Source organism: Agelaius tricolor, unplaced genomic scaffold, assembly GCF_023055355.1.
Source record: "Agelaius tricolor isolate 1412-34295 unplaced genomic scaffold, bAgeTri1.0.p SCAF_3, whole genome shotgun sequence".
Classification (NCBI taxonomy): domain Eukaryota; kingdom Metazoa; phylum Chordata; class Aves; order Passeriformes; family Icteridae; genus Agelaius; species Agelaius tricolor.
Window position 1 is genome coordinate 5,512,288 of NW_027269263.1, and position 108,004 is coordinate 5,620,291.

Sequence of the window (108,004 nt, forward strand, 5' to 3'; positions counted from 1 at the left end):
GCTGGTGCCCAGACCAACCCGTGACAGCTCATCAGAAGGTGATGTAGGTGGTGATAGAATACACACCTTGCATTGTGGCCAAAGACAAACACTCCAAGATGCATAAATAGTACCAACAGACTGCAACTGAAGCAGTTCTGTGAGACAGAGAAGGAAAGGTGGAGAGACAGGGAGGGTGTTTTTCTGTCTTCTCCTGCTATGAGATACTGTTCTTCTCCAGCTGAGGTAGAATATTCCAGATTATTTTAGAATATGAAGAGAAAATGTATCACCCTGTGGATCTCCACCTTCTTGAGAGTATGGAAACTATCTTACTCTATCTCACTGTATCTTACAATTTGAGGCAGCCATGAAGATGTGTAGATTCTGCACAACTTGCTGTTTAAAACTGTGAGAAGAAAAAAAATCCATTTTCTTCCATCTTTTCAACTTGTGCTTTTTGTTTTCAGCGACAGACACCAAGATCTAGTTGCATATTTTCAGTTGTTATAATAGGCCTCTTACACAAAAATGTCAATTTCCCCATGTCACATTCCAGTCCACAGACTCTTCCCAGTGATTAGGAAATAATAAACTTTCCTAGAGCATGATACATAAACTTTTTATCATCTATAATGCCAACTTCCTCATATAAATCTGAATCTTCTGTTTCTGAGAATCCAAGGCAACTGTGTGTGATCATTTTGGAGTTCACTATGCCAGTTCCTAATTTAGCACTAATATTTTTTGGAAAAAGTGCAAAATAACAAGAAGTGGTGCTTGCTTCATGTGTATTTATATCTCAGATTTGGAGTTTTGTTTTTGCCCAAGGTTATTCTTTCTCTCACCAACTCCCTGTCATGTAATAATTCTCTGTCATCTAATTAAGTAGTGACCTGAGATCAGATAAGGCCATTCAATGTGTCTATTGAATTTGGCCCAGTCTGTGAAAATAATGTACAAGAGAGAGAGATGTGTGAAAGCACTAGGAGAAATTTAATTTTGTTTTGAAAAGTATTTTAGACAATCTAGCTTCCTTTTTGACTCTGTTTCTTTATTTTTTTTAGCCTTTAATGTTTGCCCTAGAAGAATACTTTTGATCTACAATGATTTATACCAGTTCAACTAGAAATCACTCAGCAGAGTTAAATATAAAAGGAAGTTTCAGTAATGCAGTTGGAGTGACACAGAGCAGGAATGGTGTTTTTTGACTTGCCAAGGTAAAAACATGTTTGCAAATGTGACAGTGTGCTGAACAGAGCAATGTCTGTCACATTCCCCTGACACTGGTTCCTTGGCATGGAACAAAATGCAGGAGTGTTACCATGGGAAGCATTTGCTAAGGCAGGTTGGGTTTTCTGTTGTGCAGAGAGCAGTTGTTATCTGATGCTGAGGTGTGGCATTTGAACCTGGAGTTACAGTGTTTGGGTAGAGAAAGGAGGGATTTCTAATGGCATTCTTCACTTATAGAAGTTTCTTCTTAGGAAGATTCTCGTCTTTTGGAAAATTCTTTCATCCTGTGTTGTATGGTGCACTGAAGAGGTGGGTAAACTGAATTTCAAACATGCACTGGAGGGAAATAAGCCTCTGTTATCAGAGACTGCTAAGTGTTCCTAATGCAGCAGTTTGGTAGAAGCATAACTGGTGCAGGACTGAGGCTTAGGCTTTGTGCTCACAGAGATGTTAAAACACAGCATTGTCTTTCCACACTCAGTTCTTAAGTCTGGGTATAAAATATTTTGGGGAACTGAATATATATTTGTTGTACATAGAGCAAATATATTGAGTGGAGAACAGACACTGACGTGGCTGTTTGATTTGTTTGAATGATATTGAATGGATGTTGGGTTTTGCTAATGTTTTGGACAAAAGATAATTTTTGATAAAGATGTATTTTGTTTGAGATAGCCTGCAGACAAATCAAGTCTTTAACTCACTGCAGTCTCAAATGATTACAACAAATTTAAAGTTGAAAAAACAAGTAAAAAACAAACACCCCAATTTTTTTTTCTATGCCTGGTGCTTAATTGTATTATTATTTTAACTACTAAAGGCCAAAAAGTTGTTCACTCATGTGCACAGCCTTTATTGACAAAGTCCCAGCAAGTGCCCCTAAAATATTCTGATTTTGAGCCTGTTGCTTTTCATCCTGCCTTGCATCTGTGCCAACTGGACTTACAGTATGATGCTGTAATTGGAACATGCTCCTCACTGCCTTGAGTAGTTTTCAGAGCAGTATTTTCCAAGTGTTTGTGACACTTACCATATGGTTTCCAACTTCAGTGCTGGCCAAAGCCTGGCTGTCACCAACCAGACATGAACAGCACAGCTTCAGAAACTCACGTTCCTTATTCCTTGTGTCTTGCATCAGTTCCCTTTTGCAAAAAATCTGCACTGAACTACTCTTCATTAAAAGATGAGAAATTGAAATCAAGTGTTCTATACATGTAAAACTGCTGCCCACACACAGGAAAATGACCTGCATCTTCTCTACCAGCACTGCTTGTCCTTTTACACCCTTAAATTTACTTTACAGTTCCTTTGATGAATGACTTAGGGTTGATATTGATAAATGAATGAAAAACTGAAGACACTGAGAGGGGGTAAGCAGTTAATCTATTATTACAAGCAAGACAACTTAATTCTGTGAAAGTGCCATCTTTCTGTTAGCCTGTGCTCCATTTGTGTGTTTACCTCGCATTGTATTTTTCTGTCCTAAATTTTAAACAGAAGTATTTTGGCCCATGTATACTTTTGGCATCTAAAATGAATTCTGTTTCCCATTTTGTCCTACATGGTGGAGTTTTAAATATATTTAGGTGAAAATTCATGTTGAATGCAGAAAGCATTTAATGCCTTTATAAATATAGTGACTCAAAATAAATAATAATTAGAAGTTTATCCAATACATTTGGAATCTCATGATCCAGACAGTATTTTTTTACTTATTGATTTTGCATCATAGGGAGCTTTCATGGATGGGCCTAGGAGATTTGATTTCTTTTAGATAGTAAAAAAGAGTCTGTTTGGGTCATACTTTCAGAGGACTATGAGCCAGTGTTGTATGGAGAGGACACAGGGTGGTGTAGCTGGCTATGGAACACTGGCTGTGGGTATCACTTTAAAAAGGTAACTGTAATGAATTCAGTTATTTTAAAATCAAATTCTTTCATAGGGAAGGAAAATAATCATAGTTAAATCCTGTAATTTTCCTTGAAGGTTTTTGCTAGTAATAGAAAGGGTTGAAATAATGATATGAGTTTTCTTCCTCAACAACTTTAGTTTTCCAGGTTTCTAGGTTTTCCTAATGAATTAATTAGTCCTTTTTTTTTCTATGAATTAAAGAAAAAGAATCAATCATTTGAGTTCACTTTTTTTGGTAAAACATGATTTTGGCTTACAGAATGGTACATTACAGTGAAAGTAAAAGCCAAGCAATCCAGTTTACCACCCATTAGAATAGAAATAGAATCATTAAGGTTGGAAAAGGTCTCCAAGGTCATCAAGTCCAAATCAAGGCAGCTTCATGGAATCATGGAATTGTAGAATGCTAGGGGGTTGGAATGCTCCTTAAAGATTATATAGTCCCAACATCCCCTGCCATGTGCAGGGACACCTCCCGCTAGACCAGCTGGCTTTATTCAGCCTGGCTTTGAATGCTTCCAGGGATGGGGCAGCCACAACCTCCCTGAGCAAATGCATTTCTTTCTTTCTTTGTCATATTGCCCCACATTTGTAAAACAGTACATTTTTGGGTTTGGAAATACTAATTTGTTCCTGTTTATAATGTGCAGTGATCTGTTCCATGCAGAATTCAGTTATAAATTCATAATAAAAAAAATAAATGGGGAAACCTTACTCAATATGATCTATGTAAGAGAATCAAGAGACTTTTGCCTTATGGACCTCTGGGTGATCTTTCATAGGATCAGTGCAGTTGTCGACCATGTTGTTATTTCAGGCCATAGTTCAGGTAGATATGCAGTGCATTTAAAGAGGTCTGTCACTGAGAGCCTTTAAGAAAATTAATCAGCACAGACCAAAAAGGAAGGTCCATGCTTAGCTAAAAAGTCACCTAAAATACTGGCTAAAGAGGATAAGTCTAAAATGTAGCTTTTACAATGAGCAGTCATTTGCAACAGGAGTGGTCTGTGCTAAGATCTACTCACTTCAATGTACCCATAAATAACCTAGAAACAGATGTGAGCATTCAGATTAAAAGTTTGGAAGATACTAAGTAATTCAGGATAGAGGGAAGAAGAGGAGATGGTAAAGACGAGCTTATAGGACTAAATGACCAGGCAATAAAATGGCAGCTGAAATTCAGAGTAAATAAATGTGAAGTCAAACACATGGCAGAAACAACTCAGGAGTCTCATAAAACTGAACCAGCTGTTCCCACTCAAGAGCAAGATTCTGAGGTTAAGATCTTTAGTTTCATAAAACATTGATTCATTGCTCAGTGACAGTCATAAAACCAAATCAACTGTTAGGCATTTTCAGGACTGGAAACAAAACAGGGAACACCATTATGCCACCATGTACCTTTGTAGTTCAATCATGGGTTTTTGAATATTGTGCAAATTCTGATCTCTTGGTCTTAAAAAGAAATGTATTAAAACTTGAAAATATTCAGTAAAGACAAAAAAAGGTATGGAGTTTCTCTAGAAGGGGTGGATTATTAGGCTAGCCATTTTTAACTCAGAAAAGGGTGATTTGGAGGGCTGATAAGAAATCCACAGCATTCTGGCTTTCACAGGGATAGTTGATGCAGCTCAGCTGTTTGCTGTCTCATTTCATAGAAAAACTAAGGACCACCAGATGAAGCTGATTTCAGAACAAATACAGTATGGCATTTCTTCATGCAAAGAGTAGTAGCCCTGTTGAACTGCTCACCAGGAGGCATTGCAGATGCTCATATTTATGTGGATTTTAGGGGGAAGTGGACAACCACTTTGAAGAGGAATCCACTTAAGATTACTAAACAGAAAAAAATCCAGTAAGCTTAGGAAATCGTGTGACCTGCATATAACTGGAAGCTGAGGGACTTCTGAAGGAAAAGTCTGTTTTTATTCTGTTGCTCTTCACTGAGCATCCACTTACAGCTACAGCCAGAAAAAAAATACCGGTCTAAATGCCCCCCTAGCTTGAATTCCTGTTCCTAAGAAGGGCAAATAAAGTTTTTCTTTTATAAAAACAATGAAGACCGAGATCACACAATTTAAGACCAAAATCACCTGTTTGGGGCATGTGGTGCACTGTATTATTAGACTACTTAGCTATCCAAGCAAGAATTTAGAGCTGATATTTTCATAAAATACTAAGGGACTTAATGACTTCCAAAATTACTTAAATGGACTTAATAGCTTCCAAATCTGACCAAATTGCAGTCTGGTTTAGATGTTTCATTGTATTTGTTGTCACTGAAAATAGGCATAAAAAACTATACGGACAATATCAGAGAGTATTGATTACAGTAAAAATTACATTTACTTTGGCACTTTAATTAGGATTTATGTCTTCTGTTATTTTTAAGCTTATTTATCTGCCATGCATATTTTCAATATAGCGTGAGTAGAAACTCATGTTTCTGTTTTAAAAGCCTGGTATGAGAAAAAGGAGTTCAAAACCAGCTGATGTTCATTCAAGCAGAATTGTGCTTTCTTCATTTGCTGACTCATTGAGGCTGCTATAGCACTCTAGAATGCAAAACCCTTTAGAAGGGTCATTTCTGAAGTACCAACTGGGGCTTGGGGTGGTTTTTTTGTTTCAGCTAAAACTCAACAAAAAATTATGTGGTCCCTTAAGGCATTTATTTCTTAAAACTACCCAGTTTAAGACCTAGAAGAATATTCCAGTACAAGATTATAATAATGCTTTCAAATATTTCATCTGAGAATTTATGTATGAATAGGCATTTGCAAAGCATATGTGTTAGATTAACATTCAGTCCACCACAGCCACAAAACAGTTTCCTTTAATGGATTCCAGGGATTTAAGAAAAGTATATTTTACATTATTAACTTCAGCTTAGTTCTATTAACAGCAATTAATCCTCTTTTTTGTTCAACTTTGTGAGATTTATGCAGGTTTAGAATTTTGAAAATAATATCGTTATATTAGCATAAAGCTACTAATGAAGGGATAAATAGGGAAATCACTCTTCACTGTCTACTCAATGAAAATTCCCTGTCTATCCAGATGCTAGCATGCTGTCCATCATTAACCTACCTGCTTGATTAACAATTAAATGAGACTTATAGTTGGCACCCTAGGATGCTGAGTTCACCTAAAGACTCCTGCTGACTGATTATAAAATTAATGTATTTCTATATATATACAAGTATATGTTATATCTAGCAATACATTACAGCATTTGTGACAAAATTAGGAATTTTCTTACTACACTAACTCTTTTGCTTATGTTATTTGTTGCCTGCAGTATATATTGACCAATAATAATAATAATAATAATAATAATAATAATAATGTTCTGTAAAGTTAGCAAAGCACTTTAGTTCTTCATGTCAGACTAACAATGAATGTAATGAAACAATATCACGTTGTATGTGAGAGCTGATTTCTTGGTCTGCCTATCTAGTAAATAATAAAGTGCAGGAATTAAAAATTTTTAATAATAGTATTTTTGGAATACTATACTTATTCTATAGGAATAAGTATTTTTGAAGCTTGGAGTGAAGGAGGGAAAATTCACTGAGAATTTTGCTCCCAACATCAGTGCATCTAAGACTCAAGTCTAAATTACAAGCAGCATAGATCATAATTTTGTTATTTTAATTTTTTCTCATCCTTTAGCTATAATAAACAATGGTATTAACTGTTTTGCAGGATGGCATTTAGATTTTTTTGGTATTCTAGCATATTAGTTGAATCCTCAGACAGATTGCATCCCTTCCTATGTGTTGGGCATGCATTCATTCATTCATTCATTCATTCATTCATTCATTCATTCATTCAAACAAGTTTTCTTGTTCAGTTAAGAGCACTGTTCAGATACTTTGGAGCTGAACTTGTGTTTAAATTCCTGCTGCAGAGGAAATTTGTTTCCTAAAGTAACATATGCCACTTTTGACATAACCAAACCATTTCTGTCTTGCCAACAGATGATATGTGTTTGGATTCGGGCAAACTGCCAAAGAGGATCTACTATATTACCTTTCTTTTACTGTTTATAAGTTGCCCTGAATACATCACAGGGGCTAGACAAATCTGTTTGAAATTTAGATTCTAAAGGGGCTGTAAGGGGCTGGTTTAGGAGCAATGAAAATTTTAGTTTAGAGAAGAAATTTCATTCCCTTGTTTTCCCCACAGGAGAGACTAGAGCCCTGTGCTTGTGTGGATATCTTTTAATATGAACTGAACATAGTCTGAGAATTACATTTCTGATCAACACAACAGATTTATTTTCCCTGTTCCTCACTGGGAAGCCAAACTGGCTGTTTAGAAGGAGACACAATTGGTACAAACAAAAACATTTCTTTTGAAATGTTTTGGTCTATTTCTTCTTTGCTTTGTACTTCAGGAAGTTTGGGAGAATAGAAAGAGTGTGATGATGATTTTCATTCTTGCAGTAATCTCACTATTAATTTCCATAATGAATTTAATGTATAACTCATAACTAATAGTAATTACTAGTAATGCTTGTGGCATCCAGTGCCACACACATTACTGGTGTGGCACTGGATGCCACAAAGCCAGACATAAGCACTCCTCCCTAAATATTGAAGAGGAGACATTCTGAGCTTGAGAGGGTTCTTGGGGCACTTCCTTTGAGACCCTGAAATATCCTCTAAGAAAGCTTGGTAAAAACTTAGTGGCCTTACTTGCATTTTCTGTGCAATTGTTACAAGATGGCAATTTGCTTTTCTCCAATTCACATACCTTGTTAAGCCTTCTGAGCTCTTCTGTTTGGAAACTTTACATGAATCCAATACAGAAACCAGGGATTAAATGAACAGAAAAATTACAGAGTAGTTTTAAAACAACACGAAGATGACTCCATGTTGGAATTCAGGTGCAGCTTGTGATTGCACTACATGAAAAATTTACATTGATTTTCTTTTAAGTGAAAAACTCAATTTTTTGGTGAAAGTTAAGTGCCATCTTCCCTTCTTCTAAGCTGATACTTCCATAGGAATATACCTTCCATAAAGATCAGTGGCTCCCACAATACATCATAGCATGTCAAAGATCTCTCTTACAGGAAAGGGAGTCAGAGTCTGTTGTTAGCTGTCAGAATAATTATATTGAGTTATGGATCTAGTGACAAAAAGTGATCTTGAAAGCCAAAATGGGATCTCACTATTTAAAACCTTTCTTTTAAAACCAGTGTATTTCAACTGCATGATTCAAACATGGATCTTAATATTCATACGACCATGAAATGAAGAGTAAAAAGGACTTACACATTAACAAGTGACATGTTAAAACAATAATTAAATGGTTAGTTAGATATTAACTGCCTGTTAGTTTTCATTTTATTTGAAGGGCAGAGTATGTCTAAAGTAATCTCCACAGCAGAAAATGTTTCACATAACTTGGATTGGATCCTATTTCCTATGAGGTAAGGAGAATTTTGCAGTACATTTCAAAGGACCCAAATTCTTATATAGTCATTTGAGACAATGAAAAGAAAATGAAAGACAATTCCCACTGTTTTTCTGTCTTACTCACAGTTAGCACCAGGGCTAATGACTAACATGAAACACAGGAAAATGGACAATAAGGCTCACAAAATACTGTCATTGGGAGCATGCCAGAATTTGTATATGCAATTGCATTGTTTTATTGTATAGAAGGAAAAAAGCCTTATAAATAAATTTGAAGTGGACATTTCTAATGGAACACAAGTGTTAATATCTAAGTTAAATAATTGGCCAATAGTGAATGCTATCTGGCAAGTTCAACCAGTTGAAATGTGTTGAGAATGGTCAGTTGACTTCATTGGTCTCTGGACTAAGCTTGTATGTAAATGTGCAAAACTGTCTCGATTATTTGTAATTTGATCATTTTATTTTTTAAAGACTAGATTTCAAATTAAGCATTTGTGTTTTAATGCAGTATTTTAATCCCGTGGGCAGGAAGTATTTCTGCTTATTCATTTAGTGCAACTGTACTGTAGTTAGCTCAGTCTTTCTACCCTTGAAATTAATGGCAACGTTCCTGCTGATTTCAGCAGCAAAAGCAAATCTACATCATAACTAACTGCAATTCCCTTTACTCTTCCTTCCCTCTCCAAATATGTGTTTATTAGAGAAAATTAATTTTGAAATGTTCTTTAACTAGTGATCTGCTGAAAGACATTTAACTCCTTAAATTTAATTTTTAAATGTCAGATGTTAAGAAACAAAAGACACTCATTAATTTACTTCTTATTTCAGTTTGTGCTTATGCTGAATCCCTGGCTAGAAGAGAGATATTTACATGGTACTTGGTATGTTACAAACACTAAGAGCTTTTAGAAAGACCTATATTAATGTAATTTCCCTGCTTAAATGTTTCTTCTGTGCTTTGCGTGGTACGGGTTAAAGCTTATTAACATACAATGAAATGAAACAGCCCAGTGAAACAGGCTGTTGTCAGATCCCACATGATGATTTGTAACTTCAGGCATCTCTCTGTAAATCTCTCTGCTAACCTGTTCCCAATTAGTGACATCTGGGACCAGATTTTCTTGTATTTGAAGCAGAGGCCGTAAGAAGTTTTTACTCTGAAAAAAAAAAAAAGCATAAAAAAGGAGATGGGAAATGTAATAACAGAAAGAACTTTAAATTCAAGTCCTATATATGATCTTACAAGCAGTATCAATATTTTTAAGTATTGCATCTCAGTGTAGTGTATTATACCATGAAGTGTTAAAGGTCTGACTTTACAGTGATTGGTGTTATTCCAAGTCTAAGTTTCAAACTTTAAAAGGCTTCTTTTCTTTTCTTTTCTTTTCTTTTCTTTTCTTTTCTTTTCTTTTCTTTTCTTTTCTTTTCTTTTCTTTTCTTTTCTTTCCCTTTTTCTTTCCCTTTTTCTTTCCCTTTTTCTTTCCCTTTTTCTTTCCCTTTTTCTTTTTTTCTTCTTTTTTTAATAAAGAGATGAACTACAATATCTTTAAGGACACACTAATAAACTTCCTGGCTTACATATAGAAATTCATAGGATACTGCACCTCCTTTTTTTCCCAAGAGTTGGCAATCCTCTTCTGTTGCAAATTGTCACAATTTTGATGAAAGGAGTGGAGCCATGAGGATTTACATGAGCCATGAGATTGAGATTCTTGACATATAGGTATTTGCGCTTCCATTGAATTTTTGGTTATTATATCACTTTTGGTTTTCTTCATGCCATGGATGAGTTTTTAGACTCTGTATCTGTTCAGTCTTTCCCTGAAATTATGGTTGGAATGTAAGAGTCTGAAGGCAAAACCATGTAACTTCCTGAAGTGTACAAAAGGTCTTTTAAACAAGAATTTTTCATTTTGGGAGACACTGAACATTAACCTCCTGAGCTTTTCAGCTGAAATTTGGCATATGTTGAAGCAAGAGCCAAGCCAGCATAACAATGTATGCATAGATACATAAATAAACAAAAAAGGAAAGAAACACGTGCTCAAACTTGGCACTTTTGGGGTGTTTCACTAGTAATTATGTGTGCTTTTCATAGGCATTAGAGTCAAAAGAGAAGGTGGTTGTGTTTGTCTCAGAAGACACATATCCTGTTTTTGAGATAAATAACAGTACTTAGACAATTCAATATCTAAACATGCTATAGTGACAGTTCCAGTTCCATGTTGCAAAGTGCAAAACATGTATTCCTTTGCTGAGTCCTCTGAAGTAGAGAGAAGCACCATGAAAATGCCTCCAAATAAAATACAGCTTGGGTGGCACACAGGAATGCCATAGCCAAACTTAGTACAAACACATAAAAATGGAAACCAGACAAATGCACATTGCCTGAGCATTTTCTTATATTCTAAATAAATCTTAAAAAACCATATTTTGAAGAGTGTCCCGTGGGACAGAGATAGAGAGGGATTATTGTGTGTGTGTTCTGGTTCTCAAGTGCTCATAATACAGGGCTTAAAATTGCTGCAGGCTGATGTGAATGTTTCTCATCTGTGTCTGTGATGTGTTGGGTTTGCACGGCCTGGTTTTTGGTAGTGAGGGGGACACAGAGGCGGCTCCTGTGAGAAGCTGCTGGAAGCTCCCACCATGTCCAGCAGAGCCAATCTCTGATGGCTCTGAAGATGGACATGCCACTGGCCAAGGCTGGGCCAGTTAGAGATGATGGTAATGCCTCTGTGATAACATATTTGAGAAGACAATCAAAACAGAGATAGTGGGGCAGTTTTAATTCCAGATAGAGAAGAGGAGGACGTGAGAACGTGTGAGGGAAACAACCTGGAGACACTGGGGTCAGTAGAGAAGGAGGGGCAGGAGGTGCTCCAGGGGCCAGAGCCAAGATTCCTCTGCAGCTGTGATGAGACAAGGGTGAAGCAGCTGAGCACCTGCAGCCCCTGGGGATCCACAGGAGATGCAGAGATCCACCCACAGGGAATGGGGATCCACAGAGGATGCAGAGATCCACCCACACCCCCTGGGGATCCATGGGGATGCAGAGATCCATGGTGGAAGAAAAGTACAAATTGTTGTTCCTTAGCCATGTCTTAAATGGAAGCTTCATAGACAGGACAGAAGTTTTCTCTAGGACTTTCCAGTTAAAAAAATGTGGGAAGAAGTATTTTGACATTCCTCTCTCATCATATGTCTGGATTGAAGGGCAATGTGGGACATCACACTGTAAGTAAGCAAATTCTGTGAATATTCACAATAAGCTTGAAAAATAACATAATTCTGAAAGTATTATGAAGGGTGATAAAATCTTCCTCGTAAGTACTTTCTGACCTTGCCATCCTGCTGGTAAAATAGTGAGGGCTTTTTGAAGGGCTTAATTATGTCACATAGATAATTAAGTCTCATTTCTATCCTGGCAGTGCTCTTAAGAACAAATTTGTCTTTCTAGCAGGGAAGATCTCTAGTTAATCTTTCATCTCAAAAGCCGTTAATCTGATGAGAAGGTGTTAGCAGTTCTGACAGCTTAAAGCTCCAGTATTTGATGTCTAAGGTAAATATTAATTATATTCTATGAGGAGGAGCCCAGGAATGTAGGAAGAGAGAACAGACGAATTCTTTAGGCTTTTATTAATATTTCATACAATATTACTACTGCTAGTTGCTGTTTGTATGAAGGCAATATCTAGGGGTCTGGTTTTACAAATGTCACTCCACAGTGCTAGGAGTGGCCAGATAAAATCCACATAAGCAAATAAAGGAGTGATTCCACTATGTAGAGCCATGCCTGGAAGAGATGACTTTTAGCTAAAACACAATGAAGAGTCAGGAGGTCGAGACAATATGTTAAAGGGTTTGTCTGTAATCATCTGAAAGTCCCTACTCCTGGATCTTCACCCATGAAGAAAATGAATATGGGGTACACTTGCCTGAGATACAAACACATTCTTGTGTGTGTGTTCTCTGTGAAAGTAAATTCTGAAGAAAAACAGAATGCCAAGATCTCTAGCTCTTTCAAAAGAATAGTCATTGCCTCCTTCACAGAATAAATAAACTCAGAATATAAGGGGGAAATTTTCTTTTTTCTTTTTCTTTTGAAAATCTACATATGACTGACATATGAAAGCAATGCTGACATTACTATTTGGGTCCTCTTCCTCAGTTGAGGAATGAAGAGAAATCTGGCAGTAAAAACTCCAGCATGATTGTTTTTTTACTAGAAACAGAGCAGCAAACCAGAAGAGAATTTACAGACATTTCTAGTAAGGCTGGCTTTACTAAGAAAGGAAACAGCTCACTGTGACAGGCAGTGAAGTGAAAAGGACATCAGATTCTGTGAGCTGTCAGAAAATACAGAAGGAGGCATGAACAGCATGTGTGTGAAAAAGATTCTTTTGACCCGTGGTGGAGTCTGGCAAATGCTGGCTTTAGAAATCATAGTGAAAAACTACAGTTCTTAACATACAGTTTGGAAAATGAAAAACATGAGTGGACTTTTTTTTTTTAGGACGCTTTATATAACCCAGTTCAATAAAGAATTTAAGGGCAAATATAAATTAAGGTGTGTGAGTAATCCCAGTGAAGTTAATAAGCCTGTTAAATAAAGATGAAGTGTTTGGCTGTATTGAAATCAGGCTACATACCATCCCATGAGAACAACTCCAACAGAAATATTACCAGTTTCTTCAGTGGCAGTTCTTTGCAAAGTTAAAGCTATTCTTAGCTTTGCTGCTGCAGAGCAAACAGACCAGTTTCTTCCAGCTATGATCAGAAAAACAGTACTTGAACATCTACTGTGAAACTTTACAGAGTCCAAAAGAAAAGCAGCTACAAAGACTTTGCAAGGGAACACAGAGAGTTAGTCAATGGCCACTAACGTGGATCTGCACTCTGTGTGTTTAGCAGAGGACTCTAAATGTGGACCATCCTCATATAACTTATAGAGAGAACTCTCCACAGCTGGATTTTTAGGGGTTTTGTTGCAGTATCACAACGTTGCTGAATTTTCTGTTCCACATTAAATTAAGTTCCTTGTGTTTTTTTCCTATTCGCAAAGTCATCTTTGCATTTTGATGGGAACAAGGAAACTGAATGGTTTGGTGTAGTAAATGGTCTGAAATAGACATATATTTAAATTATAGAATGTCTGTGTTGGAAGGGAATTTACAGCCCATCCCATTTCACCCCCTGCCACAGGCAGGGACACCTTGCACTATCCCAGTTTGCTCCAAGGCCTGTCCAAGTTGGTCTTGAACACTTCCAGGGATGGGGCAGCCACAGCTTCTCTGGGCACCCTGTGCCAGGGCCTCCCCACCCTCACAGCAGAGAATTTCTACCTGATATCCAATCTAAACCTACTCTCTGTCAGTTTGAAACCATTCCCCTTTGTCCCGTCACTCCCAGCCCTTGTAAATATTGTCTCTCCATCTTCCTTCTAGGCTCCCTTCAGGCACTGGAAGGGGCACTTATGTCACCCCAGAGCCTTCTCTTTTCCAGGCTGAGCAATCCCTATTCACTTAGCCTTTCCTCACAGACTATAAATCATCCTTAATTCTGATAGTTTCAGAAGATAGAAAACAATATACTTATATTTCAACAAATTTTATATATTTTAGTGTATTTATAATGAGATGTCAAACTTGGAGGCAGAATGTTTCATCAGTGTTCATTTAATAAGCATGAGTTTCTTGTTGGAAATAAATAATAAATTTCTTAATTTCTGTAAAACTGTCAGTGAAACCACTGGAATATGGAAGTCTACATAGGTGCTTTCATTTATAAAATGAGAAGTTTTGTTTTACTCCAGGGTAAAAGTTTAGGGATAATTTATTATGCTAGTTTTGTCTTGAGGATTTGGCAAATTCTCAAGAATAACAGCTTTCGTAATTGTACAAAGTCAGTTTGACTTGTAAGCAGTCTGGACTGAGGTCTTAGCAGAGGCAGGCCAGCTTCCTAGGCAATCTGGATTTTCCTTGTAGGGAAGAGTTAATAGTACTGGCCCCACTGAAGTCAGTGGGAATTTTGCCAATGATTTCCATAGAGCCAAGCTTTCACTTGTCTTTAGCAGAGCTATTAAATACAGTATATTAATATATGGAGATGAATAAAGGCATTTCTTTTTCTGGATTCATGTAAATGATTCTGCAAGTGCTTTTCACACCACCTATTTGCTGCAGGAGAGGTAAGACACCATTTATATAGCTCCCAAATACACCTATTTGAAAGAACCCTGTTTTCTGACTTGCAATGCAACTATTATTGACATTAGATCTTCGTAATGACAGCCTGTGTTTTTGTGGAATATTTTAGAAGTACAAATAACTGTCCAGCAAATGTCTATATCTGCTATTCAGCTGGAAATGTGCCTGTCTATACATTTCTAAGTTTGGAGAAAATAGGAGAGTTATTCTAAACACTAATGTTACTATAATATAGACTATATAGGATGCTGTTTTGAAACAGGGCAAAATAGAAGTTAAATTAAAATTGGCCTAAAATACTTCATGCCACAATCTTGGGAAGATAATGGCTTAAAGCTGCTAGTTTCTAACAACTAATTCTTATGCACCTTGTTTAATTTTATGAAACACAAAACATTTTACAAATCAGGTTATTCCTGTAGACAACATGAGGCACCAAGAGGTCGAGTATTTGGCCAAAAGATATCTCAGAAGCCGGAGAGAATGAGCTAGAAACAGAATGTCTGTTAAATTCTGCTCAAACTTACTGTTATGCAGGCCACATTTCTCCTGGATAATTAATTCCTAAATATTTAGGACTTTCAGGGTGTGGGGGGTCATTTTTGTGAGAAACCTGGATGTTTTTCCTACCTCCTTTTGGTGTAAGTTGCTGCTGTCTGTCTGTCTGTCTGTCTGTATGCCACATCCTATTTTCATACATTCACTTGGGAGCCGTTCTTCCCCCTTGCAGGAATGTCTCAATGACCCAATCCCAAACTCTAGGACTATATGAAAGAACAGTTGTGAGATCAAAGTCAAAATAAATAAGGGTGTGAGGAAAGGGTAGTCTGGAAAAGAAAGAGTTAGTTGTTTCAAGTTCTTTTAGCCAGAACCAAAACTTTGTAACTTACTCTGCTTCCAGAGCTCAGCCAGGAACTAAGAAAGGAATGACAGAGCAGTCCCTGACAGACAGAAAAGCTCAATGTTATCCAAAAGTTAGAGTATACTGTAGCTCTCCAAAGACTCTGAGCCAGCCTCCTCATCCCCATAGGCTGTGGCTAATGCTGGAGTACATACAAATGAAACTGAGAACCACAGGGCACACCCAGCATGGAACATGAAGCTCATTCAATATTTATATTTTGCAGCTGTACATAGATCTTATGATCCATTCACCCTCCCAATTAAAACCCAGTGTTTACAAATTTCACACACACCAGGTATCAACCAGTTTCTGTGGAATTGTGCCAGAAAATATGGTAAGTTTATAATATTTTTATTCTAAACGGTTTGCTACATTACAATAACTTTTAAATTAATGTTTATTAAGGTACTCTCTCACAGCCACTACTCAGAATTGTGTCAGCATTTTGTAAATGCAAGCCACACTCCCTGTAAACAGTATTATTAACATTTGTTTGTAGAATCAGGCCACCAAGAATGATCTTGAGTTCCTGGGACAGAGATATTCAGCCCAAGGCTGTGAAGTCTAAAAGATATGGCACATGAGTAAATAAAGTTTGAGAACCTCTGATAAGGAAATTGAGACTGAGGAAAAGAAACAGGCTGTCTGTGAAACTGGGGGAGAAGGAGGAAATGAGTACACATGAATTTGTTGCAGAGTTTTATCAGTGTTCATACTCTTTCCACTGACTGCCTGCTTACATTATAATGTTTTAAATCAGTTTCTAGTGGTAAGATAAAGGTTTTCTGGCAAGCTGGAATCATTTGCAATTGGATAGAATGGGTTCTTGTTTATTAGAACTATGCAAAAAGACTTGTAATAATACAGGAAATTCATAAAACAATGAAGAAACAGCACTGAATGATGCAGGTCTTCAGTGACCATGAGGAAACAGAGAAAACTACTCCTGGTTTGAAGCTAGTAGGTACAACTGACTCTGGGATTTTATTTATTCAAGACTGAAATGTGTTATTTTCATTTGTATATTTTCTGGTGCCCAAAGATCATTGGGTCACATACTCAGATATTACTTTTGTTTGACAAGGGATGGAATTCAGATTTACCAGGGTTATCAGGAGGGGAAATGGCCTTTTCCAGAATAGCCATTTACTTTACTGATGGATTTTCCCTACCCTTTATAATGAGATTTTATTTAGACTGCAGCTAAAATAGCAACTGATCCCTGCTGTTGTTGGATTTGTGGAGGCTCCAAGCAGAGTCTAAAGCAGATGCTGTTGTCCCCTCCAACCTGTGTGTACATGACTCACACTGTTCTCCATCTTATCCAAAGGATCCCAGCCTTCCTAGGGCTCAGGTCAAGGAAAACACCTTGCAGATCCACACATCCAGCTAGTTCAGTGTGTGAGGACATGAGAAAGTTTAGAAGGGGAAAGGAAATTTATGGGAAGTGAGATCTGAGAGGCTGGGAGGATGCATCTCTAGGAGAGGCAGGAAATGCCCCATGAATGTCAGATTGAGTTATTCCTGAATTGAACAAATAATGCCACAAGGGAAACGACATGGATCATCAAAGCATTCTTTTATGGCCAGATAAACTCCCTTCTTGTCTTAGAAGCAGTCCCCATACATATTAATGGACAACTAGGGTGTGTTCTGAGTGTCCAAGAGAGCTATATCTATTTCCCTAAATCAGACAGGAGAGAAAAGAAAATGTAGGCAACCTGTAAAAAATAGATACAAACTCCAGAATGGGCCTTCTTGGAGGTGCAGTTTTGGACTTGTAGGCTCACAGAGGCTCACAGCGCTCCCATTTCCTTTTGTTTACCTAGGCTGGCAGCCATTTGGTGTGGATGTTTTGTAGTTTGGGATTTGAGGATGGGGATGTGCCTGCATCCTGATTTATTCCAAATTAATTCCAGACAAGGATATGGAAAGTGCATATAAAGTGTCTCCAAGTGATACTACCCAAGGGGCTTTGGTGATCAGTGGTGATGCACAAAGTGACATCTTCAATGAATACAAGCCCAGAGAGCTATTAAAAACTAAACTACATTGATTTTGACTCAAAATAAGTAAGCAATTGTTGTTTATAATGACTATAGCCATTTCAAAGAATAACCAAGGATTACTGTGCATCCATCTCCAAAAACTGTGCTAAGTTTCTTTTCCTTTTCCTGCTCCAGGTAGGAAAGAAGCTGAATGTCAGTTGTACCATGCTCATATTAGTGTTTGGAGCTAAGCTGAGTGATCATTTGTTCTCCAACAGCCATAGATTTACCTACTGTAGAGTTTGAGTTCTTATATTTACAGTGGGAGTTGGTAAGATCCACATGAATCCTCTTGATCCTTGTGTGTCTGTACCAATCAGTGATGTATTCTTCCTGTTAAGTAGGAAAAGAGGCCTTTTTATGCATCTTTAATGCAGCACATAACAAGAGCTTCATGTAGCTTCATTTCTTGCCATAGGGCCCAAGGAGTTTCCCTTTACAGTTACAAATCTACGGTTAGATTTAATTTCTAGGTGAGTTCTATTAACTTCCTTGCAACATTCTTCTTGAAAACAGGAAAGATAGTGCAATTTCATTTCCCTCTTTTTCACTCAACTTCTGGGACAGATAGGTGGAGTGGTAAAAAAATCAGGCTTTGGGAGCTGCAGTAAAAGAGATGAGCTGGAAGGCACAACAGCTGGGACTTCGTGTCAGCTTTGTTCATTAGACAGAGGTTGATGCCCTTATAGACACTTAATCAGGTCATCTCAAGAATTCCTAAGTAGCCAAAAGGGAGCTGAGAACCTGCTGCCATAGATGGCTGGGTTTGATAAAGTAATTCTAAATTCTTTGTCAATCTGCTTGCATGTATCTACTCTCAACAGGACCCTTGGAAATGACTTGTGCAGTGATTTGTTACGCTGTCATTACTCGTTAATCTGAGCTTCTGCAAATGATTTTTATTCTTCTGAAGTAGAAACAAAATCCTCATTAAAGAATTTGTTTGTTTTAGAGCTACACAAAAGATTACACAGATTTACAAACAGATATAGGGGGGAAAAAATGTGGTTATGCAAAATGTTCCCTCTCATAAGCCCTTGCTTTCCACTCCCAGGACCTCTGGATTGAGCTTGCAGTGCATGGCTCAGCTCATTACAAAGCTTGGGGTCAGTAATTGGAATCACATGTACTCAAGGCCTCTCACTCTGACTGTAGGTGAGAGTGCCAATTTATAGGAGAAATGTGTATGAAGCAAAAAACCCCCACCCCAAACCAAGGAAAAACCTATTGTCTGATCTGCAGATGAGCACAGCCATGATGTTTTCTAGAAATACTTCTTAAAGTATTTCTTCTTTTATTTAAATTTGCCTCATTTCTGGTATAGTTTGTGGTGGTGAGCTAAACAGGAACAAGGAATTCTTACTCTGGAATAAAAATGTCCACACATGGTGTTAATCAGGGTAACTCCATGTGTGGACAGGCTATTATGTATGACTTTATACTGTTTTAGGCATGCTGGGTGAAGTTCTTTCTACCCACCTTTAATCAATTAGGGGAGGTTTTAATGTAGAGTGAAAAAAGGCAATATTGAACTGAACCTAGAGTTATTACAGAGGGGATTCCTCTGGTTCAGTAACCTGGCATGAATTTTAGACAAGGTGTAATCTTTGTGAGGTGTCTCTCCCAGCTGTCTGATATATGAAAAATGGTAGCTTGGAGGTTGGAATGAAACACTGGCAAGGTCCCACTGTAACTGATGTAAAATCCTTTTAAACTGAGTCAGGGCATTTAAAAAAGAGAGAGAAATAGATATGCTCATGGTAGAAAATCCCCCAGTTAAAATCCCCCCTTCCAAATAAAATCAGCCATTCATCCCTCTTCCCCTTTTCCAGCTGCCCCTTCCCAATAAAATAGAGAGGAGAAAACCAACCCAAAAAACCCACCAAAAACAACAACAACAAAACACACAAAAAACAAACCCAAAAAACTAAATGAAAGCAAACAAAAAAAAACCCCAAAAACCAACTGAAACAAACAACCCACTCCCCCCCCAAAAAAACCCACACAAAACCCCCCAAAAAACCCACAAAAACCCAACCCAAAACAAACAAACAAAACAAACAAACAAAAACAAAAAAAAAAAACCAAGAAACAAACCAAACAAAACCCCCCAGCAGTTAAATGAAGACAATGTAGACATTTTGAGTGTGGATGGAGGTCAGTTCTTGGATAACTCTTTCTGCAGCATGTGTGGGAGGCAGCACCAGAAGGGTGTTGGAACCAGGTTCAAAAGGAGCAAAAGGAAATGGCCCTTCACACAGTCACTGGTAAGCCCAGTTGCCAAAGGGTATTTTGGATGATAAAGTTTTACAAGAACTCATGGGGAGACATGATAAATACCTGGAGTAGGAATTCACTGAGGGCTACTAAGTACACATAGACCACATTTCACTGAGGAAATGCTCCAAACTCAAAGGAACTGAAGGCTGGGACAGTAATTGTGACAATTACTGTGTGTTTTTCTTATTCATGCTCTTCCACTACTTTACAACTGTGGCTGAAGACAGGCTGTTGAGATAGTTGCACTCTTGGCCTTACGATGGTATTTATGTTCTTGTGTTAGAAAAGTACAAATAACTTGGTGAGAACGAAAACACACATTCAACTCTTACTGCCTTAAACACTTTTCCCATTTGGACATTTTGAGGAGAGATACTCAAAAGTTGCATTATTGAGTAGTTTCAAGAGGAATAGCCCAATCAGGGTCCACGTGGCACAACCTGCAAGCAAACACACAATGACTTCCAACTCTTTGTTTGTGTAAAATCGAGGGCAAAGTATACAGGGGTGTTGAACTCTCTGTGTGTTTCCATCTCCATTTGCCTGCAAATATTATCCCTCTCATTATCTGAAAGATCTCAACAACAGCATTGCCAACTGGGTCCTTTGACCACTATCAGTGTTTGTGTTCCTGTTTAAATAAGATAAGGAGGTTAAAAAAAAAAAAAAAGAAGATGAAAAAGAAGGGAGGGGAGAGAAATCAGAGCTGCCTCATTTGGGTTGAAATTCTCATCCTGACTTCTTAAGAGTAGGGGGAGGGAAGGAGGGATTTTTATTTTCCCCACTGAATTTCATTGAAAGATTCTAGAATCTCTCTCCTTTTAAAAACCATATCTGATTGACAAAAGCTGTATTGGGGGGTAAAGACCTAGAAGGGGTAGGGAGGTTGAATACTTCCCCTTTAGAGGTTAAACCTCTGCTAGGTGGTTTCTTTTGTTTTATTTTGCTTTGCCTTGCCTTTGTTTGTGGCTTTCCTCTACTTGGAAACGAGAGAAGTCGCTGCACTTCTCTTTCACGGCATCAGTGACGGTTCGGGCTGAGGATCCGCCGCTCGCCGAGCTCCGGGGAGTCACTTTCAGGGCGTGTGGGGGCGGCGGGCTATCGGCAGCACCAGGCAGCCTTCGGTGCCTCCGAGCTGCGGCCACGGCTCTGTCCTGCCGAGCACTCGCAGGCTGGGTAATTAAGCGGGCAGGCACTGAATTAAATCTTTGTAAAGCCCACCGAGTGGGGGGGGGGGGGTTCCTGCAAGCTCTTTTCCAACCGGTCTTGGGCGGCTGGGACAGCAGTAGCAGCAAGCGAGGAGGGAGAAGCGAGAGCCCCCCGGACGCCTGAGGAGAGCCGAGACCCGCTCGGGGCCAGCGCTCCCCGCCGATGGACGGGGCCCGGCCGCTGCGGCTGCTGCTGCTCCTGGCGCTGCTGCCGCCTTCGCTCCGGGGACAAGGTAAGAGCGGCGCCGGGAGCCGGGGATGGGCTGCGGGGCTCGCCGGGCGATGGGGGCCCCTTCTCCCCCGTGTCCCCGCACGTCCCGGGCAGGCTTTAAAGCGCCGCTGCCACGTCCAAGTGAGCAGAAAGGCGTGGTGAGCACCGGCCCCGCCGCTGCCCCCGGGCAGGTTCTGCCGGACGGGACGGGACGGGCTGGGCTGTGCCGCGGGGTGTTGAGCTCTCTGTGTGAGAGGGTGATGGGTTCGCCCGACGGACACCCCCAGCCCACCCGCGATCCAGAGCAGCTCGGTGGATATCGCCGGAATGTCGCGACATGTCGGGGCGGGCGCCGCGCGGTGCCCCTGGTGCCCAGCGGGAGTGACGGGTCCGAAAGCGGCGGCGGCAGCAGAGGCGGCAGCTCTGACCTGCCGGACACAGCTCCAGCCGAAAGAAAGCACGGGAAACCGAGCCAGCAGCTCACTGGGATCCCGGAGGAGAGGGAGGAATAGCGAAGCAAAGGATGCAGGCTCTTTGGAGACAAAACGCGGAGCGTGTGCGAATGGTACCGTGTGATGTGGTTGGTTTTGAAAGCAGGGATCTGGATCCGAGCCATGACTCCTTTTCTGTACTGCACGCTTTTATTTCTGGTCTCTTATTACTGTCTGAAGAGAGGATGTGAACTTGTTAATTCATTGTAGAAATCTCATGCAAATCTTAATTTGTAGGAGGTGACAAAGAAAGTATTTGCCCTATGGTGATAACGAATTTATCACAGCTAGCAGGTAAGTGACTTTTCCATTAGAGTAACCCCAAGGGGTCCATTGAGGTTTCATTACACTCCAGGCAAGTACTTGGAAACACATGGTCGCTGGCCTAGGCAGACAAAAGACAGTGAAGTAAATAATTTGTTACTATCACAGTGTCTTGAGTCTTGGATTTTCATCTAGCAGAGCACTTGTCACAGATACCTGCTTTGATAAAGAATTGCTCATTTTAAAGAGGGACAGAATAAGATGGTCAGAAGACCAGCATTCGCCTCCAGAATCAAAATAGCTCCTACTTTGCCTTAGACAACAGAATACATCAGCAAAACTGTGGCTTTGGTGTGTCAAGTGAGCAGGCATAGTAATTTTAAGCATCCAACATTATTGTAGAACATGAATTATTTCAGTTTGTGACCTCTGTACATTTAACCTTAGTTACTGGATAATTCTTTAGAAAACTGGGAAGTCATTAGATCTACAAGCTCTGTTTTTTTAAAAAAATTTTTAACACAAAAATTAGCAGTAAAATATATATCAGCGTTTGATTTCCAAATTAGAATCCATATCCTAAGTTGACTGAGAATTTCTATTTCTTAAAACTTAACAGTACACTGGATAAAATTAGGTTTAAATATCTGAAAGCAGGTGAGGATCCTTGCTTAGGAGATCAGCATTCAAAGAGTAGACTTCGCTTGGGTGAAATAATTAATGAATATTGAATAATAATCTGCATTTTAGAGGTAAATGAAGTAATTACTTCGTGAAGTCATGCTGTTGAAGCCTTTGGGGCAGAGCCTGTGCTCCCCTGCAGGTCTGGAATGAGGGGCCTTGGAGCAAAGAGGAGGTCCCATGTGCTATAGTGATACAATTGCCAAGTTACTAGGATAGTGTATTATGAAATACAGTTTTCTTCTGAATTTGTTACCATCAGTTTCCTTAATTGCTTTTCCTCACTAATGAATCATCAAATCATCAGTAGCTCTTAAAGTGTTCGTTCTGAAGAAACTGAAGGACTGCCTTCAGGGGAACTGCCCAGTGCACATTAATATAGGGCATGTACATCATTCTTTGCTAGAGTAAGGATCTTAAAACCTTAAAACATTTCATGATGCAACTTTTTTTTTGTTTTACTGTAAACATTGCATTATTTAACACCTATCAGCTACCATAAAACTAAGAAGATTAATTCCATCACCATGGCCAGTCAGTGTATTAAAAGTTCATCCTGCAGCTCTCTCTTTGGCACATCTTGGTACTACAGGCACAGTTTAACTCACTAAACATCTGGAAGCGTGTCTATTCAGGGGAAGGTTACTGTTGCAATAAAAAAAATGTTCCACTGACTTTGTGGAAGGAGTTTTATTTTAAGATTATGATTTTTACATGTGCTTTTATAACAGTACATTTATAAGAAGTATTTGGGTGGAGGTAGGACACATAAAAGGCTGAATCTGTGCTTTCTTGTGTGTTACCATAGATAAAGTCTGCCCCAAAAAAATCACATACTACCAGTTCTAAAACATGAGTGCTACCTCTAAATTAGTTTTTAGTTGAGTTTTGTTTTAAGAGGCCATTTTCAGAAGTGACATTTTATTGCAATCAGGAGAAGAGCAAGATGTTAAAGCTCTTTGTTTTTCATCTGTGTAATTGAAAGCAGACGTGTTAGTGAAATCCAAGAGAAACCCCCATAAACCAGCTTATCAAGTTACTGCAGTATATTTATATTGTTCTGTTAGGTTTCAGGCATTATCTTGAGAGTAGGTCAAAGCATTTTCAAAAGTTATTTATTTCTCATTCTACTTTAGCCCATTCTGCAAGTTTCATATCAACTTTACATGTGTTTTCAATAAATAGTTGTGTTAAGACCAACTTGTTCTACAATGCTTCTATTCCTATTTTCTGAAATGAAAGATGGGCTTCAGCCCTCTGGGACTTGACTGAAATAGTTAACAGGGACCATGAAAGATTTTGAGTTTGGCTTTTTGAGTTATGGATACTTCTAAAGAAGTAGGTGGTAAAATGAATTCAGTAAGCAGAGAATCTGGGTTTACTTGATTTGTAAAATATCTGTAGAGAATAAAAGGGGATGAAACAGAGAAGGTCAAGAAAGAGAGAGCTGAAATCCAAATAAAACAACTTCAGGGCACAGACAAGAATTTCAATGGTAACACAGAGTGGGTTAGAAGGAAAGAGATAAATGAAGGAAAGCTTTTGTGAAAATGTAGCAGAAAGTGATGGTTGACTGTTATAGGAAGCAAAGAAAACTAATGAAGTTAAGAAATAACAAAGTAAGCAGGTAATTGTAGCCAAAACAGGCAGAAGTTTTGTGAGCACTCTGCAAATGTTAGGCACTCGTGTTTTTGTGTAGATTTGAAGGAAGGAGATAGGTTAGGAGTGAGATTTTAATAGTAAAGTCATCACACAATTAAATTGGGAGGTTGGATAGCATTGCTCCAAGATAAGATGTAGAAGTGGAAGCAGAAGGTTAAGAAATTGCAGGGTAAGAAAGAATAGAAAAATTTTCTGCAAAGAAATTCATGAAGGAGTTGTCAGGAGCAAGAGGGAAAACATAGGAATAGGCCACAACAAGCAAAAAGCCTAAAAAGGAGAGAAAAAGTCAGTACAGATCAGTGAAGAGTTCCAGAAGAATGGCTAGAATTAATGGCCATAATATTTTGCGAATAAAAATTAGCTTAGAAATGCTCAGAATAACGTCAAGTAGGTGGAGAAGGAGTAGACAAAGACCTGCTAAGATGATATACTGGGTGATTTACATGACAGAGTGTACAGTGAGGGGGAAATTGTGACACTCACCTGCATCTTTATCAGACTTGGCAAGGTTACTTGTCCTCTGGTGAGACAGAGGACAGCCCAGAACAAATTGTGTTGAAATTATTCTCTGATCAACAGGATGCAGCGTGTCTTAAGCATCTCCCATGCTTGTACTCTCCTCAATATACCAACAAATCTTTGGCTAAGGCAGCTAATTAAGTTTCTTCTGTTCCCATTTTAAAGCCAGCAACCTTTCTATTTTCCCCCAGCACTAAGGAATACTTTGTCTCTCATTTGTACCTATTATAAACTACTTCAGACTTAAAAGTTTTGAGAAATTGCCTTTTGGATTTGAAGTATGTGCTGCTGTATATTAAGAAGAAAATAAATTTCAAGATTCTCAGGGATTTTCATTCATACTCTTTTCAGTTAGTCAAATTGCTGTTACATTTTCATTCAAAGAAGGCTGATGCAGTTTTGGGTACTGAGTACACAGGTATAGGAAGTATCTCTAGGAAGTATTGATTTCTGGATTGTAGTAGCACCACAAATGAACAATGCTGCACAAGGATGCTCTGTGTTCCCCAATAAATTGTTTGGTTTTCAGTCCAGCCAAAATCTGGATTGAGACTTTAATCTTAGTAATAAAGAAAGCAGTACCAGAAAAGATCTCTTTTATCAGTACTTATTTTAAAGGTGTACAGGTGTAGAAGTACTTCATATGCTGTATTCCAGCTTTTTAGGGTGTTTCCAAGGATTTATGAAGCTTTGGAAGGATATAATGTGCAAATGCTACTTGCACTACACTCATTGGAAATACTGCCACCTTCCAGCTTTGCTATTGTCACTGACTGAATTTCAGGTACTGAGTACTTTTAGTATAAATGTTTAGTAAGAGAACCTGGGAGAGATAGATGTTGATTTGTGGCTCAGTATAGATAATTGCAAAATTAGGAAAGTGTCATGTAAGAGTTCTGGTAATGTTTTCTCTAAAATGAAACCTTCCCTAAAGCATTGCTATATATATGCAAAAAAAGGAGCTGTATTTTCTTCCTGCTCTGTTAAGTCTGTGGTTCCTTCCATACTTGAACCCTGACCCATTGTGCTATAAATTCTATCCCATCTGCTTAGTGTTTCCTGACTATTCTTTAAATATGGCAATACTAGAATATCAGAATCTTTCATCATTGTCCATCATTTTTCATATTCAGCAATAAACATGCTGCCTACAGAGAAGATACATTTTACTTTAGCAGTATATAAAAGCAGAGTTATTATTATTAATTTACTAGTCAGATGAAAATACAGAAATCCCAGTGTGAAAATGTTTTTCCTGTAATCATTTTACAGAAATAGCAATAGAAATAATTTTATGGCAATAGAAATGCTTGAGCATATATGTTCAATATTCTGAGATGTGCTGCTCTGTCACATTCTCATATCCTCATTTAAGTAGCTTTATTTTGGATATATACATTTACTTGGACTCAAATAAAAACTGTTTAAGGTCTACCTAAAGACTACAGTACCTTTGGGGTCATGGCCTTTATATAAATGAACAGGATTAGCAATAGGTTAATTTTAAGACCCTAAATAAAAATTTCTAATCACACAGTTTTTCATTATTTGAAATGAGAAATCAAGAGAAGATTAAAATTTGCTCTTAAATGAGAATGCCCTATTTGGCAATTTTCCTGTGAAGTTATTTCATTATTTGCATAATTTTCTCACAGGGGGAAAAGTGAAGGGCAAAGTTTAGCATGCATTTGTCAGGCAGAGCAGTCGCAGTTCTTCCAATTATGAGTCTTTATTTGTATGTCCTTCCAAGTCATCTTGGTGAGTCTGGGTTCTTTAGTCCACCTGTGGCCCTCAGAGCTGTGAATGCAACACCTTTTTTCATGTTCTTGTGAGTATGTAAAGTGTGGGACAGAAACTACCCCTTCTAAGCTGTTTACACAATGCTGATTCAGTGGACTCCAGGTTTCTTTCAACACTTTCATATCTTCTAGAAATCTTCAGAACATTCTTTATTCTTCTAGTCTGAATGTCTTTTGATCTTCAGCCTCTTCATGGAAGCCCAAAAAACAATCCATCCAGAAAGATGAAAAAATAGGTATTAATTTGTTCCCAGGAAAGGCATCCTCAGGGAGTGGCAGTCTTCAGGTACTCAAAAGGTTGGGTGTTCAAGAGGTAGTGACAAAAGAATGAATTGAAATGAGCTTTTGGAGTGAACAGTGGGGTAATAAATTATCAAAAAAAATTTCTGTTCTTGCTGAATGTATGAGATCTTGGAGCACAAGAGCACATTGCCTGGACAAGTTTGGGCAGTGCCTGGACAAGTCTGGGAATCAGCTTCACTTGGTACTGATTTTAAACAACTAATTAGAGCTCTGCCCCCAAGTGACTGAATTTTATCAGCTGTCCCTGAAAGTAGTGAGTAAGACAAGATAACCTCCCAAGGCCTTCTATATCATTATCTTTGCTGATATTTTGAGATACAGATATATATATATATATATATATATATATATATATATATATATATATATATATATTTAAGATTCCTTATTCCTGCAATAGATGGAGTTGTCTTTTCTAATTTTTAGTAGCCAGTAGCCTACCTTTAGAAAGATTTTTTTTTTAGACCCAAGGCATAACATAAACTGTGCAGTAAAGCAGAGTGTGCTTTCCCCATTAAGGACATAATGGATGTTGCACCATAGCTTTGCCTCTGTCAGGCCTTTCCTCATCACCAGCTATTGCCATGGAAGGTTTTAAGACCTTGTTTTATAAACAGCACACAGATATCTCATAAAATGAGGTTTGGCTGTGTCTGAAAAATCCCCTTAGTTGTGTGATGGCCATTGCTGGTGCTACCAGACTCACATTCCCTATAAATGACTGTTCTCCAGACCTAAATAATTTCCAGTAAAATGTTGGCTGTTTTCAAACCAACCACAAAACACACTAACATACCAGGCATTTCCTTTAGGGTGCTGCTGCTTTAGTTACTGTATTAACTGGGTTTCTTCAGTGATTTCAGCTGTCCTGAAATAATCACCCTCAGCTGAGAATCCATCTAAAAGTAAAGGTTCAAACCCTTTAAACATGTTTAGAGAGGATGTAGTATTTTTTAGCTGTATGTGAATTGTGAGTGATTGTCTATCAGCCCATAAAGCTCCAGTATTACCCCTCACACTTAGAGATGAGGAGCCCAGTCACAGATCCTCTTTGAGGGCCTGAGCAGGACAGGAAAGGGACAGCTGGTGAGGAGCACAGCCTTGCATCCTACAACAAATGCATTGGAGAATTCCTCCTGGCCCCTGCTGCTGTGGGTGTTGGAGAGAGGGTGTCCTGGCTCCAAGTTTTATGCTATTGTTTTGAAATTCAGGCTGTCTTACTCCTTAAGGGAGCCTGTAAGAACAACTGAGTAGAATGACCAAGAATATCTTACTGTCCAAAGATGACTAGAGCCACAGTTTAGCTGTGACTGTTCATTGTACCCCATCAGTGTTTTGGAGTATTTGATGACCATTTGATTCCCCTGCTCTGTGTGCCCAATCTTAAAGAAAAGCTTCTATTCACCTTGCTTCTTTCTTTTCATACAAAATGGAAGAGGGGCATCTTCATTCCCACTCCATTCTGAAGAGATCCATCACATACATTGTCTCAGATCAAGAATGGCAATGCTCTCCTGCTTTGCTCCTTTACTCCTGGTTCTAACTAGTTGTTTCAGGGGATCATGGGCCCAGATTTTCTGTTGTACATCTTTCCCTTTCATGGTTTCAGGTCTCCTTCACCCTTTCCCCTGATCTGTGAGCCCAATCCCTAGGTTTACACACAATGAAGATGAGCAAAGCTGTATTTGTCATGTTAGTCTATTACTAGTTGGACCTTTGAAATCAGCTGGCTTCCCTCTTGTCTAAACATGTCTCCAGGTCTACTCAATACCTTAAGAGGCCAGCCAGAGTGTGTTTGCATTGCCAAAGACAGCATTTCCACAGTTTGTTGTAAGAAGAAGGAAAAAATCAAGAGTACACATCCCAGCTGCCAGCACTGTTGTCCCTGCTACAGAAGCAGCTGACTTTGTCCACCTGATAACAGCCTGGTGTCAGTGTTCAGGAGGAATTAATTTGGTGTAGCAGAGCAGGCCAAGCACACTCTGCCCTGAATGTTGGGCAAAGGGAGCCTTGGCTAAAGGGGTATGCAGTTGCTGTAGTTTTGTGAGAATGCACATGTAAAGGGAGATTGGAAGACAAAGAATGTGACTCTGAGTATTGTGGCTGGCCAGTCTGTCATTCTGAGGATCAAATTCTGTTAGTAGATTTGGAGTTTTTTTCCAGCTGGCAGTTAGATGAATGAGCATCACTAGTGAGAGTGTTTTCTGGACTGGACAAGAGAGGTTTTATCAGAAAGGTACACAGTGTCTGTTGAAAGTGGTTTTCTTACTGGAAACCTAAACCAGTGGGTGCCTGCTGTGCTCACAAGTTCCAAAAATTGTGCATGAAATACTGTTACTGAAACATGTTGGGTTAGTGCTGAGCTCTCACAGAGTCTATCTGTTGCCTGTATCCTCGTGTGCTGAGAAGTGATGATCGTGTTTTGTTTTCTCACATTCCACAGTGCTGAGCCTCTTACAGAGTAAATTGAGTGAAAGGCAAGATCTGCACCACATTTTGCAAACATAATCAATTCATGTGCTTACAGGATTATAAACATCTTAATAAGAAGGTGTTCTTTTGATCCCTTGACCCGGACTCACTTCCAGATCTATACCAAACTATAGGTGGTTATGTGGGCTGGGAAATGAAGGAGTTTGAGGGTCACATCATTGGCTGCCCTGAAGAACAGGCAATGCTGACTGGCACTGCCCTGGTGAGCCCACCTAGGCTCAGGTGTCTCTTTGGTTTGGTTTCACCATCAGGTTGATAACTGTTCCACAGATCAGTAATGAACAGCCATCCAACCCTGGAATGTATCTGGGCCTTTCCAATAGAGGCAACAGTGGAGAATAGCTGCTGTTGGAGATTGTTACCTAAAAAAAATCTCCCTTTTTGATGTAGCTAGAATGCTACTGCTATGAAATTTATCCAGTTCTTTTTACTCCTGCTTTTCATTTGCACAAGAGACAATTCAGGGGTTCTCATTCCAGGAATCATGCTTTTTTTGCATTCTTCAGCTTATCTTTCTTTTGCAAAAAATATTCACTGCAGCAGCTGAATAAGCAATTATTGCATCACAGAAGTCTAAGGTTATGCAGATATCAACTTCATTTCTTGCTTTGAACTCCCACAAGTTATGGCAATCCTGTTAAAAAATCCTTTTCTTAAAACAACATTTTCTTGTGCACATCATGTCTGTCTAAACATAGTTCTGAACCAGCATATGAATGCATCATGCACACATAATATTTGAATATTTTTGACCTTAATCATGCCCTATCTGATAGATTTTATTCATGACATCTTTTGTAAAATTAGAGAACTTAATTCCTGCTGTGTTTCTGCTGTCTCCTTCCCAAGACTCCTGAAATCTCTTGCACAATCCAACGTACTCCAGGTGTCCACTAGGACAGGCATCCTCGCTGCTACCACACTAACAGAGCTCAAGTTCTTTTGGATGCCCTGCTTTGTACAGGAATTGGTGATAAAAGTGGTGATAAAGCTGCATTGGATTTTATCCAAAATAAACCTGGGATTTTCTGAACAAATCAGTAAGCATGCAAAATTACTGTATCTGATGAAAAGGAAGTTAGCATGCTCCCCTATTAACAGAGCTCTGGTTTATCCTCATATTTTTCTGTCTTGTGATACCAGAAAGCTGAATCAGCATTCCTCAATTTTACAAAATGGATCTGACACTGTGTTCTTGCATGTTACAACTGTCCTGTAGGGTTTCTCCCTCCAAATAAAAGGGTGTAGAGGGATAGAATATAAGAAAATAAAGACAGTGAAAAAAGTAATCTTACCCCTAAGGAGTTACAGCTGGGCCAATTATCAAAGATTAGGAGCAGGCCTGACTTTAACAGGCCACAGCTGTAACCCATGAGAAGAAGAGTGCTATAAAAGAGTGGGGTGGGTGATTGAGAAGGGAATTGGAGTTTGTTGGCTGCTTTGTGAAGGAGAATGAGTCAGTGCTCTGAGGAGCTGCCCACGAGAAACACCAAGGAGGTCTGAAACTTTTGTGATAAGGAGACAACAGCATGGAACCCCTGCCATAAGATGGCAACAAAGGGTCACATTTAATCTGAGCACAGATGATGGCATCAGCATTTCCCATAACAGCATTGTCTTTGGGATGCCTGAGATTTCTCTGGCTGGTTTGCTTGAAGCATTGTGCTCTTGGCAAAATTGCTGAAGGAGCACCAGGTTCAGTGGAGCAGTGCCGTTCTTCCTACTTGGTCATCGTTGGCACTGCAGGTCTGGGGTGTGCCAAGAACCCCACCAGCTGAATAAGACATGTGGTTACAGTCAAGAAAAAAAAACACCATTATTTTCAGTGGAATTCCTTGAGATGTCATAATCAGAGTAGTTTCTACCTTCTGCTTCCCACTGCCTGGTTCTTTTCCCAACCTGCAGTACCAACACAAAGTTAGGAGAGGCTGTGGAGTGGCCACAGCCCCTCTACGCTCTTGGTGCCCTGAAGAAGGTGCAAGAAGGCACAAATAGCCTCAGAATGAACTTTTTGTACAAGGATTTCCAACTGGGAGCCACATGAATGTGCACGTGTGTACAGTTGAACCGGCAACAGAACTGCAGCTGGGAGGTGGTATTTCTGTCCTGCTTCTAAATACTTATTAGCAACTCTTAATGCCCAAATGGAATCACTTCCAGTGCAATCAGAGGCTGACACCTAATATGTGAGACTCACACCTTGAAATTTTGAAAGAGTAGGGATTTCCATTTTCAAACCAAACTGCAAAGCCAAGAGAAAATGTTTTTCACTGTTTGATTGTTACGTTTTAGAAGAATGGCCTTGAGGGTGGAGTGCTTTATTTTTTACTGCTTGTTTTTCACTTCCCTCTATTCTCAGGAGATGTCTGGCAGGATCTTTAGAGGATATGAATTGTGATGTCACCAAAACAATAGGCCTGGACCACAGTTCTCCTTCAACAAACTCTCCATGATCCTTCATTGCTTGGATGCACTCCTTCAGAGAAGCTTGCTTAGCTTGGCCTGCTTTAAATTTTTGGGTTATTTGGTTGGAGTAGAGGTGTGTTGCCAGGGCTTGGAGGGAAGAGCTGGTGTCCAGAGCCAGGGATTGTCCTTCTGGGGAGGAACTTGGCTAAAGACTCGTTTGTACAAAGCCCTGCAAAAACCTGCAGCCAGCTCTGCATTTCAGTTGAATGTGTATCATTTTTCAACACACTTAAGATTGATTGCAGACAGCAGCACTAAGAAGAAGGTTATTTGTAGTGCTTTGTATGAAATCTGATGCGTATGATGTTTGTCAGCTGGAAGGCCCCAGACAGGGTCCCTCTGCCCAAAGAAGAGCTTAGACACAAATGCATGGATTTCAGGCAGACTTTCATTTACTAGACTAGTTTAATCCAAAGCATTATAAATTGCACTTAGCTTTCAGCCACTGGCATGAATTCTGGACACACTGAGGGATTCAAGAGAAATATTGCCTTGACTTAGTAATGACAGAATTTTGACCATTATTTTGGGTAAGACTAGAAGAATGGCCTGGGTCATAGAATACAGAGCACTGTTACAAACCAACACTTAAATGCAATTCTAGTATAATGATTTTTTTACTAAAACATGTTTGTTTTCCTTGATCCAATAATTTTGATTGTTGTTTACTGTAATAATAGTATAATACTGCAATTTTTGTTGACAGGAACCATGTCCTTTCACAGGTTTTACTTATCTATGCCTAAAATGCTCTGTTTCTCCCAGTTTCTCCTCATTTAGCAGGACTTTGATTCTCCTGATCATCCTCCTAATCTTTCTTTACACATTTTTCATTGTGATGTAATCTTCCCTAAGCAGGGAAAGCCAGAATCCTGTGCAATACTACAGAGCTTTGCACCATAGAATTGGTAACTGCCTTGAGAGTACCTACCTGAAAATGACTGATGCATCCTAAAACCTCACCTAACTCGTTCATTTTTGCTTCAAATTATAATCACTAGGAATATAGGTTGTTCCCTGCAAAAAAAGGCCTGAATTACTGGAGGGAATTAACTTCTCTATGTGTTTTTATCTGCCTTCCCCTTCAAGGAATGTGAATTCCTTGATGATCTCAGAGGTCTTTTCCAACCTGAATGATTCTGTGATTCTGTAAGAGATTCTGTTTCTGGTAAGAGGTTGACCAGCTTGTAGTTTCCCAGATCTTCTCTCTTGTCCTTCTTGAAGTCAGGGAGACACTTGTTCTCCTTCATCCTTCAGGAACTCCTCTCATTCACCATGAGCTCCAAGATCATTTTGTGTAACCTGGCAATGTCATCATCCCTCTCCGTCAGCACTCGTGGGTGAAACCTGTCAGGGCCATCAGTCAAAAAACTTAAGAAACAGGGAGAAATCACTGGAAAGCTGTTCCTCTGGAGAACCAGACAGGGTTTTCACACATAGTTTGCGTATTTGTTACACAAGGAGCTGTTCAGTGTTCAGACCACAAGACAGTTAATAGAAAAGTGTGACTCCTGTTTTATTCCAAGTTCTGATACACCTGCTGTGCAGTGAACTTTTGCACTTGGAACACGAAGCAAACCTGTAGTGCTTGTCAGTTCATTAACTGTATTCAGTTTTATTAAATTAGAAGCTTGCAAAAATATACTCTACACAAATAATTGTCTTTGGGGTGGTTCTCCTTAGTTTCAGTGTTGGTATAAGTTGGTAACAGGATTAATTTTTCTTTCATATGTTAAGTGATCAAAACACCATATACCTTTTTGTTCCCCTCTGCACTACTTTTGCATTTGCACAGGCATACTTCTGAGTAAAATATTGAAAACAGACTAACTGGATAATAACCTCAGGAAAAAAATAGTTCTGCAAATTTGCTTGTAATTTGTTTCATTTGCTTTTCATATCAGGTATTTGATTTATCCCGTATTCTTCGGGATTTTAAAAGGTTGCTTTTTGCTACTTCTGCTTTTGATAATAAAGGAGTGCAATCCCAAAGATTCTTTTGTTTGGCAGGACTATCTGAACTGGTTTCTGCCTGTGTATCAGTGTGTCTTTGTGTGGAATGTCAGGAGAAAATGCAGTTTGCTTCACCAAGAAAGGAAAACCTGCAGCACTGGGCTTTATTGCAAGGTGTTGACAGGTGCTTGCTTGGACCATGGATGCTTTTTGTATGGGTGCCCTGTCCTGTCTGTAAGTCAGGGAGGGAAAAAATGACTTGCTTGTGTTTGGTTGGGTGTTTTTTAACTGGCAGATGCAACACCACTTCTTAAAATTGTATTAAATATATTGTGTTTTTCTCTCTTTCCTCATTTCTGCAGATCTGTCAGTGGAAGAATGCTGTGACAAGGGTGTTGAATGGGCAGTCACAAACAGAATATGTGCTTCTCTGCCATTAATATCCGAGTCTAGAGAATGCAGGTACACAGTTACATATTATATATTAAAACACAGCTTATACTCTAATGTGAAACCATAGGAATGGCAGGTTTTGGAAGATGAACTTAGAAGATGAAGCACCAACTCTTATATCCCAGCTTTTCAACTCTTATATCCCAGCTTTTCAAGTCCATATGTAGCCTTGGGGAGTTCTTCCCGAGTACCTACTTTTCATACAATCCAGTCCTTTTAATTTTTGGTGTCAGTCTACCTTAGATTCACCCACCCTGACCTATGTGGCATGAACAGTCTCTTACTCAGAGGTTTTCCCACTCTGCTCTGCCTGAGGATGCCTCAGAATGGCTGCACTGATGTCACCAAGCTGGTTGTGGATCTGGCCACCTTTCAGGGCAAATGTTTATAAAGGAGCACAGCAGATCCTGCACATGACCAATCTATGGTTTGAATGAGTACATATGTGTACTTTATGTGGGATAAATCATAAGTACATGTGTGAGGCAGCCTTCTGTGGTGCTACACAGGATTGTAATTGTCCTGCAGTCCTCAGCTGATTTAAGCAATAAGTTCCCCCACAGAGTGATTCAAGGAGATTCCTTATTAGCTCAGCTTAGGAAAGGAGCCTACAAGAAAGATAGAAAAAGACTATTTACAAGGGCTTCACACTGACAGAGAGCAGGTTTAGCTTGGATATTAGGAAGAAATTCGTCCCTGTGAGGGTGGTGAGGCCCCGGCACAGGTTTCCCAGTGAAGCTGTGGCTGCCCCATCCCTGAAAGTGCCCAAGGATGGCACTTGGATGGGGCTGGGAGTAACCTGGGATAGTGAAAGGTGTCCCAGCCCATGAGATGAGCTTTGAGGTCACCTCCAACCCAAACCATTATGTGTTTCTATGATTCTATGAAATGTATTTGACTGTACAAAATAGAACCCCTCTGTTAATATACGGATTTCTTAATTCTGCTGAGAATTGATAGGATATTTCTGTTGGTAATCTACTAAATGAAATAATGCAAGCGAATATTTAGTTAAGATTTTGATTCTACTGCATCTCTTATGTTATTGTGGCATTTGTAGTTTTTATGTCAATGATCATTTGCATTATTTTCTGCTGTTACATGCACTTGTTACATTTAATTAGTGGGGCAAACAACTGGTAGTTTGAGAGGCAGCTCCACAGAGAAATTTGTATTTAAAACACTTTGCTTCCCTCCCCCCTACTCAAATGGATTGCAGTGTGATTTAGCCTTGGTAATAATTATATAATGGTTGAGTTGATCTTTATTACAGAAGGAATGTGTCTTCCAGGGAAGTCAGTCTTGTTTTCTGACTTTTGCATTTATACTGGCATCAAAAGCAACCTCTTACACAGAAGAATTGACAGATAGGAAATAAATGCCAATTTCTGAAATACTTGAGGAGTCATAAGAATTACAGACAAAACAGAGGCAGGAAAAACAGGAAACCAAGTTTATTGAACAATCTAAGTCTAAATATCTTGATGATATAATAATCATTTGATTAATATGAGTTGAGATTCTGCTGCAAATAATTTATTCTTCAAAATATTTTAATTTTAGAGACTCACTTGGACTTCATAGGAACTGGAGAAAAAACTCACTAATGATCTAGCTTTTGTGCATAACTGAGATGCAGTTAAGAAAATTATACTAGTAAAATAAAAGGCACATAGTCTATGAGAGGTATGGGCACTTCTTGACAAAACCTTAAGTTGATAAACTCAGTTTGGTTGCATTTATTCTTGACTGCATGCTCCCCATGAAGTTTGGCTTCGCTCTGAAAATGACTAAGTAAAATTGGCATCTTGGAGCACCTTTTTTAACATCAATATTATTTTACTCCAGTTATAATTGCAAACTGGCATATCTGTGAGAGCTATAGAAAAATCACTTTAGGATGCCATTTCAGACACAAAGGTCAGGGCCAAATTCTACTCCTAATTGCTGGTGTAACTGTAAGAATCAGTGCTGAGGGAGCATGATTTTTTTGAAGGCACATTTAGGGTACTGGCACTGATATTTTACATTTATTCCTGCTGCACAAAGGCAGGAACAGAGCTGGATTCATTGCCCCTGCTGAGGTCTAGGCAGGTGAGAATAGAGGATTGAGAAACAAGATAGGTCACAGATTTTCAAAAGGACTTGGCTCCTACTCAGACTCCTGCCTGAAGTGGGAGCTGCTGGGGCACATGTCAGCATTCCTGCGGTGGTTTAATCCCAGCTGGGATCCCCTGACCATCCAGTGAAGGGTTGAACATCTGACATGAGTGCTCTAGAAAAGTGTGGGGGGTGGAAAGCCATATCCCTTGATGCCAGGGGGAATTGTTTGCCCTGCACATTTCAGCTTCAGTTGGCAAGGTTAGCAGGTGGATATATGGGGAAAACACATTCTGAAGTGAGCAGGCTTGATATTTCCTGAAATAAAAGGGATTTCCTGCAGTTACTGTGCAAAGACCATGCAACACAGAAGAGAATGGCTGTGAGTGCTTTCCCCAGTATGCTTTACAAGAATTTCCAAGCTTGCTTTGAATCATCTCTTTAGAGTAGTAATAGCAGTGGTGCTTCAGATTCAGTCCCTCCCCCAAAGGAAGCCCACTGCTAGAGTCTCTTGTGTGAGGAACCAACTGCCTCATTGAGTTGGAGTTGCATCCCCTTAGCTGTTTCCCAGACATTTAAAATACATCCACAGTGATCATAGAACCATGGAATGGTTCGGGTTGGAAGGGACCTTAGAGACCATCCAGTTCCAACCCCTTCCATGGCAGGGACACCTTCCACTATCCCAGGCTGCTCCAAGTCCTGTCCAACCTGGCCTTGGGCATTTCCAGGGATGGGGCAGCCACAGCTTCTCTGGGCACCCTGTGGCAGGGCCTCATCACCCTCACAGCAGAGAATTTCTTCCTAATATCCAATCTAAACCTACTCTCTGTCAGTTTGAAACCATTCCCCTTTGTCCTGTCACTCCCAGCCCTTGTAAACAGTCTCTCTCCATCTTTCTTCTGGGCTCCCTTTAGGTACTGGAAGGGGCACTTATGTCACCCCAGAGCCTTCTCTTTTCCAACCTGGCCTAGGGCACTTCCAGGAATGGGCCAGCCACAGCTTCTCTGGGCACCCTGTGCCACTCTCCCACCACCCTCAAGGGGAAAATGTCTTCCACAGAAAGAATTGCTCTCCATCCCTCTCATTCTCACATCTGCCGTGTCACAAGGTGACAGCTCTGGGTTCCGGAACATTTTAGGGCTTGTCTCCCCAAGTCCCTTGTGGTTCCTGAGGGAACCAACTGTGTCAGTGTCACTCACTGAGTGTGGTGTGGTTCACACCACAGCCATACTCACTTTTTTGTCCTACACAAGGTGAGCCAGACCATGTGTGAAGTCCACAAGTTCCAAAGATCCTTCTGGTTGCTCTTGCTCCAGCTTTCAGCTGAAACAAGGCTCTGGGCCCAATGTCTGCAATCTCTCACTGTGGTTTCTTGCCCCACACATGATTTTATCTCACTGCATTATCTCTCTGGACAATGTCAGTGTTTATCTCTGTGTCTCTGTGGCTCAGTTAATACAAGTGTAGAATTTTAATGAGTAATATCTCTGGCTGTCATCGCAGTGGGTCTTTTCCCATTCATTCATTTTCCTGTGGTGTGGTTGAACTCAAGGCAGCTGGAAAGAGCTGCCAGTTAATTTTGGAACTCAACCTGTCCAATAAGTCTTCTTCCTTTCTAAGTGAAGAGTTTCCCCTGCACAGAGCTCTTAGCAAGTGAACTTAATTCCCTTGCCAGAAACAGTCTGTCTCCATATGGTATTTGCATGCCTTTAACAATGTGTAGCCTTTCTGGAATGACACCAGGAATAGCATTATTTACTAGTGCTGCAAGAATGCACACTGAACGATCCAAGGCTGGAAGACCTAGCTTGTTTTTGCAAAATCATTATTTTTGATTTTGATATTTTGTCCAAGACCCTTCCACTGTACACATGAATAGCACTGACATAGCTTGAAGGAAGTAGAATGAGAGAGACAGAGGGTAATAAAAGTAGATTGAGAAAACATTGTTTTCAGAAAAAAAAGTTAAATTTTAATGCTTTTGTGAAAAGAAGAGAAATTAAAAATAGATGATTATGGAATCTGTGCTGGTTTAGGAGTGCATCCTCTACACAGGAGAATAATAAATGTGAAAATATGGTGGATGTAAGTGGGTGTGTAGATTTTAATTTGGAAATTAACTCCATGAAAATCAGCCACATTGGTTAAGTTTTAACAGAAAGTAAAAGTGAGAATATAAAACATGACTTCTTAAACTTGATTTATAATCAAGTTATCTAATAGTGAAATAACTTTTAGATCAACATCTGAAACAATGAATAAGGATTTTTTCAATGTCTTGGTGATTTTTATTCACTAGTGAGCCATGAAAAAAATTCATCCTTCAAAAATACATGATTTTGCCTGAAACATCCTGAATGAATATCACTTATGAGGCCTCATGCTCTTAAAGATTGAATATTTAGTGTTATACAGTATCTGCCATATTGTGAATAGCTGTTTATCTTCAGAAAAATTCTATTGCTCTCTTTTAACTGAAATTCAGAATAAGGCAGATAAAGAAAAAACAGCTTTTGTCTTTTTAAAGTATTACTCCTAATTAAAAAAACCCAGATTAATACAAAGGTACTACTTTATTTTCTCTATTTTTAGGGACCAATATTTTAATGGTCCACAGACTGTTAATGGTATAACACCAAGAGGCAAATCTAAATATTCTGTTGGCTGCTTCACCTTGCTGGGGGGCACAAAGGGAGCAGGTATGAGCTGAGGCTGTCATCCAGGGAGACCCCTGTGGCTCAGGGAATGCAGGGAGAGACCCTGCTCATCCCAAACTCCCTGGAGCCTGCCTGGCTGGTTTGGTGATCCCTGGCAAACAGCAGCACCCGGGCTGGTGTGCAGAGGGAAAAGAAGGACCAGCACTGTGCAGGTATTTCCAGCATCTTCCTCTGCCATCTTTCAAGGATTTCTGCCTCTGTTACTGCCACACTGGTGTTTGGAGTCCCCAGCAATATTTGCTACCAGTGCAACTGGGCTGTAGGATTTGGGCAATGAAGTGTGATTTTATTGTTGTTGTTCTCAGAATGAACAAATGGTATTTTAATCTAGTATCCAGTCGATGTTTAATTCCTTGTTACAGTTGGGGTGGACCACATGACTTATGAATACAGCTGTGGGAAACATTTTAAGAAACTTTCTTGTTTTGGTTGAAATAGCTTGTTTTTCAGAGATTTCAAAGAGTTGGCTGGTGTTTGAAAAAAACAAAGCCACACCAGGAATCAAACAGATCTACTGAAAGACTGCTGTTGTTTGTTTATTTGTTTGCTTGTCTGTGGCTGACATATCTAGCTCCTCAAGAGAATCTGAAGGGGTAAAGAGGCTGGAAAGTCTCAGCTCCCACACTCTTGGGCTTGGAGTTCAGTTTTTAGAGGCTTCCAAAGCCCTGAAAGTCAGACCACCCCAGAGCTGGGCAGGGAATGGAAATTCTGCTTCAGAGGGAATTTCAGCAACAAAAAAGCTACATATTCTTCCAAACTGGAACTAAATCAGATATCAAAAACTTCAAATATCCTGCCAAATAAAGTTACTGTCCTGGGCTTAACTTCTTGCTATAATTGCTTTTAGAGTTCATTTTTGAATAATTTGTTCATGAATTTATCCTGGCTTTTAGTTCCTATGCATTGAAATACCATGGCTGTTTTTGTCCAAGAGGGAACTGCACAGTCAGACCATTACTAATGATGGAACTGTATAATTCTAGAGTGGTTTGGGTTGTAAGTGATCCATGTACAATCTAATAAATAGGAATTGCAATCTTCAGGAATGTGTCTGGACAAGCTGGCCTCACCCACATGCACAGAGATCCATAATCTGAGCCCAGTACCCACATGTCCCCCGCTTTTGCCTGGCCTTAGAGCAGAGGGAGTCCCTGATACCACCTGGGAGCTGAAAGGTCATGCCATGGTCCTGGAGAGCAGGAAAGCTCCTCCAGAGGGGGATGCATGGTAAGCCATTTATCTCAGGTGATGGTGGGAGAAGCCTGCAGTTCAGTGGTTCCACTAACCCACTCCTTTTCCTGATATTATCAAATTTCCAGCAGTGGAATAGGGGATTTTCAGAAGTACAGGGGATTTTTTCCTCTGTTTCTCAGTGTCTGTAACAGAAAGTAGTGGTGGAAGAGCTTTATCCACAAAACTACCCAGCAAAGCAGAGTTACACATAAAAGCAGAGTGGGGAGAGGAGAATAGTAATACAAATAGTAATAGAAATATATAGAAATATTAGAAAAATATATAGAAATATATAGAAATATATAGGAATAGAAATATAGTAATAGAAATACAAAGCCAGTCTTCCCTGGGCTTTGTATTCATGTGACAGCAGTAACCAGACTGGAGGAGTTTAAAGCCTCCTCATGCAGATTTTTTCCCCCTGCAGGAACAAGTTTCCAGTTTTTTCACTGACACTGAGATAAAATAGAGTGATTTAATGAGCAGTGTAACAAAACTAAGTTTTCTGCACAATTTTATTCTGTCTCCTCTCTGCATCTCCCTGCCCTGTAATACTTTTCTTTCCCTTGTCTTTCTTTTCCTCTTGCTTGCAATACACTCTGCTGTTTCTCAATGTGACTTCCCTTGGTATCTTCATTTTTCTCCATGATCTCCAGTTGTCCCACAGAACAATGCTCTGATCTTCCTTCCACATGCCATACCTGTTGACTTGGGGCAGGGTTAGACTGGGATTGCAGGTTTTCACAAGATCCAGGGACTGACTTCTTGTCACATTAATATTTTCTGAAAAATCCCTTCGCCCAGGATTTTTCTCCTGGGAAGCTGAGAAGCCTCAGAGAAAAAGGAAAACAATAATTGTCTGATTTGCTTCTCCTGTGTTTTGCTCCTTTGGAATGTGTTTGGAGATTGTTTACTCACAGGTGATGTTTCTTTGCATTTCTGGTGTGAGTTGTTTTGACTCATTGACCAATCAGGGCCAAGCTGTGTCAAGGCTCTGGAGAGAGTCACGAGTTTTCATTATTATCTTTGTAGCTTTCTGTAAGTATCCTTTCTGTATTCTTTAGTATAGTTTAGTATTCTTTAATATAATATAGTATCATAAAATAATAAATGAGCCTTCTGAGAACATGGAGTCAGATTCATCATTCCTTCCTGCCACGAGGGACCCCACAAATACAATGACTTCTCCCTTCCATCAGCCTCCTCAGCCACCAGCTGTCACAAAACATGCCAGAATGCAGCCCTGAGTTCCTTGAGTCCTGAGGCAGGTGTGGTTGAAGTTTAAAAAAGTTGCTAGGACAGACTGCAAGGTAGATCAGCAATGAAACCGTACTAACCATGTCGCACAGACAATTTGTCTCCTCCCAGAGAATATCTTTGTGTTGTAACAGTGCTCCCACTGAAACCCCTTTCCACATAACTAGTAGGAGTACTAATTCTCAAATGTTGCATCATGTGTTCCTGACCAATATGAGACATTTTTCTCCCCTTTCTTCCCTGCTGCTGCAGCATGACCCAGGTGCAGTGCTGCCGCAGCCAGCTGGAGAAGCAGTCCTGCTCCGACGGGGTTGAATTTGCCAACGCGCGTGAGGAGTGTGACTCTCATATTGCCAAAAATTCCACCTGTGAGGCCGAATACTTCAAGGTGAGACATCAGAGATCTCGAGTTTTGTGTTGCTGAAATGGCTCCCAAGGTATTAAAGAGTCTTTTTTCCCTTCGTGACCGTCAAAGAAATCGAGATTTGTCAGTTCTGCTTTTGAAGGTTGTTTATTTTCTCTTATCCATTACATTCCTTCTCTGACCTGCTGAGATCTGTCCGTCAGGTCAGGTTGTTGCACAGTGACTGCCCTTGGGATGGTGTTAACTTTTTATACTACAAACTGCGTGTCCTTTATTTACAATAATTTTCCAGTACCTATCACCTATGTCAGACAGCCTGTCTCTATTCTAAACCAATCATGCAGTGTCACCATCCCAGCAGAAGATGGAGGACAAGAAGAAGGAGAAGAAGGACAGGACACACCCAGATTCCTCCATCTTGCTTCTTGAAGCCCCATTCTAAATACACAAAATTCTACTTTTTCACCCTGTGACAAATTAACTATCATTCTACTCAAACTCTTGTGGCTTGTAAATCTTCACACAAAGTTGGTAATTGTTTTCTTGGGCAAAAATCGAAGGCACAGGTGTTTTTGACTCCATACCAAGGTCTCTGAGCCCCTTGCCAGGGTCTCGAGTCCTCCAGGGCAGTCAGAGGAATATCCTGGGTTCCAACACAGAGATACTCCTGTTTGTCTCCAAGAAGTGGAATTGAGGTTATTTAGGGTTGGCCCTGAAGGTCATTTGACTCAGTTTGCTGCACATGAGTGGTTTTTTTCCTGCCTGAACCTCATGTCTCTGTTACAATTGTTTGCATTGTCCTTCTCTTTGAGAAGTTTAGCTCTTTAAGAGTTCTGGAAAATTCCTCTGAGTTATTAGTGGGGTTTTGGTTAGCATCTAATGGATTTCAGCAAGGGAGAGACCTCTTGTGGACAGATACCAAAAGCAGTGTTACTACAGGATTCACACCAAAACTGACAACTTAAATCCAAACATAAATAATAAGAAATATTGTAAAACTATTGTAAACATTACCTAATCAAAAGACCTTATTAATCTACGGAACTGCAGGTGCTTCCTAGTCACACCAAAAATTATATCTTCAAATTTCTCAAGTGTAAATTTACTACTTTATTCCTTTCTGTGAGAAGGCAGTCAAGGGATCATAGGAATTCAGGTAGGACACAGCTGTCCACTGTCTATTCAAACATGGGGAGCAAGGTAATTTTGGTAATACCAGAGGGGAATATTTTGATATTATTATTATTGGGGTGACTGAAGAAGCAGAGGCCTACAGGCAGTGAAAGGGTGGTATAACAACTTGATTGTTGGCCATCACCACAGCTGCAGAGGAATCTTGGCTCTGGCTCCTGGAGCACCTCCTGCCCAACCTTCTCCTCTGCCCTCAGTGTCTCCATGTTGTTACCTTACACATTCTCACCTCCTCCTCTTCTCTATCTGGAATTAAAACTGCCCCACTATCTCTGTTTTGATTGTCTTCTCAAATATGTTATCACAGAGGCATTACCATCATCTCTAATTGGCCCAGCCTTGGCCAGTGGCATGTCCATCTTCAGAGCCATCAGAGATTGGCTCTGCTGGACATGGTGGGAGCTTCCAGCAGCTTCTCACAGGAGCCACCTCTGTGTCCCCCTCACCACCAAAAACCAGGCCGTGCAAACCCACCACACCAGTTAAGATAACACATGGCACTTTCCATCTCTGGATCATTTTGGCTGAAGTATAGAATAAATCATTCTCATTATCAAGATGTTAAATCAAGATATATCATGCACAGTTAAAATAAATATGGGTTGGAACAAATGGTTCAGGGCACACAATTATGTTAATTGAAGATACAGTGTCTTACAGATATTGCAAGATTTAGCAAGTTCTGTACTTGAAGTTTCACACGAGCTGGAGAGAGAGGCTTTTCAAACGGTGGTTCAGCCTAAAAGAAATAAGGAATTTAAGGCTGTTCAACAGTTCAAAAAAGAGCAAAATAATTGATCACTCTTCAAAAATTTCCAGAGAAACTCTGTAACTCCCAATATGAATATCCTGTGACAAGATAAAGAAGTGGACTGAGTCTTCCAGCAGAAGCCAGTGAGCATACCAGAGTTATACAATGTCAGTATTTGTCAAGGCATCAGCCTATTCAATAGCTTAAATAAGTTTTGGTTCTAAAAAATATGAGGGGTTAAGTCAAGTAATGAATCTTTAGCTCACTTTCATATTTTTGTCTTCTAATTTATGGTTGGGAAAATTGAATATTATCAAAATCATCATCATACATTTAAGAACTTTGAGAAGGGTGCATCAGGGAATTGCTTGATATGTTAGAATAAATATTGTGAAATCATCGAGGGTTTATTTCTAAAGTCGTCCAAAAAAGCCAGAAAAGATGAAATTATCCCAGACATAAGAGGATGAAACTGGAGAATCTGCCACTGGATGGAAGTAGTTGGAGGAACTAGTAAAAAAATTGGGAGTAGGGACCATCTCACCAAACAAGAGTAAATAAGGGAAAAATGCATCCTAGAGACTGGGAGGGCATGGAAACAACACCCCAGGAGATGAGGCCAGGCAAGAGGAGCTCCAGCCCTGCAGCAGTCTGCAGCACAGAACAGTTTCTGTTGTGTATTTAATGGCATCATACAAAATGGAAAACTTACATACTTCAGGATGCTGTTACTGTCTTGACTTCACGCTGCTCCAAGTTTTGAAAATGCCTTTCAGTTCAGTGCAGGGAGAGAAACATGTAATTCCTTACAAGGGAAAACTTAGAATAGAGGCAGGGATAGACATCTCAAAGTAATGCAAAACATTTCATCGTTGCCTTCTTTTTAGCAGGTGTGGTGCTTAAAGCACCAAACTATAGAAATTTGGTTGAAAGTTTAGTTATTTTATGTTCCATCTGTTCTGTGTAATGGTGCAGGCAACTTTCTTCAAGCAAAATAGATTCTGGAAGACAAAACTAATTAAAAAAAGCTTAAATCTTCTTTCATGTGACAGTAGCAATTGTCAGACACCAGTTCCAGAGAACAAAATACTTTTGCTGCTTTTTGACAGCAAGGCAGAAAACTGAATAAATCAGCAGCATCTTCTCAATTTAAAATAGAGGAAGCCTCCACAGGATTAACTTGTCCTGCCCTTGCTTCTGTGCTGCTCTTGAAGAGTTTGTAGAAAATTTTCCATCAGTGCCAAGGTGAGATAATTACTGACATAATTTTCAAAGCTCATTGACTTTGTTAATATTTTCATTTTCTTTTTAACAGACATGTTGTTACTGTTGTTTGCTGGGAAAGGCTGCCCAAGTTCAAGGACAGAGCTGTCAGCCCAACCCAAAGATGGGATATCAGTGTGGAATTGTCTTCAGGACCTGCTGTGGGAAAGGCCAAGAAGGCATTGATCTGTCCATCAGTGATTATCCTCCCAAAAAAGAGCCAGGTATTTTATTGCATACTTAAAAGAGTGAGACACAAAATGATACAGGGTGCAAGGAGTGTTTTCACTTTAAATTATTTCTGTTGGAATTTCTCTAATTTGACATCTCATCTGAGTAATTTAATGATGCATGTTTGGGAGCTCATTTTTTTGGCTAGTGACAGCTGAAAGGCTGTTGCTGAAAATAAGAGGCAGAAAGAGGTCAGTTTCTGGCATCAAACTTAAATGTACAAGAGCTTATTTTGGGAACTAATGATCTTACCTTGGAAACTGAATATAAGCTATTAATTTTAATGGCATTTTGCCCACTGAAAAATGTTTAATTAAAATGAAAATCAACAAACAATTCTTAGAATTGCGTTGAAAAGCTAGAGGGCCCTTGCCAGCTCAGTAGAATGCAAATGTTGCCATTATGGGAGGGACAAATGCCCACAAACCAGGAGTATTTGAAATGCCTGGACTGCCTGGGACAACTAAGATCTCCAGGAAGTGTGGAAAATGTTTCTTTTATTACCAAAAAGAAGGGTACCTAGATGCTCCTGACATCCTTATCCATACCTAGTCCACAGAGCTGAAGAGGATGAACGGGTATAGACTGACCCTTATAGACTTTCATTTGTTTGGGGTTTTTTCCCCCCTTTTTCTCTTAGACAGACCTGAAATGCAGACAGGTCATGCTCTGTAGTGTTGCCTCCCTCATGGGCTGCTGAGCACTGAAAACACCATCTGGCTGGCAGATCACAAGCCACAGATTTTGGGGGACATCATCCCAATCCATCATTTAAACACAAGCCCCTTCACGAAAGCTTGCACTGATCTGTTTGAGCCAGCACATTATCAGAGTTGTTCCAGGTCTTTCCAGCCTGGCTTGTCTCAGTGTCCCCCTTCTGAGGTAACATCTGGAAATGCCCTTCTGGGCAGTTTCTCTGTGTGTGTGCCCTTGTCTCAGGAGGGGAAATGCCCCATCCATTAGCACTGGCTGAGGTGACTGGACTATTAGATCCCTTGTAATCAGACATTTCTGCTAATGACAGAAATTTGCATGCTCACTGTAGCTGTATGGCATGAGAAATATGCCATTATGGGAACTGTGAGCGTGGCAGAGTATTTCCCTGCTTGCCTTTGTGGGCAAGTGACACACACAGCACACACAGCAATCATAATTATGGTTATTGTGGCACACATAAGAGCCACTATGCACTGCAAAGCTGGGGCAGGACAATGTTCTCATCATTCAGCTAAGAAACAAGCAGGTGTTTGAACCAACATCAAATAAACCTATTGATAAGAAAAAATGCTTGTAGGAAGGCAGAGCAAACAACACAAATAGACACTTTGGTTCATTGTGAAAGGGAGATGAGGTACTGTTTTGCAAGGCAGATTTCTGGACTAGAACCTTGTGTTTGTTGCGCCATAGCAGTGCATGAAGGGCATTCTGCTGCAGGGGTAAGGCAAGGTGGCTCTCCAGGTCATATAAAGTGTTGTCCACAGGTCAGACTTGATGGTCTTGGAGGTCTTTTCCAACCTAATGATTTTTTTTTTTTTTTGTGATCTCTGGTGTTGTGTCCCCAGAGGCCTGTACCAAATCCAACCAGACTTGGGCAAACTGATTGCATCAGCTCTGCATAACTGAAATTGAAATTGAATAATGCCCCTATGGCTTGAGGACTCAGTTAACCAACCCAGCCTTGTGCCATTGCACAAACACTGCTTTCACATCCTCTCTGTGACCTCACATCACTTGCTTGTAAGTGACTGCTGCTGGAATGGGCTCATGCACAGTCACTGAAACAAGCCTAAGTTTCCAAGTCAGCAAGCAGAGTATTTTGGAATCATGTTTTTGCACCCTACCTTCGCCCCTGTGTTGGAGAAAGTCCATTAGCTGGTTCTTTGGGGATGCAGTGGGTTCAAGGATGTGTTTGGCCCTTGTATGTCCTCATGTGGAGAGAATGGACTCTTGGAATATGTACACGAGGCAGGAATACCACAGTATTTAAGGATATATATATATAAAAAAGTGTATATATATATATATACACTTATATAAGTGTATTAATAAGTTCAATAAGTATATTAAGTACATATATATATATGTATGTGTGTGTATATATATATATATAAAGTAGTAGTATATAAGTATATTTAAAAGAATGATGTAACTATGTGCCCAAAAACCTAGGTGTGGAGTTCTTTTTGAAACGAAGTCTAAATAAATAACTGAGTTTAATCTGATTCTCAATAAATCTCTGAGTACCCCAAGCTACTATAAAGTCAGTGGAAGCCAAGCATGCCCCAACAACGTGCCTTATGAAAATGAGGTTAAGCTCTGGTTAAAAGCCTGGCATGAAGAACCTGTGTTTGAAAATATCAGTCCATAGGTAATCTATGAATACAGTGTGACTTTCATATTGAATCAGTCAGATGGAAAATGCCCCATGGCCATGAGCATTTGAATGTCAAATTTAAGTAAGAAATAGCTGTAAAATATGTAAATAATGTTTTACAATTTTGTTCTGGTTTGTCCAAAACCCTGATATGAGTTCCATCCCAATCACACAGTGTTTTACCTTGAGAAGAAAAGTGCTTTCTCCTCTAATGCCTATCTCTCCTCTTTTTAGTTGAAATTTCAAAGGAGGAACTGGACCAAGAAGATCCTTATCTGCATGATGGCTGCAGAGGTGAGTCCTGCTAGCCAGCTCTTTTGTGATTGCTTTCAATAAAGTGAAGCCAAATTAGATCTAGCCAAAGCCCTTTGCCTAGGATAGTTATGGGTAAAAAAAACCCCAAACATGAGGAAGAGCCTTTCCAAGGAGTAATAGGCTGTTATGTGATGCCTAAATAGTGCCCAGATACAAGGGAGGCATTGTCTCTCACAGTGCAGTCCATCTTATCCAACTGAAGCTGAGACAATACATTTAACTTCTAATTAACTTCTAAAGTGAGGTAATGCCTCAGAAGTGTCACCCTTGAACCTGTGGAGTGCTTTGGATTTTTCAGAATGTGGTGATCCTATATTAAATATGTGCATCTTTTGTTCTTCTCTTGGTGTTTGAATGTTTAAACATGTGTTTAAACATTAAATTAAACTTGTTTATATTTGAGATGCATAACCTGAACAAAAGGAAGACAAAAGTGGCTCTTGTTCTGATTAATGATGCTGCTCTGCCTCCTTGGAAATGTGCATTTGGAATATTGCTCTGCTAAGTATTCTGATTTATTGCTTGTCACATATGATTTACATGTCTATAAACCTAAACCAGCAGTGATTCATTGTTTTCTGCCAGCATTTCAGAACTCAGAAATGTATTTAGGATAAAAACAATTTAATAGGCTTATATTCCAGTTGAAAAATTATTTACTGTGCTCTATGTTCTACAGCTGTTACACTCTGGAGAGACTGGGAATATCTACCAGGTCATTAGTGAACCAGAGTCAACAATGCCTCTCCTCCTTGCTAATTAGAGGAGATGACACAGAAATATGTGTTACATATTTTCCTAGCATTATTTCTTCATGTAATCAGTTGTTGTATTTCTCAGTTAATCAGCTGCCTGCAGGAGATGGATTGGTATTGCTAATTGCCAATTGGTGGTTCTGTCTACAGTATAATTTCTGATAAACTTGGCATGCCAAAACTTCTAATTTCCTGAACTTTAACAGGGGAAACTTAAATTTCATAGGAAATGGAACTTCCAGCAATTTGTTTTGGAGCACCTTCATGTAACATGGGGAACTTAATTCTGTTCTTCTAACACTCCCACTACAGGTTTTAGTGTGTCAGGATGGAGCTCACAGTATTAGCAGAGATTCAGAGAGCAGAGGCTGTTGATCTCAACAGCAAAGCTATGGTTCCACCTAATTTTCAATGATGCATTAAAGGCCCTGTCCTCATTAGAAATTGTTGTGCTTAAAAAATTATTTATAATAACATTTTATAGCTGCAATTTCCCACATGGATTGTGCCTATCTCACACCTTTTGTTTAATGCCTATCCAGCCATTCTGAAAAACAGGACGTGAGTTCTGTTTGTACTAAGAATATCTGCAGCCTTATAACAAATAGTTGTTGTTGGAAGTATATAACCTTTTCTCTAATTTTAGAATATGAAACATTTTTAATATTCATTTATATTTTAACAAGGTCAGAAAAGGTTTCCTTAATGATGAGCCAAATTTTGTGTAAATTCTCTGTAGTATTCTCTTTCTGCTTGTCCCAATAATCCTTTTTTTATTAATTTTTAGATCTTTCAGTGCTTAGCCCTTTCTTTTGTATATGTGTATTAATTTCTTTTCTAAATAAATCAATTATCCTGTAAATTCATGGTTAGTTTCAGTTCCTATGAAGAGCCCCTTAATTACATGAGGCCTTTTAACATATTCATTAGGTGGTGGTCCCTGCTCCCAGCAGTGCAGAGACACAGGATCCAGCTATGTCTGCTCCTGCTTTGTTGGCTATCAGCTTCAACCAGATGGTATCACCTGTGAAGGTAAAAGAAATAAAACCATTGCTTTCATTATAAACATTCTTGTTTTAAAAGTGCAAGAATAGATACAAAAATACCCAGATGGAAGAAAGCAGAATATGCTTATGTCAGCTGGGGAAAGAGATGAAGTCATAAAAAGTTGATTTGAATGGAGTGTTGAAATGAGAATTGTGGAAAAATTAAGTTAAGAGAGGGTCAGTGGAAAAGGTGGAGAATTTAGAATGGAGAAGAGGCAGAGTTTGAATTTGTTGTTCTGAATAAAACCAAAACAGAATACCTATTCTCTCTTGTAAAAGTGGATTGTTATTGATAAGGCAGACAAAATAAATAGGGTAGGATTCTTTAGCTTGTTAAGGACACAACTGACAGAAAGAACTACTGTTCTGGACTCCATGAGTGGCATGGCAACTGTCAAGGAAGGATTTTTAGCTTCTCCCAGAAGAAGAACTGGTTTTTCCTGCACCCCTGTGTGTGGTCAGGCAATGCCCAGGCTCCCCAGGGAATGGTCACGGCCCCAAGGCTGCCAGAGCTCCGGGAGGGCTTGGCCAAGGCTCTCAGGGATGCACAGGGGGGGATTTTTGGGGTGTCTGTGCAGGGCCAGGAGCTGGACTCAATGATCCTTGTGGGTGCCTTCCAAGTCAGCATATTCTGATCTGTGGCATCAAATGAAATGGGCTGGGATAGAGGTTGCATTTGGCTTCTATTGGAATAAGATCCATCACACTGCAACAGACTTCAGGCTTGTGCAATGTGACATTTGGTTCTGAGCTAGTGAGCCCAGGCTCCTTGTTGCTTAGGGATGTGAGCCCTTCCAGGACACAGCTCACCTTGCCCATCCTGCATAGCTGTTCAAGGATGTCAAGTGTTCCAGATGAAGAGTGCCTTTTTCTGTCAGTGACTGGAAATGTAATCTTAAGTACCTCAGATACAAACTTCAGAATATAAATAAATATTGATGATTGGTCAGATTAACACTAACATAGTAGGACATATAAAAAGGAAGAGCTTTTACATTTAATACAGGTGGATGTCAGATTCTCTTATGCATTCAAAGTTAAAATGAAAAATAAATTCACAAAGGAAATGTCTATCAGTAGCTGTGCAGTAGAAAGTCACAGCTTGGCTCAGAGAGTCCCTCAACCATATGTTGGTGGGATGCAGAGCAAGGCAAGGATTTCTGAAAGTTTGCCCCATTCATTCAGTTACTATAATCCGACCATGAAATCTCTGAGGCTGGAAAAGACCCTAAAGATCATTGAGCCCAACATAAACCAAACACTGCCAACTCCACCAGCAGACCACGTATACACATCCTGGCTGTAACAGCTTTAGACATATCCAGAGACATCATCGACTGCTAGACTCAGTCAGATGATGTTGAGTCTCTGCTCTCACTCAGTTAAACTTCCTCTTCTTAAGTACGGTGTATCAGCAAGTCCTGGTTCCAACAGGGTCCAAATGTCTTGTGACAGCTGTGTAGCAGGATGTGAATGTGAGGCCAAATCCCCACCTTTGAATTCAGATGCTCAGAGGAATGCCTGGTTGGAGGTGTGCCCACAGCAAGCCTTCGACCTGATCTCCTCCCAGGGACATCATGCTTCTTATTTACTCTCTCTTATTTACTTGTAAATGGTTTTGCCTGTTGTAGATATTAATGAATGTATCACTGGGACACACAACTGTGGGATTGGACAGACCTGTGTCAATACACTGGGATCCTTCCGCTGCCAGCGGGACACGAGCTGCGGCACTGGCTACGAACTCACAGATGACAGTCGTTGCAAAGGTATGTCCTGTGCACAGAAACTGGGATCTTCCTGGCTTGAGTTAAACACTAAGCACGTCATCATGTCATGCTCTTTGGGTTTTGGTAAATACTCAGGTAACTGACACACACACACCTCAAGGACAGCAGTTTTCCCACCTGTCACCTTGCAAAAAACCAGATCATGCAGCTGAAGGCTGCTGCAATGATTTCCAGCAGAGATAACTGCATTTCACACTGGCAGTTTGTGTTGCATGTTAGGAGCTGCTCTGGGGACTAAAACAGGTGATTAGCAATGCCCAGAACTCACACTATACACAATACCCTGGAGATAATTTCTGGCTAGCTCCAGTCTGGTCTGTGGAATTGATTGTTCATTTGTGAGTGGAGTGCCTTAGTCCTGCTCATGGAGCATATCTGATGGTTTGGATGCACCTGAATTAATCAAGTTTGCACATTCTGGAGCGTGAAACAAAGTGTGGCAAGTGGAGCAACCAGGTGATTCAGTTTGAAAATGTGAGGGAAGATGCATCTTTAGAAAAAAGAAAGCAAGCTTTTATCCTTAGGAGGTTACAAAGGGATTAATTTCTAATCACAGCATTCCTAGGTATTTAAAAATGTGAAGGGGTTAAAACCACTGTTCTTGACTAGCTGTGTTTGAACACAAAGGTAACAGTCCTTCTTACTAAAAAAGTTACTTGTTTCAAGTTCCATCTAGCTTAAAGAATGCTTTTATGTGCATCTGTAACTTCACCTGGCGTGCTGCCTTTACAGAGATATAAATTAGCAGCAAACTCCAGCTGATGTGGAATTGGTTTTCACCATGTCTGCTCCCTCTAAGCTTAGACTGCTTTATAAAAAAACTAATTTAATTCCACTGAGTAAATTAACTCAACCAAGATTTTAGGTAAGGCTTTACTGTAGGAACTGATCAGTGATGAATAATAAATAGATTGAATAAAAAAAGCTGATGAACAAACTCCAATGCCAAACCTGCAGAACATCACACAATGTTTTTGAAAGTATCATGGTGTAACTGTGATCCCTTTGAAGTAACACTTCCATTGATTTGAAAACCATCAGATTTAGGCCAACAAATAGCTTACTGGCAAGTATTAACATATTTCTCTGTTGGAAAAAAAAGGAGCACAGATAGTAAATTACACCTGCAATAATATTAGAAAGTTCTTATCTGGGTAAGATATGTTAATATTGTTAATTATTAATGCTATGTTAATAGTGATAAGATATTCATGTATGGTTTTTAAATGCCAAGTAACATGACTGAGCTGTGCTACATGTGGAATCCTGCAAAACCCAGTTCAGTATTAATTCACATGGTCTCCACATTAATTTTTTAAGACCCACAAAGCTCTAGGGCTACTGTTGTATCAACTGCATGAATGAGAAAGCTGAGTTATCCTTTTGCTGGAGATTTTCTGTATTTTGATAGCTTTAGGAGATTTCATCCCATTGCCAGTTGGCAAACATTAAATTTTAGTTGCTTTATGTGGACAGGACTACATTCCTGAGTGAAGCCTCATTTGCTGTTATCTCCTTTACCTGCTTTACGTGAACAATAATTTATTCAGAAATATTTATTGTCTATTCTGAACTGGAGTAGAATGTTAAAGTAATCAGAAGTCATATTTATGTGCATTTTAAAGCATGATAATGCAGGGATATTGCAAGCCTTAATATGGATGGGAATCAAGGCCAATTTATTCACTTATGAAAGAAATGAACAATATCTGCATTGGATCTAGAGCTAAAATTAAAATTGCACTTGGGTAATGAAATCTTCCCGACTTCAAATCCCAGCACACTGCTGAATCAAGGCTGAATGTGATGCTTTAGATACTTTATAATAGTTTTGAATCATTTAGTTGTGAGAACTAAACTTGTAAAGCATAATATGCACAGACACCCCCCCTATATATAATATTAATAATGAAATTGTAAAAAAATCTTAACCTATCTGGTTTTATTGAGATATTTTTTGAGGTAATAAGTCATATTGATCCTGGATCACAGAATTCCAGGAAGGTCCACTGAGAATTAATCTATGTGATGATTTTAATTATGTCTTATGCTTGAAATGCAATGAAGGAACCCGTCTAATTCCTGCTAACAATTTTTTTTTGTGACGTACCAGATATTGACGAGTGTGAGACTGGTACTCATAACTGCCCCCCCGATTTTATCTGTCAGAATACTCCAGGATCTTTCCGCTGCCGCCCCAAGCTGCAGTGCATGAGTGGGTTTATACAAGATGCACTGGGCAACTGTATTGGTAAGGCATGCTCTTGTCTTGGGGAATGCTCAAACGTTGCTGGGAGAAAAGTTGTGCTTTCCCTGGGTAGGTTCTGAACTGCTCAAGCTGTTCTTCATCTGTGCGTGCATTGCTTTTTCCTTGATCCCATAGGTAAGAGTGACAGATGAAAGCCATTTAAATGAAACATCTGAATACTAGATCCTATTATTAATGAGATTGCATTACCTAAGGTGGTTAGCTGCTTAAGTCTTTGGGTGTTTTATATGAAAAAAAATGTGTAAAAAAATTGTCATATATTTTATCTAACTCTATCCAAAAGGTTTTAGCCAAAGGTTTGTGTAGAAAGCCGTAATTATGGCATCATCTGTAACACCCTTTGATATTAGTCTGCTTGGTTTTACAGGCTTGTAGGTCTTTCCAGATTTGTTATAGCCCATCAAGAATCTTACTGTGTATGAGAAAGATGGGACACTTATAACATACTGTGGAGAGGAGTTTTACTTTAAAGACTGATGACAATCTTGCCAGGACAATGCCTTGTTTCCAAGACTCCCCAAAACCAGAATTATAGCCTTCAAATAAATGCATTAAAATTACTGGTTTCCAGCAGACTTTATATGGGTTTGTCTAATGTGACCTACAAATCTATCAGTTATTCCCTTGAGTATTATTTTCAAGTCTCAACTCAACTTTTAATTCCCCCATTGGCATAGCAAGCCTTGGACTTGTGGAACTGGCCAAGCAGCAGCTGCTGCCAAGCTGCACTCATTATCAGCCCCTTGTTCTCCTGTAGAGCTGAAATCTGACACTGGAAACAGACTGAAAACAAAACTGCAGCCTTTAAAACAAGGGGGGCCAGTGCCTGTGCACAGCAAGCCCTTTGAAAGCACATGCCTGCCACAGGTAGTGCCAGGTCCATGGCAGATTTTGATTAACTTGCTGCCATGGACATCAGGAAAGGCACATTAAATGCATTTGCTCAAAACATTTAGGCAGTTTCACAGCCTAACTTTAGGCACTGGGAATTAAATGCTGCTCTATGTGGAGTTGAGGGGATTTTGTTGTTGGATTTGGGACTCTGATCATCATGTAGAAGCTAAGAGCTCCATCAGAACACACAGACTGAAGCAGAACTGGGTAACTGAACTGTTGATCAGTGCTTTGTATATTTAGGAGAGACTTTTAAAGGCTTTGAAACAAATACAACTTCTACACCAAATTTCCACTGCTTTTCAGTGGTATCTATGGCTTTTATATCTCCCCAGTCTTCACTCTGGAAGCTTTGTATCAGTGGAGCTAAAATGTCATGAATAGTTGTCTTCTCCGACAGGCAGAACTTTTCTCTGAGAAGTTCTCATTATGTAACTCATTATGTGAAGTTCTCATTATGTAACTCATTATGTGAAGTTCTCATTATGTACATAATGAGAGCATCTTACCTCAAACCTCTTGAGACCAGAAAGAGTTACACTGACTTGTGCTCTTGTAGATATCAACGAGTGCCTGAGCACCAACATGCCGTGCCCAGCTGGACAGATCTGTATTAACACTGATGGCTCCTTCACCTGCCAGAGAATCTCACCCAGCTGTGGCCGAGGTTACCACCTCAACGAAGATGGAACAAGATGTGTAGGTGAGTGACAGTTGGGAAGAAAAAGCAGTTCTAAGAAAATAGCTCACATAAATAATTTATGTCTAGCAGTTTCTTGCGCTTTGTCCAGGTTTTTGTCATTCCCACAGTCAATTCTTGATCCTGTTCTTTCCCTCATGGCAGTCCCAGCAAGTGAAGAATGACAAGCATCCACCCTCTGTCCTTCATAAAACTCACGAAACCCTACATTTTGAGGGGTAATGATTATCAGCCCCCATAAATGGCATTGGCTGTGACTGCATCAATGGAACAATGCTGTGTGGCCCCAGATCTCCTTAGTACAGAGAGATAACAGAAGGTCAACTTAATGCCCCACAGAGGCCATTCAAGTAACACTGAAAGATATAGATGCCTTTGGCTGGCTTTTAACTGAGATGGTTTTAGCAAAGACAGGCATTTTTGTATGTGTTTTCAATTTTTGTGAGTGCTTTATCAAAGCACTACTGATGACTCTGGATCTCAGACATCTTAGACTAGATGAAAAATCTGATCCACAAATATAAGTATGCATAATAAAACAATTTTGCACTGAATTCCTCCAAAAGGGAATTGCCTGATTACTTCATTGTTCATCCCAAATCCATCAACATTAAGGACACCTTGGAGCTAACCTGGTTTGGTACAAATAGTTTGGATTTGTGACTCTGATCTCGTAAAAGCTGAGAGCATGATAACATCTTGTTTTCTGTTCCAAAACACTTTATAACCACCAGAGGACCAAAAAAAAAAAAACCTTAGGATGTTCTTCTCTCAGCCTGCATAGGTAGAAGTGTACTTAGAATCACTTTTTGTTGTAGATGTGGACGAGTGCTCATCCTCCAGCCAGCCCTGTGGAGAAGGGCACATCTGTATCAATGCCCCAGGCAATTATCGCTGCGAGTGCAAAGCTGGCTATAGCTTTGATGTCATCAGTAGGACCTGTATTGGTAAGTTGCACCACCAACCTAAATACCTGCAGCCATAGCACTTACAAAGTGATCCTCTCTAAAGAATGTTACTGCTCTGTGCATAGCCTCTGTCATCAGAATGTAAAATTGACTGCTATATATTATTTGGCTGGCTTTAAAACCATATTAAAGAACTGCTGGTACTTCAAAGGAAGCTGTATTAGTATTGTCAACATGTTATCTGCTATCCTGTTAAAAGGTAAGGTTGTGAGAGTGAGTGTAATTGTTTTCTGTGATATTTTTATAAGCACCTACAGCAAAAGATTCCTTTGGAAGATCAAAGCAACTTTCTCCTGTATAGATCTAATCCAATTATACTCTGGCGTGCTTCTAAATGAGCATTTTGAGGGCATCTTCTCTCTTTAGTATGAAATTTAAATCTGGAAAACAACAATCAAACTTTGATAATCACATTTCTTGTCCAGACTGGTGTTGCAGTGGGGCAGCCCATGCACAGAGCTCTCTGTGTGTTTGTCATTGCAGATATCAACGAATGCAGGCGCTACCCAGGCCGCCTCTGTGCTCACAAGTGTGAGAATACTCCTGGCTCCTACTACTGCACTTGTACCATGGGCTTCAAACTTTCAGCTGATGGCAGATCCTGTGAAGGTATGGCTCTCAGTTATGGAGTGTGAGAAACAGCTCTATTGCCCTGATTTTTTAAGTTTTTCTAAGCCTTCTGATGTTTACATTCTTGTAACGAACTTTCTCACGCACTTTATGTAGATAACTTATCGTGTTGCATTCTTTTATGGAGGAGGAGAAATTTGATGGACTGTTGGTTTGTCCAGTGTCATTGGACAGGTGACACCGTCACCCTCCAATCCACTGTCAGTTTTGGAAGTCTGTAAATGTTGGAGTCAGAAATTAAAAAATCTGTTTTCACCTTAGAAGAGCTGCGTTTCCACGTTGTGTTATTTCGTGTCCTATAGTGACACAGCTCATTGCTCTTTTAGCGGTTTTTTAATTTTTTTTTATTTTACTTTTATTTTTTTTAAATTTTATTTGCTGTTTTTTTTTTTATTTTACCTTGCAAGACTGCACTGAAATGGCATGAGAAATCATCACAGTGCAGTCTCTTTGGTTACATGAATGCTGCTGTGCTTAGTCAAGGCCACCACAGCCCACAGCTTGAATATATCACCCTTAGACTGCATCATTTGGCAGGACAGGATGACACAGCCTCAAGCTGCACCAGGGAAGGTTCAGGTTGGATGAATCAGGAAGAATTTCTTCTCTGAAAGGGTGGTGAGACATTGGAAGGGACTTCTCAGGGACTCTCATGGAGTCTCCTCCTGAAAGTGTCTGAGGAATGCCTGGACGTGGCACTCAGTCCTCTGGTCTGGGTGGCAAGGTGGGGCTTAGTCACAGGCTGAACTCAATGGTTTTGGAGGTATTTTCCAGCCTGAATGGTTCTGTGATTCTGTGATGCGAAGATCTATGGGTCTGCTTTTGCTGCACTTTGAAGGGTGATTCAACTCAGTCAGGTTCAAAACCTTCAAAACCAGCCTTGCTGATATACAGAAACAAAAATGTAAGTGTTGGCCTAAAGATTCCCTCTCAGTCTCACACCTTGATGTACAGGAGGAAATTATAGCACAGTAAAAATTAACGTATACTGCCTGTTAAGAGTAACACACTGAGAGTCCCCTATTTCCAGGTTACTCAGTGACGTGTGCCATCCTTTTTTTAATTACAACTACCTTCCAAAATTTTGTCTTATTCCAGTATTAGGAGTGACGAGCATTGCAAGAAATTTGGGGTTCAGGTGTATAACTCTGCCTTTCAGATTTGAACGAGTGTGAGAGCAACCCCTGCAGTCAAGAGTGCGCCAATGTGTACGGCTCCTACCAGTGCTATTGCCGCCGGGGGTTCCAGCTCAGCGACATCGATGGCATCTCCTGTGAAGGTGAGCTCTGTGGTGCTGCAGGGAGAGGGTGGGGGCCCACTTCTCATTGCTGCTGTAACAAACATGAGCAATTCCATGTAATTTTTTCATTTTAGCATTTGAGTCTCCTCAGTATTTTCTTTGTTTTCTTTATTTTCTAACTGTATTTAATGAAGGTCTCCTGCCCATGCCCTTTTCTAGAAGCATCTCTTTCTATGTTGGTGTCATTTTTGCTGTTCACACTGACTTGTAGCTTGGCACACTTTTGTTATTTGACAGAAATTTGTCTTTTTCCTGAGGAGCTACCAGAATTTCTTGTCTTCAGCAAGTGGAGATATGAGCATATTTATGTTTTACATATGTAAGACATGTTATAACTAGGTAATATTTTATAGATCCTCTTTTTGTGGCTGGTTCTGAACTAGTGTATTCTCAAATACAAGGAAGATGAGGATGTGACCTCATGAACAAGATCCTGAGCTTGGACTTAGGTCTCCAAGACTTATTAAACAGTGAGACCTTGGGCAGAACATCTAATGGTGATTTCCTTTTGTAAAAACAACAATAAAACTATTCCTCTCTCTCCCTTTTATAAAGCACTACAACACATGTCACTGTAAAGTGCTTGCTCTCATCCATTACTTTGTCTGTTGGGCTCTCATAGAGCTTTTAATTTTCTTCAGAGTTCCATTTATTCCTGAAAGTCTTTGCTATTTAGATGTTGTTGGCTAGAGCCACACATATCTGATGATCTTCCTCATTGCCCAGAAATCAGAATCATCAAATTGTATTTGAAGCTCATAGCAGGAGCGCTGTACATGTGCACTGGGCTGAATGTCAGGAACACATAGAAAATTAGTGGTGTTTTTTTTTTTTTTTCTTGCAGATATTGATGAATGTGCTTTGCCCACTGGAGGACATATCTGCTCCTTTAGATGCGTTAATATTCCTGGGAGCTTTCAATGCACTTGTCCCTCCACTGGCTACAGGCTGGCACCCAATGCACGCAACTGCCAAGGTGGGTTCAACAACTGCAGGGAGACCTCATGCATTGCAGAATTCTGACAAGTTATAGCAGGTTTTGTGTTTAAAAAATGCCTTTCCTACGACATGATAGGTAATGCAGTACACATCAGCTTGACATCTGAAGAAATCAGTCTCTTATGATAAATACACAGGAAATTTCAGTTACAAAGTAATTCAGCAGAGACTACTTTTGAAAACATTATTAAATAATTATAAAAAAATTCTTACAATGAAGATTCCAATGCTGTGAGTTGGTTTAGCCATTAAAAGGAAATATCCTGCTGTAAACACGTCAGCAAATATTTAGGTCTTGTCCACTTAGTGGCACTGCTGCTCTTCCTTTTCTTCTTCTTGCTGGTTGGTTGGGTTAATGTTCTTCTTTTTTGTTCTTCTGTCCTCCCCTTGCAACCCTGCAGTAATGTTTAATTGCACTCCATGTTTTGCAGTACCTGATAGGATACTGGCTGCATCTTGAGGGTTGTGTTCAGTTCTGGGTCCCCCAGTTTAGGAGAGACATTGAGATGCTTGAGTGCCTCCAGAGGGGCAACGAGGCTGGAGAGGGGCTTGGAACAGAAACCCTGTGAGGAATGGCTGAGGGAGCTGGGGGTGTTTAGCCTGGAGAAAGGGAGACTCAGGAGTGACCTTATCACTCTCCACAACTCCCTGAAAGGCGGCTGTAGTCAGCTGGGGGTTGGTCTCTTTCTCCAGGCAGCACTGACAGAACCATAGGACACAGTCTCAAGCTGCATCAAGGGAAATATAGGTTGGATATTAGGAAAAAGTTTTTCACAGAAAGAGTGATAAAGTTCTGGAATGGTCTGCCCGGGAAGGTGGTGGAGTCACCATCCCTGGATGTGTTTAAAACCAGACTGGATATGGCACTGGGTGCCAGGGTTTAATTGAGGTGTCAGGGAATGGGTTGGACTCCACGATCTTGAAGGTCTCTTCCAACCTTGTGATTCTGTCATTGTCTGGCACCTGCAAGGAGAGGAAAAGCCTGTGTTTAACCCACACCCCTGTTTCCATCTGGCAGATATCGATGAGTGTGTTGCAGAAAGCCACAACTGCTCTTTCAACGAGACCTGCTTTAACATCCAGGGCGGCTTCCGCTGCCTGTCCTTGGAATGTCCCGAGAATTACCGCAAGTCAGGAGACACGTAAGTACCTTCCTTCCCAAGCTGGCATCATCTCCTCAGGTCATGCCACTGCTGGCTGAACACAGAGCAGTTTCTAGCAAATATGTGTTGTGTTGGCAGGCCTACCCTATGTTTTGCACACACAAGTCTGGTTTCCTTCCTCATGCTCCTCTTTCTAAGAAAAAAGATACTCCCTTAAAAAATGCCATGTGTCAGTGGTTTGCACCATAATGATCTCCAGAGCCATAGGCAGATACTCTCTGTCTGGTTCCCTTGCAGGCAGCCTGATAGGAGGACTACACTGGGCTTTGAAATCCTTGGCTTTTATTTCAGGATCACACATACTCTTTCCTTACCTTCACACTTCAGCTAAATGCTTCTTTTGAGCTCCATCTCTGAATTCTCACCTGTAGTGTTGCAAAGGATTGCAAGAATGTCTTATTTTTGGTACCATTTAATTGAATCATAGAATATTAAGGGGTTAGAATGGACCTTAAAAATCATCTAGTCCCAACCCTCTCTGCCATGTACAGGGACATGTCCCACTAGACCAGTTTGCTCAAGGCCATTTCCAAACTGGCCAGGGTTGGGGCATCCACCTCACTGGCCAACCTGTTCCAGTGTCTTACCTTCCTCACAACAAAAAATTTCTTCCTAATATCTTACATAAATCTCCCCTCTTTCAATTTGCATCCAATTTTCTGTATTAAAAACCTGGAAATCCTAGCAAGGGTGGTACTTTAGCTGCAGCTCATAATTGTGTCTCTAACCTAGCTCAGGGATAGTCTGTGCATTCTGGTGTAGAAAATAAGAGACAGTTCTGGGAGGAGGGGCAGCTGGCAGCTCTTTTATACCCATCAAATAGTGCCAGCAGAGAGGAGAAGTTGCTGCAAACTCTCAGTTGCATAGCTGGAGTTTATGGCTGGTCAAAGTGATGCTTTGCTTTCTGCCCTGTGGCTTTCTGGCCACCCTGTACTCCAGGCTGTTGTACTCCAGCAATTCCTCCAAAGCCTGCTTCATGTGTGCCCTGTATTCAGGTAAGTGTGAGCTCCACCAGCCAGGGAGGAAAGCTGACAAATCACATTTGTTATCAGCCCACTGTTGCTTTTCCCAGTCGGTGCTGGTATGGGCACCATCTGTCAGACAGACCTGAGTACTCTGTGCCTCCTCTGAGGAATGAAGCCAGCACTGATCTCCATCTCGGGGATTTTCTGGGGATCAGTTAGTTTGCATTTAAGCCTTAGTCTTTGAAATGTCATACAAGTGGCACAGCAGATGTATTTGATCAGAATGCTGGAGAGGAAGTTCGTGGTGTAAACCCAGCTATTTATAAAATATGCTTGTGTTCTGGGAAGGGTAATAGGAATTAAATTTTAAATTAAATTTGTCACATCAATGACCAAGCAGCGCCTCATGATGCAGATGTTCTCTTTATTTGTAAGACTGTGGGTTCATTGGTATCCTAATTTTAAAAAAAAGTGAAAAAAGTGCATTGTGCAATGGGCCACCAGGCAGAATTAGCAGATTTCTGCTCTTACAGACATTCCTGCATTGCAGAGTTCAGTTTATAAAATACACATCATACACACATCCCATTTCATTTTCTCTCTTATCTGTGTTTGACTTCATTGGCTATTTGAGCTACATGTCATCTTTTGGGAAAGCAGTAGAGTGAATGTTTTTCTGTGTCCAGGTTGTTGGGCTTTCTCTGCCTAACTCAGACCTACTCATAGGGTGAGATTCTTCTGATGTGCTCAGGCTATAATTAGGCTGAGTCAGACACAAATCCTGCAGCTGCTCAGTGAAATTCTAATTATTTTTAATTCCTTAAGTCATTATCTTGGATTTATTAGGTTTTTCCCTCTCAACAGCTACAGATAGTTACTAAATGTGTTGCTGGAAAGATGTTTGCATAAAGCAAAGAGAATGTGAGTTCACTGTTGTCACTGGTGAAGAGCAGTGGGTTCCACAGGTGCTCTCATTCTCAGAGGATATGAATGTCACACCAGTGTGCAGGAATCAGGGTTTATGGGTGGGATTTCCTGGTGCTCCCTGGGGAGCAGTTCATAAGACAGCTCTTTAGCACCCTTTTTACATCCCAACTACTTTACATCTCCTTGACTGAATCAGTTTTGCACATGTACCCCAGCAAGGTTGATAGCCAGCATATCTTTGTTATGTTCTGCATGATAACAACATTAAATTGCTTTTTCACCCAGGCTCTAAAATCAAAGTAGTTGGCTTCTTATCACTCTTAGTACAGATACCATTTTTTCTCTCCTTTTTATTCAAAGCACATTCCAGTTTCACCAACTTGGCACATCATAAGAAAGACAACTTATTTTTCCATTCCCATCAAGCTGGCACCTCAGGAAATTTTTCTACCTTGTTCCCCATTATTTTCTTTGGAATTGCTCTAATTTAATAGGCCTCAGTCCTGTAAATCCAAGTTTTGTTATTCTTATTTTTCCTTAAAATCCTTATGCACAGGCAACAGCACTCAGTGATCCAGAAGCTTCTTTACCCAGTGCCTGTAAAGCAGAGGTTTTTCCTGGTGGCTGTTGCAGTGGCAATTGCCATTAGGTGAAGTAGGAAAGGAGGAAACACTCTGTTATCTTCCCCAAATACAGCAAAATCCCTGGCTTGATCTAAATGGTAACAATTTTATTGAAGGCCTTATGTATTTTACTTAAATTCTGCTTTTTGTTTTTCATTGATCAGTCTATAGGCTTGGGATTTTTCCCAGGATAGATAAGATCTGCTGCTCCTCATAATAGAACTTTACTTGCTGCACTGCCTTGCCAAAGAGTTTTTGTTTTCAAATTGCATAACAATTAACTTCTCTTTATATGGCATTGAAGTCTAACATTTGTAATATTTAAGCCAAGAAAAATAGTAGAAAAGATAAAGAAGCGTTTATGGCAACGTGTCAGATGTGTGCTGCATTGAGCCAAATGGGGAACTATTTCTATTTTCTAGACATGTCTGTGCATATTATTAAGGTTGCCTGGTGCTTATAAGTATTAGGACATGTTTTTAACTCCTTAAAAATTTGCCAAAATGTAACCAATGGCTGAAGTTGTTCATGCCAGGTGTCTGACTCAGGCTCAAGTTTTGGCACATTTCAGCCAGAGCAGCTCACCCATTTCCAAGAACAAGTGTAGAGAGGAACACACTGGTATGTGTGTCTTAAAGACATTTTGGTGATTTATTTTTTTAAATTTATTTTATCAGTTTGCTGTCATGTTATGGAGCAGAAGTCTGAAATTTGTTATGAAATTGCTTTTGCACCAAAATCTTCTGAAACTTTTAAAATTACAAACTTTGTAAAGCTTGTAAAATTGCATTCAGCCTTTTTTAAGAAATTAAGACCTTGATGGGTAAACCTAATCCACTCCTCTGTGCCAAAATAGGCTCAGACATACCTGTAATCTTTCTGAGAGTTCTTTTGCCTCAAGTCCTTGAAGGATAAGTATTTCATAGCAATCTGTCTTTGTATTTGGCTATCTGCCTCACTGCAATTTAATTCTTCCTGTCAATAGAGAGGTCTTTTTCTTCCATCAGCAAAGAGTACACTTCTGATTTAGTGGTCCTGAGCTTCTTAGTGCTCTTCAAAGCAGTCTGAGACATGCAGATCCAGCTCCACAGGCCACCTGAGCCTGCTCCCACATAAAGCCACAGGAGAGGAGCCCAGTCTGTCCTGGGCCAGGTGTGCCTCCCTGGACAGCCCCAACTCCATGGATAAGTGAGATGTTTCTAGCATGGGTGAGAGAGGAGCCAGCTTGGTAAGAAAAAAAATGAGAAGAAAATGAAAATTTGGAGATAAGGAGTTGAATGTAGGGAGGGAAGGATCTGAAGGTGTGTCAAGGTGAGGAGAATGAGCCTGGGAGATGCTTCAGGGGTAGCAGGGAAAATTACAAAGGGGGCAACCACGGGGGTCAGGTCCTTATGGCCAAGGGATATTAAATTCCAGGGAATTAATGACAGGACAAGAGGACATCAGGAAGATGTCCTGAAATGGTGGTCAGGAATTGGAAGGGGCTGCCCAGGGAGGTGGTGGAGTCCCCATTCCTGAAGGTTTCCAAGGAATGCCTGGATGTGGCACTCAGTGCTCTGGTCTGGGTGACAAGGCTCTGGGTCACAGGCTGGATCTGGTCTTGGAGGCATTTTCTATCCTTAATGATTCCATTATTCTATTCCAGATTTGGATGGGGACCATCAAAGGAAGTAATAATTTGGGAAGCCGCACAAAGATCCCGAGGGAAAGGATCTGTGCTTTGGGTCTAGGGCTGTGAGGTGGAAACTCAGAGAAATAAGTGTCAGCCAGGAGAGAATGGAGCAGGAGGAGGATTGGCACTGGCTGAGTAGACAGTCCTGATGCCGAATATTTGAGTGAGAAACAAGGGCCATAGGCTAGGAAAGGGGATAGGAAGAAGAAATTAGGTTAGGAAGGACAGATGAAGGGTACAAGGATAGGATGTAAAGGCTCAGTGCTGAGGGCAAAGAAAATATAGTTCTGTCTCCTCTACACCTTGAAATGTCCTAGAGACTTTATCTCCAGACAGGAGAAGCATACAGAACACTTGTCCATCCTCATTACCACTCTGCTGTATCCTGTTTCCCTTCCTGGAGTGGGGCTCCAGATTCTCCTCTGGTTAAGAATTGTCTGTGAAGACCAGCCATCAGTTGGTTTCATTCCCTTAAAGTTCTGCTCTGTTTAAGACAAAAACCACCTTCCCTGCACAGCTGGTCATTGGCATCAAAGTCCATGATGTGGCAGTGCCTCACTTGGACCTCATGGTGTGGTGCAACCTGCTGTAAAGAGAGGTTCACACCAACAATAGCACGAGCAAAAGGAATATTTATATTTTTTTCCACTTTGCAGTGGAATATATTCTAGGAGGCCTGGAGGACTGTTACAGCTCTGGAAATCTACAGCATAGAATGTATAGTGAGGCTATAGTTCACTAATAAAACCTGGTTAGTTGTTCAGCATGTTGAGTTGGTCTCCCTGTAGGAAGCAAGCCATAAAGCCATAAATCTTGCTAACAGAAAGTTCATTTTCCTTCAGCACGTGAGGAATTGTTGCATACCACTCAGCTCCTTTGAGCACAATGCAGTGAAAATCTGACTCAAAAATTAATCTGAGGGAAGGCAGAAAATATTTTTCTCCTCATTTTTACAAAATGTTGTATTTATTATCTACAAATGGAATCCCTCTAGTTTTGGCAGTTTTCATTTATCAGTGTTCAGTACATGAAATTCAAACTGGGAGTAATTCTTTGAAACCAATTATTTCAGCCACATAAGTAAGCATAATAGAACAGAGTAGAAAGTGAGCTAAAATAACTGGGTTCAAATTCAGGAATAAGCATTTAGCAGCAGTATACGCTTACTTTTGTAACCCATTAACCTGATCTCAGAGTTTTGCAAAGACTGCAAATATATAATATTTAATATAATGTATAATAATATAATATATTATATAATAATATAATTATAATAATATAATATATAATAATACTGCAAGTATAAAACTGCCCCTGGGCTCTGGGCTGGTTTTCTCTGGTAGCACTTTGTGCCTCCTTAGGACTCCCCTCTCCTGCTGGGCCCCTTGGCTCTGTCCTGTGTCTCACAGGGCAGGGGCAGGACCCAGGAGCTCTGCAGACAGCTCTCACCTGTCCCAAGGAGCCACAGGGCTTGGGCTGCTCCCTCCCTCCTCCCACCATGTGATTTCCTGCTGCCCACTGCAGTCTAGAGAGGGTTGAAATGCTCTTTGCTCCTCGCCTCTGTGGTGTGTGACCCCAGGATGAACTCTGGCTCTTGAAAGCAATAATATTTGCCATCTCTCCTCTGTGGTTATTTGAGGGAACAATTACTGCACATTAACTGAACCTACAGTGCAGTGTGCAGTGCATACCACCAAAGTATGAGATAAATGATGATGAATTTTGAATAATTTTAGCTCCTAGCTGCAGGCACATCTATCTTCACAAATAACTTTCTGAATCCACAGGACATCCTTTTTCTTGGAAAGCTGCAAGCTTTGGTTTTTGTTCTCTTAACAAATTCTAGCCATAATTTAAAAATGTATTTTACTTTTATAAAATAATAAGGGAGAGCATCTTTATGAGAGTGTAAGTGCTTATAAGCATGTACATGCTTCTAAGAAGTTGTACTTGAAGAAAACATTTCCAACTAAGGAATGAACTGTCTCAACTTGCTCCATGATTTCAGCAAAACCAAGTAGCCTCATGATTTTAACAACACCAAGTCATTCTCCTTAGTGGAGTTATTAATGACGTTTCAGAAAAGAATGCAGAGCTCTCCATACCTGAAAATACTTCAAGAGTATCCACACTTAATTAGCTGGCCATCCTGTGAGGACTTGTGCGTGATCTTTAAACACATGAATAAAACTAAGAATGCATTCAAATCTTCAAAGAATTGCTTCAAAGAACCACTTTTGTTTGCAAGTGGTATTAAAAGAAAACATGCAACACATTAATTGAAGAACTGAGGGTACTTTTAATTAGTCTTCTTGAAAGTGCTGATTTTGCATATAGCGAGGAGTTCCTGGAATTCAGATCACCATGCATTGGCAACAAAGTGGGGCTTGCTCATGAACCACAGCTCTGTTGGTAGCAGATGCTGCTGATAGGAGCTCAAACTCATGTCAGAATAAAGTAATGAAATGGACACTCAGATTTCCTTGAGGTGGTAAAAGAAACAAACCATGCTTTCATGCTGGAGCATTTCTTGGTAAAGAAAGAAATTGTTTAGGTTCCAAAATTTCAACTGGTGGAGCAAATACTGCTTGGAGTGGAGAGACTCTTGCATGTAATTTAATTGATTCATAGTTTTGCATGAGGTGAGTTTGGAGCTAAATGCTCAACCTGATCATGATGAAATTTTGCAAAGTCATCATCCAGCTGAGATTGTTGTTGTCTACCTTTACTTCCACACACCTGCCTGAAAGGATGTTTGGACACCTGTGTGGTGATTTGGGCATATCTTTAACCTGAAATGCTTACAATCTTACCCAGTGAGCAATCCTTTACACACTTCTCAAACCCACCAGGTACCATGATGTCAGATATTCATTAATGTGTTCATAAACTATAACACCTTAAACAGCAGTGACTTGGATGCCCATAGCTGTATGCCATAGTTTTCTGGACAAAGTTCACTTCTCTCTGGAACAGAATGCATGAAGACTGTGACTGCTCATGTAAAGGTTTGTTGCTGCCTGCCAGCCTGTGTGGGTGATCTCTTGCTGGTGCTCTGGATTTTTCACTGTGACACGGTGCTGAGGCAATGAAAGAACCGAGGGCAAACTCCTCTCTCACCAGAAAGTCATGGGAAATCATTGCCATGACTTAGGGCTGTGCAGGAGGAGACTGAACGTGTAGGACACATTGCTGGAGACATCAGGCCGTTGGATCTTGTTTTCAGGGCTTGCCTAGATGGGTGTTAGACTGTCTCTGGTTGGTTCTGATAGCACGGAGCAGTTCTTGTGCCATATCAGCAGGAAAAGGTTCCTCTTCAGAGACCAAGTCCTTGGACATTCATGGTTTTCAGAATACTTCACTCAGTCTTAAAATACAGCCAGACATGCCAAGTAAGACACAGACAACCCCCTTACCATTTAGAATCTCTTCCTTTACTGAACATATGTCCAACCGGCAAAGGAATAAACCTTGGAGGGGAAAACAGTGGCAGTGTTCTCCCAGGGGGGCTTGGCTGATGTAAATGAAAATAAACTCTCACCCCTGCTGAGGTGCCAGACTTGATCCATCTGTGCCTGCAGAGCAAGGGCAACACTTCTGACAATGGCAACTCTTCTCCCAAAGCCCCAGCTGCAGGCAAGTTCATCCTTATTGAATTCCTGTCCCTTTGCAATATGAGTGAGGTGCCAGGCTGAAGAGTGGAAGCAGGATGCAAGCCAGGCTATCTTTTCCCACCCCCAGTGCCCCTGCTCTCCCTCCCACTCGCTAAATGTGCGCTAATCTTCCTCTTGTCTTGTGTTCTCACTTTTCTTGCAGTCGCTGTGAGCGCTTGCCTTGTAATGAAAATAAGGAGTGCCAGAGCCTGCCTCTGAGAATAACCTACTATCACCTCTCTTTCCCCACCAACATCCAAGTACCCACCGACATTTTCCGCATGGGCCCTTCCAATGCTGTCCCTGGGGATAAAATTCAGCTGTCCATCATCAGCGGGAACCAGGAGGGGTTTTTCACCACAAAAAAAGTGAACAACCACAGTGGCCTTGTGGTCATGCAGCGTCAAATCACAGAGCCCAGAGACCTTCTCCTGACAATCCAAATGCGACTTTCCCGCCACGGAACTGTCAACACATTTATTGCCAAACTTTTTATCTTTGTCTCTGCACAGCTTTGATCCCTAACTTACAGCCATCACTGGCTACTCTTTCTCTTCTAAGAGTAGCTTTTTTTCCCCCCCCGATTTTAATAAAGTTTTAGTTCATCTGTTGCATGCTGCACTTGCATTTTATTTGCCATCATCATCACAGTTTTCCACTTTCCCCTATAACTGAACATCTTAATTTGTGGAGATTCTTCTGTGTACTCTGCATCATAATACAAAGCAGAAGTTGGTGACTAAGGGTTCATTACCTGAGCATCCTGAGGACTGAAAGCTATTAATTTACTTCACACAGCAGGGGAGTCAGCTGATCATACACAGTTACATAGGTTTAGGTCTAAATTTTCCAAAGAAAATATTTTGAACTGTCTCAACTGAGACATCTCTAGAAAATTTCATCCCTTATGTGGCAAATAGTGTGGATTTTCTGGCAATGTGTTAAAAGGGCATAACTTGGACCCTTAGGAGCCCTGAGGGGCTCCAGCACATGGGTCAGTATAAAAGTGTACAGCCAGATTCTCAAGCTGTCCAATTTATTGTTGCTCTGTTGTATCCCATGAGCTAATGCTGATTTCCACCAGGTACAGATCCCAGTTCCAGATTCTAAGGATGGTACAAAAGCTAAGCTCCTCTAAAGAACATTTATTTGAGAGATATTTCATCTTTCTTTCTGTGGAATTTTTGCTGAATGGAAAAGCTAATGACAGCAGAACAGCAATCAACTTCATAACAGCATTCAGCTAATAGCAGAGAGCTCCTTTCTGTTTCACAAGCTATATCCTGAAACATTCCCATCTACAGGAACTTTTGAAAAAGATACTTGATTTGACTCATAACACTGTTGTCTCTCCAGCTGTCATATGAAAGCTGATAAATTGTGACCACTAAATACTTTATCCACAACTACCATCACGCCAAACCATAAGTGCTCTGAGAAGTCAGTCAGAATTCCAATATCCAAATCTTTCTTCCTTTGCTTTCACTTTCCTTGTTTACTTCTAAGCAGTTAAGAACAATACAACTGGAATATCTTTCGAATTCTTTTGTTTTCTGAGCTGGAAGAGGATTTATTCATTACACAGAGTCCTTGTGCTGATAAATATTAAAAGCTCATTCCCAGAGATATGATCCAAAAATTAATGTTCTACACTACCCTGGGCTCAGGTGTCTCTGCTGCTCATTAGACAGACAGAACAGTCATTCCATAGAAGAACAGGGAATAATCCATGTGAATGCACCTGTAGAGAAAATATCTCACTATCTAAGTGCTGACAGCACAGTCAGGGTACAAGGGTGGAAACTGGGAACCTTCTAAAGCAAGAGCATGAGCCTTAATCACCTGAGCACAAGGAATGACTCCTGGATGCCTGGATCAGGGCAGGACTGCAGCACTCTGCCAGACTATTACATGTTCCCCAAGGCAAAGTTTATCACAGCTGGCTGACAGGAGTTCAGGTCTCCTAAGGAATGCCAGTGTTTAATAAGCCTGTTGACACATCCTTATAAAGGTGCCAGAAGCTGGGGAGAGAGTCCCAGGTTTAAATACTGAGAGCACAGCCCATGTCACTTGAGCTAGTGGGGTTAATTACCGCCACAGAAGGTGCTTATATCTAAATGCTCTCTGGCTACCAGTTCCTTATGAGGCCATAATGAAGTAGGATGAATATTGAAAAATAAATTTCATTTTTGCAAACATGAATATATATTTTTTTGGCAGGAAAAGAAGGGAGTTTGAGAATGTGGCCCTCAATGTCGTAAAATGCTGCCACGTTAATTGTATTTAGCAAGGAACTCAAGAGCACAAAGCTCACGTTCCCCTGAGTCAGATGCTTGAATGCTGCAGTGTCACTGGGACTTTCAGGAGCATGTAGGTAATTACATAGTGCTATTTATATTTTCCAAATGAAAATGAAATCACAGCTCCTGGTCCCAAGAACTTACTGACTGAATCTGAGAGACAATATGAAAAAGAATCATATCAGGACCTTAGAAGAATGAAAAGATTATACTCAGGAAATAATCAGAGCAGCTGAGCTGTTTCTTAACTTTCTTCTCTTTAAATGAAAATGCCCATAGGGAAGATGACCTCCAAAGCTGTAATTTGTGCTAGAGGCAGAAAACTTGAAGGAAAGGTAAAAATAAAAAAGTTCTCATCACTTTTGCCAATCATAGTCCCCACTGCAGGAGAACATGAGCAAAATGGAAAACATCAGCTAATCAGAAGATGAAATGCAAAGATGATGTGTAAGGATAAAATTATAAAGTATTATGAGAACAGAGCATATAATTTATAGCAAATATCAGGATTTGAGATAGATGTTAGTTGTGAAAGAAGTTACTCCAGTTCAGAGATGTCGAAAAGATGAGGCAATGAGAGAACAAAGTGTTATCAACTGCACTTTGGATATGCTGGCATGAGGCAATTATCAGGGATAGCAAAAGAAAAGTGACCAGAGAGTGAGTATAATGGAAGAACAAATTCCATTTAAGCAGTGTAGACAGAGAATGCAAAAAAAACCCCAAAAACCCAAGTTAGTGGAATTTGTAAGAGGAGAGACAAAAGGTGCAAAGAAATAGAGTTGGCACAGACACTTATCTGTCACATGTGTGGTTATGAGCTGGATGGATCTGTAAACTCATTTTAGATGAGAGCTAACACAAATCACTTGTGACCGTTGAGATTCTCTGATCTGTACCAAAGTCATGTCAGAAGGCTTTATCCCACAGGTGAGCATCATGAATGCAAGTCTTACTTAGGACTTCATCTTGCACAAAATGATGGCTTTGTTGGCAAAGTATTTCAGAAATACTTGTATTTGCCTTTTTCTCCAGCTGAAGTTGAGAGTAAAGCTCCATTTAATTCCCAGGAAGAAGCAAAAGGAGACCACTACTGAATGCCTGAGACACTCCCACTACAATGCATTTTGCATACAAATTCTATTCTCTAAAGACAGCTGTGGTAATTTAGGATGTTCTAAGTATTCCAACACTACTTAATATGCAATAGTGTCCCAAAATAAATTAAGGTGAGGGGTCTAGGACATGACAAGACTTTGTACACAGATAATGGTGGGAAGTAAAAGGGAACAGGCCACCTCTTCTGCCCTGTATCTCCTGTCCAGTCTCAAAACATCAAGTACAGGGTGTGAATACTTGTATTCCTGTATAATACCTGTATACCAGGCTCAGCTGGAGTTTATTAACTCAGCTCTGTTGCCTCCCCATGGACTGTGCCAGCTCACATCTGTTGAAGCATGAGTTCCTTGACGTTGATTTGTGTTTTCCCCTTACTTAACTTCATACAGTATCATCATGCTTCGATTAAGTTTTTTTTGATGAGCAGAGTTGGGAACACGTAATAGGAAGTTACTGATATATTGATTATAAATAGAGCCATAAAGTCCCTTTGAACATCTGAAAAAAGATGGTTTGTAGGTGTGGACTGGAATAAGACATTTTGAAAAGAGCAAGAATGATTTGTTTTTAGAAGTATCTAGCAAAATAAATTTTCCTTTTTTGGTTTCCCTTTAACTCAGTAATTTTTTCTTACTTTTAATCTTTTCATTCCCCCTCCTCTGACACTGCAGCATTTTCTTTCTCCACTTAGAAATATGTAGAAATGGGCAGGTCAAAGTTGAGATCATTTGTGGGGCTTAGTCACATTTGAAGTCCCAGCACAGCCCTTTCATCTCTCATGAACACAGAGTGGGCATTGTGTGAAGTTCTTGAACTGTAAGTGACTTTAAATTCACTCTAGTGGACAAGGGTGAGAAGTCATTTAACTTTTAATAGACTTTCAAGGCCGAATGAGCAGCTGGTTGAGATGGAATATGAAATGATCCTTACCATTTCCCCAAGCTCAGAATTCAACCTTTGAGATTTTAAATAATGTGGTTAACTTTTCCTCCCCCTAGTTTCCATTCCTCTCTGTTTTCTCAGTTCTTTCAGATGGAAAGGGAGGGTGTGAAAAAAAGACTTAAAAGAGGTTCTTCTGGCCCTTGCTACACTGAAAATTGTGAAAGTTGGCCCTTTACATATTTATTCCAGGTTTCTAAAACAGAAACAATTCTGTCTGCTTTATATGACTGAGTAAAAAGGGCTTGTGCAAGTAAAAGTGGCTCCACTGAAATTGCTGAGAGCAGGCCAGCTGAGAGGGTGTGTGTCTCGTTGTTTGGTCCTGTTTGTCCTTGGAAAAGGACCTTACATGGCATCTTGGGCACCACAGTTCTCTTTGTTTTCACATGCCTGGCTTGAAGAGCTGGGTTTGAGGGGGTTTTGACTGCAACTCTGAGCCAAACCCAGTTCTTCAGGGGTCCCCAAGCTCTGATGAACTGCATTTGTCTAAGTTTTTTGTGGTGAAGAATCAACACTTCTATCAATTACAGTTACTGGCTGCCTGGATTGCAAAACACAAAGTATTTAATATTCAGTCTTTATATGAATGAATCTCTTTTTTGGTTTCTCTTAGTGTCAGACTAGAAAAGACAGATACCATCCGTTGCATTAAGTCTTGTCGACCGAATGATGTCAGCTGTCTGCTGGATCCTGTCCACACCATCTCCCACACTGTCATTTCACTGCCCACGTTCAGAGAATTTACAAGACCTGAAGGTAAGTGGTTTGTTCCTTGTTCCATTTAACAGACTGCAGCATATAAAACCTCCACCAGAAACCCTTGCCTAAAGCCAGACTCACTGCCGGTGCAATAAATGTTTGCACAGCTCCAAATTATAGTTTACCATTCATTTAATTAAAACCTTCAATACCCAGGAGTTTTAATTTTATGGAGGAAAGAAAGTCATTCTGAGCTCTAACTCATACTGCTTCCCAGTCTAAGGAAATACTGACTCTGAATTCCCATGTACCACATTTAATCACACAATAGACGTATGCCCCATGACATTTTTTCTTCCCTTGTTTGCAGGTTTTGCTGTAGGAACAAGGTACTAAATATATTTCTCTCATCTGTCTATGCCCTGTTGTTTGCTACTGTTGTTTGTTCCAAGAATAAAAACCTTACATGCAGACATTAATCACAAAATAAATTATACTGAGTATATGATGATTGGCTGATTTTTGACCTACGAACAAAGTGTTGTCTGTTATAGACTAAAGGAAGGGAAATTCCAAGGACTGGGCAGAAAGTTTTTAAGACAAGGATTTCAAAAAGCACCCAATTGAGTGGCTGTCCTCTGCAGTACTTGTGAGTTTTTAAGTCCTGCAATTTCATACTCACTTTTCACTCACTTTCTTACCTCACATAAAAACTAAAAAATTTACAGATCAAGAGCCAGTTTTTGCTCCTTGCCATTTGTATGGATTTTCTGGCAATGCATCCATCAGTGGGATGACTGCCTGCTGCTCTCAGCACCTTACTGAGTGGCACAGACACAGAGAGAAGGGTATGGAGGTCAGAAAGGTTATTTTGGAGGGGTTTCCAAAGACCCTAAATCCCCATTTCTGATGTACCCAAAGTCTCAGCCTTGCTGTTTCTGAAAGCTGAAACTTTTCAGAAAAGCTGAAACTTTTCAACTGTTTCAGAAAGTTGTCCTAAATGAAAGCCAAAGCTGACTCTTCCCTTCTGCACCAGGCAGGAGTGGAGAAAAAGCCATCCCAGTCCTTGCCCAGACAGGAAGAATTTAACCACTGATGCAGAGCTCCTGTAGGTTCTGTCAGGCCTGTTCCAGGCCTTGGCTGGCCCTGCTTCACAGGGAATGGAGGAATGCCCCATGGCCACTCCTGCTCCCGTGCATACCCCTTCAGCTTCACCAGGTGTACTGGCAGCAGAGCTAAGGATTTGGCCCAGGATGCTTCCCAAACCTCATTAGTCCATCCTCGTGTTTTAATTAGAAGAGATGAGACCCAGTGATCTAAGATTACTGCTGAAGCCCAGAAGTTGTAAACTGTAATTCAGTGCATGGCCTCAGGTGAATTCTTACAGCTCCAAGTCAAGTTTCATCATCTGTAGAGTGAGGATAACAATGAGAGTAATAATACCTCCATCCCTCACAAGGGACTTGAAAATAGTCTCACTTTTATTTTTAAACCTAAACATCTCCTCCAGTACTCCAAAGGACTCTTTAATTGTAATGGCATTACTTTGTGTGACTGCCTAGGGAATCAGAGTGGAGAGGTTGAGAGAGGTTCATCTGCTTGGTCCCTTCCTCAGCCCAGCCTGTGGATCCTTGGTGTTGTCCTCTTTGGGCACACGCTGGAAATCTGATTGGCTTCTTCAGAGCAATCTTTTTTGATTTTAAAAGTAAGAGTGTTTTGGCTTCAGGGCCCTTGGATGGTGGAAATAGGAGGAGAATACAAACCTATCCAAATCCTTGCTTCCCTTAGATCTGCTTTCCATTTTAAAGGACAAACTGGGAGTGGTAAGGGAGGGTAATGTCTTCCACCAACTTTGAGGACAAGTCATTTTGGATCAAATTCTGTTGGATGCTTCAGTGATGTTTTCAAATACCTGTCAGTGCATTCTGTGATCCTCTTTACTTGCAGAGATCATTTTTCTTCGTGCCATCACACCTACATATCCGGCCAACCAGGCAGATATCATATTTGACATTACAGAAGGAAATTTAAGAGATTCATTTGATATCATCAAGCGTTACATGGATGGTATGACAGTGGGTGAGTAGTGTTTTCTGCCTACTTTCTTCTTTCAGCTATACTGTAGGACAGGGTCAAAGAAATTAATACAAGTAGTTAATCCCTACCTTGATTTTCAAGCCAGTGTTGATTTCATATTCTTCAGTCCAATATGTGTAATTTGAACTAATATCACAGATAATTTTTTATGCAAAATACCAGAGGCCTATTCTTTAATTTGAGAAGTATTTTAACTTTTTTTTTTTCAGAACTAGCTCTAACTAAAATTGCAAATGTCTTAGTTTTGAAATGATGAGGGACCTAATGTAACCAGGAGCAGTTGGCAAATGATGTTAAGGAGGAAGGCAGGAGCAGATCCCAGCTGATGTGTTGCTCTGCCCAATGGGAGCTGCCCAGGCAGTGGCAGGGGAATACACTGGAATTCTCATGCCAGGTATTAAAAAGTAGCATTTGATTGCTCCTTATTAATGTTTATTTATGAAAATAAAGGACTCCTGTTCCCTGTGAACACTTGTGCTTTGGTATGTGAACATGCAGATTCTGCTCAGGTTCATACATGTGCTTCAGCAGGACTTGTCCTGGGAAAAAGAAAAATCACTGCAGCTTTCAAAGCCCTATTTCACGTGGTCTGAAGGTGGCACTGGTGCATTTCAGAAGCAGGATAGCACAAGGTCAGCTCTGCAAAGGTTTTATGAACTGCAGATAAAAATCCTAAGTCATTAGGTTTCTATTTCTTTCTTGATCAAACAGAAGTATAGATGTGAATGCTGAGAAAAAGGGAGAGTCTGTTAAAACAGGATAAGATTACAGATTTCAGTTATTGGGGCATTTCTTTAGCAGAGTATAAATGTTATCAGATCTCACAGGAGTTACAGTAGTTTGCTTTTCGTGCCGTGTGCTTCTTTCTGTCTGAACTAAGAAAGAAGGATGTCTTTGGAAATTCGACTGGCCAAGGTATTTGCCTGAGGGAAGAGTTTCCATTTTGAAGAACTGGACTGTGTGTCAGTAGTATTTCACTTGTTAAACCAGGTTATTTGCCTCACATTGTGAAGAGAGAAGGGATACTCTTATACACTGAGCTGAGAAGATATGATGCATGCCCAAGTGTATTCCCACTCTGTGAAAGAATTGGGCAACTCTTTTCACCTCAGTTCCCCCTGTGCAACACGGAGATGATAAAACATGCCTACTACTGTCTTAATTAATTCTTGTGTGTAAGACTCTTAATTAATTCCTCTGTGTAAAAGTACTTTGAGATTAATGGATGGAAGCTGCAGAGAAAACTGCCTACAGCAGAATTGGAAAAGGAAAATCAAAACAAGCCCCCAGCTGAAATTACCTGGAGGGGCAGAGGTTCAGGACAGCACATTGTCTGTGTGATATTAGGATTGCAAATAATTCTGCCAGCAGCAGTTCTGCTGCTCTCATCATAATATAATTTTTATTATTATTAATAATCAGAATGTTAGGTGTATCCTTAAAAAGTTCTGGGAAGTTTTCAAGACAAATCAGATGGGATCCTAGTCCATGAGAATTCTCAAAGTCCCTGTTTTAAAGAAAGGGAAGGGTTTGTGTAAGGGAGGGAAACCCCAAAGGGCATAGACAGCATCAGAAAGCTTTAGTGGTTATCCCACTAAGTTACAGGGACATCAGAACTGTGTGGAGCACAGCAACTCTAGCAGAGCAAATGCCCAACTAGGGCAGCAACAGAAGGGTTTTCAGGAATCTTTCTGCAATTACAATGTTCCAACTTGTTGCAAAAATCCATTTATGTGCTTCTGGGAGAGTATTCCTGGACCATCATGCTGCATGACCACATATGCCACTGGGATCCATGCAGCATATTTTTAAATATTTTTTATACATACTTTTTAATGTCTTTTTGCTGCCTGTATAGGAAATAATAAATTTATTTTGATAATAAATCGTAAATGCATTGGTAAAAGAAATAAGAAGCATGCTTCATTCTGTTGTACTATTTCAGGAGAAATGGCCAGAATATCAAAGCTATTTTGTCTGCTAATGGAAATTAGATCACCAAATATCTTTTTTTTTTTTTTTTACAAGACTAATTTTCTATACAAGAGAAAAGATTGACAATTTCTACAGTGAGCTTTTTGTTGATTGGGTGGTTTGGGTTTTTTTTGTTAAAGAGAATACACAGACTAGTTCAGAGCGTGATGAAATGCATAAGAGTACATGGAAAAAAGCAGGAAAATAATAACTAGAATTACTGAAAGACCTCAGTGTAATAAACCTCGACTCAGTATCAGGCCAGAGGAAGCTGATGAAGGGATTCAGAGGAAGGAGGGAGCACTGGGAAAAGATGGAGAATGGCTGCTCAGGCTGGTTTGTGCTTTGCTGATGGAGAGATTGCAGCTGAGGTCGTTGGAGGGGATGAGTGTGAAGGAGCAGCTGTGAGGTACACAAAAGAAGAAAATAGAAGCAGAGGAAAGGACTGCCCCAGGGAATGTTACAAAAAGAAACACAATCTCCCAAAAGATATGTAGAAGGAGTAGCCCCAAAGGTAGGAGAAGAAAGAGGCAAGAACAGTATTGCAAAGTCAGGGAAAGAAAACACATTAACAGGAATCAATGATCAGCACTATTGGACATGGAGGAGACAAAAGAACGAAGAACAAACTCCAGGAGTAGCTCTGCTGACCTACAGAAAGTATCTTCCTGTGGAAGAGGAAGAATGAAAGCCACATTCCTGGAGAGGCAGTGTCTAGACTTCATGCAATCTGATGAAAAAGAATTGGATAAAAAACCTGCTTCCAATATTTTTACCCTGTTATATTAAAAAGAGACGCAAAACCCAAATCTTTCCTGGTTCAGAAGGTGTTGAGGACTCCTTGTTTTCTGGTGTGGTTCCAGGCAAAGGTGGCAATGAATCTTAATGATACTGTTAAAAAACTAACATCACTTACTAGCATGGGTGGGAGAAAAACAGAAGTGCAGACCCATCCAGGTTTGGTGTTTCTTTAAAGCTTTTATAGACTTTTCGCTGCATTCCTCCTTTAACCAGCTGTCAGTGAAAAATGAAGAATGCATTTTCAACCTGTGCAAAAATGTCCTATCAGTGCCTGAGGTATTATCAGTTGCTATAAAACACTTTCCCCTTCAGCTATGCATTCATTTTTTAAAACAGTAATCCCACCTTGTAGTCTGGTAAACTTCAGGAAGGTTTTAAAATTTCACAATACATCTAAAAGTAGTTTTGATAGGCTGAGATCTTCCATATTGCATTTGGTTAATAACCTAAGCCTGTATCCTTGCCTATAAAGCAGAATGGTGCTATTCTTCTGGAAAACATCCAGAGCCAATGTAGCTATAAAAAGTCACTATGGAGTTTCAATAGGGGGTTGTGCTGGTACTTGAATGCATTTGTACACACTGATATGTGTGTAGATGCTCTCCATTGGTATTTGAAAGGGTTCCATTGCTGTCTCTGTCCTGAATTTCCTGCCTCTTTTATGTGGGTGACAGTTTGTGATGCCACCTTTGAGCCATTAAAGTGTCTCAACTACTGATAGCACTATGCTGGATTTATCACTAGTCTAATTTCCACTGTGGTATCATCATTGTTTAGTGTGTTCCAGAGTCTGAGGAGAGACTTGTCAAAAATGATCAAGAAGTTAAACAAAATCAAGCACCATGAGCAAGTGTTTGTGAGATCCCATTTAGCTGGGGCAGGAGAAAGAGACTTGAGGTCTGTTTGACTTTTGTGACCCCTGTCCTTAGCACAGGGGTAGTAGTTCTGTATCTCATAAGTAGTTCTGTATCTCATAAGTAGTTCTGTATCTCATGAGTAGTTTGACCATTCACAGTGTGGCAGTCTTTTTATAGTCCTCCATGCAAATGTTTGTATGGTCTGACATTAAATTCAATCATTGGTCTGCAAAAGATTTGGTTCTGAACTTTGTCCCTGGACCCACTCTCCACTGCCAGGCAAGTACCTTCACATTTCCCTCTGCTCCTCTCTCCTCTGTTGCCCCAAACTCTGTCTTTGGGCCAGAGGCTGACTAGTTCTTGCTATGCCTATGTCATGGAGCAGGACATAATTCAGTAGGTTTTTCAACAGGGTTTTGCAGCTGCACATTAAAAAAGACACAGTCCCTTTCAGTACCTTTGTTCTGGTTTCATCCCTAAGCTTCCTCTCTCACAAGAGGGCCTCCTCAGAAAAGAATATTTTGTGATTTTTTCTCTGTGCCAGGTTGCCCTGTTGCAATCAGCAGCAGTGCACTGGAGATGAGGGTGCCCAGAAGCCATTTGGTAAATGGGATCCTGGATTTGCTGCCTAAACCTGCCCTTTCAGGAGGCTGCTGACTGCACTGCTCAGTAGCCAAATAGCTCAACACCCTCCCTCCCCTCCAGAAAAAAATAAAAAATAAAGAGGATGGAGAGCTCTTCTGGGGGCAAAGAAGCACCTTGAGCAGGAGGCAAATTTTCATTTCATATCTGAGAAATGCTGAAGGTGCTTTTCTGGTGAGAATGAGTCTTGATCTCAAGGGGAACAACCTTCCTAACGCCAAATTTCACTCCAGCACATTGCAAGAGTCAGGTTAGTTCAACTCTTCTCCTTCATCTCTGTTCATCTCACCTCTCAGGTGGTACAAGGTATTATCATTGGTACAGACCACCTTTGGTTACAGTTTCCATAAAGCTCAGCAGGCAGATAAATTAAACTGCAACTCTGATGAAGTTTTGTGAACTGTGGTGGGAAGTACAAAACCCAACAACTTGGGAAAGAAATGGACTAGGTTAGGGACAGCAAAGAGCACCAAAGTCCTTGGCTCAGGTTGCATAGCATGCATTTTCTGGTATCCATGTTAAACAGTGGGCTGAGATACTGCACAAACGAGCAAATAAAGCCAGATTTGAAATCCAGTACACCAAGAAACATACTATAGCAGCTCCTCTGAGAGATGTCTGTGTGAATCCAGCTTTCTGACGTGCTCTGCCTCAGTTCAAAGCAGCCAAAGACCTGCTTTTATGATGATCTCCAAGTGTGAAATAGATGTGCAACTGATTAATGACTGGAATGATACCCAGTGCTCTGCTTTAGTTGAGACAGTGGTGTTTAGTCAAAGGTTGGATTTAATGGTCTGGAAAAATCTTTTCTAGTCCTAATAATTCTGTGATTCAGGTGCTTCTGCTGCTTTATCCAAGTTTGTGTGTTGATAGCAACCATCTTACTCCTGCAGCAGCACCTACACACCCCATAAAAATGAAAAAGAATGGGAATAATGAATAAGACCCAAGGTGTATCCTAAATCTTTCTCAGAATGATACACAGATGCCTGGCTCACTTAAAAACAACCCTACCTTAACTTTTGTTCTTAAAGGGGAAAAATGTGGTGAAGTGAACCCTTATTTTAGCCTTTGAGAACTGGTCAGGAATTGACATTAAAGTTCAGGAAGGCTCCTTATCAGAATTCTGCAAGCAGGAAAAGCAGAGCTGTTGCCTCAAGGTGATGACTGAGCACTCTATAGGGGCTTCTGTGTCAAAGCCTCAGGATTAAGCTCTTTTTCTCCCATGGTAAATCAAATCACAGAGCCGTATCATGCTGTGTGCCATAACTGTGGCTCTTTGCCAAGAAATGCTTTCATCACAAGGGCTGCAATAATTAATTGCCCAGGTGTCATGGACCCAAGTGTGGCTGAATTGGAATAATGTGACTGAGGGACAGGCAGGGTGAACATAGCCACTCTCACATGAAATAAGATATTGGGAATAAAGTAGCAAGAGGCTGATATTTGTGATTTTGCACATTTTGGACATTCATCGCTGAAATTTTTCCACCTGTTTTAGTAAATGTGTAAGGCTCTTCTAATACACAGAGCATCTCACATTCCTAAAGGTGGAAGAGGAAAGATTAAAAATAAATGATGGAAACTATTTCTTAATGAGGCTACTTCAAGTACAGTTATTGCATTTTAGGCATGAGTGATTTCACAGCACCGTCAACAATGAAACCCATTGCCAGGTTTGGCTGGAAGGCAAACCAGACATCTAAAAGCACTTCAAGTTTGCCAAACCAAGACAAAAGCACATCTCTCTGAAGTTATTTAGTATCCTTAATAAAGATCACAGTATTTGTAAACTAGCCAAACCTCAGTAAAATCAAAGATTTTTTTAAAAAATTCTTTCATAATACCAAGGATCCATATGATCCAACATGACAGATAATAGCTTTGAAAATATTCCCCATTTGTTTCTGGCCAAAAAATGTGTTAATGTGATGACACTTCTTTATGGCCTCTTTATTTGATGCATTTCAGCAATCAAAGATTTCTAGAGAAGCCCAAGGGTTAATGAAATTAAACTTGATAGAGTTGTTGAATTCATAACAAACTGAATCCTAAATTTCTCATCTGTTGAATAATGCAGACATATCCTTTTGCCACGCTGAAATGTAATTCCTGTACTGTAATTTCATTTTTTTCTTTGGAGTTGAAGCAAAAGGGAAAAGAGAAGAAGATTCAGTTTTAGGCAAACTTCAACTAACACTCGTACCCTGGGTGGAAACTTCAAAGGCTGTGAGTACCTGGGGAGTTTTGGACAATTGTTTAAGCAGTTTTTAAAGGAGAGCTCTGCCTTTTCATGGCTTATAAATGATTCTGGTGGCCACAGATCTCCTGCCTAAGGGAGGGATGTGAGCCAGAGGTGGTGGCTGGTGTCCCAGGCATGGCCCACCTGGTCACCCTGTTTTTCTGAGGGGTGTTTTGACATGACCCTGGTCCTCCTTGACACTTCTCAGAGAAGCATCCAGTACCTTGAGCTGTGCTGTTGGATAGTGCTTGTTGAACTTCTCCAGGGACACAGACACATGCACATATACAATTTTTATCTCCCAGGGTAACGTGCCCCTGCAGTCAGCACTGCACCAGCAGGCTGGGTCATTAGGAGCCCTGTTCATGCCACTGGTGCAGAACTCACCGTGACAGCGCCCAAATCACTGCTACCCTTCTATTCCCAACAGGAGAGTGCTGTGTTCAGTGTTGGGGAGCTCTGTTGGTGCTCCAAAGGGAAATCCCCTTCTCCTGCCCACCTCTGAGCACACACTCCACCCTGTGGTCAGAGGAGTGCTTGTGTGGCAGGCTGTGGTTTTGGTTCTGCCAGGTGCTCATCCAAGGAAAGGGGTGGAGCATATTACAGGACCACTATTTTTGATCAGCTTAAACCAACAGTGAAATTACCCTGAGTGTCATATAGCTTATAAAAGTGAATTTTATGTGGCCAAGCTGACTTCTGAAGTATTTTATAAGCACTTGGTTGCTCAACAGTTGAAAAAAAGGCCTTTTTCCTAAATAAAGATCTGGGATGTTCATGTTTGAAAAGTATGATTTTGAAAATCTTGTCCCCATATAGTTCAGCAAAGATTTGTATAGCCAGCCACATTCCTGTGAAGCAGTTCTCCATCAGCATGGAAACCTTGTTAACATCCAGCTCAGATTGATTCTCCAAAACTTTTATTTTGTGAAGTGTTCACCATCAAACTTGAATGAAGGTCTAATTCACAATGTTATGAGGGCAATATACTTCAAAGCAAGAGGAAATCTATTTTGGTACTTGTATTTTGATTAATGAGTTTTCTGAATCCTTTCACTGTAGTTATGTTTGTCAGGTGTGGCTTCTTAAGGATTAATGATATCTTCAGAGCTATTTTTCTGAATATGATTTGATGCCTGAAGTGATGATTAGCAAGAAATATTTCATTTTACAAGGAGCAGCCACTTATTAATAAAGCATATTATATCAGAAACTATAGAGCACCACATAGTAGGAGCCACATTGTTATTGTGACAAATAATGGAGAAAAATATAAAAAGCTTTCACACACACAAAAAATGAAAAAAAAAAGGAAAAAAACTATTCAGCTTTTGAGAGATGGAGGAATCTCAAGTATAAATTAACTTTCTGAAGTCAGCAGACAGATATCTGGTGGTCTGGGAAATGCCTGCAGTTTGACAGCTAGATTGTTCCTTTAGGCACAGTCATGAACTGGAGAGGAGTGGAGGAAAATAATGCCTGGGAGGCTGCCTATGGTGAGGGCAGGGGAACTGGTGACAAAAGGCATGGAGAAAGCTGAAGTATTCAATGCCTTCTTTGCCTCATTCCTTACTGGTAAGACTGGCCTTCAGAAATCCTGGGGCTCTCAGAGCAAGAGGAAGATATGGAGCAGGAAATATTCACCCACAGTGGAGGAGGTTCAGGTCTGGGAACATTTGAACTGGGAATAACCAAGTTCATGAATGCTGAGGGACAAGTGCTGAGGGAACTGGACAATGTCATTGTAAGGCATTCTCAAGTATCTTTAAAAGATTGTGGTGATCAAAAGTTCCCATAGAAAAAGGCAAATGTCACTGCAATCTCCAGGAAGGCCAGAAAGGATCTAGGGAAGTGCATGGACCAAGCCTACATCTCAAGATTTTTTTATTTTGGTCTTTTGTGCGAGTCAGCCCAAGGCACTGCTGGCCTTGTTTGGGGCTGGCAGAGCTATACCTCCTTTGTAGGTGATGTGAAAGGTTTGAGACAGGAGAGAACCAGACACAGAAAACATCTTGCATGGTTTCCACCTGTGCTTGTCCTTGAGTTTGGTGAAGAAAAACACCATTTTAGCACTTGCCACAAAACAAAAATGCAAAGCTCTCAAGGAGTGAATCTGCCAAGAGCAGCAAACCTCTAATACGAACATTTCAAGGGTTTATCCTTTTTTTTTTTTTCATTCTACCCATTCAGAATGAATGCATCCTTAGACATATGCTGTAGCACAAAGCCATCTGCCTGTATTATTATACTGTATCATCCCCATTCATTTAATGGGAGAGAAGGGAAATAGTTCCTGCAGTGGTGGTGGTGATTTCAGGACCATCTAGAACATTGGCACAACAAACTGTAGAAATAAATACTGTCAGAGTATTGTTTCTTTCTACATTCCCTCAATTTCTTTCTTCAGTATAGTTGTCAGCATGTGTGGCATTCACTTCTCAAGCCATTTTATCAGCTGGATTTTAAAACTGCAGCAAGAGAACTGTGTGAAAAGGCACTGCCACATGGCCTGCAGTGTTTGCCCATTGCACCCTTTTCTCTGCCTATTAGCAGGGTGCACCTCAACAGGAATGATATTATTACTAATGGCTTTGAATGCTGCATCAGTGATGTGTGAATGTTTGCCATACTGTGGCACAGCACAGCAGAGAAAACACCATTTGCAGTCCCACCTCTAGAGCAGAGTAAACCAGTGGAGTGGTGCAGAAAGTGTAGAATGCTATTATAGGAGTGCCAAACCAAACCAGCAGCCTTTGCTCTCTAGGGCTTGGTGGTGACTGCAGGAGCTGCTCATGGAGTTGGTTAAAGATTGCCAGCACTGAGGGATTTCAGTGCTGTGCACTTCCATGGTTCTCATTTAGAGCCTGCAATAATGTGATGTGTTGTTAGTAAAATGCTTTAAATACTACCCTAAAGGGAGGACAATTTTAGCAAGGATTTTCTGTTTCAATACATCATCTGCCAAGCCCAGTCATTTTTATAAGGTACAGCGGAGTAGCCAAGAAAGCTAAAGAAAATTAAAAAATAAAAAATAAAATATAAGTATATATATATATGCATGCATATAAATTGTAGGGGGCGGGATGCTTAAGAAGTGCATTCATCAAATATGGCAGGCAAAGTGACTGTGGTGAGAAGTTTGCAATTTCACTGCATGCTGAAGATATTAGTTAGTGTTTGAACAGGACAGAACTGTAATGCCATCACTGCCTTAGGAAAAGGTGCTGACAGGCTGCATAAGCAAACATTTATGTCTCCCATCAGATCTCAGGCCAGTGTTGGTAGGGAACAGCTGCAGGGGCTCAGCTGGGACTCCATTGTAATCCCCAGCATGCAGGAGGAGTAGATCTCAAACCATCCTTCCTTAAACTGTGCATTTCCTTCTGAATCAAACTGCCTGTCAGAGTATCCTTGCTCTTTCTTTAGTATAGTTTTAGTATATAATATAATATAATATAATATAATATAATATAATATAATATAATATAATAAGAAATCAGCCTTCTGAGAACATGTAGTCAAATTCTCATCTCTCACCTCATCCTGGTGACAACACCACACTTATCGAACCCCAATGCTGGCAAAAGAATGGCAAACACTCACTTGAGGATGACATGGGGCAGAGATAGCCCCCTTTCCTCATTAAACTTTATTCCTGTTGTGTCCAGTGGGGTTGTCCATCCATGAGTCAGCACACTAATGATTTACAGATTGGTGTCATCTGCTGTTCACAGGGGAAGGGCTGATTTTACTGATGCAATACAGATAGTTTCTACTGTTCTAAATGAAATGGGGTTTTCAACATGATACCAGGAATTGCATGGAGTTCCCAGGTGTGCTCATGTACTCCTCTGAGCAATGTCTGTTCTGGGTTACCCAGGGAAATCTCCTTCTGCACTACGTAAAACCAGTGTCACAGCATGCTTATTGAATTTGTGTCTCCAAACAAAAGGTTAAAAAACAAATGCTGATTTCAGAATACATAGGAGAGCTTTGCCATTTGCAACACTTGAGTGCTCATTATAGATCTCCCAGATATTTTGACTCAAAAGCTGTATTTTATATTTCTTTTGCAAGCTGTTTACAGGCGCAATAGATAAAATACCTTTCTCTGGGCTATACTGAACACCAAGAGTGGTGTAGATCCTCCAGACTTAGCTAGACCTGCTAATCTCAGCAACCCATTTCCGTCCCCACAGGTGTAGTTCGCCAGGTGAGGCCCATCATTGGACCTTTCCATGCCATCCTGAAGCTGGAGATGAACTATGTGATGGGCGGGGTGGTGTCCCACCGCAACATCGTCAACGTGCACATCTTCGTGTCCGAGTACTGGTTCTGAGGGACACCCACAGCAAGTGCTCCAGCCTGAAACATTACCACAAGCTATCATGTCATATTCTTGTTTTTAAAACCCAATAGTGTTCTTTTGTTTTGTTTTGTTTTTGTTTTGTTTTTAAATATTTGGTTTATAGTTTAAGGCAAATAACAAGCTATTATGTTGATTTAGACATAGGGCTGAGCAAATTAAATGAGCCTGATGTAGTTGTTTGTATAAATATGTAGTGTGTAAAACTGCTCAGCTGCCTGGTGAAGTTTAAAACTTTTCTAAATGTTTGGACAGATCTCCTTGGCCAGATAACCTGGGTGAGAGGCTGTGTAACAAAACAGATGTCAGAGTTCATTGGGATGAGTATATGGTGTCTTTGGATGGAAGAAGTTGGATAAGGATTAACAATTTCATCTCAAATTAACTACCTTGAGGAGGATTGTCAGAGAGTGATAAATAGGTTTGGGCCCTCTAAATAGGTCCCCAGAACTGCTAATTATTCCTGAAAAATTCAGCCTGGATATTTAAGAAGTGCCATTCAGCTGCAGCCACCAGAGGAAGTGCAAAAGGAATTAGAAATACTTAGAGACTAACAAGCTATTGCACATATTAAAAATACTCCTATTTTTTTGGTACTTATTATTTGATTTTAAGATTGTTTGATTCTAATTGAACAAGTACCTCTCATTGAAATTAATCTGTTACAGGAACACACCATATTGCTTCAATTCCAATCTCACCAGTACTCAGCAATACGTGGGAAATTCATACTTCATCTCCTGTCTGTTATAAAGCTCCATGACTTTTTAAAATTGGTAATAAAATTAGCATGTTAAACTGTACATTTCCTATGCACCCAACTAAGGCATATGTAATTATATAATGAAAATCTCACCAATAAATGAATGTTTAATGTATTTTCTAGGCATCAAAATACTGTATCTTTTTTATTACAGAACAGAAGAGAAATAACTCTATGTTTCAGTTTGTTGTGTTTGTTAAGATATGAGGAAATAAAGAAGGTCAGATGGGAAATACTCCAAAGTATGCCATGGTTTCTGATTCCCAGGAAAATTATATGATATAGCTTTTGTAAGCAAATTCATCAGATACATATTCCCACTCAAACCCCTTGGTCATTATTGGCACTAAGCATGGAACAGGCTGCTGTGAGAAGCTGTGGCTGCCCCATCCCTGGATGGGCCCAAGCTCAGGCTGGATGGGGCTTGGAGCAACCTGGGATAGTGGGAGATGCCCCTGCCCGTGGCAGGGGTTGGCACTGGATGAACTTTAGGGTCAGTGTGATCCTGCTACCTTTACTTTTTAAATGTGTGTTTGTGGTCTGGGTGTGTTTGGGAGGATGTTGTTGATGCAGAAAGTTGCAGGTGCCAGCTGTGGCAGAAAACAAGTGTGGGCTCTGAGGGATGATTCTGTGAGCAGCAGCCCTCTTGCTGTATTTCAGCAGTTTGCATTTAGTGTTACAGAAATGGCTTTTACAGGGATGCTGACACATGACTGTTCATTATTCTCTGGTGGTGTTAAGCCACATTGTGTAGGAAAATTGTATTTATGTTTTTATTCACGTGGTGGGCAGGGATGGAGATGTTCATGCCATGTCCACATCGCCTTTTTCTTACCCATCTGAGCTTGACAACTCATCTCCCAAGTCTCACTCTTGACACCAGAGATCAGTAATGCAGCTGGACAAGGAACCCACCTCTGAGGTGCTCTCATCACCTTGGAAAGGCTTTTCCCAGGTAGGTGGGCTTTAACAGAGCTTAAACAAAGCATCAGTTCCCCTTGCCATTGTCTGTGTGATCTGTAAGTCTGGCTTTGGTACTGCTTGGATGGAAGGTGAGTCACCCCATTTAAATGAGAAACCAATAAATCAAATGGAGGGTGATGCCTTTTTCAACCTAGAAATGAAACTCAAGATAGTTTTAGTATAGGAGCTAATATAAGAGTGGGTCTTTATTGGAGCTCCAGGAGCAGTTATGGAAGAATGTCCACAAAAATCCATGCCCACAGGGGTGCATACAATTTTATAGGTTTCAGGAAATTAGCATAATTGATGAAAAGCACCAATGAGGAGGATAAGTGGTGATGCATTCCCTCCAAGTCAAGTCCCTTCTCTGGAGCTCCACCCCTCCACTTGGTTCTAGCTGTATTTTGTTTATGAAAATATGTCTCAAAGAGCTGTTTTCAGGCTTGGTACCCAGGAAAAACCAAGACAGGATAGAGGCCTTGTACCCCCAGGGCTTGGAGCTCTGGAATTTGTTTTGTGTTCCTGCCTAGGGAAAGGGCAGGGAAAACTACTGGGAAAACTAGCTACAAATGCAATAATAATCTACAGAGCTCCAAATGTATGTGTAAAGAATGCCAAGAATATATAAAAGAAAAAAAAAAGGTAAAACCTAATAGACATCAAAGGAAAGCAGCTGTAGTGTATCACACCATGGATGATGGGTATCTTGGCCTGGCCATGCTCACAAAGCAACATTTGCAGGTTGATCCCCAAGCTGGTGGTTAACAAAAACCCCAAAGTTTTTTGTTTTGTCCTTAGCTGATGGTTCTCACATGAGTGAGATCCCCAAGATGGTGTTAAGGTTTTTTGTTTTGTCATTAGCTGATGGTTCTCACATGAGTGAGATCTGGTGCAGGTCATACAGTGATTGGGGGGAAAGCTGATAAAAGATTTTGGGCTCCTCCACTCAGGTAAAGCCAAAGCCAACTTTATCTGAGCCTAGCCCATGAGTGACCTTGGACCTGATGAGAACAACCACCCCTGACTCTGGATGTGAGGTAAGTTAAATTGCATGTTGCCAAATTGTCCTAATACTGCCAACATTTTGAGAATAAATTGTAATAACAATAAAAAAGCACTACTGTAATGGATACCATCATAACTCTGTAACTGCAGTTTAGGTTTTGAAAATTACAAATATGTGTTTAACTAAGGCTAGCCAGAAAGTACTAAATGGTGCTTGAACTGTGGCCAGCTGTCTAGAAACTAGAAATTAGAAAAAAAAGGGGTTGTTCTCTTCCAAAGTGGAAAAATTGTGTACATTTGTACCTATTGAGCTGGTGACCATTTGTCCAGCTCTACCAGGAAGCACCAGATTTTCTGTGGTATTGAGAGGATGAAGTAGTTTGTAAAACAACTGCCAAAAACTTGAAGAAAAATGGACTGTCAAGCCTTCAACCTATGATGCACTTTACATCTTACAGATTAGGGATCTCATTTGCAGCCACTAAATCTCCTACTTTTTTTTTTTTTTTTTTAATCAGATCCCATCAGTGAAGAAGTCATGGTAAACTTTGTTTTCTTTAGTAACAGTGAGTTTCATTTTGTCTTGAATTACGTGCATTGATTGATTTTTCAACTCACGTAAGCAGCTTGATTTTTTCCAAATCATTGTAGAAGAATCCACAATGTGGAAGAATCTCTGGCTACAGAGCTCTGTAAATGTTTATGGTTACAATTCTTTTTTACCTGTCCCCTGAGCAAGATTTACACCTGACCTCTTATTCCACTTCCCTCTCCTTAAGTTTCTCAAATGGGGAACACCTGGGAACATGGAAAGAGCATTTCAGATGCAGATGCCTGTGTCATTCAAGGAGAAATGAGATGTTCTGTCCCATAAGTTCCTGTGCTGTGGAGCTGCTGCTTCTGTGTCAGAGCCCAGGGAAGGTGGTGATGTGGGTGGGATGGGCAGGAAGAGGCAGGAAAGTGTCTGTGTTAGCAAGCAGGAAAGGAGTATTAATGCATTCTGAGAACTTGTGGCTTCCCTGAGCTCCTCCCAGGCAGAGGTTACTCTGAAATCAGCAGTGGTGAGGCTTTGGTTTTGATGACTGGCCAAGTGCAGTTATCTGATAGGTGTGGGTGGCTACAAGATTGCTCCCATTGAAGGGCACTGGGAAAATGAGCTGCTGGCTTTTTTTTCCCCTAAACCCACAAGATTTCCCAGATCTGCAGATGCACTGCTCACTGGGATGGGGTCAGAAAGCCACTGAAGCAGAATTCCATGGCCATGGGCTCACCTGGGCAGGGGCACAAGGACTCTGACCAGGCACACACAGTCAGTGAGGCAGGATCTGGAAACCCCCTCTTCAGCAGTGGTGTTGTATTTGATGCTTGGAATAGAGGCTGCCTCTGCAGGAGCCTGTTGGAACCCAGGACGTTCCTCTGACTGCCCTGGAGGATCAGAGACCCTGGCACAGAGTCAAAGACACCTCGATTTTAGCCCATGGAAACAATTACCAACTTTGAGTGAGGAGTTACAAGCCACAAGGGTTGAGTAGAATGATAGTGAATTTATCACAGGGTGAAAATGTAGAATTTTGGGGTTTTTAGAATGGGGGTTCAGGAGGCAAGATGGAGGAATCTGGGCATGTCCAGTCTTTCTTCTTCTTAGCCTCCATCTTCTGCTGTCATGGTGGCACTTTTGGATTTGTTTAGAGTAGAGACAGACTAACATAGGGGATAGGTATTGGAAAATTATTGTAAATAAAGTACACGTAGTTTGTAGTATAAAAAGATAACACTGCCCTGAGGGCAGTCACCGTGCCTCAACCCAACCTGCTGGACAGATCTCAGCAGATCAGGAAAATAATGTTTTAGATAACAAAGAATGGGTGGTGTCTCTGGGGCCAGCCAAGGAGGTCCAGGGCCTGGGGGGTTCCAAAATGATCTAAAGCAGAGCCATCCAATTACTCTCTGCAACTGCACTGGGGGCAGGACATTTTGACTTTGGTTTCATCTTCTGGCAATGGCATTAAAAGCCTAAATTGATGTCCATTGAAGGTAATGAAGAGTTCCTGATTTATCAGGCACACAGCATTTCAAAGAGACCTTGATCAAGTGTTTTACTTCATCTTTTATCCATTCCTTCTGTGTATGGAGATTATGTAGATAGGTATCTGAAAACCCCACATTCTGATATTTTGGAAATAAAAGCCAGTTGTACTGAGCCCTTGGGTGGCAGACTCTTTGAGAGAATGTGGAAATGTTATTAACTGGTTTGTCTTTCATATTTATCTTTAGCTGTATAAAAATATTAAGAGGTTTTGGAAGTGTTTTCAATTCATAACCCAGAAACTTGATAGAAAGAGTGGAAAGGCTGTCTGGGATCACTGCAAGGTGCCAATAGTTACTGGGGAGGGCAAAAGGGAAAATCTCCTCAGCAGAGAGCACAGCCCTGCCCTGTGCTGCAGGGGATGCTCATAGGGTGGCTTCCATTGGCTCTTGCTGTGGAGGATCCTGAAGGGTTGGTTTGATCCCGCAGAGCGAGTCCAAGGGCTCAGTACCCTGAAGTGCTCCCACCTACAGCTCTGGATCCTTAGGTTCTTCTTTCCTTGAACTGTCAGAAGCCTTTAAAATGACAAATAACTACTTTTGGGGTGGGAGAGATCGTTTTCTCCCTATAAGTGGGAGAGAGAAAATGTCATAACAAAAATAAAGCATAACTATAACCAAATTAGCCATGGCTAATTTACAGTGCTCTGTTGGGGGCCATCAGATACATGTAAGTTCAACAAGTCACCTTCAAACCACAGAGGCCTCACTCAAGGCTGTAAGTCTCACATATGTGAGGTTAAAGGAAATCCAAGAATGTAATTACTTGCAGTATGATTTTAAAAAGAGTTTACAGATTTTTTGAAGGAGTTTGTAAAAGAAGTCTATCTCCAGCTATATTCTGCTTATTTAATCTCCTTTTCAATTCCAATGGTGTCCATGTTTTCCTCCCTGCCCTCTACAGTTGCTTGGGCCCTGCCAGGCTCTCTGGCATTTCTTTGGAATATCATGTAAGCCACTGGGTTGATGTAAACTGCTCTGTTGTGTAGCTGGTAATTGTTCATGAAACTGAGCTCATGCTCAAATAAGGAGCCTTTGGATGAGTGCAGCCTCGGGTCTGCCTCAGAAATGCACCATGCTGAAATAACTGAGTAGCATCTGTCTCTTAAGTTACCCTGCATGTGTGTCTTGTCCACACAAGTTTTTTGTTCTCTTTGAGTCGCAGTTCATGGCCTGAATTTGCTTTTTTTGAACTGCAAGGAGCATTGCCATTAGTTTTGACCAGTGAATTTCATTAGTGACTGAACATCTTTTGCTCGCTCTCTCCCTAACCCCTGTTCTCTTTTTGATTATTCTACAATTCTTAATGCATTAGATACTCTATAACATATCAAGTGTATTTTTTTTTTTTTACCAAAAATGAAACTCTTGAGAGGGGGGAACCCAAGAATATTTGATGGGTCTATGGATCCAAAACTGTTTTCCACATGGCCAGACTTCTGAAGATCTGCAGATGCCTAGTTACATTGTCATAAGAGTCAAGACAGATTAGCTATCTGTGGTATTTTGGTATGTCAGGGCTTTTTATTATCTACCTCTTAATCTCAAAATTTGGCTGTATAACAAATAAGAAAGTATGTGCTAAGGTATTTACAGAAAGGCATTTTTTTAATGCCATCTTTCTGTGACTAGAAACATGAAAATAAAATACATTGAACTTGCTAGAAAGCAACATTGTGTTTTCCCACTGTCCATCCTTAAATTTAAACCAGACATTATGCATGTAAAACTTGCAGCAAATTGAGCATGGTATTGACCCTTCAGCTGGGACTGAGGAATAGAAATGCCAGTATTTTATAAGAGCCCAAGGCAATATGAATCAAACAAACACAACCAACCTAGACAGCAGAGCAAACAGTCACTCGTTAAACAGTGGAAGAAAGTCACTGATGAATGAATGAGCTGCATCCTCTCCACCTTGAGCTTGCAGTCAATAAATCTCACTTGAAAAGTGATGCTGCCACTTACCCTGTCAGCACCAAGCTGTATTATTCCTAGTCTCACAGGATTTGTCCTGTTGGCTTATTATTGTGGTATCAGCATCCATGGCTGGGTTTTATCAGAAGCCAGTGGGTGGAATTGTCCTAGGTCACTGTGGAGCTCACTGATGGAAACAGAAGCACTTTTCTGTGGGAAAGGAAGAGGGAAAAGGCTTGGACAAGAGGGAAACTTTAGGCTTCAGCAGCTTCTTTTTAAACAGGTAGACTTTAGGTGCACATGTTTTAGGTGAAAGCATCAGATCTCACCAAGGCTCTTTGATATTGAACCATTTTAAGTTTTCATTTTCAAGTGCTTAATTCTCTGCCAAACAGTGTGCCCTGGAGCGTCAACCTGACCTTCAAAATTCCCACCTCCTGCCTTGGGTCATGAGGGATTCGTGGGTCAGGCATCTCTGCAGCCTCTCAGTGCCTTGGGGAGCTCAGTTTGTCAGGTGTGCCAGGCCCTTTGCTGCTCAGGCACTGGGCTGGACCAATTATAGGGCATCTCTAGAATAAACCAAATATTCTGAAGGGGGCCTGGTCCTAGCTGTCACACAAACTTTGAACAAAAAGGTGATAAAAAGATAAGAAATCTTAGAATGGAAAATGGAGTTTGAAGGAAAAGTGTCTGCAGCCAATGGTGTTACAATCCTGATGAAATTAACTGTTTGTGTTCCAAGAAAGAGCATTTATTTATACAAAATCTCCCAAATCCAAGGCAGTTCTGTTCCACAGGTGGCCATGTAAATGTGGTACTCAGGCTGTTCTGCTGCAGGAGTCTGCCTTCAGCTACATTGCTTGAGAGATTACAGGTGTCCTACAGCAGCATAGAGCTGTGACTGTGCTTACTTTGAGATTATATTTTGAAATGGGAGTAATGAATTCAGAGTAGAGCTGGAGAAGCTGCATGACTTTACTTGGTTCTAGTTGTGTAATTGGATTAAAATGGCATTGCACAATAGCAGACCTGTACTTGACATCCCAATTTTTCTTCCTTAAAGGGTTTTCCATGCCTTCAGCTGCCTTTTTTTTTAAACTTGTGGTAAGAGTTAGGATGCCAATTTGGATGGGTTAGATATGTGTTTCAGCAACATTATGATGACTTCTTCTTTAGTTTTTTTAAATGCTGATATATGAAATATAATTTTTTACAAATTCAACAAAATAAACTGGCTTTAAAACCATAATACATGTTCATTTTAGCAGCAGATCTGTAAGGAAAGCAGGATAGTGTCTTTGTTGTTAAAAGCTGCTGGTAAAGGGATGCACACAAAAAGCTGTTTGCAATGCCTGGAAGGAAGCTTGATCTGCTCTGGGAGAAATCAGTGCCATCCACTTGGAATTCATCCATCAGCAATTAGCATACCTCCACATCCACACACATCTCCTTTCCAGGATGTGCCCATTTTTCTGCTCTAGTGAAATGGAGCTGTGCAGGATGGCAGAGCACGGCCAGAGGAATCAATCTGGGGCAGAGCCCTGGGACTGTGGGAGGAATGATGCTGTGCTCCCACTGAGTCTGATTTTCACACTGCAGTGCATTTCCCCATGCATTTATGCAGTATTTTGTCTTGCCAGCCTCTCAGGGCTGACAAATTATGGGCAGAAGCAAGAGCCAGACTATCTGCCCCAATCCTTTGCAGAGATAATATTCTTGCATTTAAGGAATTTCACCTCATCCCAGGCAGGTAAGGGAAAGCAGGTCCAGCAGCTCTGCTCTCTGTATTGCAGCAGCTTTGCTTGGTTTTCACCCTTGCTGTCCTGCTGCTCTCCCAGTGCAAGGAGATATTGGGTCTCTGCTTTGTGTGTGCTGGCTCCTTTCCCTCTGCATTCCAAGGACAGCCCTTCCCTGGGCTCACTGCAGCATTTTCTGGGTATCTGCTCACTCTCCATGCCCTGAGACAGAGCACTGATCTGCCCCACTGGTGTTTGTTGCTGCCCTTGGGCTCCTGAGCTGCCCCTGGCAGTGGAGTGTGAATTTGGAGAAAGTGGGGCTTGACTGCAGATGTGAGGCAGCTTTAGGAATCTTAGTCCAGTTAAATTCCTCTAATGAAAAATTTCTTTTGTATACAAAGTCTGGCTAGCCTGCTAGAAGATAGGAGAGAATCCTGAAGTCAAAACAATTAAAGGAACCAAGTTTCTCTCTCTCCTCTGAAGAGTTTAACCCACAGGCCAGTAGATTTAGTTGACAGAGGGATTGGAAAATCTGATACATGCAGACAGATGCAGACATGTATAAGATACATAAAGTAGTTACCTGTAGGCATAAGGATTAGCATGCAAGCATACTGAGATTTGTCCTTGCAAAGATGGGAATGCCAGCACAAATACTGAAGTGGTGCTTTCTATACATCACATAATGATTAATTTTTGAACCTTGATCATGTGTGGTTCAAACTTATGTATTCTGTGGAGGAGCACAGAAGCAATCTGCCCCTCTGATGGCACAGGGCTACCTGCACAGGCTCAGGTATCTGAAACTGGCTGGGATCTTGTAAAGGTTCTTTTACAGCCTGCCTGGGCTCTGAGTGCCCCTCTGGAAAGGTCTGTTTGTTCCACAGCTCCTGCATCACCTCTGCCAGGCTGCTGTGGGTATCACAGCTAGCCCAAATCACCTACTGCCCATCTCTGCTCAGGTGCCTGAATTGCTCCCTTCAGGAATCTTGCTGGAGCCTCTATTTAGAATTTTGACCATATTGGATTTTTGCCATTGGGAAGACCAATGCACTGTGGAAGGAAGAAAAAAATTAGAATGGATTACATTGGGATTGCCTGACTAAAATGCTACCAGCTGTGCGTTGGAGCAGGGAGTTCTGTTACTGCAGGGAGGAAAGGAAGAAAAATGCCCACTTTGTTAGCTGAGAAAACCCAATTTGTAAAGTTCAAATCTGCATTCAGACCAGAGTCCAGGGTTATTTTGATCAAAGTACAGCTTGCTGAGAGACAAAAACAGGCAGGGAGGGAGCCAAGGCTTTCAGCCACCAGCTTCTCATATCTTGGGAGCATTGAGCCTGGATATGGCAGTCTGGGAGAGAATAAGTGCACAAAGCAGTGCACATTTGGGGGCACTGAGGCTCTGGTAGGCAGATAAGGCACTAGGAGGAGATTAGATTGCAGTGTGTTGATGGAACATGGGTTTTGGGGAACAGCAGGAGGAACATAAAGAAAAAGACAATATCATGTGCAGAAGATAAGTTTTTGACAGTATTGTCAATTATTAGAATTTCTGGATTTCCAGGAGAGTTCTTCTTGTCCAACCATTGGTGAAATTCCCTGCTGGCAAGGAGCTGTGTCCTTGCAGGAGGTGCAAGGAATTTGCATGTGATGGTTACTGCAGCAGTGAAGGGCCAGTTCAAATTCACACTTGATTTAAGGTAGTGAACCATACCAATGACAGGGTTTATGATGTTGTAAAAGAAGCATCTGCATTGCTCAGGGTTATTTTAAAACTGTCTTCACTGAATCACTGTTTGAGTCAACAATATGAATTTAACAGCACAAACCACTCCTGCTCACCCCTTTTTCATTTTTTAATCTCTCTGCCTGTCGTGCTTTTGTCCTGAAAAAATAAAAATAAGTGGTCCTAACAACACCAGTTATTTGAAGAAATGAAAATGCTGACAGGATGGAATGGCTCAGCAGCAGAGAGCAATTTGGCACTTAGGGTTGCAGAGACTACAGAGAGCTTCAAGTGCTGCATTCCCAATGAGAATACCGCTATTGATTTATTTCATAACTTCACCTGCCTCTCACTGATAGATGGCTGCTTGTTTTGATCCCTGGAAAACAGTTCTGCACAATAACATAGGTGCATTGAATGCTCCAAAGGTCAGGCAGCTTGAGCATGGGAAAATATTTGTGAATGAGGCCCGAAAAAACTACTGAAAGAGGTGATTTCTGGCTCAAAGATTAGTCTTCATTTAGAGACTGAGAATTTATTGCTGCCCAAACCAGCATTATCAGCTTTCTGTCAGCAACAATCATCAGGATTTCCTTTCCCAATCAACATGAGCTGTGACCTCATCGCTGCAAAGGTGAAACCCTGACAGGGATTAAAGGCTAATAGAAAGAAATGAGGTAGTAGGGCTGAACAAAGAGGAGCTTGTTACACAGCAATGGCCAGCTCAGGCAGAATGTTGCAGCTGAAACACGAGCCACTGAACTGAAGGCAAAAAGGAGTATTTTTAAGAGCCTGAGTAATGCTGGGTCTCCCCATCTTTCAGTGGAGAAGGAAGGCAGACTGCTGTCCTTGCCATCAGAAATTTTTGAAGTGGGATTAGCATAGCCTTGTGGTTTGTCAAGTGTTTAATTGCAGTTCTGCAGGGATGCAGTCTCAAAGACACTGGAAGCCAATTTAACAGTCATGCCTATCATTATAGACACCAAATTGCTCCTGTGCACAAATAATATTCAGTAGTCTGAAACAGAGAGGCTGAGTCTAGGGCAAAGTTTAGAACATGAAAAGTGATGAAAGGCAAATACATGTCTGATATTCATCAAAGCAACTTAATCCACGGTGGAAGAGTGAAAAGAGGTAAATATGGGTTTATGCTGTTGATCTGTGAGTTGCTGGTTTTTTCACTCATCCCCCAAGTTCCTGGAACCAACAAGTGAGGCCATTTTTTCAGGGGGAATTCCTTTCTCTTAAAGGTCACCCCTGACTGCTACCATACCTTTTTATTTTAAGACTTGGTTCAAGTCCCAGTGCAAGCCATATGGATCATAGCTTTCAATGGGCTCTGGATAAATCCCTTTGTCAGTCACCAACACATCCCTGCTTTTTCCAGCAGAGGTAGACTTGTACTGTAGTCCAGATCCAAGCCTCTTGGAAGTTTATGGCATCCAGGATGCTTTCTGCATGTTTCAAATATCTTCAGCGCACCAACACAGGAGAGCATCTCCTCATGCTGTGTGCTGGGCCCTTTCAAAAAGGAACAGGATAATTTGACCTTTCACTGGAGCACAGAAATCCCCTAACAGGGCTGAGGGTACTTGACACCTCATGGCATGAGGTCTCTGGGCTGCAGTCTATTCTGAGGCTGCAAGCAGAGGATTAGAAACCAAATCCATCCCAAACATACAGGAACACTATTGAATTTGATGTGGACTAGATACTGACATATTCCACATGGTGTACTTTGAGCACCTCTCAATCCAGCACAAAGAATCCAAGTGAATATGAAGCAGAAAGGATGAAAGAAAACATTCTCATAAGTAGATGCATAAATCAGGTTACTTGCTGATACTGAGCAGGCTTCAGAAACTATTCAGAACAAAAATATCTCCAGCCTACACATTACAGAGCTTTCTGTGAGGAATCAATGCATCTTTAAAACCTCCAAGGTGCTTCATTTTTGTATTTTAGAGATTAATGTCAGCACAAATACCACAAGGTTAAGTCCTTTTCTTGTAAAGAAATCACCATCTCAAGCAGTCTGGTTGATCCCCAGCTCCCAAAAGGTGGAGCTACAGGAACAGCCTTCAGCTGCCTCTGAAATGTTTGTAAGCTTTCTCCAAACCCTGAGGTCAAGCCATGTGGATAATCCCCAGCCCAGCAGTAGGATGCAATGTTCACAGCTGCAGAGGGTAGCCTGGCTGAAATTCAACTAATGATGAAAACCTCTGCAGCAGCCTTTGAAGGCTGGGCAAAGTCTGTGTGCTTTCTGGGCAGATTTGGCTAAATCAGCCCAGAATATGGCTAAAACTTTTCACTCAATGGCAGCAAGATATTTAATTGTATGAAAACCTTAGAATTTTTTGATTTAGCAATGCTATGGCTTGAGTTCCTTTCATTTAGTACTCTCAGCCTAAATAAATAGGAAGCTGATTGGGATAGAGGAATAATGAACCCTGTAGCAAAACCCAAAGCTACTACCCAGCATTGAAAGGCAAGTGACAGGTTTGAGGTTTGTCAGACAGTTTTCAGAGAGAAAGGCACGTACATAATGCTGAACTGAAGGGAAAATTTAAGTAGGGACAATGTAATTACCAGGCCAGGAAACTGGGCTAGGATCTTTGTTCTTTATGAAAATGGTGTAGATTGATGTTTGCCAAACTAATTGGCATGAATAATTTTTTAATTTATATTATTTCTTTTGTTTTCAGTTTCATTTTTAGTGAATTGATGGAGGGGGGGAAAAAAGAGACAAATTACCTTTGTTTGCAGGTGACCTCCTGCAAATAAAGTTAATTTTTCTCTTTTTTTCCCTCCATCAAGTCTTCAGAGGTGATTAAACAGGATCCATTTCAGTTGCTGCCTTTCTTGCAAACTTCTTGTTTTGATCAACCTTATTTTGTTCATGCTATTTCTGCTTCATGCAGAAGCTAAAAAGAGTGCAAGGCTTCAGTCTGTTTTAAAGTTGGGTTTGAACATTTTTACCAAAGAATGGAGGTAAAATGAGAATGAAGGAAGTTTTGCAGATGTTTACAACATGGGAATATTTTAACAACAAAATCAAAAGTCTCGTATCTCTTGTTCCCGTGTCTTTGTCAGGAGTGAAACTGGAAATTTCACACTGGCATGTGGCCTAAGGCACCTGTATCTCCCTCAGCTCACAAGGCAGGCTGGCAGTTCTACCAAACCTCTTATCCTACTGAATTAAGATATGTTCCTTTGAGAGCTTTTCCTGGTATGTTTGAGTACCTTTTTATTTGTATTACAATCAGCTTGAAAGCGTGCCAAGGGAAATAGCTGTGCCCTCCACAACAGGACCTATTAAAGGCAGAGCTCAGCATTACTCAGCTACAACTATCAGAGCCTTCCTCATTTCCTCCCTTTCTCTGCAAACACACTCTAATCTGGAGTGAGCTAGAACTATTTTTTTTTTCCCCTGCATATATTGAAGACAGACTTGGTGTTTGTATTGGCACAGGGCCTGACATGGCATTTGTGAGGATGAACCACAGGCATGTGTACTTCAGCTAGGCTGAGCCAGGGAAAAGTGTGCTAGAATCAGGGAAAACCTTCTTCCCCTCTCCCTCTGCTTCCAAACCAATAAGGCAAGGGGGAAAACACCCTTTAGGCTTCTTCTTTGCAACCTGTGGCCACAAATTCCTCTCACCTCTCTTGACATGCACACATGAGGCCCCTTCACAGGGCTGGGGACCATCATGGCTGCACAAGCAAATTTTGGGAGGTGGCTTTTGCATGGGTGCAAGGGGAGGAAGATAGAAGTGGCCAGACATGGATGGCACTTTTGCTTTCTTCTCCAGTAATTTGTGAGGCAGCACAGCTAAACTTTAATGGAAGAGAAGATAATATGCCCCTAACATGGGCAGTAATTGAGCATATTCCCAACTAGGATACAGTGAAGAGATCCCTCCAAGGAGGCAGTTATTAACTCTGTATCTGAATTTTGTCTCTGGTGTGCTCCTGGAGCAGCCCTACTCCCAGCCCCACCAGCAGTAACCTACACACTGCCATGAGGAGAACTCCCTGGCATTTTACAAAGATGTGTTCCGCAGTAAGGTTAATCTAAAATGCACAAAAGAGTGGTTTGGTGTGTGGAGCAGGGAATGAATTGTGGGACCTTTCTACTAGATGGTCATCAGTTCAGGTCCCACCCAAGCTGGTACCAGCCAAACTCCCCTAAACAGACTCTCCTGCTCTGGGGTGCCTTTCACAGGGAATCGTGGCTTTTTCACTGCTGCTCCAACATCCCCTACAAACAGCTCCCTGCTTGGTAACTTCCCAGAGACAGACTGGTCCTGTACCAACAGAGCCTAGAATTAATCCCTTTTCAACTGGGACCATCTTATGGTAGCACCTTTGCTGAGGGACATCAGTGCTGGAAACTGAGTGCCAGTTGAGCGGACTATTTCTGTCCCATTTATGTATGGGAAAAACTCCTGGGATAGTATTTGCCCTGGTGGTATTTGTGCTGTGCTCATTCTAGGGGCAATCCCAGACATTATTTTGCAGTAAATGCAGACTGGTGTAAGAGGAGATGAAATTAACTGTGGGTACATGTGAATCATGTCTGTAGAGTGTAAGGGCTTTTCAAGAACAAACTGTGAGCAAACTGTGCTGGGCTCAGTCCCCCTGCACTGGCAGAGATGCTCAATACTGCAACAACTGGACTGAGGTGGCTACTGAGAATGGCTACTGTGCATGAGGATGCTTGTCCTTGTTTGAGGTCAGTGGAAGCTTCTTGATGCCCTAGTAACTTTTGCTTTCAAAAAAACATCTACTTTCCACCTGTGCTCAGCAGTATGCTGTTCATCTCCTGGAGGTAACTCCCATAAAGTATCTTGATTTGCAGTATGACTGGAAAAAATCCTGTCACTTCAGCTCATTAGATCCTTTGAGTAATGAATAGTATTATTTCTGCTGCTAAATCAGCAAATTTGGTCTGTATTTTTTTAATAATAATTATTTTTATTTTATAATATTTATATTATTCCTTGAGATTGTAATATTGGCACTTAGTATTTGCAGTATTCTGCGCTTATATTGTGATTATAAAAGTAGTTGTGTGTTGTCATTCCTACCCAGATTAGGATACACTCTATTTACTCCTGTTTTATCCAAATGCTGCAAATCCTTTAATGAACTTTTCTTTGCTTCTTCAAATTAAAATGCTCATAATAATTTTAATCCTCATTTCAAAATTGGGAAAATTTCAGAGAATAATCTACCCAAGAAGGAAAAAAAAAGTTACTGTTTTTGTAAAAAAAATTGAAAATCATTTTATTTGATCTAAATTCAAAAATGTGCAAAGGTGAAATCATCCAAAATTTAGAAAGCTTTCCAAAGAACGGAGTCAGTTTTATTAACTCTAAAAACTGGATATAGTGTGCTGGGGGGTTTCTGTGATTCTGAAATGGATAAAACCTCTTTAAGTTTAAGGTTAGGAAGAGCTAACTGAGGCGGTCACCTTAGCATCTCCTCTAAGTAAATGATTAAGAATGCAAAGGTAGAAAAATCAGGAAACTGCAGTTAATATGTTTCCCTGATAGATTCCTCAGTCATTTATACCTCCTCTTTTTGTTTAATCATTAAATCAGTCAATCTTTTCTGCTTCACATGTATCTAGCTTCTATCGCTGTGTAGTGATCTCAGACAACTTTTCTCTCAGAAACCCTGCAGGGATTGACAAGATGTTTTTATAAATCAAAGGCAAAAAAAGTCAAGAAAAGAGATTTTTTTTTTTTTCTATAAGCAGTCTGGCTTTACTTTCTTTGGCATTTTTTTCCCCTTTACTCTCAATAAGAAAAAATAATCTCCCTACCTGGCTTACTGTGAAGTGCTCTTTGCAAGTTTCTTAAATGCAAAAGACAAGTAGGATGGTGGTTTTAAAAGAGATTATTGGACAGAGTGTCTGAAGAGGTTGAAATACAACTTTAAATAGAAGGTATTTTTAAGAATTTGGGCTTGAGGGAAAAAAGTTGCTGTCAGCTCAACTCTTTGTTTGCCAGAGGTCAATGAATGATGAGGAAGAGATTACACAGCAAGCAAATAATGTTGAATAACGAGTTTGAAACTCTTCTGAAACTTTAAGCTTGTGTTTATTCCTTTTGTTTCTTCTGCATTGGTCTGAAAAAATCTTTTTAATAAAAAAAAATCAACATCTGGAACAAATACTGATTTGTCATGTAGAGCACTGGGCTCAACAAATGTTCTTGCTGTTTCTGGCCTTAGCAGACTGAGTGTGTGGTTATGGCTGTGCTGTACCTGCTTGGAGGATGTACTCTGTAGGGATTGGTCCATCCACCCCTTCTTGGGAATGTTTTCCCTTGGATGTAATTCTCTAGAGCTATCCATGACTAGCATCTTCCTGCCCTGTGCTCAGATAGGTCTGGAGAGCCCTGTGCTGTCCTGTCCCAGGATGGATGGGACAGAAAGGATGCAGATGTCACTCCTTCGTTCATGAGCTGCCTGTGGTTTCCTTGGGTATGTTCTAGTTCTGAGCTGTCACAGAGCTACAGGTGCTGTGCCATCTGCCCAGCACAAACTGCAAAGTTTATCTTCCTTGCCAGCTCTGACGTGTCTTCCCAAAATTCCCAATGCTCTGTAGGAAGGTGGCAATGCTGGTTATGACATCCTGCCCTCCCACACTTCCTGTCCCTTGCTCCTGCAAGCCCCCATCTCCTGCCTTGTGCTGAGGTATGTGTTGAACCACTCCATGGTGGATCAGCATCAGGAACTAATAAAAATAACAGCAAGAATATGATGATGTAAAATTGGAGCTGTTAAATCCAGTCACCAGCCCACAGGGATGAGGTGTGGGGCACCAGCAACCAGGAGCGGCAGGAGGAGGAAGGGCAGAGAGTCCTGGAGTCAACTTCCAGGTTTCCTGCTGGACCAGCCCTCTCAATCAGCTTGCTCTTCTACTGGGTCACTGACTGATGGACCTCAAACAATGGAGCAAGGATGGGAAGTGGCCCCCAGGGCAAAGCAGGACTTCCACTTTCCGAGAGCTGTCAGCTCCAACATCAATCTGCAGCCATCACGTGCGCTTGGCTCAGCTCCCTGAGCTCCCTGAGCCAGGTCACCAGCAATCACCACTGGAGGAAGGAGGGCAGACCACTTCAAGGCAGACTATTTAAGTCATCTTTGGCTTCTGAAAGTTCAGTCTCCTGCAGGATACTCACTGCTGCTCCCTCCATCCTTGCCTACCTGGCCGGGAATACCACGGGGTAGGAGTAGGGCCGTGAGGTGCATTGGCAACCTCCTGTTGGTGTTTGCCACTGCACCAAGTGCTGAAATATATCCCAGTTAATGACACCCCAGTAAAATACCAGTGTGCCAGAACAGAGCTACATTTCTCTTGTTTAAAGGAATATATGAGAGGACAGCCTGTTGAGAATGAACATATCCTCTGAAATAAGGAACTCCTCAGAAAGGCTCTTTCTAACATATTAACAAGTATTGATAGTGGAGTAAAGCAACCCAGCTTGTTAAAGACTGGGATCTTTGTTAAACAGTGAATGCAAGCTGAATGTACTGTTGTGTTTAAATCTCAGCTGTCCTTAATGGGATGGGAGAGGGGAGGAAGAAAAGACAGAAACAACCCATTCATGATGAAACCAGTCACTGTTTCTTCCTTTACAAACAAAGGAGGGGGAAAAAAGGAAAAGAGCTCTCACAAGAACCTGTATGAATTTCCTTAAGAGAGTGTACTTTAGATGGAGAATAAGTCAAATTCTGTGAGATGTTGGGGTTACCAGGGTAACAATGTTTTGAATACAAAACCAAATAGATGTATGAGCCCAAAGTAAATCATTAATGTGCATCAGTATATTTGAGATGGGTTGGAGTGATTTATATATTGTAGTCCTTCTTTATTTTATATTTCAAAAGTGCTCTTTGATTTAAAAGCAAACACTTAATAGGCCTCTTTTCAGACAATTATGTCCCCTTTTCTACAAAGCACTTTGAAAAGAGACTAGTCATTGATGCCATCTAATAGAACAAACACACAAATCTGATGGAGTCAAACAGAATAAAGGGGCCTTGGTGCATCAAGGAACTTAAACATGGGCATTATTTTGAGCTTGGTAATCATCCCAAGACTACTCTGTTTCTTGCAAACTTGCATTCAATACCCTGCTGAATTCAAGCTTACATGGTCAATCTGCAATATACTTTTTTACTACAAGGAACATTTCTTGGTAACTATTTTTGAACTAAGTCTTTCTATAATAGATGAAAAGAGTTATTATAGATAGGTTGGGGCTGGATGCAACTGTTTCCCAAGCAATTATCTTCTTATTCATACCTATTTTCCTTGTTTAATACAATTTATTTAGTCCAGGAGATGTCTTCACAGTAGCATGAAAAATAACAGCAAAAGTAAGTTAAATGGTCAATTGAAGAGATCTCTTACAGGATCCTAAATTAGGCCTGGTAAGTACTGAACCTCTGCTGGTTAACAGTTGCTACTAACTGTGAGTGATTGCTTTCTTCCCAACATTTCTTCCCATCCTCATTGCTATTCTTGGGACATACTCAAACCTTGGGCTTCATAATTAGTAGGAATAAAACACGGTCATTTAACAATGCCACTAAGCTGGAACAAATGGAGTTACTTTGCTTATTGAAATTTGGGGCAAACACCAGAGAATAATATCCTAGAAGAGAAAAAACATACTGCATGCTTAAGGTTATGGAAGGGAATTAAACTCTGACTAGCAGTTAGAAAATCATTGTAACTATTTTCCTTAGTCCAATAAAAGAAACTCAGTTCTTCTCTGAAATAGGAAGCATTAAATTTATGGCAATTTAATAAATGCTGGAGTTTTTGCAGTTCACAGTGTACTTGAATGATTATAAAAAACAAGCTCTTAAGAGCTGAAGTGTTTCTTCCAAGGATTGTTTTTGGACGCTCCTATTTGCTGGGTGTTATTTGTGTCCCTTTCCAAGCAGATAAAATGGGAATAAGGAGTTCACCAATAAGAAAAAGAACTCCTCTGGCTCCTGCAACTCTGCTAATGGTCTGACCAAACACACCTTTCTGGGGGAGAGCAGCTGCATCCTTAAAGGTCAGCACAAGAGGAAGGGGAGCTCTGCCCAGCTTCCCTGGGAAGCTCCAGCCAGATGACAGTAGCACACCACATCACTGCTGACAGTTCCTTGAGCAGATTCCTGCCATGGGCAATTAGCCTTCACAAAGCATGAACAGACTAGTTTTCTATGAGGAGACTGAATTTTAGCTGACAAATTAGACAGGTTCCCTGAGGCCAGAGTTATGCGGCTTTGCCAGTCTCACTAAAAATGTGATTTATAACAGATTCCTCAGCAGAGGCACTCCTTGCTTCAGGAATGAAGGTGCACACTGTACTCAAACTCTTCATCTAACATGATGATCTTACAAACCTTTGTCTTGTGCAGGAAAAATTGACTGTTGCTTGCTTTTGACTTATCAAGTGACTCCTCATCTGTCCATGAATGGATAGTGGGAAACTACAGTGCATATTTAGAAGTCAGGCATGCACTGGTGTAAATAACATTTTAGGAGGTAAGAGTATATTAGTTTGGGAAATTAAATCAGATGTAGCTGGATGGAGTTTCTAGCTGTGGAAACAATGCAACAGATTTTTGTCTAAGATGTGTCTCTGGCTTTTGATGACTCTGGCATACAACAGAAGCAGAGGTTGTGGTGCACAGGACTGCACTATTTCTATGTGAAGTATCTCACCCTGCCTGCTCCCAGCACTGGGTGCTGGGCAGGTGACCCCTGATGCCTGGTGGTTGTGATACACCCTGGGGGCAGGATGAGCCAAGGTGGCTGTTCCATCAGTGCAGGGCTAGCAGGGGTGAGAGACAGAAATAAAGTCTAGCAGACACAAACACCATATTGTGCTTTGTTGCCTTTAGTTCTGCCTTTAAACTAGACCACTCTGAAAGAAAAAAGAAAAGTTTTCCCAAAGGTAATGGAAGACTCAGAGTTTTTGTGCAGTTGCAGAGTCACAAAAATGATGGGCAAGGAGAAAAGGGAAGAGAGAAGTCAGGTCCCAGACCCAATTCCTGCCAACTGAGGCTCCACCTCTGACTCATCACAAGGTTTTCTCCTTGTTTCCCCCTCTGGTGAAACCAGTATTTGTATTCTGTGAATATCAGCACTTGCTCAGATCAAAAAGCAGGCTCACCCACCCCTGACAGTGTCTTGAACATGTCTGTGTTTGCATGGAATTAACAGTTAATATTTTAATTATTAATTTATATTACTTAATAACTGCATGCTGTGTTACTAAGGTATGAGGCACACTCAGAGACTGGTAAAGTATGGGAGGGGAGGCTAACAAAGCTTTGGTAGCCTGGCAAGTGGATAATGTGTGGCACACAGATGCAGGTACAGGGGGCTGATTTTATTTGGATGAGTTTTGGACTTAAGGAGAACATTGCACAGGTGAGCAGATGGACAAATGCCTCCTTCAATATCTGCTTTTATCTCCATGTGAGCTGGGAAATGTATAAATCTGAAGTATTATTACCCCCAATCATTAAAGAGTGTGGGATTTTTGAATTTAGAAGCCTGTCATACACATACCAATAATGACTTCTGCAGAGGCTAAATCTTATCATCAGTAGATGCAGATGGAAACTATCAAACTTGACTTATATTTGTGTCTGCTTAAAAAAGATGTTAAAAAAAATTAATAACTTATCACTTTAGTCTTCTGATATGACCTTCTGGAAAAAGACATATAAAAAAGGAATGGATCAAAGCTTCTCTTCAGATACATAATTACACAAATGGTTTTGGACAGCCTTACATACTGGTTTAAAAGAAACTTAATTTTCTTTTTTGCAGATACACAGGTATGACAGGGAGGTTTCATCAGATATTTCTTCAATAGGTTAAGGTTTTGAAATTTAAAGGCAACAAAACATCCTTACATCTGAACCTTCTGAAATCTTCAGAAGGTTATTTTAATAGCAATATTTGTTCTTTTTCAAAAAAAAAGTTTAGATTGCATGCTTCTTTCAACAAATATTAAGCTAGCACAGGAAAATTCTGAGAAAATAAGTTCTGAGGTTTTTAACTAGAACTTAACAAGCTTCATAGTATTATATCAAAAATGA

At 40.6% G+C, this 108,004-nt stretch overlaps 1 protein-coding gene across 2 annotated transcripts; it reads left to right on the forward strand.

Annotated features, from left to right (window-relative positions):
- Window positions 1-20,583: 20,583 nt before the first annotated feature.
- FBLN1 (fibulin 1) lies at window positions 20,584-87,678 on the forward strand. 2 transcript variants are annotated; one of them, XM_071422292.1, is made up of 17 exons: window positions 20,584-21,431; window positions 34,403-34,502; window positions 42,056-42,191; window positions 45,425-45,596; window positions 48,212-48,271; window positions 49,978-50,079; window positions 51,725-51,862; window positions 53,997-54,134; window positions 55,606-55,749; window positions 56,565-56,693; window positions 57,198-57,323; window positions 58,504-58,623; window positions 59,489-59,620; window positions 60,662-60,785; window positions 73,618-73,760; window positions 75,651-75,782; window positions 86,516-87,678. In XM_071422292.1, the coding sequence occupies exons 1-17, from the start codon at window positions 21,362-21,364 to the stop codon at window positions 86,653-86,655; spliced, it is 2,106 nt and encodes a 701-aa protein (XP_071278393.1). In that variant the 5' UTR covers window positions 20,584-21,361; the 3' UTR covers window positions 86,656-87,678. The 2 variants fall into 2 exon arrangements, with proteins under 2 accessions (XP_071278393.1, XP_071278394.1); XM_071422293.1 differs by lacking the exons at window positions 73,618-73,760; window positions 75,651-75,782; window positions 86,516-87,678 and adding an exon at window positions 68,810-69,256.
- The last annotated feature ends 20,326 nt before the right edge of the window (window positions 87,679-108,004 follow it).

Coding starts and splice junctions, on each gene's coding strand:
- FBLN1 (XM_071422292.1), top strand. CDS start 21,362: ATGGACGGGGCCCGGCCGCTGCGGCTGCTGCTGCTCCTGGCGCTGCTG. Junction 50,080..51,724: donor AGATGGTATCACCTGTGAAG/GTAAAAGAAATA, acceptor TGCCTGTTGTAG/ATATTAATGAATGTATCACT. Junction 55,750..56,564: donor AGATGGAACAAGATGTGTAG/GTGAGTGACAGT, acceptor TTTTTGTTGTAG/ATGTGGACGAGTGCTCATCC.